Genomic DNA, 144,179 nt, shown 5'->3' with positions numbered 1-144,179 from the left:
ATGAATGTTTTTTGAAACCTTATTCATATTTGCCAAGGTTTGGAAATCCAAACCCTTAATTTATTTGGTTGAAAGGAGAACTTGAATATCTTTGGATGATTTTTGTTTCCTTTTTGAGATATGTATATTGTTGTCAACTTTTCATTTTCTAGCTGCTCATGCACCATGTTGGATTAGGGCCCTACCTTTATCACCTCATTTTACCTTAATTACTTGCTAAAGACTCTGTCTCCATATTTATTCACATCGGGAATTAGGGCTTCAACTTATGAATTTTTGTGGGACACAGTTCAGTTTGTAGCAATCATAGTTTATGCTTGTGACAGCCCTACAAGATACTATATTCCTTATTTAACAGAAAAGTGCAATCAAAAAGATGTTAATAAGTAAATGGCCTAGGGTTACTGGGCTAATAAGTGTTCTATTATTTGAGCCCACATCTCTCAGAATCATTTCATCAGATCAGGAGCTGGCAAACTACAGTCCAGGGGCCAAATCTGATCTATCATCTATTTTGTTGAAACACAGCCATGCACACTTTGTTATATATTGCCTAACTGCCTATGACTGATTTCATGGTACAGTAGCAAGTTGAGTAGTTGTGATAGAGATCATATGGCCTACAAAGCCTAATATTAACTATCTGGCCCTTTGCAGAAAATATTGACTTGTACCTGTACTGTATCACACTGCTATCAAACACAGCATAATTTTTGAGAATGTACCCAAGTCTTTATCACATTATCACTTTTACTTTTTAATCTATCATGGTGTGCCATCATTCCTTTCTAACTGTCCCCCCCTTTTTTTTTCCCAGAGATGATGACTAGCTCAGGTGATGTTCATGGAGACTAAATGTTAACAGAAGATGCTAAACCTCTGGCTTTCATGGTCTACTAGGAAACACAGATGAATGAATAAGAGAAATGACTCTGGCAACAAAGATTCTGGTGCTGAGAAACAAGAGTATGGTAAAAGTAAGTTTTGGAGAACTGGATTAGTTTCATGATATAAAAAAAAGTATTTCACTAACACAGGGCAATGTGTTTGGTGTCTGACTCACTTGGTAAAGAGATAACTTTCTTTGAAACCAAATGTTTGCTTTGGCAATTTTCACTTTTAAGTGGCAGAATTAAAATTGAAAGTTGAACACAAGCTCAGCAAATGTAACTCTCAGGGAGGAATGTCAGGACTAATTTTTATATGGATGCTGACTTTTAAAGATTGACTGTTTCAAAATCAAGCTTTAGTCAAGGACAATAGAGCCTTAGGGTAAGATTGCTTACTATTACATAGACCCAGATGTATTTTTTTTTTAACTTTACAATATTGTATTGGTATTTTGGATCAGATCATGTCACAGGAATTGTAACTACTCTATCCATTAGCATAAAGTTATAACACAGTTAGTAGAAATATTAGTCCTATTTTGTTTATCATTTTTATAAAAGGTACTTATCAAACATTATATGGAATCATTCATTAGAATAGGTGACACTGCATGGAAGGTAACTGTAACTCAGAATAAATATGTCAGTGAAATAGTAAGTTACTTTAAAATAAATACACATATTTTATTTAAAATAAATTATATGTTAAAATTAGATGATTTTGAATTTCTGTAAATTGTTATGTGACTTAATTTTTAATAGAATGAAATGCTATTTAATGTAGAATTATCAGATGTCAGAGCTGAAGGAGCCATTAGAAATTACTTAGTCCAATCTTCTCACTTAACAGAGGAGGTAACTGAGGTCCAGAAAGGAAAAAGATGTTATCAAAGTCTCACAGGGAATTTCATGGCATAGTTTGGACAAGAAGTTCTTAGTCCATACAAAGCAGATTATTTGGGCTACATAAGTGGTAGAAATGAATGTGAGAGACAGTGATACAGGCAAATAAATAACTTCCATTACCATTTGCCAAAGAATTTGTGCAACATAGTGAACCACATTTGAGGGAAGGAGGAAGAATTCTTTTCTAGTGTAACAGGCAGCAAAATCAGGTTTCTCTTGGAGTTGCTTTTAATTGGGAACCTTTCTTTCTAGTAGGGTTTCTGAATAAGCCCTCATCAGATAATGCTATCCTCACTAGTAAAAAGAGCACTTGACTTCAAGTTAAAAAACCTGGATTTAAGTATTGCCTATACACCATGGACAGGTGTCACTTCTTTTTTCTAGGTTAGTTGTTATACATATAAGATGAAAATATGAGACTAGAAGATCATCTCTAAGGTTCTTTCTAATTCTCAAGACTCTCAGACTCTAACATTTTAAGTTAATCAGTTTTCACTTTATCACCTGTGGTGGTAAGAAGCACATTATCTATGCAACTTCTAGATTTTGTTTGTGAACATGTCTATTCATTAGAAAATCATATCAATATATAGGACCAAAATCAGCATTCTCATCAGTTCAGTCCAGTTCAGTCACTCAGTTGTGTCCGACTCTTTGCCACCCTATGAATTGCAGCATGCCAGGCCTCCCTGTCCATCACCAACTCCCGGAGTTCACACAGACTCACGTCCATCGAGTCAGTGATGCCATCCAGCCATCTCATCCGCTGTCGTCCCCTTCTCCTCATGCCCCCAATTCCTTCCAGCATCAGTCTTTTCCAATGAGTCAACTCTTTGCCAAAGTACTGGAGTTTCAGCTTCAGCATCATTCCTTCCAAAGAAATCCCAGGGCTGATCTCCTTCAGAATGGACTGGTTGGATCTCCTTGCAGTCCAAGGGACTCTCAGGAGTCTTCTCCAATACCACAGTTCAAAAGCATCAATTCTTCGGCGCTCAGCTTTCTTCACAGTCCAACTCTCACATCCATACATGACCACAGGAAAAACCATAGCCCTGACTAGACGAACCTTTGTTGCCAAAGTAATGTCTCTGCTTTTGAATATGCTATCTAGGTTGGTCATAACTTTCCTTCCAAGGAGTAAGCGTCTTTTAATTTCATGGCTGCACTCACCATCTGCAGTGATTTTGGAGCCCAAAAATATAAAGTCTGACACTGTTTCCACTATTTCCCCATCTATTTCCCATGAAGTGATGGGACCAGATGCCATGATCTTCATTTTCTGAATGTTGAGCTTTAAGCCAACTTTTTCACTCTCCACTTTCACTTTCATCAAGAGGCTTTTTAGTTCCTCTTCACTTTCTGCCATAAGGGTGGTGTCATCTGCATATATGAGGTTATTGATATTTCTCCTGGCAATCTTGATTCCGGCTTGTGCTTCATCCAGCCCAGCGTTTCTCATGATGTACTCTGCATATAAGTTAAATAAGCAGGGTGACAATATACAGCCTTGACGTACTCCTTTTCCTATTTGGAACCAGTCTGTTGTTGCACATCCAGTTCTAACTGTTGCTTCCTGACCTGCATACAGATTTCTCAAGAGGCAGGTCAGGTGGTCTGGTATTCCCATCTCTTTCAGAATTTTCCACAGTTTATTGTGATCCACACAGTCAAAGGCTTTGTCATGTTAATGATGAGGGGAAACTGAAACAACTGTAATTTCCTCTTCTTAACAATAGTCCAACAGAGATTTGAAGTCACTGATAATCCTTTTCTAGGCTCAATCTCCCCATTTCCTTCAACTATTCTTCACATGATATGGTTTTTAACACCCCTCCTCCACCATCTTGCTCAGGTTCCTTTGAATATTTGGTTTGCCACTGCAGAGTCCAGAAAGGACCTAACCCAGATTGTCCAATGGTTTGTCTGGCTATCCCAGAATAGAACAGGCCTATCATCTTTTTTGTTTTTACTAAACATGTTTATTTAATTTCATTCCAAGACTACATCGGTTATTTTCAAACAGCTGACTCATATTAAGGGCTTTGTTTCAGCTGTACTATGTGGCAAGCAGAACTTCATTGACCAGGGATTGAATCCATGACCCTTGCATTGGAAACACAGAGGCTTAATCTCTGAAACACCAGGGAAGTCTACAGCTGACTCCTAGTAAATGTGTAGTGAGTCCATGCAAACCTTATTTTGTTGATATTTGTGGCTTCAGATTCATGATTTTATTCAGTCTTTACTTGAACACTTTATTATTATGTAGACCCAAGGGCAAGATTCTGTGGTAATCCTAGGAACAATTCATCTTGCTAATATTTTTGGTTTTTATCTTTGTCATTCATTGTGTTCATTCTCATTTGATTCTGTCAACAGAACTAATAAGCCAAACTTCAAAATTTTCTTCTAAATAATTAATAAAAATTTTACATGAGAATAACCACCTAATGTGACCAAAGTTCCAAGCTGACACTGTTTTACTTAACCAAATTTTTGTGAGATCTTTCAAATACAAATAAATCTAATTCTACCAGCACTCGGTCTGTATTTTGCTGACTTTTTTACATTAAGGCTATTGAGACAGATTTTTTTTCAGAAATTCTATTTTTGTCATGATTAGCATTACTATTATTTCTCTGGAGTATAATTTATTTGGGTCTGATAGTTTAACTTCATTTATGACTATATATGTCCTCTTAAAAAATCTTCCTCTCTTAGGATTCCAATTTCCTCTTGACCATTCCAACTGTTCTAATCCAAATACTGATCTCATACCCACTCTGGCTTTGTATTTTCTCCCCGTTGTTGATTCACATACAGTCTAAGTACTATCTGAGATGCAGTCTCAGATCTTGAGGTTCTGAATCACAGCCTATCCTTGATGTTGTATTGTGGGCTCAGAACACTAGCTTTCCTTTCTCACTTATTTCTTCTGCCTTACTTTGAAAGTAAAACATATATTTCCCAAAGATTTCTCTTCCTTGCCTTCTCAGATTCTTATTAGTTTTTCTTCAGGCTTTCCATGTTTTCATATAATCCAAAATGAATCTTTGATCCCTGTTTTCTCACTATCTCCTTGAAATCTGTAGTTCTATAGTAGAAACCCATAGAATGTTACAAAGGAATATTTTTCTGTTTTATAAGTGACTGTATCTGAATTCTATTTTCCATGTCACCAAGAGATTAATACATGTTAGGTATATATTCCTGGTTGATTATATGTTCTTAAAAATCTGCTCTAATATCTATTTTCAGTATACACAGGATAGGGCTGAAATGTGTTCTCTGTAAGGAGTTGTGCTCAATTGTAGTAATGTGGGATACATTTTTTACTCAGAGTTACCTTAAAATTTCCATGACTTCTTTGCATTGCAAAATTTGATCTCTGTTAACCAGACTATCGGATAAGGCAATGGCACCCCACTCCAATACTTTTGCCTGGAAAATCCCATGGATGAAGGAGCCTGGTAGGCTGCAGTCCATGGGGTCACTACAGTCGGACACAATTGAGCGTCTTTACTTTCACTTTTCACTTTCACGCATTGGAGAAGGAAATGGCAACCCACTCCAGTGTTCTTGCCTGGAGAATCCCAGGGACGGGGAAGCCTGGTGGGCTACCATCTATGGGGTCGCACAGAGTCAGACACGACTGAAGCAACTTAGCAGCAGCAGCAGCAGCAACCAGACTATAGTTTTCTTGGAAAATCTCTAGAATTATAGTGAGGAATGGTTTCAGGAATAACCATGAAAGCCCTGACTAGCTTGTTGGATGTTGAGATCATATGGAGAAGAGCCAAGCTTAGCTCTCTTCAGGATGAAATTCAGTCACTTTCAAATGATATATAAGACCTGACGTGATCTGACCTCAACCATAACAAGGTACACTTTTAGTGTGTCATATTTTCTTTGTGTCTATAACTTTGCACATATTCTTTTGTCTGTAAATCTCTGCTGGAATTCAAGAATTACTTCTGTGATCACATCTCCTTTTGTAAGTCTTCATTGTTGTTGTTGTTCAGTCACTAAGCCATGTCCAACTTGTTGAGACTCCATGGACTGCAGCACACCAGGCTTCCCTGTCCTTCGCTAGCTCCAGGTGTTTGCTCAAACTCATGTCCATTGAGTGGGTTGCCATTTCCTTCTCCTGGGGATCTTTTTGACCCAGGGATTGAACCCATGTCTCCTGTATTACAGGTACATTCTTTACCACTGAGCTATCCAGGAAGCCCAAGTTTTCATTGAGCTCCTTCATTTCTAGTCTGAGTCAATATGACATCTTTGTAATCCCATGTGTGTGTGTTCAGTCACTTGGTCATGTCCAACTCTTTGTGCCTTCATGAATTGTAGCCCACCAGGCTCCTGTGTCCATGGTATTTTCCAGACAAGGATACTGAAGTGGGTTGCCATTTCCTTTCCAGGGGATCTTCCCGACCCTGAGATCAAACCTGCATCTCCCACAATGGCAGTCAAATTCTTTACCACTGAGCTACCTGGGAAGCCCTTGTAATCCCATACCACCTGCTTTTTGCTCTCTCTTGGTACTTATTAAACTGTATTATCAATGTACCTATCTATCTTCCCAGCTGGCCATATGCTCCTTAAGGGCAATGATTTTACCTTATTTATTTCTATATGCACAGTATTAAAATAGCAAAAGAGTAAGTGGTTGTCAATTAAAAAAAAACATTTATTTATTTGGCTGCACCATGTATTAGATGCAGCACATGGAATCTTTAGTTGTGGAATGTGAACATTCAGTTGCAGCATGTGGGATCTTGTTCTCTGACCAGGAGTAAAATCTGAGTGCCCTGCATTGGGAGTGCAGAGTCTTAGTCACTGAACCACCAGGGAAGTCCCATGGTTGACAATTTGATTAGATCCATTTGTCTAATTAGTAGAGACTAAGAAGGGATGTCCAGAATTTCTAACGCTGTCTGGGGAGGCCTTACAAATAGCTGTGAAAATAAGAGAAGTGAAAAGCAAAGGAGAAAAGGAAAGATATAAACATCTGAATGCAGAGTTCCAAAGAATAGCAAGAAGAGATAAGAAAGCCTTCTTCAGTGATCAATGCAAAGAAATAGAGGAAAACAACAGAATGGGAAAGGCTAGAGATCTCTTCAAGAAAATCAGAGATACCAAAGGAATATTTCATGCAAAGATGGGCTCGATAAAGGACAGAAATGGTATGGACCTAACAAAAGCAGAAGATATTAAAAAGAGATGGCAAGAATACACAGAAGAACCGTACAAAAAAGATCTTCACGACCCAGATAATCACGATGGTGTGATCACTGACCTAGAGCCAGACATCCTGGAGGGTGAAGTCAAGTGGGCCTTAGAAAGCATCACTACGAACAAAGCTAGTGGAGGTGATAGAATTCCAGTTGAGCTATTCCAAATCCTGAAAGATGATGCTGTGAAAGTGCTGCACTCAATATGCCAGCAAATTTGGAAAACTCAGCAGTGGCCACAGGACTGGAAAAGGTCAGTTTTCATTCCAATCCCAAAGAAAGGCAATGCCAAAGAATGCTCAAACTACCATACAGTTGCACTCATCTCACACACTAGTAAAGTAATGCTCAAAATTCTCCAAGCCAGGCTTCAGCAATATGTGAACCGTGAACTTCCTGATGTTCAAGCTGGTTTTAGAAAAGGCAGAGGAACCAGAGATCAAATTACCAACATCCGCTGGATAATGGAAAAAGCAAGAGAGTTCCAGAAAAACATCTATTTCTGCTTTATTGACTATGCCAAAGCCTTTGACTGTGTGGATCACAATCAACTGTGGAAAATTCTGAAAGAGATGGGAATACCAGACCACCTGACCTGCCTCTTGAGAAACCTGTATGCAGGTCAGGAAGCAACAGTTAGAACTGGACATGCAACAACAGGCTGGTTCCAAATAGGAAAAGGAGTACGTCAAGGCTGTATATTGTCACCCTGCTTATTTAACTTATATGCAGAGTACATCATGAGAAACCCTGGACTGGAAGAAACTCAAGCTGGAATCAAGATTGCCAGGAGAAATATCAATAACCTCAGATATGCAGATGACACCACCCTTATGGCAGAAAGTGAAGAGGAACTAAAAAGCCTCTTGATGAAAGTGAAAGAGGAGAGTGAAAAAGTTGGCTTAAAGCTCAACATTCAGAAAACGAAGATCATAGCATCCGGTCCAATCACTTCATGGGAAATAGATGGGGAAACAGTGTCACACTTTATTTTTCTGGGTTCCAAAATCACCGCAGATGGTGACTGCAGCCATGAAATTAAAAGACGCTTACTCCTTGGAAGGAAAGTTATGACCAACCTAGACAGCATATTCAAAAGCAGAGACATTACTTTGCCAACAAAGGTTCGTCTAGTCCAGGCTATGGTTTTCCCTGTGGTCATGTATGGATGTGAGAGTTGGACTGTGAAGAAGGCTGAGCGCCGAAGAATTGATGCTTTTGAACTGTGGTGTTGGAGAAGACTCCTGAGAGTCCCTTGGACTGCAAGGAGATCCAACCAGTCCATTCTGAAGGAGATCAGCCCTGGGATTTCTTTGGAAGGAATGATGCTGAAGCTGAAACTCCAGTACTTTGGCCACCTCATGTGAAGAGTTGACTCATTGGAAAAGACTCTGATGCTGGGAGGGATTGGGGGCAGGAGGAGAAGGGGACGACAGAGGATGAGATGGCTGGATGGCATCACTAAATCGATGGACGTGAGTCTCAGTGAACTCCGGGAGTTGGTGATGGACAGGGAGGCCTGGCATGCTGCGATTCATGGGGTGGCAAAGATTTGGACACGACTGAGTGACTGATCTGATCTGAGACTAGAAATGAGTATATATGAAAGACATTTATTAATCAATATATATAAATGCATAATGCAGTATGGACTGGGGAAAATTTTTTTTGTCATTTGTTGAATAGTACGAATGGTTGTGTATTTATAGTCCACATATATCATGATATATCTGCTAACAGAACTATTTTTTGAAGAAGTAGTGTGCTGTGTTTCACTCTGTATTGCACAGTTAACCTTATAAACAGGTATATACATATATGCACACAGACATACATATATGCGCTATTCCTGTCCGAGAGTACTCTAGATCCCAGAAAATAAGGAGATACTCATTTAATTTTGAATTTTTGAAGTTTGACTCAGTATGTTTAAATACCCTACAAAAATAACATTAAGACTAGTCATACCTTTCTTCTGGTTGGAATATTTATGTAGTACAGAGGCATGATATTCCTGAGGGAAGCAGTTTGGGAGAATGTCTTATTGACTGAGGGTCTGGATTCATTAAAAATGCTTATTTATAGCAAAAGGTGCATGTGTGTATATATGTGTGCATGTTTACACATATAAACATTTTCTGTTTATAGCTTCCATGATCTGTATAAAGAGACTTATATTTATAATATACTCAAGCAATGGAATTCTGCTCTGTATTCACTTCATTTATTGTACCTCACCAGTACACAGTGCATGCTTGAAAGCTTTTAGGGGAATTATATGTATGACATAGTACACCTGTAGAAATCAGCCATTTTGTAAATGGTCATGAGTGTTCAAATTAAATCTATCAAATCAAAGGGTGGAATTGCAAGGAAATTTCAGTTTCTAGTCATTTGTATTTTTGTTATTTGAGTATTTCACTAAGTGCTTATTTTACTTTTTTGATCAGAAAAAAAATCAATTTTTAGAAGATAGTTGTCAGGATACTTCTGTCCTGAGTAAAAATAATTAATCGGTGAACTCATTAGTAGTTCACTATCATGTAAATTTTGACAGTTTTGCTAGAATTTCTTTGAGAGATGAAGTTAGTTTCCATTCAACTCTGTATTTTATAGTAAAGGAATGGCATGCACACATATTCAAATTTATGAAAATGGAGATTTTAAAGGCCACAACAATTCCCAAATTAAATCTGTGAATGCTCTGCATAAGAGTTAAGTCCCTGATGGTTGCACACATACAAATTTTCTTTGAAATCTCTTAAGGCAGCTATGTATAATAAAAGAAAACTGGAAAATTGGAACCATAGCCATCTACTGTACTGTGTGAAGTCTTGATCTTCACAGTATTTTGGCTATTTTCTCATAGTTGTTATCTTACTTGCTTTCTTTTCACTGGTAGACTCATGGCCACTTTAACATTTTACTTGTCAAAAAAAAAAAAAGAAAGAAAAACACCAAAAAACAAAATAGTTTTCTGTTACCTTTGCTGAAAGGCAGCACTTAAGAAGAAAAACATACTAATTTGATATAGTGACCTGTGTTGTCCATTTAAACAATGGCCTTTGGAATATAAGAACAATTGTGATATATCTTGTGAAGCAGTCTACTTATTGGTAGTAAGAATATCTGGCTCAGCAGAAAGAGTGAGCCTGAACACTGGTGGGGATGGAATAGATTGGGGTAGGCAGAGTTGTAGCATGCTCCTCAAATGACACTGTTTCTGAAATGATCTATAACACTTAAACCTGAGATCTCTCAATAATATCAACTATAACTTGTGTATTCACACACACAAAAATGATATTTCTGGTATTTCATATTTCTACAAGGGTGAACATGTTAATTTGGCTCATCAAAGTAGTCAAATGATTCTTTGTATATAAAGTATCACATGAGGAAGGAAATACATTTTAATGAGTCAGTGTAAATGAATCAGAAGCACATTGGCATGAACTTCCTTTCATTTTGAGACACAGGAAGGATTCTAAACATTCCAAATAGAGGGCTGTAAGCTTAATGATAGTATATCAAACTTAATCCATGATGCTAGTCTGAAGTTCAAAAACTTCAAACTGAAAACAAGGTCAGCCCTCTGTGGTCTGGGATGCATTTGTTACATCAGCTGGTGAACAGATAAAATCCATTACATTCTGATTTTCCAGGGTTTTTGTTTTCTTCCATCATTAATTTGGTACTGTTTTTCTGCCTCATAATTCATTCAGTTCACCTACTGAATTGGTAAGAGAAACTAAAGCCTACATTATTATAAATAAATGTCTGAGTGGTTATTTTATATTAACCTAGTATTTTCCCCTAACTTGGCAAAGACTTGAAATAGCTAGGATATTTATTCCATTGTCTGTAGGTTTTTTCCCTCCCATACCAGTACTCCCCATCATTAGTGAAAATAGTCAATACTTTTAGTGATCTGCAATTCTGTTCTTTCTCTTCCTTCACTTTGTTATTATTTTGAATCTTAACAGCTTTGAAAGTGGATCTGGTCCTTCCTGGAACTTATATAAGATCTTTATTCTCTATACATCTGTAGTCAAATATGATTCTAGGATTTGAGAATATGCTTCTCTGGAGGGGGGGAAAAAAAAGCTTTATTTGTCTTTTGCTCTGTAAGAAATGCTAGTGTCTGCAAGCCAAATGTTTCTCCTTGCTGTGTGCTGAATTCTCAGGTTCATTAAACAATTTGTAACCTCAGCTCACAATCCAGGCTGAAGAAATGTTGGTCATTTTATGTGATGGAACCCACTGATAGGGCCTCTCTTAATGAGAATTTAGCTGGAGGGGAGTTGGGAAAAACATAAGAGATTTTGAGTAGCGTTTCTGTCTTCTCAACAACTGAAGTCTCAGTTCAAAACTCAGAGGAAAGAAAATAAAGCCTACATGTTCAGACCAGAGTTATGTAAGAATGGTCTTAGGCAAAATTCCTAGAGAGATAATCTTGTTTATTAAAGTTTCCTGATGATGCAAGACACTAGGAAAGTGTCAGCAATGAACACATCTTGTTGTGAAACTTATTCTAATAGGTTTATTGCATTGCCTTTTCAAAACAATAGTTTTAAATAATAAAATAGTCATTTCTTACTTTGATTCCCAATGAGCATTAAACACTCCTAAATGGAGGTGTCATTCATGATTTCAGATTAGATACTCCTTGATAGCAGTTTTGGTTAGTTGCAGTAACCATAAAATTAGTAAATAGCAATGATGCAGCTATGAAAAAGTCAAACTGTTTTACAGAGGTATACTTGACATATAACATTATATTAATTTCAGGTGTACAACATAATGATTCATTTTTATGTTGTGAAATGATCACCATGATAAGTCTAGTTAACATCCGTCCTGTTGCATAGTTACCAGATTATTTTTTCTTGTGATGGGAACTTTTAAGATCTATTCTCTCAGCATCTGTCTCATATGCACTACAGTATTCTTAACTATAGTCCCTGTGCTGTCCATTACATTTCCATGACTTATTTATCCTTTAACCAGAAGTTTGTTCCTTTTGAGCCCTTCGCTCATTTTGTCCTTCTTCTACTCCCTGCCTTTGGCAGTCACCAATCTGTTACCTGTATGTGAGCTCAAGACAATAAACATTTGTTGGTGAGGACTGAAGTCCCCATTATCAGGGAGGAAGGAGCAAATAGTATGTATCCAGAACAACAGTCTATATGGAAGTATGTGTGTATGTGTGTGTGTATGCATGTTATGTATTTAAGGGTACGCACTGTCCAACACTTTTCTCCTTCTAGGTTAAAGCCTAAAGAAATAGAGTTAGATGAATGTAAAGGGGTTGGGAAGATGGGAAATAGTTCAGGGCAGATGGAACAGTATATGCAAAGTCCCAGAGATGAAGAACATGAGGCTTTTAAGGAATGGAAAGGTGCTCAGTACAATGGGAATTCAATACAGTATGCATAATGCACTGGCATGAATAGGAGATGTGAACCTCTGGAGTGCAGCAGAGACCAGATCATAAAGGGTCTTGTAAGCCAAGGGCTTCCCTGGTAGCTCAGTGGTAAATAATCCCCCTGCCAATGCAGGAGACATGGTTTTGATCCCTCAACTGGGAAGATTCCGAGTGCCAGGGAGCAACTAAGACCATGTACCACAACTACTGAGCCTGTGCTCTAGAGTCTGGGAGCCACAACTACTGAGCCTCATGCCATGACTGCTGAACCCTGTGCACCCTAGAACCCATGGTGTGCAACAAGAGAAGCCCCCGTGATGAGAAACACACACACTAGAACTAGAGAGTAGCCTCGCTCGCTGCAACTAGAGAAAAACCTGCACAGCACTGAAGACCCAGCACGGCCAAAAATGAATAAATGAATAATTTCTAAAAAAGATCTTGTAAGCCAGTTTGTGAGTTTGAGCCTCATCCTTAGGGTAGTGGGAAACTATTGAAAGTTTAGGAAACAAACATGATTAAGTTCATGTTTTGTAAAGCTCATCTGACTACTGTAGAGAATGAATTTGAAGCCTCAAAAAGGGAGGTGGGGAAACTATTTTGGAGAATTGGAATAATTAAAATAAGAGAGTAATAAAAAATCCAGTAGTAAATGATCCATTCAGTGATTGATGAATGGTCTTCTTTTCTTCGCAGCTGAGAGGACCCGAGCTTAGGAAACCCCAATATTTTAAACTCCCCACCATTGGTACTGGAGGAAGATATTATCTTTATTATCCCAAAGAGCAAACAACTCTGTCCTTTTCATTGGAGGAAGATACTTTCTCCATCTTCCAAAGTTATTTGCTATATAAACATCCTTGAGAAAATAGTCCAGAACAAAAACTCCCAGTGCTTCTGATGAGAAGATGTGCACACAAGTAAGAAACCCTTCCCATGGACTGTAGCCTATCAGACTCCTCCATCCATGGGATTTTCCAAGCAACAGTGCTGGAGTGGATTGCCATTTCCTTCTCCAGGGGATCTTCCCAACTCAGGAATCGAACCCAGGTCTCTCGCTTTGCAGGCAAACGCTTTACCGTCTTAGCCACGAGGGAAGCCTGGATAATTGTCTACTAACAATAATATCTCCCCTTGAATATCAAAACCCATGCATGTCCTATATTCCTGTACTTGCACAAGAGTTATAATTTTGTGGGCACTTTGACAACATTGAATTGTCAAAGCCTTTATATGGAGACCAGTTTGCTGTGAGATCTAGAGATTTTTGTTCATTGTAGAATTGTAGAAATGAGTATTCTGCCACAAAAATATTCTCATATCTTTCCTTGCTCTAGCACTTAGGAGTTTTCAATTATTGCCACTGTCTGGATTTAGATGAATGAAAATTAAAGGAGCATGGCTGAATGGTTATTTATTTATTAGACTTTCTAAATTGCTCCTTCATGGAGATTGGAAATGCAGACCATCACTGCTACCAGAACCATTTAATGTGAAAGAAATGACAGCAGCTACAAGGAGCAAGAGAAATGCTTAACTCTCCGACATATATCACAGGAGGATCCTCTATGACCCACCTCCCAGAATATTGTAAATAAAAGCAAAAATAAACAAATGGGACCTAATTAAACTTAAAAGCTTCTGCACAACAAAGGAAACTATAAGCAAGGTGAAAAGACAGCCTTCAGAATATATAATTCTGAAGAGAAATAATAGCAAATGAAGCAACTGATAAACAACTAATCTCAAAAATATATAAGCAACTCCTACAGCTCAATTCCAGAAAAATAAATGACCCAGTCAAAAAATGGGCCAAAGAACTAAATAGACATTTCTCCGAAGAAGACATACAGAGGGCTAACAAACACATGAAAAGATGCTCAACATCACTCATTATCAGAGAAATGCAAATCAAAACCACTATGAGGTACCATTTCATGCCAGTCAGAATGGCTGCGATCCAAAAGTCTACAAGCAATAAATGCTGGAGAGGGTGTGGAGGAAAGGGAACCCTCTTACACTGTTGGTGGGAATGCAAACTAGTACAGCCACTATGGAGAACAGTGTGGAGATTCCTTAAAACATTGGAAATAGAACTGCCTTATGATCCAGCAATCCCACTGCTGGGCATACACACTGAGGAAACCAGAAGGGAAAGAGACACGTGTACCCCAATGTTCATCGCAGCACTGTTTATAATAGCCAGGACATGGAAGCAACCTAGATGTCCATCAGCAGATGAATGGATAAGAAAGCAGTGGTACGTATACACAATGGAGTATTACTCAGCCATTAAAAAGAATACATTTGAATCAGTTCTAAAGAGGTGGATGAAACTGGAGCCTATTATACAGAGTGAAGTAAGCCAGAAAGAAAAACACCAATACAGTATACTAACGCATATATATGGAATTTAGAAAGATGGTAACAATAACCCTGTATACGAGACAGGAAAAGAGACACTGATGTATAGAACAGTCTTTTGGACTCTGTGGGAGAGGGAGAGGGTGGGATGATTTAGGAGAATGGCATTGAAACATGTATAATATCATATATGAAATGAGTCACCAGTCCAGGTTCGATGCACGATACTGGATGCTTGGGGCTGGTGCACTGGGATGACCCAGAGGGATGGTATGGGGAGGGAGGAGGGAGGAGGTTCAGGATGGGGAACACATGTATACCTGTGGCGGATTCATTTAGATATATGGCAAAACCAATACAATATTGTAAAGTTAAAAAATAAAATAAAATAAAATAAAAAGAAATGCTTATCTAGTGGAGTCTCAACAAATAGTAGAACTACATTAGATGTGTCCTTCAATGTGTTAGGACTCAGAATCAAATGCAGCTACTGTGCTGGTTTTATACAGTGAGAAAATATCATTTATATTGTCTAGAGAAAAGCAAAAGATTTGTGCTACTTTGTAAGGTGCTTGGAACCCACTCTAGTGTTCTTGCCTGGGGAGAATCCCAGTGGTGGGGGAGCCTGGTGGGCTTCCGTCTATGGGGTCGCACAGAGTTGAACGCAACTGAAGTGACTTAGCTGCAGCAGCAGCAGCAGCAAGGTGCTTGGAAAACTCCAAATCTAAATACAGTTAACAAAGCTGGAAGGGAAGGAACTATGAGTTTCTGATCACTTTCCATATGCCATATGCTTGTACTTAATTCTCATAGCAACTCTATGAAATCATTATTATTCTCATTTTAAAGATGAGGAATATGGATTTTGGGAAATGTAAGTAACTTGCCCAAAATGTTACAGTTGTTAAGTGGCTGATCTAGGTTTGAGTTTAGTATAATTCTCAATGCTTGTGTTCATTCTGTGCTACCGTCTACCTATGTATAAATTCTTATGACTTCACAGGTTAATTGGAATGACTATTTCGCAGGAGTACTTGGAGACGCTTAATGAAATATGTCGATGTGCCCAAGTCAATATATTATTCTTTGAGGGGGGGACTTAAAACTGCAAATGAAAACAAGAAGCTAGATCAGTTAATAAAGCAGTGACTGTGATGGATTGGGGTTAGAAGGTGCACATTCAGCAATGACCATTTCTTGAAGAGTGGAAAGCCTTCTAGAAGGAACCAGTGTGTATGTGTATTATTTAGTTGGATACAAGATGATATATAAATCCCCTATGCCCAATTCTGCCTAAAAGAATGTGTTCACAGTGGATATGGTTGAATTGTCTGTACTACTCAATCAGGTGAACTATCTGGAGATTGCTTCATTACTCAAAAATAATTCATTACAGTAGTTGAAGAAAACCTTGTGGTCTTACTGCCCACACTTTCTGTTTAAAAAAAAAATGGTCAATTCAGTTATAGAGCTCAGTGAAACTTGATTATTTGTGTCCTGTGGACAAACTAATAAATCAAAGAAGTGATTTAACAGGATTTCCCCCCTTTTCGGGCACTTGGAGTTGGCTTCCTATAGACATAACTTATTCTTAAGAGCCTGAAGTAACAAATACTGCTTTTTTCATTCTTCCCCCTGGTCTTTAGTACAGAATGTGTAAGATTTTTCTTTAACTATTTATTTTGTGATGGGATATAGCCAATGTTGTGATAATTTCAGGTGCAACAAAGGGGCTCAGCCATACATATCATATATGAGAATGCGTTCTCCTCCTCACCAAACAAGGCTACCACATAGCATTGAGCAGAGTTCCCTGTGCTAGACAGTAGGTCCTTTTCGGTTATTCCTTTTAAATATAGCAGTGTGTGCCTGTCCATCTCAAACTCCCTGTCTCTTCCCCTCATCCTTCCTCCTGGCAACTGTAAGTTTGTTTTCTAAGCCTGTGAGTCTCTTTTTGTTTTGTAAGTTCATTGGTATCATTTCTTTTTAGATTCCACATATAAGGAATGTCAAACAATATTTCATCTCTGACTTACTTTTTCACTCTTACTACTCAGCCATTAAAAAGAAAGAAAGAATGCCATTTACAGCAACATGGAAGGACTTAGAGATTGTCATCCTGAACGAAGTGTAGGATTTTGAGATATTCATAGTAAGGAGCAACAATATTTATGTTTTGTGATGTTAATTGGGGAGCTATGCTGATACTTAAGAGTGTTACCTTGTCTGCCTGGAGTTACTCAGGTGTATGGTTCAGCTTGAACTCTGAAAAGTAATCTCAACATGTTTCCAAGAAGATGGAAACCTCTGGAATGAAATGCATTACTGAGAATAGAGTCCAAGGTCACAAATAATCTGGATTAAATATCTGAAGAAAGGCTGTATAGAATCAATTAGAATGAAAAAGCTTAGCAATACACACTGGAAAATGATTTGAGAGAAGAGTGGAAAATTGATTATTTGTTTATCAATTTGGATAAGCATGTTTTTCACTTAGTGCCTTTAATGAAAATCCTTGTAATGGAATTAATGGTGTTAAATTTTTAAAAAATGGATTAAAGAAAATATTTTTAAGTAACATAAAATTAACCTGTGAGACTCATAAATACAGTTTATATAAGGCAAATAAGGGTTTCTTAAAAACCTGAAAAGTGCAGTAAATTGGGTAAAATTAGAATTGTGTTTTTATTTAAAAAAAATTTGGGGGCTGGTGCACTGGGACGACCCAGAGGTATGGTATGGGGAGGGAGGAGGGAAGAAGGTTCAGGATGGGGAACACATGTATACCTGTGGCGGATTCATTTCGATATTTGGCAAAACTAATACAATATTGTAAAGTTTAAAAATAAATTGTCTTGTAAGTAATACATGATATCTGAGGAATTAGTGATATTTACCCATGCCTCCATGCAATATTGGATAAACTACATTGCTATTAGTAAAGTCCTGACTTTCTTCCAAGAAAATCACAACTTTTAATTGATATTGATAGTTCTTTAATACATTATTGTGTGCAGACTTGGGAAATACAAGGCTGATGTCTGAATTTATATTGTGATCAGGAATTAGGGATTGTAGAGGTAAGAATTTGGATGTGGGAAGCTTTTATTTATTCCTTCAGTAGGAGAGTTTTAAAAGCAATGTTTTTTACTTTAAGCAAATATCAGATTGTTTTCTGAGCTATTTGAACCTAATGAACAGTCAGCAAGAGAGTGACTCTTCCAAACTTGTTCTTCAGAGTTTTCCTTCCTTTCCCTCTCCTTTTGTCTCCCCTTCCCTTTCACCAGGAAATTTTTATTGACTGTCTACTATATGTCAGATAGTTTTGCCAAGTTCTAGTGGTTTAATGGTAAACAAGAGCAACAAGTAAATGAATTCAAATGCAGTGTGATCAGTACTAAGATAGAAGTTCAGTGTAGTCTGTAAACAGAGAGGAAAAGCATCTCAATCAGTCTGGATTTCAGGGAAGTCTTAACATATAGAGACCCGAGGATAAGTAGTAGTTAGCCAAGAGAAGAAAGGAAGAATGAATGTGCTTTTGTGGAAGAAACAGAATGTGTCAAGGTTTTGAGGTGAGAGCAAACTCAGGATCTTCAGGAACTGAAAATTCATTCCTGGAGCAGAGAGCCTGAAGGTAGGAGTGTAACAGTTGGGTAAAACTTGGGAGGGAAGCTAAACAATAAGGACTGAAAAGCCACATATTAGACTCAATACTGATTATAATGAGAAACCATTGAATGATTTTAAGTAGGGAATGGCACGAACAGGTATATGTTTTCAGAATTCCCTCTTACGGCTCTGTGCAACTAGTAGGGCAGAGTGGAGTGGAAGAACAGAAGGAGAGGTGTGTTATCATCTAGGAAGGTGTTGCAACAAGAGCTTTCCCAGTGGCTCAGACCGTAAAGAGTCTGCTTGCAATGTAGGAGACACGGATTCGGTCCCTGGGTTGGGAAGATCCCCTGGAGAAGGGAATGGCAACCCACTCCAGTATGCTTGCTTTACAATTCCATGGACAGAGGAGCCTGCTGGGCAATAGTCCATGGGGTCGCAAAGAGGCGGACAAGACTGAGTGACTAACACTACAACAATCAGCATGAAACAAAATGGAAGCGTGGACTAGTGTTGTGGCAGTGAAGATAGATTCAGGAGATTTTGGTGCTATAGTTCACGAGACTTGATGGACTGCATCAGCCAAGGCTTAGACCACCATTTTCTAAGCGAGGTAACACTGTAGGAAGAGAATTATGGAATTGGAGTGATAACTGAGTTTTTCCAATGAGATGTTGCTTTGGAATTATTTCCGAAGCTGTTGGATATGTGAGTGGAATGTAGAGGAGAATTTGGGTGGTGGTGTTTTAGTTGCTAAGTCACGTCCACCTCTTGCGACCCCATGGACTTTACCTTGCTAGGTTCCTCTGTCCATGGGATTCTCCAGGCAAGAATACTGGAGTGGGTTGTCATTTTGTGGAGAATTTGTGATGAAGATATAAATATTATTCATCAACATATGGATAGTGACTGAACACCAGAACACCAGGGAGAGTGTATAGAGTAGTAAGATAAGAGATTAGAATAGAATCCCACTCATATTTAAGGAATGGGAAAAGTAAAACTAGCCATCAAAAGAGATTGGAAAGGAGAAAAATCCAGAGAATGTGCTTTTATGTAAAGCAAGGGAGAAGAGAATCTTGAAAAGGAGGCAGTTGGTTTTAGGCTGAGTCTTAAAAAGAAGTCAGTTGGTTTTAGGATGAGTATTACAAAAGGAGTCATTAGATTCAACAATGAGGGTAGTTGTGATTTTAGCAAGAGTGGTTTCAGTAGAGTGATGAGTATAGAAACAACATTGGAATAGATTACAAAGTAAATGCGATTTGAAGAACTTTGTGGCTCAGACGGTAAAGCGTCTGCCTACAATGCAGGAGATCTGGGTTCGTTCCCTGGGTCGGGAAGGTCCTCTGGAGAAGGAAATGGCAATCCACTCCAGTACTCTTGCCTGGAAAATCCCATGGATGGAGGAGTGTGGTAGGCTACAGTCCATGGGGTCGCAAAGAGTCGGACATGACTGAGCGACTTCACTTCACTTCGCTTGATTGAATAACTGGGGGAAGGTGTGTGTAACAGGGGCCAGAGATCTTAGTGGTAGTGGTGCTGGGGATGTATCCTAGAATTTTGCATACTGCATTGTTATATCTGGGCTTCGCAGATGGTGTTAGTGGTAAAGAACCCACCTGCCAATGCAGGACATGTAAGAGATGTGAGTTTGAGCCCTAGGTCAGAAAGATCCCCTGGAGGAGGGCAGTGCAACCCATTCCAGTATTCTTGCCTGGAGAATCCCATGGATAGAGGAGCCTGGCGGGCTACAGTCCATAGGGTCCAGCGTTGGTCATAAATGAAGAGACTTAGCACGCATGCACACATTGTTGTATCTAAGAAATACTTGCCTAAATCAAAGTCAGTTTATCTCCTACATTTCCTCTAGAAGATTCATAGCTTCATGTTTGTGTTCAGATCTATGATTCATCTTAAGACACTTTTTATACATGATGTGAGATTTTTTATTATTTTTGCACATAAATATCCAGTTATTCCAGGACTATTTCTTGAAAAGGTTTTTCTTTCTCCACTGAACTGCCTTTGTTTAAAATCATTTGCCCATTTATGTGTGGATCTATTTCTGTACTTTACATTCTTTTAATCTGTTTCATCTTTAGGCCAATACCACATTGTCATAAAGCTTCATAATACTGAAATTTTGTCTGTTCTAGGGCCTTTGCATTTTCATATGAATTTTAGATCCAGCTTGTCAATTTTCACATAAAAATCTAGAGAGATTTTGATTGGGAATATTTTATTTTTTAATTAATTAATTTATTTTAATTGGAGGCTAATTACTTTACAATAGTGTGGTGTTTTTTGCCATATATTCACATGAATCCACCATGGGTGTACATGTGTTCCCCATCTTGAACTCCCCTCCCACCTCCCTCCCCATCCCATCCTTCAGGATCATCCCAGTGCACCACCACTGAGCAGCCTCTCTCATGCATCAAACCTGGACTGGCAATCTATTTCATATATGATAATATATATGTTTCAATGCTATTCTCTCAAATCATCCCACCCTCGCCTTCTGTCACAGAGTCCAAAAGTCTGTTCTTTACATCTGTGACTCTTTTGCTGTCTCACGTATTGGGTCATTGTCACCATCTTTCTAAATTCCAAATATATGCATTAATATACTGTATTGGTGTTTTCCTTTCTGACTTGCTTCACTCTGTGTCATAGGCTCCAGTTTCAACCACCTCAATAGAACTGATTCAAATGCATTCTTTTTAATAGCTGAGTAATATTCCATTGTGTATATGTACCACAGCTTTCTTATCCATTCGTCTGCCAATGGACATCTAGGTTGCTTCCATGTCCTGGCTATTATAAACAGTGCTGTGATGAATATTGGGGTACACGTGTCTCTTTCAATTCTGGTTTCCTCGGTGTGTATGCACAGCAGTGGGATTGCTGGGTCATAAGGCAGTTCTATTTCCAGTTTTTTAAGGAATCTCCACACTGTTCTTCATAGTGGCTGTACTAGTTTGCATTGATTGGGAACACTTTAAATGTATACTAGAATCTGGGGAGTGTTGACATCTTAATATTGAATTTAACCCATGCACAAGATCTCTTTTCATTAAATGAATTCTTCTTTAGTTCATGTCAGCAATGTTTTGTTGTATTCAGTGTATAGGTCTTGCACATCATATTTATCCCCCAATATTTCATATTTTATGCTCTTTGTGAATATTGTTTTTAAATTGAGTTTTTTATTATTTGTAGGAAATTTATAATTGATTTTTAGTTAAACTTTTTATTTTTAGATAATTTCATGTTTATATGGAATTGTAAGAAATGATACAGGAAAATTCCACACATACTTAACCTAATTTGCCTCAGTGATAACATGTTACAAAATTGTAATACAACATCATAACTGGGCTATTGATATTGATACCATCAAGATACAGAACATTTCCATCACTACAAGGATCCCTCTTATATAGCCCCATCCACTGTCATCATTCCTTCCCACCTCGACCTCTTCTTATTCCCTGGCAACCATTAATCTGCTACTCTTTGTATAATATTGTTATTTAAAGAATGTTATATATCAATGAAATCATACAGTACATAACCTTTTGGGAATTGACTTTTTCATTTATCATAATTCTCTTCAAATTCACCCAGGAAAGATAGAAATGTATCATTAAAATTGTGTATGAGATTTGTATTATCATCATAATTTCCCTTTCCCTCTCTTTCCTACTTTTTCTGAAAATATATTAACCAGGTTGGACACACTAAAGCAGTAGCCATGTGATCAGTGGAAGATGGTGGAATCAGAAGTAGATAAAGTATCTTTAAACTTCAAGTTGTAGCCATTACAGTTCCTATTTTCCTCTTCAGACCCCTAGGAGGAATGAGGATTATAGGCTCCTGAGTTGTCTACCTTTGATTGTTTTAGCAAGAACTTTTCTCTCCCCCAAACTGTACATACACATTTACATATATATGTATGCATGATTAATTGTTGTTGAAAGTTTATATTTTCTTTTATCTAAATTGTAGTGGGGAGCTCTTTGGGCATTTGTCAGATTTTTCAGGAATTTGAAATATGTGCAAACAGCAGGCATTTCTTCAACTGGATAACTAATTTTACACTTAACCAAATCTTCTCTCTTCATTAAGATTAATGCCAAGATAACTGAAAGAAAAATGCAATGCCAAATAGCAAGACCTGCCCTATATTTTCACAAAAAGACAATTTAGAATAGGTATTCTTCTGTGGGCTAATAGAATAATTGCACACTTAGGGCATTCATATTCAGCATGGATATCATTTCCCTATTGCTGTGTTTCTAAGGAATCTGTCGCCTTGGTATCTAAGCACTGAAACACTTTTTAAAGAAGGAAATTCTTCTTTTAGTCTACTGTCTACATGTAATTTGTGGAGAGCTATGTAGCTGGGCTCGCGTCTAGGGCTATAACTTACAGTTCTGCAGATTTTAGTTAGTTTTTTTCTGGAAAGCACATCTCAGAGCTGAGAACTATTCTAGTCCACTTTCATTCACAGTACCAGATGCTCTTGAAAGGAATAGGTAGCTGGGAAGGTGTGGGGCAGGGACTGTGTAGATATTTACATATACAAATGAAAATGTGCATACATATTTATATATTCTGGCTAGTACAGATTTAATGGTTCTCAGACTCACTGCATCTAGGGTGTTAACAGCCTTTTCAGAGTAGAGATGGGTTCAAATTTAGGAGACTGAGTCCAACACTGTTTTTAATATCAGTAACATTATAATGCAGTTGGGAGCTTCCTATTGCTTCTGAGCAATTCTCATGACAACTCCTGGGAGAGTTTTACAGAGAAGGTGAGTATAAAAGAAAATGTGTGTAAAACTGACAATCATTTGTTTTAATTATCATTATATAAAGTATTTGCAATAAATTATAAAATGTATTTCTTTATTTGAATTCTTAGATTCTTTATATGAATCAATAAACTATTTACAAGGACCAGTGTGAAGATGGGCATGTGAGTGGTACAGTGTGTTTGCACGCTCAGTTGTATCCGAGTCTTTGCAAAGCCATGGACTGTAGCCCGCCAGGCTCCTCTGTCCATGGGATTCTTCAGGTAAGAATACTGGAGTGGGTTGCCATTCCCTGCTCCAGGACAGTATGTTTACCATTCCAGTTTAATGGTAACACTGGGGTTTACATTGCTTTAAAAACTGAAAATATACACTTGCTTAGAGGATATTTTTAGGATCGGTTTACATTGATTATGAGCAACTGATGACCTTGTCTATTTCCTGGAAGCTCTAGGAGATTCTGTTTGTCCTGATTTTGCTTTTAATATTAGAGGGAGAGAGAACAAAAGAGAGCCCGAGGAAAGAAGGAAAAATATCTGAATGGAAAAAGAAAAAATAAGTCAACCATCTGGGTGTTTTAGATTAATTTAGATGGTGCAAGAAAGAGAGTGACTATTTTACACACCCTCATCAATGAATTCATTCCCTTTTTGGATGAAACTTTCACACTAGTTTTGGAATTTCATCTGATACCAATTTTTCAAATAGTTGATATCTAGCCACAGTCTTAGTGTATATGAGGCTAGGGATTCATGTGTTTGAAGATAATCTTCATAGAAGACATATTTGAAGATAATCTTTTAGACAAAATAATCCTTTCCCACTTTTTTCCCATAAAATTTGCCAATGCTAGATATTTCATATAAGTAGAATTAAATGTTACATTTTGTGTCTTGCTTCTTAGCAAAATGTTTTCAAGGTTCATTTATATTATACCATGTCTCAGTGCTTTATTCCATTTTTATGGATGAATAATATTCCATTGTTTATGGGTGTTGTGTGTATATCTTACAAATGGTTACCCATTCATCTGTTGACAGATATTCATGTTATTTACAGTTTTTGGCTATTATGAATAAACTATTATAAACTGTCTTGTACATTTGTTTTTTAAATACCTGCTTTCAATTTGAGTAAATTTGTTGGATTATAGGGTAATTCCACGTTAACTTTTAACTTTTTGAGGAACTGCCAGATTCTTTCCCACTGTGGCTACTACATTCTCACCAAGCAATGTATCGCTCACCAAGCAATGAACTCCAGTTTGATGGATGTTGGAATGAGAGAGGTTTATTACTTACATACATTGATAAGATAACAAAATTGGGGACTAGCATCCTGGTCTTTTTGGTAGAAACCCATTATTTATTACATCATTCTGTGGCTCAGATGATACTATTTTGGAAATTAGTTATTTCTGGGCATGGAGAAAAGGTTTGTGTGTGCATGAATAAAGAAACAATAAAAGGGATTTGTCAGGAGTTCTACCAGATATTAGGTTCTCTTAACAAGCATTTTGGTTGTTTTGTTAAATGTTATGACAACTGACTTTGCTAATACTCATCACAAAGAAGCCTACAGGAAAATTCACATACCATAAAATTCACCCTTTTAAATAGTAAATTCAATTTTTTTTTTCATTCATAGGTTCTGCAACCATCACTATCTAAGTTTAGGACATTTTCATCACTCCAAAAAGACACTTTGTACTCATTAACAGTAACTCCCCATATCCCCTTTCCATTCAAACCTTAGCAGTAACTAATCTTTTTTCTATCTCTGGATTTCCCTATTTCTGGTCACTTTATATAAAGAATCTACTTTATTCCCTTGTAAAACTGAATACTATTCTGTTATATGGATATACCATATCTTTAAACTTCATTGATCAGTTGATGGGCATTAAGATTGTTTCCACATTTTGGCTATTATTAATAGTGCTGATATGACCATCCATGAACAATTTTTTGTGCAGTAATGTATTTTCATTTCTCTTATATACTCAGAAATTGAATCACTATTTCATACCATAGGGCTTCCCAGGTGGCAGTAGCTGTAACTCTATGCTTTTTTTGGAAAACTGCCTGTTTCCCATAGTAGTTGAACCATTTTATAATACCACTGGCAGTATCTGAGGGTTTCAGTTTCTCTACATCCTCACCAACATTTGCTACTGTTTATCCTTTTAATTTTTAGTTAACCTAGTGGATGTGAAGCAGTATCTCAGGGTGGCTCTATTTTGCAATTTACCTGATGGCTAATGATGTTAGGCATCTTTTTATGTATGTATTGCCAATTTGTATATCTTCCTTGGAGAAATATATTTTCAGATCCTTTATAGATTTTTAATTGTTTTTTTTTTTTAATCTTTTTAGTGTTTAGTTAAAAGTCAGGTGGTGCTAGTGGTAAAGAACCTGCCTGCCAATGCAAACCTGTGTAAGAGACACAGGTTTGATCACTGTGTCAGGAAGATCCCCTGGAGGAGGGCATGGCAACCCACTCCAGTATTCTTGCCTGGAGAATCACATGGACAGAGGAGCCTGGGGGGCTACAGTCCATAGGGTAGTGTAGAGTCAGACACGACTGAAGCAACTTAGCACGCATGCACATAAGTATTTGTATGCATTCTGGATGCAAATCCCTTATAAGAGACATGATGGGAAAATATATTCTCTCATTACCTGCATTGTTTTTTCACTTTCTTCATGGTTTCCTCTGAAACACAAAGGTTTTAAATTTAACCCAGGTTGCCCGCATTGCAGGCGGATTCTTTACCAGCTGAACCACAAGGAAAGCGGAAGAATACTGGAGTGGGTAGCCTATCCTTTCTCCAGAGGATCTTCCCCATCCAGGAATCCAACCGCGGTCTCCTGCACTGCAGGCAAATTCTTTACCAACTGAGCTATCATGGAAGCCTTGACACAGTCCTTTTTATCTTTTTCTTTTGTTACTTTTACTGTTGGTGCCCTGTATAAGATGGCTTTGTATAACCTGAGGTCTGGTGATTTACACCTATTTTTTGTTCTAAGAAGTTTGTATCTTTAGCTCTTACATTAATGTCTGTGATCCATTCTGAGCTAGGGGTTCAACTTCATTCTTTTACATGTATGAGATGTCACAGTAGTGAATTATGATAACAAGTCAAGTTGAAATTAACCATCATAGCTTTATTCTCTTACTGTGATAGTATAAGCAAGAGGTCAAACAAAAGGTTCTTGCCATTTTATGGACCCAAGGACTGAGGAGAGGGAGAAGTGGAAGGTTTGGGAGTCAAAAGTGTACTAAACAATGGAGATAAGGCCCTTGATAAGTAAGTCCCATTGAGGCACATGAGATAGGAATATAGATGTGCATAGTATCCTGGCCCGTGTTGGCTCTGACTGCAGTTCCCTTCAGAGCTTGAAATACACTGCCTGTCTACCACATCTGGTGTGGAGAAGGCAGCTTTCCTCCATTAGGCCTGCCAGATCAAACCTTCACAGTTGCTTATGGTCTACCCTGAAAGGTCACTATAGGATTTTAGCTTGGAGCCAAACTTCTCAGCTTGTGATATAGCTATTTGTCCCAGAAGAATTTGTTGAATTCCTTCCCCATTGAATCATCTTGGCATCCTTTTTGAAAATCAACAAGGATTTAATTATGGACTCTCAATTTGGTTCCATTGGTCTGTATGTCTATCCTTATGCAAGTACTACATTGTCTTGATTGCTGCAGCTGCAAAATATGTTTTGAAATCAGGAAATGCAAGTCTTCCAACTTTGTTCTTACCAAGATTCGTTTAACTATTTTGGATCCTTTGCATTTCCATATGAATTTTAGGAAAATTTTGTCAATTTTTGATGTCCTTCTCAGTCATAAAAACTTAAATTGTTATCAGGGTAACCTATTATGTCATATATTTTTCAAAATTGTTACTTAGATGTGTCACATATAGTAGCTTTATTAACAGAATATGTGATCACCTGGAATACCTCGATTCCTTTTGTTTGTTAAAGAGATGAATTTTTTAAAAGGATAATTGAAAATAAATTTGTGAGTTCCTAGACTAAATACAAAACCACGTATAGGCATATCTCATCACCTTATTTATTTGGAATTTTTTGGAACATGGATGTAATACAATGTAATAAAAGAAGAAATATTGAAGTAATAGAATAAGAAGAGAATTCATGACAGAATGTTGTTATTAAAATGTAATAATTTTTATTAAAAGCCAGTAATAATATTTAATGGAAATGACTAGAAATTGATATATACTTCATGGTTTCTAATTTTAGTCTCACAACTCCAAGTAAGAGGAGGGGAAGGCTGATGTTTTTTATCCAGTTTTACAGAGATGGAAATTGTAGCTCAGAGATTTGAAGTGATTTGCCCTAAGTCATACAGTAAACCAAATAACAGCCCTTGAATCTGTTTTCACTCATCATATGTAATACTCTTTTCCTCTAAGCCACCTGTCTTCTTATGGATATAAATTATTATTTTACTCATAATGAAAATTTGCATTGAGTTTAGAGTTGAGTTTAGAAACAGAATTACATAAGATGTTTTCATTCTATGGCAGTTGTGGAGTTAACCACTTGATGCCATTCTCACACTCCTTCATATATATATACTTTGACTAGTCAATCCCTTTGAAGAGCTTAGCATTCAGCTGCGTAGATACACATACATATTTGAGTCAATATGAAGTCAAAGTGGCAAGCAAACAGAAGAAATTAAATGTCATTCATAATGTATAACCTTCATAAATTAATATTGGGGGTGGTGGTAAAAAGCTTTGTATTAGGAGACAGAAGTCTAAAGCCAAGTTTTAAATACATTCACAGATGTAGTTTGAACATATACTGCTGCTGCTAAGTTGCTTCAGTCATGTCCGACTCTGTGCGACCCCAGAGACGGCAGCCCACCAGGCTCCCCTGTCCCTGGGATTCTCCAGGCAAGAACACTGGAGTGGGTTGCCATTTCCTTCTCCAATGCAGGAAAGTGACAGGTGAAAGTGAAGTCGCTCAGTCGTGTCCGACTCTTTGCGACCCCATGAACTGCAGCCTTCCAGGCTCCTCCGCCCATGGGATTTTCCAGGCAAGAGTACTGGAGTGGGTTGCCGTTGCCTAGGCAATGTGAAATTAGAGTCTCTGTTAGGGAAGGACCATACCCTATTTATTCCAGAATTGTCAGTGACTAGTGATTAGCAGTTTACTATGTACAGAGTAGGTGCTTAATGATGTAAATCACCTTAATTGAAGGAATAATGCATCCTACACAGGGAGAACAATATGTATAGAAGTGTTATAACATGTATAATAATGTTGGCATGGAGAAGAGCATTGCAAAGTCTTGGAGTACTGTATGGTACTTTTGATAGCTCCTTCTCTTTCTACATTTAACTTACATTGTGGAAAAATTGCATATTTTTCCCATGGCCTCTAGTACTAACACAGAAGATGTGTTTATTTCTTATATTAGTAGGGAGTGATGCCTGGGTCACATCTCAGATATACATTTCTCTCTGTGAATAAGCTAAAAAATTTCATTTCCTCTGGGCTATTGTTTTTGTGTGTTCCCCTTTGTTTTTTAATCATTTTCCAATTCCATCTCAACTATTGCCCTTTTCTGATAATAGCTATACATTGTGTTTGTGAGATGAATTTTAATAAACAACGAGCTGTAGAGTCAAGCCAACATTTTAGACAGTTGGGAACAAGCCTTAGAAAAAACATAATAATGTCATGAAGATTTATATTCCAGATAAGCCAGCTTCTGATAGTGTGGAGCTCAGCTCCTTGTGTGTCCCTTTAAGAATGTTCCAAGTGACAGTCCTTGCACGTGCAAATGCAACAGAACCCCAGAGCTGAAATCTTTCTTTTTGACCTCCTAGCAATAGAAGACCCTGGAGGAAACAAGACAGTCTGTGAGCTGGAGAGAGAGATCCTTTTCTAGGAAGTAATACAACTGGAACCTCCTGTTTCTCAATCTTATCAAGTGAATGTTACTTCCATCTTGAAGTCATACTTCAAATATGTTGTTGTGTATTTGGGTTTAGTATTCTGTTTTATCCACCGTCCCCAGGACCATGCCTATTGATTCTAGTCAAGTTAATGAAACTGTGGTGATGATTTAAGCGCCTCTGTTGACTTACGTATCTCTCAGCATAGATTACTTTATGAAGTTTAAAAAGCAAATAAAGCAACTTCCCTAAGTTTGGGATCCATTTATTTTTCATAGGCGGCTATTGATGAAATAAGCATTGAAGAGCAGGGCATGGGGAAGAAGGATTCACTCCGTCTTTATTAACTATCTGTTAGCAGCAGCTGCCACAAAGCAGGTAGATTAAAGCTAATTTCTAAAATGGGTTTAAGTGAAACATGAAATGTTTTCTATTTGAGAATTTCAAATGCCACATACTGGACTGATTCCTGCCCCATGGTATGGAATAATTTATGCAGAGAAGAAAGGTTCTACTATCTTATATTGGCTCTAGCCAGCCAGCCAGCTTATAAGTATATACTATTGGTTCAAGGGAGTTAATGTGAGCAGATACTTGTTGTGGCTTGGGGTAAATTCAACCCCATGACTGTCTCCAGTTTCTTGCCTTCCTGATGCTCAGTCAAACGAGTCATCTGTGTATGAAAGAAAGTTTTCATCTTGAGTTATGTGAATCGACAACATGATTGTCTGTCAATAAACCTATGCATGAATTTTATCCTGAATAGTAGGGAGTGTGTACTGCAAGAGGGCTTTCAAACTGGTAGTCCTTGGGCTTCTTTTGGCATATGCACTACACATGCACTGCTTCAGCAAGAGGGCATAGACCTCCATATGGTTTAAAAGAAATGTAAAACTCCAAAGATTTCACCTAAAAATCCAGATCTATGGCTTTTTTTTTTTTTAAACAATCTTACCACAGGGATCTCATATTCATCCTTAGCTCTAGCTCTGGCAGGAAGTCTATTGAACAGCTTTCACCAAATCCTGTTTTTAAACACTCCATTCACTTCATGTATTCATGTAACCAGACTGGCACTGTAAGAGTCTGTGTTTCAGACTTATACAAAGACTGCTATATGAAGTGTAAAGCTTAGCCTGAACCAGTGAAAGATGAAAATTACAATCATTTTAAAAGAGAGGCAGTTGTTCTCTTCAAGCACATAATTCATCAGAGCATGGAATCAGTCACTGAATCACAGCCTGAACATGGTGTTGCTCCCAGTGTCCTTAGAAATCATTTAGCCATATCCCCTCATCCTATGAAGAAAACCTGAGGTCCAGATTGTCTAAGCAACTTGACTACAATTTTTACAGTTAGTTTCTAAAAAACTAGTATCAGAAATACTAGTTGTCAACCAAAATTTCATAACATTTTGATCACTGTTGCTATTTCCAATTAACGTGTGTTTAGTCACTCAGTTGCAGAGAAGGCAATGGCACCCCACTCCAGTACTCTTGCCTGGAAAATCCCATGGATGGAAGAGCCTGGTAGGCTGCAATCTATGGGGTCACTCAGAGTCGGACATGACTGAGTGACTTCACTTTCACTTTTCACTTTCATGCATTGGAGAAGGAAATGGCAACCCACTCCAGTATTCTTGCCTGGAGAATCCCAGGGACGGGGGAGCCTGGTGGGCTGCCATCTCAGGGGTCGCACAGAGTCGGACACGACTGAAGCGACTTAGCAGCAGCAGCAGCAGTCACTCAGCTGTGTCTGACTTTCTGACCCCATGAAAAGTAGCCTGCCAGTCTCCTCTATCATGGGATTATCCAAGCAAGAATACTTCAGTGGGTTATCATTTCCTGCTCCAGGGGATCTTCCTGACCCAGGGACAGAATCTATGTCTCATGCATTGCAGGCAGATTCTTTACCCTCTGAGCCATCAGGGAAGCCCTCTTCCAATTAATAGGTAGAATATTTTCAAATAGCACATGATTCAACTTCTACTGTATTTTAAGCAACCCATCTCACATTCCATTTCTTCTCCAAAGTCATTTATGATTGGTTCAATATACCAGAGCTTACCCTACTATAATTGTGATAATCATGGTGATTGCAGCCATGAAATTAAAAGACGCTTACTCCTTGGAAGGAAAGTTATGACCAACCTAGATAGCGTATTAAAAAGCAGAGACATGACTTTGCCAACAAAGGTCCGTCTAGTCAAGGCTATGGTTTTTCCAGTGGTTATGTATGGATGTGAGAGTTGCACTGTGAAGAAAGCTGAGCTCTGAAGAATTGATGCTTTTGAACTGTGGTGCTGGAGAAGACTCTTGAGAGTCCCTTGGACTGCAAGGAGATCCAACCAGTCCATTCTAAAGGAGACCAGTCCTGGGTGTTCATTGGAAGGACTTATGCTGAGGCTGAAACTCCAATACTTTGGCCACCTCATGCAAAGAGTTGACTAATTGGAAAAACCCAGATGCTGGGAGGGATTGTGGGCAGGAGGAGAAGGGCATGACAGAAAATAAGATGGTTGGATGGCATCACCAACTCGATGCACATGAGTTTGGGTGACCTCTGGGGGCTGGTGATGGACAGGGAGGCCTGGCGTGCTGTGATTCATGGGGTCGCAAAGAGTCGAACATGACTGAGTGACTGAACTGAACTGACCCCTCCTATAAACTGCTTCAGAATTTGTACCATTCACTTGCATGCTTAATCATGTATTACCTGGTATGTTTACTCAACTCCACTATATGCTTGTTAAAACAGCGAAGTTATGAGTTTCTCAAGGGTGGGAGCAGTATTTTGTATCTCTTTCTCCACAGTGGCATCCAACACTCATGTTGGATGAACACTCATGTTCAGTTATATAGGCTTTCCTGGTGGCTCAGATGGTAAAAATACCTGCCTGTAGTGCACGAGACCCAGGTTTGATACATGGGGTGAGAAGATTCCCTGGAGAAGGGAATGGCAACCCACTCCAGTATTCTTGCTTGGAGAATTCCATGGACAGAGAAGCCTGGAAAGGCTACAGTCCATGTGGTCTCAAAGAGTTGGACACAACTCAGTGAGTAAAACTTTCACCACTTATGTGCTTGATAAATCATTGTTGGGTTGAAATGAATTGAATTAAATGACCATGGCTGCAGAACAAACCAGGAAACCTTGTTTCCTTGAGGGCCTTTAAATAGCCAAATCCCTCTCTCCACACCCTAAAAGATGATGCTGTTAACATGCTGTACTCAATATGCCAGCAAATTTGGAAAACTGTGCAGTGGCCACAGGACTGGAAAGGTCAGTTTTCATTCCAATCCCAAAGAAAGGCAATGTCAGAGAAAGTTCAAACTACCTCACAATTGTATTTATCTCACATGCTAGCAAAGTAATGCTTAAAATTCTCCAAGACAGGTTTCAATAGTACATGAGTCAAGAACTTCCAGATGTTCAAATTGGATTTAGAAAAGGCAGAGGAACCAGAGATCAAATTGCCAGCATCTATTGGATCATTGAAAAAGCAAGAGAATTACAGGAAAACATCTACTTCTGCTTTATTGACTATGCAAAAACCTTTGTGTGCATCACAACAAACTGTGGGAAATTCTTAACAAGATGGGAATACCAGACCAACTTCCCTACCTCCTGAGAAATATATTTGCCGGTCAAGAAGCAATGGTTAGAACTGGACATGAAACAAAGGACTGGTTCCAAATTGGGAAAGGAGTACATCAAGGCTGTATATTGTCACCTTGCTTATTTAACTTATATGCAGAGTACATCATGTAAAATGCTGGACTTGATAAAGCATCAGCTAGAATCAAGATTCCAGGGAGAAATATTAATAACCTCAGATATGCAGATAACACCACCCTTATGGCAGAAAGCAAAGAGGAACTAAAGAGCTTCTTGGTGAAAGTGAAAGAGGAGAGTGAAAAAGCTGGCTTAAAAATCAACATTCAAAAAACTAAGGTCATGGCATCTGGTTCCATCAGTTCAGTTCAGTTCAGTCACTCCGTCGTGTCCGACTCTTCATGACCCCATGGACCACAGCATGCCAGGCCTCCCTGTCCATCACAAACTCCTGGAGTTTACTCAAACTCATGTCCATTGAGTCAGTGATGCCATCCAACCATCTCAGCATCCGTCATCCCTTTCTCCTCTCACCTTCAATCTTTCCCAGCAACAGGGTCTTTTCAAATGAGTCAGCTCTTCGTATCAGCTGGCCAAAGTATTGGAGTTTCAGATTCAGCATCAGTCCTTCCAATGAACACTCAGGACTGATTTCCTTTAGGATGGACTGGTTAGATTTCCTTGCTGTCCAAGGGACTCTCAAGGGTCTTCTCCAACACCACAGTTCAAAAAGCATCAATTCTTTGGTGCTCATCTTTCTTATAGTCCAACTCTCACATCCATACATGACTACTGGAAAAACCAAAGTTTTGACTAGATGGACCTTTGTTGGCAAAGTAATGTCTCTGCTTTTTAATATGCTATCTAGGTTGGTCATAACTTTCTTTCCAAGGAGTAAGCACTTTATGGCAAATAGATGGGAAAGCAGTGGAAACAGTGACAGACTTTATTTTCTTGGGCTCCAAAATCACTGCAGCCACTTGCTCCTTGTAAGAAAAGCTATGACCAACCTAGGCAGCATAGTACAAAGCAGAGACATTACTTTGCTGACAAAGGTCCATCTAGTCAAAGCTATGGTTTTCCCAGGAGTCATGTACGGATGTGAGATTTGGACCATAAAGAATGCTGAGCACTGAAGAATTGATGCTTTTGAACTGTGGTATTGAAGAAGACTCTTGAGAGTCCCCTTGGACTGCAAAGAGATCCAACTAGTCCATCCTGAAGACAATTACTGCAGCACACCAGGCTTTTCTGTCCTTTTCTATGTCCCAGAGTTTGCTCAAACTCATTTCCATTTAGTCCATGATGCCGTCTAACCATCTCATCTTCTGTCACCCACTTCTCCTGCTGCCTTTATTCTTTCCCAACATCAGGCCAGTGAGTCAGCTCTTCACATCAGGTGGCCAACGGGTTGGAGCTTCAGCTTCAGCATCAGTTTTTCTAATGAATATTCAGGGTTGATCTCCCAAAAGGGGTCAATTAGGTAAAGATAGATTTAGGAGAATACCCAAATCAAAGATAATGGTAAATTCAGAAGTTAAGGAGAGCCCAGTGTTCCTGAGAGTATCCAGTGAATATATATATGTTCCTATTTGTAGTTTGTCACATCTAGCTGAGAAGTTCTATTCTTTGCTACCCTGAAACTCTTGGGTCACTGTTCTTACTTCACTGAAGATTAGGGGCATTATCATCAAACATGGGAAAATACATGCTTCTATTTTCATATTTGGCTTGTTTTATTATTTGAAAAGTGTAGACGCCCTGGCATAGCTTGGGGACTAGTAGTAGATACCATTTCTGTGGATAAAGTTATAGAATCATCTTTTTTTCTGCTCCTCTTAACCACTCAAATTAATACAATTGTGTTTGGAGGCCTGAAGTAGAATTCACTGATCATTAATATTTTGCCACAGCCATATTTTCTTCACGAGAAACAAGAAACTCTCTGGATATTGTGTTTTCATAATAACAAAAAGTTTAGATGGCATATAGCAAATTATAATCCAAATCAGGTTTGGGAGGGAAACTTCAGAAGATGATAGGTATTTTCTTTGCCCGACTTTTGATTTTCAGTTTTCTGTGTAACTGTCAACTACCCAATTTTGATACTGACAGCTCATTTTAAGCATAAAATCATAAATACAAATAAGGGATTTAAGACCTCCACTATCCAGTAGTTTTGAGTCCATCATGTAAAAAATTAAGGCTGTGCTATGCTGGTGTCTCATGATGACTCTGACAGATGTTGGCCATTCTTATTATAAAATAGCCTGTTTCATTTCATTACTTCTTTATCACAGAAATCAGCCTTCTCCTGGTAATTTAAAGTCTATCTTAAAATTCCATAGACAGGTCCTCCTGTTTCCCAGTTTAGGATCGGCATCATTATTTATGAATTTATTGCAAATTAAGGATTTGCCCATTTAGTTCGTTCATTAAAACCATGGTAGAGATATAAAATGATGTATGGGAAGCTTACACATTGAGGCTTAACTATTCTGGACATATGTATGGCAAGGGCCTCTGAAACCACTCTGCCACCTCTGTTAGCTCTAAATACTAGAAGCTTAAGAAATCAGAACATGAGGAATTACATGAGTAAGAAGACTATATATAAAACAAGTAGATATATGGCAGATCATCAACTCAATGGACATGAGTTTAAACAAACTCTGGGAGATAGTGAAGGACAGAGAAGCCTGGTGTCCAGCTGCAGTCCATGGTATTGCAAAGAATCGGACATGATTTAAGTGACTGAACAACAATGTGGTAAGACTCTGGGCTTCCGTTGTGGCTCAGTGGTAAAGAATCCAACTGCCAATACAGAGATGCGAGTTCAACCCATGGGTCAGGAAGATCCCCTGGAGGAGGAAATGGCAATCCACTCCAGTATTTTTTTCCCTGGGAAATACCATGGATAGAGGAGCCTGGAGGGCTACAGTTAGTCGCAAAGAGTTGGATAGGACTTAGCGCCTAAGCAAAAACAAAGTGGTAGACTCTGGGACAGAGCAGCAGCAATGCCTGAAGCCTACTGCTTTCTGCCCTCCTTTTCTTCCATCCATAAGCATTTATCCATTATTTACCACATTCTAGGTTTTAGTTGAGTCAAGAAGATAGAAATGCAGTGTGACTTAAACCATTCTTATTGGCACAGCATATGTAGAGTGTTTGAGAGTGATTTGATTTACTTTTGTATAGTCATGGTGAAGGTCTTTGTGTATAACATAGTACCCAGTAGTAGTAGCTAAAATATAGTGGGCATTTGCCAGGTGCCAGACACTGAACTAAGCTCATTACATGTATAAACATCTTTAATTCTTACCAAAAATCCAATGAACTAGGTACTGTTATCTCCCCATTTTATAGACACCAAGGCACAGAGAGGTTAAATAACTTGCCCAGGATCACATGGCTAGTAAGCAGTGTAATAATATTTGAGCCCAGGCAATGTGGCTCCAGCTTATGCACAAGCTGGAATCAAGATTTCCAGAAGAAATATAAATAACCTCAAATATGCAGATGACATCACCCTTATGGCAGAAAGCGAAGAAGAACTAAAGAGCCTCTTGATAAAAGTGAAAGAGGAGAGTGAAAAAGTTAGGTTAACACTCAACATTCAGAAAACTAAGGTCATGGCATCTGGTCCCATCCCTTCACGGCAAATAGTTGGGGAAACAATGGAAACTGTGGCAGACTGTATTTTCTGGGCTCCAAAATCACTGCAGGTGGTGACTGCAGCCATGAAATTAAAAGAAACTTGCTCCTTTGAAGAGAAGTTATGACCAACCTAGACAGCATATTAAAAAGCAGAGACATTACTTTGCCAACAAAGGTCTGTCTAGTCAAGGCTATGGTTTTTCCAGTGGTCATGTATGGATGTGAGAGTTGAACTATAAAGAAAGCTGAGTGCCAGAGAATTGTTGCTTTTGAACAATGGTATTGAAGAAGACTCTTGAGAATCCCTTGGACAGCAAGGAGATTCAACCAGTCCATCCTAAAGGAAATCAGTCCTGAATATACATTGGAAGGACTGATGTTGAAGCTGAAAGTCCAATACTTTGGCCACCTGATGCAAAGAACTGACACATTTGAAAAGACCCTGATGCTGGGAAAGGTTGAAGGCAGTAGGAGAAGGGGATGACAGAGGATGAGATGGTTGGATGAATTCACCAACTCAATGGACATGAGTTTCAGCAAACTCCGAGAGTTGGTGATGAACAGGGAGGCCTGGCATACTGAAGTCCATGGGGTTGCAAAGAGTCGGACACAACTTGAACAACTGAACTTACTGAATGTGGCTCCAGAGACTGCTCTTGATTACCATATTATACTGCCTCTCATTAATTGTTAGTTGGAATAATTATTGTCATTGTTATTCATAGGCTTTACTTGAAATGCCTTTGTCAGTTGGGTAGTATCAAAATGTGTATGCTTTTTCTTTTTTTATATATTGATGGAAATTTTATACTTCCTTACCATTGTGAAGCAAAGAAAATTATGAGTTGCTTTACCTTTTATTTGCTGGTGATGATGATAATAATAGTTAATTACTAGGTATCTGATGGAATTCCAGTTGAGCTATATCAAATCCTGAAAGATGATGCTGTGAAAGTGCTCCAATCAATATGCCAACAAATTTGGAAAACTCAGCAGTGGCCACAGGACTGGAAAAGGTCAGTTTTCACTCCAATCCCAAAGAAAGGCAATACCAAAAATGCTCAAACTGCCGCACAATTACTCTCATCTCACACGCTAGTAAAGTAATGCTCAACATTCTCCAAGCCAGGCTTCAGCAATACGTGAACCGTGAACTTCCAGATGTTCAAGCTGGTTTTAGAAAAGGCAGAGGAACCAGAGATCAAATTGCCAACATCCGCTGGATCATCGAAAAAGCAAGAGAGTTCCAGAATAACATCTACCTCTGCTTTATTGGATATGCCAAAGCCTTTGACTGTGTGGATCACAACAAACTGTGGAAAATTCTGAAAGAGATGGGAATACCAGACCACCTGACCTGCCTCTTGAGAAATTTGTATGCAGGTCAGGAAGCAACAGTTAGAACTGGACATGGAACAACAGACTGGTTCCAAATAGGAAAAGGAGTACGTCAAGGCTGTATATTGTCACCCTGCTTATTTAACTTCTATGCAGAGTACATCATGAGAAATGGTGGTCTGGAAGAAGCACAAGCTGGAATCAAGATTGTGGGGAAAAATATCAATAACCTCAGATATGCAGATGACACCACCCTTATGGCAGAAAGTGAAGAGGAACTAAAGAGCCTCTTGATGAAAGTGAAAGAGGAGAGTAAAAAAGTTGGCTTAAAGCTCAACATTCAGAAAACTAAGATCATGGCATCTGGTCCCATCACTTCATGGGAAATAGATGAGGAAACAGTGAGAAACTTTATTTTTGGGGGCTCCAAAATCACTGCAGATGGTGATTGCTGCCATGAAATTAAAAGACGTTTACTCCTTGGAAGGAAAGTTATGACCAACCTAGATAGCATATTAAAAAACAGAGACATTACTTTGCCAACAAAGGTCCGTCTAGCCAAGGCTATGGTTTTTCCTGTGGTCATGTATGGATGTGAAAGTTGGACTGTGAAGAAAGCTGAGCGCCGAAGAATTGATGTGTTTGAACTGTGGTGTTGGAGAAGACTCCTGAGAGTCCCTTGGACTGCAAGGAGATCCAACCAGTCCATCCTGAAGGAGATCAGCCCTGGGATTTCTTTGGAAGGAATGATGCTAAAGCTGAAACTCCAATACTTTGGCTACCTCATGCGAAGAGTTGACTCATTGGAAAAGACTCTGATGCTGGGAGGGATTGGGGGCAGGAGGAGAAGGGGATGACAGAGGATGAGATGGCTGGATGGTATCACCGACTTGATGGACCTGAATTTGAGTAGACTCTGGGAGTTGGTGATGAACAGGGAGGCCTGGCGTGCTGTGATTCATGGGGTTGCAAAGAGTTGAACACGACTGAGTGACTGAATTGAACTGAACTGAGGTATCTCATGCTGTCATAAATACTTCACATTCTTTAATGCATGTATCCTCACAAGTACCCCATGAAATAGATACAATTATTACTTGTTTTACACACATGAGAAAATTATAGTAAAGACACTTATTCAAGGTCATACAGCTAAAAGGCAGAAGACTACAGATTCAAATCTAAGGCCTTTTGTCTCCACCTTCCTGTGTTTAACATCCATATTATAAAGTTCATGTGATGTTGACAGTTCTCTCACATTGTTTTCTTTAGAAACAGAAATGGAGTGTCTGGAGAATGTCTACATACACTTTCCAGTTCCTTTGGTATGGAAAGTAAATGGGTAAAACCTTACCAGAATTGACTTTTCAAGCCATGTGTGTAGAGGGGACAGTGAGGACAGTGAATGTTCAGAAGAAAGGGGACAGAAAGTGTTAAAAATTCATATTGTGTATCTGCTGTGCCTAAGAGCCTTTACTAGCACTGAGGTTACAGCATTAAACAAAAGAAATAAGATTCTCTGCCCTCATGTAGTTTGCATTCAAGTGGAGAAAGATGAATAAGAAGCAGATGATCACAGGTGTATAGAGAAATGCGGCCCAGTGAAGAGGAATAAAAAATGTCATGAAGAGAGAGGGAATGCTATTTTAAATAGGACTATTAGGACACTTTGCCGAGAGGAGAAATTTGATTTAACAAAAATAAGTGGATAATATGTCCACATAAATTTAAAATAATTTAATTTTAAAAAATTTGTATATCAGTGTTCATAGCAATATTATTTCTAATATTCAAAAAATTGAAACAAATCAAATGCTCATCAGTGGATGTGTGGGTAAACAAAATGTTGTATATCTATAGGATGAGATATTACTGAACCATGAAATGGAATGAATTCTGATACATACTACAACATGAATGAACTTCAAAGACACTAAGCAAACACAAAAGGATACAGACTGTAAGTTGCATTTATAGGAAATGTACAGAATAGGAAAATCCTTAGAGATAGAAAGTAGATTAGTGGTTGCTAGGAGTCTGAGGAAAGGAGTAAGGAATGACTATTACTGTATATGGGGTTTATTTTTAGGGTGATGAAAATATTCTGAAGATAGATCATGGTGATAGTTGTTCAACCTTGTAAATAGACTGAAAGCTACTAAAACTGTACACTTTGAAATGGTGGACTACATGATGTGTAAATTATATTAATTTAAAAGCCTCAAGACGAAGTCATATTTGGGCAGAGTCTAAGCTAGTTTACCTTAGATTGATTGTTTAAACTCTAACCTTAACCAAACTGCCTCTGAAAGTGGATGGAAGCAGGCAGCCCAGGGTGTTTCCCAAACCAGGGCCGTCTTCTGACACATAGGCAGAGTACTATGCAGATCAGTCCCAGATGGGTGAATCCCTGAGTTAAGATGTTATAAAGACCTCTCAGAACATCCCAGCTGTCCCTGAGAACAGCACATAAGTCTAGTACAGGGTTGAATGCGTCACTGAATAGGGCCTAAGTAAGTAAGTAAGTGTTAATCGCTCAGTTGTGCCCGATTCTTTGCAACCCTGTGGACTGCAGCCCACCAGGCTCCTCTCTCCATGAGACTTTTCCAGGCAAGGATATTGGAGTGGGATGCCATTTCCTTCTCCAGGGGATCTTCCCAACTCAGGGATCGAACCCAGGCCTCCTGCACTGCATGCAGATTCTTTACCAACTGAGCTACAAGGGAAGCCCCCGAATAGGGCCTAGAACAGTTTTAAAAAAATTAAAATATAGTAGCAAAGCTTTTTCTCTGATAGTGAAATTCCTGAGGGCGATGCCTTGGTGTTCTCTTATTTGAGAATGTATCCAGGGTTATAACTTGTGTGGACTACTGCAGTTATGGACAGGAATGGACTGAAAACTCTACTGCTGTCCTAGATATCTAGCTGAACCCATGCCAAATACAAGTTGTCAGAGGTAAGACATTAATGAAAACACTGTATTCACATATTTAATAAAACAAGAACTAGAAGGGACTTTTATTTACAAAAACACTTGCTGGCAAATAATTTAAATATTATTCTTCACAACATTTTGTGCATGCCACATATAATCTCGCCATTAGCAGTTATGATTGTGGATGCACTAATGTTGACTTATAGTTTTAGTACTTAAAGGTTAATGTTCCTGTCCCATCAACAGATGAATAGACAGTCAAATTGTCATATATACATACAATGAAGTATTTTTACCCATAAAAAGAATGAAGTAGTGATACTTATGAGACCAGGGATGAACCTCAAAAACATGATGCTAAGTCAAAGAAGCCAGACACAAAATGACCACATACTATATGAATTCATTTGTACAAATGACAGGAGTAAGCAAATCCACAGAGAGGCAAGGTAATGGTTGCCTGGGACTGAAGGAACTGGAGGTATGGAGAAGTGGCTGTTTAATGAGTTCAAACTAGCCTTTTGAGGTGATGAAAAATTTCTCAAATTATAAAATGATGATGATTGTACAGCTCAGTGAATATACTAAAACCCACTGAATTTTACACTTTAACTTAGAGAATATTATGCTATGTAAATTGTGTCTCAGAATATATTTAAAAAGTTCTTTTATAAATTGGTGAAAGAAGAGGAGAGCCATGCCAATAGCTGAGGAACGAGTTCGAGACCAAAGAAATAGCTAGGTCTGAGGCTTCAAGGCCAGTTTGAAGCCTCACATGATTTAGGAACAGCAAACGGGCAAGGGGGATACAGTGAAGAGAGCAAAAGGACGAGAATAGGAAATGAGATGACAAAAATAACGGGAGGCCTTGTGGAGGCTTATCAGCCATTGTATGGACTTTAAGTTATCCTCTATTGAATTGCGAAGTCTTAAGAGGTTTGAGCTGAAGAGAAACACGATCTGATTTGGGGTTTTTAAGAAAATCTTTCTGGCTTTTGTATGGAGAAGAGAATGTAGGAGCAGAAGATGTTAAGCAGGGAGACAGGTTAGTAGGTTTTTACAGTAATCCAGGCCCCAAAGTGATGGTAGTTTTGACTAGAGTCTTAACAGTGCAGGAGATAAGAAATGTTGAGATTTGCTGACACATTTTTAAATTGGAGAAGATAGGATTCCCTATAAGCTGGGTGTGAAGTGTAAGAGAAAGAATCAGTGATGACTCCTACTTTTTTGGCCCAAGCAATAGGGTTATCTTTTATTGGTACAGGGAAGACCATGCTATGAGCAGTTTAGGGATAGAAGTTTCACACAATATACTTAAGACACCAATTCATTATTAAGTAGAAATTTTGATCAGACAGTTGCATATATAAAGCATACCTACATAGAACATAGGCTGGTGTCTTTTCTGATTTCCCAATATCCAGGAAATATCAATGTTTGAATATTTTTATTTATTTTATTTTGTAGAGTATTTTTTTATTTATTCATTTTGGCCTTCTCATACAGCATGTGAGATCTTAGTTCCCTGAACAGTGTTGAACCTGGGCCGCCTCCACTGGGAGCATGGAGTCTTAACCACTGACCACCAGGGAAGTCCTGATCTTTAAATGCTTTAATCTCTCTTCTGTTTGAGTCTTGAGTTCAAGGGAAAGGCCAGACTACTAATATAATCTGGACTCCTTATTAGCACATACATGTTTTTTAAAGCCACCTGATTAGCATATATATGATTTTTAAAGCCATGGGTATAGCTTTCTCAAAACATTTCTTCTACTATGTGAGATACATAGATTGTGAGAGAGGACATATATTCTCTGAGGGAGGCCTGCTTATTAAGAAAAGACAAAGGCCTACCTAACTTTGAGCTGACTGGTATAAGGGTAGATTTTTAAAAAATGGTTTTTCTCATTGCCAAGAGGAAAATTCCCTCTCCCTTTCTCAGTATATTTCTGTGAAAAATCTATTATTTGTGAATCCTTCTCCTTTCCCTTTAATATCTCTGTAGATCTGTTTGAAGACTAGGTAAGCCACTTGCTAGCTTTGCAACCCAGGAGTGTTTTTCTTAAGCATCTGGGAAGCATCTCTTTGAAATGTAAACATCAAGGAATATAGAGTGTGAATGTTTCCCTGTTACTGTAGGAATGCCTTTTCCTGAGCTGTAACCAAATGCTTGTACTAGTGACAGGAGTTTTGTTTTTCCTTCAGACAAAGGCAATTAGCTAACAGAAATGGCTATCTCAATACCAGATGAATTGGGGATGAACTGTGAAAGAATGCATACGAAACAGTGTTGTAGTGTCCTCTTATGGAAAGACAAATTATGGTTAATCTTGAGAACATGTATGTAATGCATTGTAACTGCTTGATGATATATAGGGCGGAATCTCTTTCTGTCTTCAGAATCTATTAGCAGGTTGCCTGTGATGTGCGTTTTAATCTGGTTCAGTGCATGTAAAGTACTAAAATGGTGTCCTTTCCTTTCTGCATCTTATGGAGAAGATTCTCTGCCTTGACAGGATGTTTTTAATTTGTACAACACTGGTGAATGAGGGGGCAAATGCTCGTAAAGCTTCTGTGGGTGCCTCGTAGTACTAAAGTGGAAAAAAATTCCTATAAGACATAGCTCTCTCTATAGTATATCATTTTATAGATTGAATTTCTGGACATGTTGGTAACCCAAGTTACCTGTCCACTTCCCCCAGATTCAAATGCACCCCCATTTTCAGATTGGACACGATTCTTCGAAGTAAAAAAAAAAAAAAAAAAAAAAAAAAAACTATGGATTTAAAATAGGAGGGCTATTAGCAAAGACAGATTATGTGGAACCATTATACTAGGGATTGAGGATATAAGGATTAGCAAGATAAAATTGTTCTCATGGAATTTACAGCCCAGTGAAAAAGCTAGACAAACAAGCAATTAAAATACAGTGGGATTAAGTGGTAACAAGGAATCACAAATTATTCTGGTATGACTAGGAGCCATATTTAGCACAGTCTTTGAGAGTCAAATGAGGTTGCCTGAAGGAAGGTGTCTTAGCTGAGACCTGAATAATGAGTAAAGTGAGCTTTAGAAAAAGTGAAGGTGAAGGGGTGAAGGGTGTGCCTAGCAAAGAGACTAGCATGTGCTAAACTATGGACAGATGAGAGGAAATAAGTTTGTGTGGAGCTGTAAGCAGTTTAGTTTAATTAGAACATGGAGTATATCCACAGAGACATGGGGATGGTTAGTGAAAAAATATAAGACTTGTACCCACATGCCTTGCTATGCCATTTGAATTTAACTTTGCAGGCAACAGGAAGCCTGAAGGCAAGGCAGTGGAGGTAATGATTATATTTGTGCTTTATTTAGAATGATTAATGATATTGTGATATGAAAAGTAGTTTGGAATTGGGAAAGACTTGGTATAGGGTGACGTGTTAGGAGAAGGTCCAGGTAAGAGATGAGGGTGTCTTCTGCTTAAGGATGTGACATATGGATGGATGGAGAGGAATGGTGATGTTCCAGTGATATTTAGGAGTTACAATTCATAAAACATTGGTGTTGATTAGACGTAGAAGATGAGGCAGAAGGAGAAGTATGCTGTTCACTGGCTGCTGCTGCTACTGCTAAGTCGCTTCAGTCGTGTCCAACTCTGTGCAACCCCACAGACGGCAGCCCACCAGGCTCCCCCATCCCTGGGATTCTCCAGGCAAGAACACTGGACTGGGTTGCCATTTCCTTCTCCAATGCATGAAAGTGAAAAGTGAAAGTGAAGTCTCTCAGTCGTGTCCGACTCTTAGCGACCCCATGGACTGCAGCCCACCAGGCTCCTCCGTCCATGGGATTTTCCAGGCAAGAGTGCTGGAGTGGGGTGCCATTACCTTCTCCAGTTCACTGGTGTATTTGCCCCCAAATCCCATGGTTGAAAATCTTGCTTTTAGAAATTTGGAGGGCAGTTTCTTCAGCCGGCCTGCTGCCTTGCTTCCATCTCCTTTGTGCCCAAGCAGAGTCACAGGCTCCCGAGCTCCTCCTGCTCTCTATTGCTGGCTTCTGTCCATGGCATGAGTCTGTTTGGAACAAGCTCGGGTTTTGGATCTGGCAGGACCAGCATGTCTGGCAACACAACCACAGATAAATCACAACCTTATGAAAGATATGAAGGGCTTCCCTGGTGGCTCAGTGGGTAAAGAATCTGCCTGCAATGCAGGAGACCTGGGTTTGATCCCTGGGTTGGAAAGATCCCCTGGAGAACTCAACAGTTAACCCACTCCAGTATTCTGGCCTGGAGAATTCCATGAACCGTATAGTCCATGAGGTCACAAAGGATCGGACGTGACTGAGAGACTTTCAACTTTCACTTTCACTTTATGAAGGATATTGAGGTCACATCCTCTCCTGATGATAGGATTGGTTGTCTGTCTTTTAGCCTACCAACCTTGCTGGGGAACTTTCTTCTGTAGGATCGTGGGCTAACGATGTTGATGTTTGCTGCTAGGAAGCTCAGTGGAGAAGGAAATGGCAACCCACTCCAGTACTCTTGCCTAGAGAATCCTGTGGACAGAGGAGCCTGGTGGGCTGCTGTCCATGGGGTCACACAGAGTTGGACAGGACTGAAGCAACTTAGCATGCATGCATTGGAGAAGGAAATGGCAACCCACTCCAGTGTTCTTGCCTAGAGAATCCTGTGGATAGAGGAGCCTGGTGGGCTGCTGTCCATAGGGTCACACAGAGTCAGACACGACTGAAGTGACTTAGCATGCATACATGCATTGAGAAGGAAATGGCAACCCACTCTAGTATTCTTTCCTGGAGAATCCCAGGGACAGAAAAGCCTGGTTGGCTGCCATCTTTGGGGTCGCACAGAGTCGAACACGACTGAAGTGACTTAGCAGCAGCAGCAGCAGCAGGAAGCTCAAGATAGTGGACAGACTGTTGCAAAAGCCCAGCAGATACACACCTAGCCTGTGCTAGATGTCTGCTGGAGTGATGATGGGAGCAAAGTGTTTACAGCATCATGTGATAAAACTACCAAAACATGCGACCTCAATAGCAGGCAGGCAATAGACACATTGTGCAACATGATACTCCTGTTAAAACTATACATTGGATCACCACACCAAACTACAGTTGTGTGATGACCTGGAACTAGGATAAGACTTTGAAGTTTGGGGATACACAATTATCAACCCCTATGATGATTTTACAACTTCCTGAAAGGTGTCACTCTGCTGACATGATAATCCTACGGCTGGGTGGCAGCTACAGAGAGGGAACTGATTATCTATCAGTTAGAGAATCAACCTTCTGAACTCAGGAGGATAGCGTCTCCACTGAAGCATCAGCATCAATATGTGGCTGTTTTTTAAAGACAAACAGAATAAGCTGAACAGGTTTGCCCTGGGAAGCATTGAGGGGAGAATTGCTATTCATTACATCAACCCCCCAATTCCTGCCAAAGATAACTTCACTTTTAAATATTAATCTAACAGAACCAACACTTCAGCTCCTCAAGATGTCTACGTGGTAAATGGAATTGTGTTCCATCCTGTTCAAGGCACCCTTGCAGCTATGGGATCTGATAGTAGATGCAGCTTTTGGGACAAAGATGCCAGAACAAACTAGAATTTTGGAGCAGTTAGGTCAGCCAATATTGGCTTTACAGCTTCAATCACAATAGAAATGTATTTGTGTACACTTCCAGCTTACTACTAGGGGCTTCCCTAGTTGCTCAGATGGTACAGAATCAGCCTAGAGTGAGGAGGCCCAGGTTTGATCCCTGAGTTGGGAAGATCTCGGGAGAAGGGAATGGCTACCCACTCCAGTATTCTTGCCTGGAGAGTTCCATGGACAGAGGAGCCTTGCAGGATGCAGTCCAAGGGGCCCCTAAGACTCGCACATGGATTGAGCGACTAACAATTTAACTTTCTAGCTGCTGCTGCTGCTAAGTCGCTTCAGTCATGTCCGACTTTGTGCGACCCCATAGACGGCAGCCCACCAGGCTCCCCCATCCCTGGGATTCTCCAGGCAAGAACACTGGAGTGGGTTGCCATTTCCTTCTCCAATGCATGAAAGTGAAAAGTGAAAGTGAAGTCGCTCAGTCGTGTCCGACTCCTAGCAACCCCATGGACTGCAGCCCACCAGGCTCCTCCATCCATGGGATTTTCCAGGCAAGAGTACTGGAGTGGGGTTCCATTGCCTTCTCCTAACTTTCTAGCTACTACTGGTCAAAAGTATGTGGAGTATCAGGAATCCTTCATCTTCAATGTTATCATCCCTGCATACTGTAGGTGTTCAATAGGTATTCATAAATTTGATGATGATATTTAGTTTGGAAATATACAAGTGTAACCTTTATTCTGTTTTGATTAGTGTCAAGATATTCTGCCATTAAAAATTTACACCCAGTTTACAACAATTTTTTGGAATTCATTTTGGCATGCCCCTTGAGTTATCCATATGTCTGTGAAACACAAATGATACCTGGCAATGGGATGGGTGCCTTGTTTTGCAGATGAACATGAGGTGTGGTCTCCTGTTTAAATTCTCTTTCCCCTGAGAGACCAAAAGTAAGTACATCCCACTTGGTATTCCCTTTCTGAGCAGTTTATCCTTTACCAACTCAAACCCAAACTGATTTAAATGCATCATGTTTGAGAGGGATAGATGAATTTCCTGTCACCATCACAGATGCCTAAAGCCAGCCTAAAGCAGAATACATTATCAAGTAAACAAATATTTACCCAAAGTAGCTGTAGCCAACATTCTGCTGATTTTTACAAATGTAGCAACTTAGGTAAGAGAAATTAGAAATTAGTAAGAATGTTAAATTGTAATCTAAAGGGAATCCTGGTAATTTAATATTGTTATTTAACATAGTTGGCCACATAGAGAAAATTTCACTGTATCCAGTATGGGAGATGAAATAAAGTGCATAATGACCTTCAAAATTTTTCTCAGTTAACCAGAACATTCCAACACCATTATTCTTCACTGTCATTTCATCTGTAGTTCTAAGCACATCTTGCGTAAAGTAAGCATCCAACACTATTTCTTAAATAAGCATGTGCATTAGCAAATATGAGAAAATGATATAAAATTATGCAGTTAAGAGTACAGGAAACCAAAACTAAACAAAGCATAGCTTGATTCCTTGATAATTCTGTAGGCACTTTGGAATATTTTAAGAGCTTGTTGTTGCTGTTCAGTAGCTAAGTTGTGTCCGACTCTTTGCAGCCCCATGGACTGCAGCACACTGGGCTTCCTTGTCCTTCACCATCTCCTGGAGTTTGTTTAAATTCATGTCCATTGGGTCAGTGATGCCATTAACCATCACATCCTCCTCTGTCGCCCCCTTTCCTCCTGCCTTCAGTCTTTCCCAACATCAATGTCTTTTCCAGTAAGGCAACTCTTCGCATCAGGTGGCGGAAATATTGGAACTTCAGCTTCAGCATCAGTCCTTCCAGTGAGTATTCAGGGTTGATTTCCTTTAGGATTGACTGGTTGGATTTCCTTGTTGTCCAAGGGACTCAAGAGTCTTCTCCAGGTGAGAGTGGGATGATTTGAGAGGGTAGCATTGAAACGTGTATATTATCATATGTGAAGCGGATTGCTGGTCCAGGTTCGATGCATGAGACAGGGTGCTCAGGGCTGGTGCACTGGGCTGACCCTGAGTGATGGGATGGGGAGGGAGGTGGGAGGGGGGTTCTGGATGGGGAATACATGTATGCCTATGGCTGATTCATGTCAATGTTTGGCAAAAACCACTACAATATTGTAAAGTAATTAGCCTCCAATTAAAATGATTTAAACATAAATTAATTAATTAAAACAATTTTAAAAAGTCTTCTCCAACACCACAGTTCAAAAGCATCAATTCTTCAGCACTCAGCCTTCTTTATGGTCCAGCTCTCGCATCCATACACAACTACTGGAAAAAACATAGCTTTGACTGACTATAAGACCTTTGTTGGCAAAGTGATGTTTCTGCTTTTTAATACACTGTCTCGGTTTATCATAGTTTTTCTTCCAAGATGTGGGCATCTTAATTTCATGGCTGTACTCAACTTCCACAGTGACTTTGAAGCCTGAAAATAAAGTCTGTCACTGTTTTCATTTCTTTTCCCCATCTATTTGCCCTGAAGTGATAGGACCAGATGCCATGATAGTTTTTTGAATGCTGAGTTTTAAGCCAGCTTTTTCACTCTTCTCTTTCACCATCATCAAGAGGCTTTTTAGTCCCTCTTCACTTTTTGCCATTAGGGTGATATCATCTGCATATCTGAAATTGTTGATATTTCTCTTGGCAATCTTGATTCCAGCTTGTGCTTCATCCAGCCTGGCATTTCACATGATGTATTCTGCATATAAGTTAAATAAGCAGGGTGACAATATACAGCCTTGACGTACTCCTTTTCCAATTTGGAACCAGTCCTTTGTTCCATGTGTGGTTCTAACTTTGTTTCTTGACCTGTGTATAGGTTTCTCAGGAGGCAGGTAAGGTGGTGTGGTATTCCCTTCTCTTGAAGAATTTGCCACAGTTTAATGTGATCCACACAGTCAAAGGCTTTGGCATAGTCAATGAAGCAGAAGTAGCTATTTTTCTGGAATTCTCTTGCTTTTTCTATGATCCAATGGACGTTGGCAGTTTGATCTCTGGTTCTTCCATTTCTTCTAAATCCAGCCTGTATGTCTGGAAGTCCCCGGTTCATGTACTGTTGAGGCCTAGCTTGGAGAATTTTGAGCACAGCCTTGACAGCATGTGAAATGAGCACAATTATATGGTAGTTTGGACATTTTTTGGCATTGCCCTTCTTTGGGATTGGAATTAAAACTGACCTTTTCCTGTCCTGTGACCACTGCTGAGTTTTCCAAATTTGCTGGCATATTTTTAAAATTAATTTATTTATTTTAATTGGAGGCTAATTACTTTACAATATTGTAGTGGTTTTTGCCATACATTGGCATGCATCAGCCATGGGTGTACATGTGTTCTCCATCCTGAACCCCCTTTCCACCTCCCTCCCCATCGCATCCCTCAGGGTCATCCCAGTACACTGGCCCTAACAACATCGCCCTTCGCCTTTCAGGATTTTAAAAAGCTCAGCTGGAATTCCATCACCTCCAGTAGCTTTGTTTGTAGTAATGCTTCCTAAGGCCCACTTGACTGTACACTCCAGGATGTCTGGGTCTAGGTGAGTGATCACACCTTCATGGTTATTCAGATGTTTAAGACCTTTTTTTGTGTAGTTCTTCTGTGTATTCTTGGCACCTCTTAAGATCTTCTGCTTCTTTTAAGTCCATACCATTTCTTTCCTTTATTGTGTTCATCTTTGCATGAAATGTTCTCATGGTATCTCCAGTTTTCTTGAAGAAATCTGTAGTCTTTCCCATTCTATTGTTTTCCTCTATTTCTTTTCATTGTTCGCTTAAGAAGGCTTTCTTTTTTCTCCATGATATTCTTTGGAACTTTGCATTCAGTTAGGTATATCTTTCCTTTTCTCCTTCACTTTTTGCTTCTCTTCTTTTCTCAGCTATTTTTAAGGCCTCCTCAGAGAACCGTTTTGCCTTCTTGCATTTCTTTTTCTTTCAAATTGTTTTGGTTTAAGAGCTTATTGTTATCTTAGTTAACATGGATGATTATTGACCAGTATTTTGGTTGAAAATTAAAATATATGAACTAATTCTATCCTCGGCACAGGACAGCCCCTGGAGAATGATTTTTCTTTTCTGTAAACACCTTTCATCACCTTGTTTGGTTGTTATTTGTGTCTCATTGTTGTCAAGGTGCTAAAATTACATTTATTTGATTCTCTTAATAGTTTAGCTTCAATAAAAGTGAGTATTTCTATATCTTTTGAGTATTAACACATACTCAATCCCAGGGCTAAATAGTGTTTTATTAAGTAATAAGTATTTCCAGCACATGGACTACTGTAATCCTTAATTGCAGTATTATAACTCAATTAATTGAATGATTTTTTTAAATGACATTCTAGCAGATGGAATAATAATTAGTATCATTATTAAGATTAATTTTTTCATTGAGGTATAGTTGATTTACAATATTATATTAGCTTTAGGTGTATGACAGTGATTCAAAATTGTATAGCTTATGATCTCTTTAATGTTATTATAAAATATTGGCTATATTCCCTGTGCTATTAAATATATTCTTGAAGCTTTTTTACCTTATACATTATAGTTTGTTCCTCATAATCCCTTATCCCTGTCTTGCCACTGTCCCCTTTCTTCTCCCTACTGGTAACCATAATTTTTTTCTCTGAGTCTGTTTTTGTCTTTTTATTTCATTTATTTGTTTTAATTTTTAGATTTGACCTTTAAATGATTGTTGGTTGTTGTTTAGTTGCTAAGTCATATCTGACTCTTTTGCAAGCCCATGGACTGTAGCCCATTATGCTCCTCTGTCCGTGAGATTTCCTAGGCAGGAATACCGGAGGTGCTTGCCATTTCTTTCTCCGGGGGATCTTCCCGACCCAGGGGTCAAACCCATGTGTCCAGCATTGCAGGTGGATTCTTTGCCACTGAGCTACCAGGGAATCCCCTATTTAAGTGGTAACATTGAGTATTGTTGTTTCTCGGACTTATTTCACTAAGTATAATACCTTCTAGGTCTATCCATGTTGCTGCAAATGGCAAAATTTCCTTCTTTTTATGACTGAGTAGTATTCCCCTGTGTGTGTGTACATATACATACATATACACATCTCCATTATCAGTTCATCTGTTGTATGGACACTTAGATTTCTTCTGTATCTTGTATACTGTAAATAATGTTGCATTGAAAATTGAAGTACATCTATCTTTTCAACTTAGTGTTTATTTTCTTTCAGCATATCCCCAGGAGTTGAATTGCTGAATCATATGGTAGTCCTATTTTTAGTTTTTTGAGGAAACCTCATTCTGTTTTCCATAGTGGCTGCACCAATTTACATTCCAACTAACTAGGGTTCCCCTTTCTCTACATCCTCACCAAAATTTATCTGTAGACTTTTTGATGATAGTCATTTTGGCAGGTGTGAGGTGATGTCTTGCTTAGGTTTTGATTTGTATTTCTCTGATGATTAGCATTATTGAGCACTTTTATGTGCCTATTGGCCATTTGTATAGCTTCTTTTGAAAAATGTCTATTCTGGTCCTCTGCCTATTTTTTTTTTTAAATTGGGTTATTTGTTCTTTTGATATTGAGTTTTATGAGCTGTTACATATTTTGGATATTAACCCTTTATGAGTCATATCATTTGAAAAATACTTTTTCCCACTCAGTAAGTTTTGTTTTCTTTTTGCCAGTGGTTTCCTTTGCTGTGCAAAAGCGTTTAAGTTTAATTAGGTTTCATTTGTTTATTTTTGCTTTTGTTTCATTTGCCTTTGAGACTGATCCAAACAATATTGCTGTGATTTATGTCAAAGATTGTCCTGCCTATGTTTTCTTCAAGGATTTTTAAGATTTCTGATCTTATATTTTGGTCTTTATCCTGAGGTAATTTTTCTATATCGTGTTGAAGAATGTTCTAATTTCATTTTTTTTACGTTTTGTTGTCTGATTTTTCCCAGAAGCACTTATTCAAGAGGTTGTCTTTTGTCCATTGTATATTCATGCCCCCTTTGTTGTAGATTAATCGATCATAAGTGCATGGGTTTATTTGTGGGCTCTATTCTATTCCATTATTCTATGTGTCTGTTTTTGTGCCAGTAACATACTATGTTGATTACTGTAGCTTTCTAATAAAGTCTAAAATTAGGAAATGTAAATCTTCAGTTTTGATCTTTTTTCTCAAGATTGCTTTGGCTGATTTGGGTCGTTTTTGATTCCATATAAATTTTAGAATCAGAAATATGTCATGAGTATTTTGATAGGCATTATGTTAAATTTGCTGATTGCTTTTGTAGTGTAGAAATTTTAACAGTATTGATTTCTTTAGTCTATGAACATGGAGCCTTCCATTTATTTGCATTGTCTTCAGTTTCCTTTGTTGATGTCTTAGAGTTTTTTGAGTATAGATCTTTTATCTCCTTGGTTAAGTTTATTCCCAGTTATTTTATTCTTTTTGATGCAGTCATAACTGGGGTTGTCTTCTTGAATTCTTTTTTCTGATAGTTCATTATTAGCATATAAAGAAATAACAGATTTCTTTATATTGATCTTGTATGCTACAAGTTTACTGAATTCATTTATTCTTCATTTTTTATTTTGGTGTGGAGACTTTAGGATTTTCTATATATAGTGTCATATCTACAGTGATAGTTTTACTTCTTCCCTTCCAGTTTGGATGCCTTTTATTTCTTTTCTTGTCTGAGTCCTATGTTTATGGCTTCTAATACTATGTTAAATAGAAGAGGTGAGAGTGGGATCCTTCCTTGTGTCTGAATTTAGAGGAAATGCTTTAATCTTTCCACTGTTCTGCTGCTGCTGCTGCTAAGTCGCTTCAGTCGTGTCCGACTCTGTGCAACCCCATAGATGGCAGCCCACCAGGCTCCCCTGGCCCTGGGATTCTCCAGGCAAGAACACTGGAGTGGGTTGCCATTGCCTTCTCCACTGTTCTATATGATGTTAAATGTGGATTTGTTATATATAGCCTTTATTATATTGAGATACCTATATTTTGCTGAGAGTTCTTTTTTATCATAAATAGATGTTTAATTTTATCAGATTCTGTTTGCGCATCTATTTAGGTGATTATATGCTTTTTATTCTTTTTTAAAAATTGTATTTATTTATTTTTGGCTATGTTGGATCTTTGTTGCTGCATAGGCTTTTCTCAAGTTGTGGCAAGAAGGGGCTACTCTCTCCAGTTGTGGTGAGTTGGGGTGCACAGGCTTCTCCTTGTGGTGACTTTTTTCGTTGTGAAGCATTGGCCCTAGGACACATGGACTTCAGTAGCTGCAGCACATTAGCTCTGGAACACAGGCTCGATAATTGTGGCGCATGGGGTTAGTCGCTTTGTGGCATGTAGGATCTTCCTGGATCAGGGATTGAACCCATGTCTCCCGCATTTGCAGGCAGATTCTTTACCACTGAACCACCTTTGAAGCCCTTATCCTTTATTTTCGCTTTATTCAATAATTTCCATGCCAAAATCAACAATACTAAAACAATACTAAAATGTTACACATTTATGTATATTTACTTTGAAAGAAGAAACACTTAAATAGTCATGTATCTATTCAATTATAAAGGTTATATAAGTCATAGAGTCATTATTGTAGAATAGTCACAGATTTTATTTTTATTGCTTTAACAAGTATAGCTCAAAAATTAAGGCTGAATAATATCTTTTAAACAAAACAGTACATTTGGTAATGGCTTCTATATTAGTCAAGAGACAGAATCTAATTCAATATTTTAGACAAGTACTTAGTGCAAAATATTTAGGGTTAAGGGAATTAGTGAGACATGTGGAGGTTCCCAGGAAATAACCACAATAGTAGTCTATCACCATCCTTAGCCTTGAATGGGCAGGGAGGGAGAATGGTGTTACTGTAATTTATAGTGGGTATAGAGCCCTGGAAGATGTGGCAAAGTATAAGAACTTTGACCACAGAGTAACCACGAAATGGCAGTTCATGGACTGTAGGGGAGAGAGCATAAACATAGGGACCTCTCTTCTCTGACCTCTCTTCTAGCCTTCCCTCTCTTCCACCCTCCACCCTCAGTCTCCTCCTGATCATAACTCAGTTCAGTTCAGTTCAGTCGCTCAGTCGTGTCCAACTCTTTGTGACCCCATTGCAGTACGCCAGGCCTCCCTGTCCATCACCAGCTCCTGGAGTTCACCCAGACTCATGTCCATCGAGTCAGTGATGCCATCCAGCCATCTCATCCTCTGCTGTCCCCTTCTCCTCCTGCCCCCAATCCCTCCCAGCATCAGAGTCTTTTCCAATGAGTCAACTCTTCGCATGAGGTGGCCAAAGTACTGGAGTTTCAGCTTTAGCATCATTCCTTCCAAAGAAATCCCAGGGCTGATCTCCTTCAGAATGGACTGGTTGGATCTCCTTGCAGTCCAAGGGACTCTCAAGAGTCTTCTCCAACACCACAGTTCAAAAGCATCAATTCTTTAGTGCTCAGCCTTCTTCACAGTCCAACTCTCACATCCATACATGACCACAGGAAAAACCATAGCCTTGACTAGACGGACCTTGTTGGCAAAGTAATGTCTCTGCTTTTGAATATGCTATCTAGGTTGGTCATAACTTTCCTTCCAAGGAGTAACTAGATCATAACTAGATTTATAGTTATGAAATACATAGAAGCCAGCCAAGAAGAGAATTCCTGTAATGCTGTTAGTGGATATTATTAATAGTTTTCTAAGAGCATAGATCAGGTCAGAAAAGGGTAGAGAATAGATCTGGGGAGGAATGGATAGGGACAAACAGAGAATAAGTATCACAGCTTCAGAGGATGAAGTGTCTTTTCTTCTTGAACACATCTTGACTTCAAACAGATTTTTAAAAGAAAAGTATGCCAACTTTGTTTTTAATGCACTACTCAGATATCTTGGGATCTTTTTGAAGTCTTGAAACTTTGAAACTAAGAATGACCAGTTTGAAATACACAATGTGAAAACAACAACAGTACTGCCAAGTAGGGGGAAACTTTAAAGGAGCACTTTTCATGGTAGACAAATCTACCTTGTTTAGAAATCGGGCCATGCTTAAAGTATCTGGAGAATATTTAGTGTTTTAGTATTCTTTCCTGTTTTTCTGAAATACAAAAGTCCTCTCAATTTATCATTCATTTTGAAAAATAGAAATATTCTTATTATAAGGAAGATAGTGCAAGTGTACTGGTAGACTAGCACTGATGTTCAACATCTGTATTGAGAGAAAAGCCTGGTATAGAAGGGTTGGTGCCAAATTGCAGGATACATACCCCTGGAGACAGGGCTAACATTAATAATTATCATTTATCAAGTGCTTAATATGCACTAGGCTCTATTTATTATCTTATTTAATTCTACTAACAATTTTGTGATCTATGAGGAAACTAAGATTCAGAGAGGGAGGGGATATATGTATACATATGGCTGATTCACATGGTTGAATGGCAGAAACCAACACAACATTGTAAAGCAATTATACTCTAATTAATAAATTTTTAAAAAAGAGATGAAATGACTTGCCCAAAGTCAATATTCTCTGTGCAGGAATATGAGTCTAGTTTTGCCAGATTTCATGAGTTTTCAAAAGCAGTATAGAATCTAATTTGTGTGAAAGTTGTCTGTGTTTAAATGTACATTAAATTTTTTCTTGCTTTCTGGTATTTAACAAAACCAAACCTCTAAGTCTTAGTTGATAGGCCGTTATGTCTAAACTGTCTTCCATTCAGATGCTAAAACTATATGGTCACCGGAACCTTTATAAATTCCATCCAAAGATATGAGTAACATGAAGAGTTCTAGTTCTTTGGGATGGAAATATTTGGGGCAGGGGAGCCTTTTGCTGCCCATCAAATCATAGGGAGAAAACATATTACTTGTAGTTTCTAGACATTTAGGAGAGAGGGAGTTCTTTCAAGGGAGAAGTCCCTGGAAATATTTTTGTTCTTCCTATAACTATCCTTTCCGAATATCCTAGAGTGGTAAAACTCTCTATTCTATTCAGGACAATATAACAATACATAACCCTGTGTTTCATTACAGCCTAACGATTTACCTAGTTCAGTTAATTCACTACATAACCACGTTATTATATGAACAAAAGCAAAAGGGAGGTTCTTTTCAATTCATGTTAATTCCTTTTTTGCATTTTCCCCACTGATGCTGTAATCACTGGAAGTAGTTTTCATGCACATTAAAGGAGCTCAAGGTCCCTAGTATTGGGAATCATAGTAATAGTTGGTAATTTCTTCCTCTGTAATTTATTCTTTTCATTAGGTTTTCTGTAAGTGCAGAGTGTAGAGCCATAATCTATAGCCCTGGTGGGGAATTTACATTGAGAATGATAAATGTATATGGGAGGAGAGGGTACACATGGAATTGTGAGCACAAAACCATTACAATCCATTGCAATGGGTGTGAGACATAAGAAACAGAAGGCTTGGTTTGGACAGCTAGGTACAGTGAGTTTGAAGTTATAGCAATACATTAGTCATTTTAGAAGAAAGGTAGCTATATATTCTTTGGTTGTTCCTACAGGCCATTTTTTCCTACCCTCTCTGCTATTACTAAGAGGAAACTAAACATAAAAAGAAAAATATCAAATTTTAACTCCAGCTCCAATGTGTAATTCACATACTATTATATTGAATGAAGAAATGCTTCTGTTTCACCTGTGAAAAATGCTACTGTTTCATATTATAAAATGAAATTTAAAGATTTCACATTTATTTATGAAGCCACATAATTCTGGGGAAATTTGAAGATCAATAAAAGCCCATTTAACTGAAAATAATGTGGAAGAATCAAAGATAAAAGATATGTAAGCAGATTCATTATAGTAACCAAATTGTTAGTGTGGTACACATTATAGTAATATTAACAAGATGCAACTGAAAGGACAGAATTACTAATTCTATCATGGAAAACTGGGTAGGATTTTAAGAGAGGAGTCACTATTTAACCTAAGGTTGAAAAGAAGAATCAGATTTTGCCAGGTCACAAAGGGACAAGGACATTTAGGAAGATATAATTATCTATGATTACATGTGAAAATGCACATGACCTATGCTATACTAGGGCTTATTTTGATGTTTCCCCTCAGTGTAAAATCATCTCAGTGTAAAACTTAGAGTTCTGTGCTAACAAATTTAACCCAACATCATACTGTATCCAAGTGCTGATACAACAATCTATTCTGTTTCTTGGCATTTTGCACAAATACGTGATGTTTAATTTTATTCCGGTTTACTGTGTGCATCATTTTTAAAAAGATTTTATTGAAGTGTAGTTGATTTACAATGTTGTTTTAGTTTAAGGTGTACAGCAAAGTGATTTCATTATGTATATACATATATACTTCATTTAAGATTTGATTCCCATATAGTTCAATACAGAGCACTGAGTAAAGTTCCCTGTGCTATACAGTTGCTTGCTATTAGTTATCTATTATTTATATAATAGTGTATGTATGTCATTATCAGTCTGCCAATTTATCCTCCCCCCCTCTCTCCCTCAGTAACCATGTTTGTTTTCTACATATTTCTGTTTTGTAAATAGGTTCATTTGTATCATGTTTTAGATTCCACATATAAGTGATGTCATGTGGTATTTGTCCTTCTCTGTCTGACTTACTTCATTCAGTATGACAGTCTTTAGGTTTTTCCATGTTGCTGCAAATGGCATTCTTTTTTGTGGCTGAATAATATTCCATTGTGTGTGTGTGTGTGTGTGTGTGTGTATGTGTGTGTGTGTGCATGTGCGTGTGTATACCACATCTTCTTTATCCATTCCTCAATTGATGGGCATTTAGGTTGCTTCCATGTCTTGGCTATTTTACATAGTCCTGCAATGAAACACTGGGGTATATGTATCTTTTTAAATTACATTTTTTTCTGGGTATATGCCCAGGAGTGGGATTTCAGAATCACATAATAGGTCTATTTTTTAGTATTTTAAGGAATCTCCTTTCTGTTCTCCATAGTAGGTCTGCCAGTTTACATTTTCACCAACAGTATAGGAGGATTCCCTTTTTTCCACACCCTCTCTAGTATTTATTGTTTGTACATTTTTGGATGATGGACATTCTGACTGGTGTAAGGTGATACCTCACTGTAGTTTTGAATTGCATTTCTCTGGTAATTAGTGACGTTGAGCATCTTTTCATGTGCCTATTGGCTATTTGTATGTCTTCTTGGAGAAATGTGTAGTTAAAATCTTCTGCCCATTTTTTTTTTATTTCATTTTTTAAAAATTAGAGCATAATTACTTTCCAGTATGGTCATGGCCTTTGCCATACATCAACATGAATCAGTGTTAGGTATACTTATGTTCCCTCCTGGTTGAACCTCCATCCCCATCCCAGCCTTCTGGGCTGTAACAGAACACTGGCTTTGGATTCCCTGGGTGGTGCATACATCAAACTCCTGAGAGTGTTAAAAGCCTAGCTAGGGAGGTCAGAGGTCCCCAAGTGGAAGGAGGAAATAAACTGCAAATGGCAGACTTTTGAGTTTGAGTAAACTCCGGGAGTTTGTGATGGACAGGGAGGCCTGGCGTGTTGCAGTCCATGAGGTCACAAAGAGTGGGACACCACTGAACTACTGAACTGAACTGAATCCTGCGTTGCCATGGTGACACCTGGTTCCACCTGAACTTAACTTTATCTCAAACCTTGAGCTAACCACTGTGCTTTTCTCATGGAAATGTCTTTCTTAAGCTATGTTATTGGACTATGTATTTGCTTGGAAATCTGCCTTTCTTCAAGATTCATGTCAATTGGTTTATGGCCCAGGATGACTCACTTTGTGCCAATCCTTTCTCAAAATGAATGTTGTGGGGAGGGGCCTGCTGCAACTCTCTCAGTTTTGAGGTGTTTCCTTTCTCTAATTTTGCTAATAGGTAGATATGGAATTCCCTTGTAGCTCAGTTGGTTAAGAATCTGCCTGCAATGCAGAAGACTTGGGTTTGATTCCTGGGTCAGGAAGATCCCCTGGAGAAGGAAATGGTAACCCACTCTAGTATTCTTGCTTGGAGAATCTCATGGACAGAGGAGCCTGACAGTCTACAGTCCATGGGGTTGCAAGAGTCAGATAGGACTTAGCGACTAAACCACCACCAATAGGTATATATAACTCCTTGCTAAAAACTAGCAAGGGGGCACTCTTTCTGTCCCCTTCTGATGCCTGTCAGAAGCTTTCACTATCTCTTTTACACTTTACGACAACTTTGCTACATGAAAAACTCTGAGTAATCTAGCCCCATCACTGGTCTCAGAACAAATTCCTCTCCTCAGGAGGCCAGGAATCCTGGCGTCATTCGTGGCTAATAGCAGCAACCTTTCACTTCCACTGGCTTTATATTTTACATATAGTACTATATATGTACATTATACATTTACACCCACCCTCCTCTTCCCCCATTATGTCCTTTTTTAAAAATTTTTTTGTATTGAGTTTCATGACCTGTTTGTATATTTTAGAAATTAATCCCTTGTCTGTTGCTTTGTTTACAAATATTTTCTCTCATTCTGTGGGTTGTTTTTTCATTTTGTTAATGTTTTTTTTTTCTTTATGACTCACTTTGAAAGAATCTTTCACAATAGTGTAGTAGTTTATTCCATAGGATTTAATGTTGTATATAGCACTAAAAGAATGATGTCATTTGTATTATAAATAATACATAAATGTCATTATTCCAGTCAGTTAAAATGTATATTGCAATATGTTTTAAGCAATGCTTTAAAGAAAACAGACTTAAGTACCCTGTCATATAATATAATTCACCCAAAGCACATTTGAAGTCATCCAGAATTCTATGCCATTAGTTAACTTATTTATATTTTAGATATATCTATGATATACTAGACACTCTGTTAGGCACATTGGGACAAAAAAGATGAGTCTCTGACCTTAAGGAACTTATAGGAGAAATGAAACAAATACAGGTATCTACAATAGAAGGTTCTTCAGTGTGTGTTAAGAGCCTATTCTAGGTATGGTATAGAAATTGCGTATGTGGAGTGGAAAGGTGATTACTATATACTTGAGTAAATAAGAAATCTTTTAGAAATAAAAAATTCTGTTGTGGTTCCATTAAGGCCAAGGAAAGGAAATAAACTAAATATTAACATCCAAAGGAGAAAAGTGGCCAGCAATCCAATTAAATGAATAGAGTAAGAGATTATACTACTACTGCTCTTTTGACTCAAAGGGGGAAATAAAAAATTACAGCTTAATACATAAAACTTCCCATCAGGAAGTTTCCATAAGCCTCTTATCCTTCTCCATCAGAGGGCAGACAGACTGAAAACCACAATCACAGAAAACTAACCAATCTGATCATGTGGACCACAGACTTGTCTAACTCAATGAAACTATGAGCCATACTGTGTGGGGCCACCAAAGACATATGGGTCATGGTGGAGAGTTCTGACAAAATCTGCTCCACTGGAGAAGGGATGGCAAACCACTTCAGTATTCTTGCCTTGAGAACCCCATGAACACAATGAAAGGCAAAAAAATAGGATACTGAAAGATGAATGCCCCAGGTTAGTAGTTGCCCAATATGCTACTGGAGATCAGTGGAGAAATAACTCCAGAAAGAATGAAAAGACAGAGCCAAAGCAAAACAACAACAACAACAACAAAAAACACACCCAGTTGTGGATGTCACTGGTAATGGAAGTAAAGTGCAATGCTATAAAGAGCAGCACTGCATAGGAATGTTAGGTCCAGTAATCAAGGCAATTTGAAAGTGGTAAAACAAGAGGTGGCAAGAGTGAACATCGACATTTTAGTAATCAGCAAACTAAAATGGACTGCAAGGTGTGAATTGAACTCAGATGACCATTATATCTACTACTGTGGGCAAGAATCCCTTAGAGAAATGGAGTAGCCATCATAGTCAAAAAAAGAATTTTTTAAGAGAATTTTTTTTGCATTGGTCATAGCAAACACTCTTTTACAACAAACCAAGAGATAACTGTACACATAGACCTTACCACATGGTCAATACTGAAATCAGATTGATTATGTTCTTTGCAGCCAAAGATGGAGAAGCTCGATACAGTCAGCAAAAGCAAGACCAGGAGCTGACTGTGGCTCAGATCATGAACTCCTTATTGCCATTCTGACTTAAATTAAAGAAAGTGGGGAAAACCACTAAACCATTCAGGAATGACCTAAATCAAATCCCTTATTATACAGTGGAAGTGAGAAGTAGATCCAAGGGATTATATCTGATAGACACAGTGCCTGAAGAACTATGGACAGAGGTTTATGACAGTGTACAGGAGGCAGGAATCAAGACCATCCCCAAGAAAAGGAAATGCAAAAAGGCAAAATGGTTGTCTGAGGAGGCCTTAAAAATAGCTGTGAAAAGAAAAGAAGCTAAAGGCAAAGGAGAAAAGGAAAGTTATAAGCATCTGAATGCAGAGTTCCAAAGGATAGCAAGGAGAGATAAGAAAGCCTTCCTCAGAGATCAATGCAAAGAAATAGAGGAAAACAATAGAATGGGAAAGACTAGAGATTTCTTCAAGAAAATTAGAAATACCAAGGGAAAATTTCATGCAAAGATGGGCACTATATAGGACAGAAATGGTTATGGACCTAACAGAAGCAGAAGATATTCAGAAGTGGCAAGAATACACAGAAGAACTATACAAAAAAGATCTTCATGACCAGATAACCACGATGGTGTGATCACTCACCTAGAGCCAGATAGCCTGGAATGTGAAGTCAAGTGGGCCTTAGGAAGCATCATTATGAACAAAGCTAGTGGAGGTGATGGAATTCCAGTTGAGCTATTCCAAATCCTGAAAGATGATGCTGTGAAAGTGCTGCACTCAATATGCCAGAAAATTTGGAAACCTCAGCAGTGGCCAAAGGACTGGAAAAGATCAGTTTTCATTCCAATCCCAAAGAAAGGCAATACCAAAGAATGCTCAGACTACCCCACAGTTGCACTCATCTCACACGCTAGTAAAGCAAAGTTCAAAATTCTCCAAGCCAGGCTTCAACAGTACATGAACTGTGAACTTCCAGATGTTGAAGCTGGTTTTAGTAAAGGCAGAGGAACCAGAGATCAAATTGCCAACATCTGTTGGGTCATTGAGAAAGCAAGAGAGTTCCAGAAAAACATCTAACTCTGCTTTATTGACTATGCCAAAGCCTTTGACTGTGTGGATTGCAACAAACTGTGGAAAATTCTTAACAAGATGGAAAAACCAGACCACCTGACCTGTCTCTTGAGAAATCTGTATACAGGTCAGGAAGCAACAGTTAGAACTGGTCATAGAACAATAGACTGGTTCCAAATCTGGAAAGGAGTATGTCAAGGCTGTATATTGTCACCCTGCTTATTTAACTTATATGCAGAGTATATCATGAGAAATGCTGGGCTGGATGAAGCACAAGCTGGAATGAAGATTGCCGGGCAAAATATCAATAACCTCAGATATGCAGATGACATCACACTTATGGCAGAAAGCGAAGAAGAACTAAAGAGCCTCTTTAGTGAAAGTGAAAGAGGAGAGTGAAAAAGTTGGCTTAAAGCTCAACATTCAGAAAGCCAAGATCATGGCATCTGGATCCATCACTTCATGGTAAATAGATGGGTAAAGAATAGAGACAGTGACAGAATTTATTTTGGGGGACTCCAAAGTCACTGAAGATGGTGACTGCAGCCTTGGAGTTAAAAGACGCTTGCTCTATGGAAGAAAAGCTATGACCAATGTAGACAGCATATTAAAAAGCAGAGACATTACTTTGCCAACAGAAGTCCATCTAGTCAAATCTATTGCTTTTCCAGTAGTCGTGTATGGATTTGAGAGTTAAACTATAAAGAAAGCTGAGCACCGAAGAATTGATGCTTTTGAACTGTGGTGTTGAAGTCTCTTGAGTGTCCCTTGAACTGCAAGGATATCCGACTAGACCATCCTAAAGGAAGTCAGCCCTGAATATTCACTGGAAGGACAGATGTTGAAGTTGAAAATCCAGTACTTTGGCCGCCTGATGTGAATAACTGACTCATTTGAAAAGACCCTGGAAAGATGCTGGAAAGATTGAAGGTGGGAAGAGAAGGGGCTGACAGAGGATGAGATGGTTGGATGGTATCATTGACTCAATGGACATGATTTTGAGTAAACTCTGGGAGTTGGTGTTGGGCTGAGAGGCCTGGCATGCTGCAATCCATGGGGTTGTGAAGAGTCAGACATGACTGAGCAGCTGAACTGATCTAATATAAAACTTTTAAGTGAATGCCTCTATTTCAAGCACTGAACTAGGCACTTTATATCTGTTATCTCAATTCTCAGAACAGCTCTGGAAGGTAGATAGTAGATGTTATCTCCCTTCTAATGTTGGAATTGAGACCTTAAGTCAAGTTTAACTCAAAGGCTGACTTAATACCACCATCAATAACTTACTTGTGCAGGTAGAATTAGCAACATAAAGTGAGAGGCTGTGTGTTGTACTGTGATGAACGTGAAATCAGCCCTTCTGACTTCCAAATGCTGGCTTTGCCAGATAGAATCTAATGTATCACTCTCAGTTCATTTCAGTTCAGTTGGTCAGTCATGTCTGACTCTGCAACCCCATAGACAATATACAGCCTTGACATACTCCTTTCCCGATTTGGAACCAGTCTTTAGTTCCATATCTAGTTCTAACTGTTGCTTCCTGACCTGTATACAGATTTCTCAAGAGGCAGGTCAGGTGGTCTGGTATTCCCATCTCTTGAAGAATTTTCCATAGTTTGTTGTGATCCACACAGTCAAAGGCTATGGCACAGCCAATAAAGCAGAGGTAGATGTTATTGTGGAACTCTCTTTCTTTCTCAATGATCCAATGGATGTTGGCAATTTGATCTCTGGTTCCTCTGCCTTTTCTAAAACCAGCTTGAACATCAGGAAGTACACAGTTCATGTACTGTTGAAGCCTTGCTTGTAGAATTTTGAGCATTACTTTACTAGCATGTGAGATGAGTGCAATTGTGCAGTAGTTTGAGCATTCTTTGGCATTGCCTTTCTTTGGGATTGGAATGAAAACTGACCTTTTCCAGCCCTATGGCCACTGCTGAGGTTTCCAAATTTGCTGGCATATTGAGTGCAGCACCTTCACAGCATCATCTTTCAGGATTTGGAATAGCTCAACTGGAATTCCATCACCTCCACTAGCTTTGTTTGTAGTGATGCTTTCTAAGGCCCACTTGACTTCACATTCCAGGCTATCTGGCTCTAGGTGAGTGATCACACCATCGTGGTTATCTGGTCATGAAGATCTTTTTTGTATAGTCCTTCTGTGTATTCTTGCCACCTTTTAATATCTTCTGCTTCTGTCAGGTCCATACCATTTATGTCCTTTACCGTGCCTATCTTTGCATGAACATGTGTCACTCTAGGAAGGTTTGTTAATCTATCCAAGGCACCATATATATCTCTCCATGCATGCTAAGTCTCTGTAGTTGTGTCAACTCTTTGTGACCCCCCCTGGACTTAGCCCACCAAGTTCCTTCTCTCCATGGGATTCTCCAGGCAAGAATACTGATGTGGGTTGCCATTTCTTTCTCCACCATATATATCTCTAAGCTCATGTTTGTAATGGGAATATTGTGGTCATTTCACAACATAATGATTTAGTTTAAATACAAATCATAGTGATATATAGTAGTTTTTTACACTTATGTAGAGATGTTTAATATAGTACTTAACAAAATGAATTGACTCTCCTCTCTTTCTGCTCATCCACAGAAGAAGGTAATGAAGATATAATGTCCCACTAATCCCCTATCATAAGGAAATTGATAGCAAAGGCTTTATATAGAGAGAACAATGGAGATGACTGCAAATGTTTGCAGATGAGCACAGAGAGAGGAACAAAAATCTGAAACTATGTGTAATCATGTCAATGTGCATATTATGATACCTTCATGTACACAACAGTGTATATGTGAGAGGAAACAATGAATGAGAGTTAAAATGTGATATCAGCATATAGGTAGCACAGAAGAGAAGCTAAATCATATTTAAGAGAAAAATGGTTTCCACAGCAGCAGGACTTTATGTATAATCTAAATGAAAGTATTACTGTAAGTTAAAAGAAAGTCTGCAGCAATCAGTAGGAGCAATTGTTAGGCGTGAAGCATGGGATATATGCAAGGAGACATAGAATGACACGGTTTACCAAGGCACTATGACAGGCTGATCCAAACATCCAGTCTCCACGGCATGGGAATCCATACTACAGAAGTAACTACTTAGTGACTCCTAAGTAGATCTTTCCTACTGATTTACACTTAGGCTTTTTCCAGTATTTTGCTGTTACAAAGAGTGCTGTAGTAGTGAACATCCTGTTGCATGTCTCTCTTTCCACATATGTAAGTGTATAATCCAGGTTTAATGACGAATACTTATGAAAATTAAATGAGCACTAGGTCCTTTCCGTATGTTTGCTGCTGCTGCTGCTAAGTCGCTTCAGTCGTGTCCGACTCTGCGACCCCATAGAGGACAGCCCACCAGGCTCCCCCATCCCTGGGATTCTCCAGGCAAGAACACTGGAGTGGGTTGCCATTTCTTTCTCCAATGCATGAAAGTGAAAAGTGAAAGTGAAGTCGCTCAGTCATCTCCAACTCCTAATGATGAATATTTATGAAAATTAAATGAGCACTAGGTCCTTTCCATATGTTTGCTGCTGCTGCTGCTAAGTCGCTTCAGTCGTGTCCAACTCTGCGACCCCATGGACTACAGCCCACCAGGCCCCTCCGTCCATGGGATTTTCCAGGCAAGAGTACTGGAGTGGGGTGCCATTGCCTTCTCCGTTCCATATGTTTAGTACTATGTTATAGAAAAGAAGGTTTATGCTATTAAAGAATTTCTAATATGGCTGCAGAGTTAAATCTAACATATATGACCAGTATAGATCACCATATAAAGAAGCGGCAAGTCATCAGATTGTTACTACTCGAGGGATTCGGAGGTGCCATGGGGGTGAGGAAAGCTTTGTATTATCTAAGCTCTCTTAAATTCTAAAACTAAGGTAGACCTTTGCCTAAATATTGGAAGCTCCCAACACTGTAAATTTCCTGTTAACCTCATAATGAAATTCTGTTCCAGATAGCTGACCTCTGTAATTTTCTAAGTAGAATAATAAAAATAATTTTCTCATAAGGTAAAAAATGCAACTAGCTTGACTGTCAGTTAAATATATGGGGCACCAGACTTGAGTGGCTAGAGACCAAATTTTCATAGGTACTGTTCACATCTTCTGATCCTTCTAAACATCTCACATAGAGAACCCTGATGAATTTATCAAAAATCAGGGTAAATTTTAGACATTAAATAACATCTAAAGGCCACAGTTAAATTCACCCATTCCAGTACATTTTAGTTTGCTGATTCCTATGGGTGAATTTAACTCAGATGACAATTATATCTACTACTGAAAGCAGGAATCCCTCAGAAGAAATGGAGTAGCCATCCTGGTCAACAAAAGAGTCCAAAATGCAGTACTTGGATGCAATCTCAAAAATGACAGAATGATCTCTGTTCGTTTTCAAGGCAAACCATTCAATATCACAGTAATCCAAGTCTATGCCCCAACCAGTAACACTGAAGAAGCTGAAGTTGAATGATTCTATGAAGACCTACAAGACCTTTTAGAACTAACACCCAAAAAAAGATTTCCTTTTCATTCTAGGGGACTGGAATGCAAAAGTAGGAGGTCAAGAAACACCTGGAGTAACAGGCAAAGTTGACCTTGGAATATGGAATGAAGCAGGGCAAGGACTAATAGAGTTTTGCCAAGAAAATGCACTGGTCATAGCAAACACCCTCTTCCAGCAACACAAGAGAAGACCCTACACATGGACATCACCAGATGGTCAACACTGAAATCAGATTGATTACATTCTTTGCAGCCAAAGATGGAGAAGCTCTATACAGTCAGCCAAAACAAGACCAGGAGCTGACTGTGGCTCAGATCATGAACACCTTATTGCCAAATTCAGACTTAAATTGAAGAAAGTAGGGAAAACCACTAGACCATTCAGGTATGACCTAAATCAAATCCCTTATGATTATACAGTGGAAGTGAGAAATAGATTTAGGGACTGGATCTGATAGATAGAGTGCCTGGTGAACTATGGAATGAGGTTCGTGACATCATACAGGAGACAGGGATCAAGACCATCCCCATGGAAAAGAAATGCAAAAAGCAAAATGGCTGTCTGGGGAGGCCTTACAAATAGCTCTGAAAAGAAGAGAAGTGAAAAGCAAAGGAGAATAGGAAAGATATAAGCATCTGAATGCAGAGTTCCAAAGAATAGCAAGAAGAGATAAGAAAGCCTTCCTCAGCGATCAATGCAAAGAAATAGAGGAAAACAACAGAATGGGAAAGACTAGAGATCTCTTCAAGAAAATTAGAGATACCCAGGGAACATTTCATGCAAAGATGGGCTGGATAAAGGACAGAAATGGTATGGACCTAACAGAAGCAGAAGATATTAAGAAGAGGTGACAAGAATACACAGAAGAACTAATCAAAAAAGATCTTCACAACCCAGATAATCATGATGGTGTAATCACTCACCTAGAGCCAGACATCCTGGAATGTGAAGTCAAGTGGGCCTTAGAAAGCATCACTACAAACAAAGCTAGTGGAGGTGACAGAATTCCAGTTCAGCTATTCCAAATCCTGAAAGATGAGGCTGTGGAAGTGCTGCATTCAATATGCCAGCAAATTTGGAAAACTCAGCAGTGGCCACAGGACTGGAAAAGGTCACTTTTCATTCCAATCCCCAAAAAAGGCAATGCCAAAGAATGCTCAAACTACTGCACAATTGCACTCATCTCACATGCTAGCAAAGTAATGCTCAAAATTCTCCAAGCCAGGCTTCAGCAATACGTGAACCATGAACTTCCAGATGTTGAAGCTGGTTTTAGAAAAGGCAGAGGAACCAGAGATCAAATTACCAACATCTGCTGGATCATCAAAAAAGCAAGAGAGTTCCAGAAAAACATCTATTTCTGCTTTATTGACTATGCCAAAGCCTTTGACTGTGTGGATCACAATCAACTGTGGAAAATTCTGAAAGAGATGGGAATACCAGACCTGATCTGCCTCTTGAGAGATTTGTATGCAGGTCAGGAAGCAACAATTAGAACTAGACATGGAACAACAGACTGGTTCCAAATAGGAAAAGGAGTATGTCAAGGCTGTATATTGTCACCCTGCTTATTTAACTTATATGCAGAGTACATCATGAGAAACGCTGGACTGGAAGAAGCACAAGCTGGAATCAAGATTGCTGGGAGAAATATCAATAACCTCAGATATGCAGATGACACCACCCTTATGGCAGAAAGTGAAGAGGAACTAAAAAGCCTCTTGATGAAGGGGAGAGGGGAGAGTGAAAAAATTGGCTTAAAGCTCAACATTTAGAAAACGAAGATCATGGCATCTGGTCCCATCACTTCATGGGAAATAGATGGGGAAACAGTGGAAACAGTGTCAGACTTTATTTTTTTGGGCTCCAAAATCACTGCAGATGGTGACTGCAGCCATGAAATTAAAAGATGCTTACTCCTTGGAAGGAAAGTTATGACCAACCCAGATAGCATATTCAAAAGCAGAGACATTACTTTGCCAACAAAGGTCCATCTAGTCAAGGCTATGGTTTTTCCAGTGGTCATGTATAGATGTGAGAGTTGGACTGTGAAGAAGGCTGAGTGCCGAAGAATTGATGCTTTTGAACTGTGGTGTTGGAGAAGACTCTTGAGATTCCCTTGGACTGCAAGGAGATCCAACCAGTCCATTCTGAAGGAGATCAGCCCTGGGATTTCTTTGGAAGGAATGATGCTAAAGCTGAAACTCCAGTACTTTGGCCACCTCATGCAAAGAGTTGACTCATTGGAAAAGACTCTGATGCTGGGAGGGATTGGGGGCAGGAGGAGAAGGGGACGACAGAGGATGAGATGGCTGGATGGCATCACCGACTCGATGGGCGTGAGTCTGAGTGAACTCCAGGAGTTTGTGATGGACAGGGAGGCCTGGCGTGCTGCGATTCATGGGGTCGCAAAAAGTCAGACACGACTGAGCGACTGAACTGAACTGAACTGAAAGGCCACAGTAACAACAATAACATGTACTACCAATATCTTCTCTGCATGTGTGTGTGTCTGTCTGTCGCTCTCTAACACACAGACAAACACAGCTTATTTTAATCCTTATAACAGAATTTTTGGTAGGGAGATACTCTTATTATCTCATTTTTACTTAGAAACTGAGAATTTAGAGAATATAAATGGTTCAACTAGCAATTGCAGTGCTACTGGCTCAAAATTTTATTATATTGTGATTCATCTTTATTGTGTTTATTAAATTTGAGATAAAAGAGAGGAGATGCCTTGATCAACTGGAGAACAAAGGAATACATAATTTGCCTTGCTCACTTTATTTTCATTGTGGCGAATATTGAGGTGCCAGAGTTACTTTTGAGACAAGCATCTTTATTTCTACACAGCACTGCAAACGGGGATATTCAGGCTAGTTTTGCCTTAGTATTTTTTTTTTAATTTTATTTTATTTTTAAACTTTACATAATTGTACTAGTTTTGCCAAATATCGAAATGAATCCGCCACAGGTATACATGTACTCCCCATCCTGAACCCTCCTCCCTCCTCCCTCCCCATACCATCCCTCTGGGTCGTCCCAGTGCACTAGCCCCAAGCATCCAGTATCGTGCATCGAACCTGGACTGGCATCTCATTTCATACATGATATTTTACATATTTCAATGTCATTCTCCCAAATCTTCCCACCCTCTCCCTCTCCTACAGAGTCCATACGACTGTTCTAGACATCAGTGTCTCTTTTGCTGTCTCGTACACCGGGTTATTGTTGCCTTAGTATTTTAAGGAAGAAAGTGATAATATTATGCTAGTTAAAAGCAGGGTCCCTGGAGCAGTTTTGTACCTGGATTTTTAACATCAGCCTATCATTTATTATCAGTGTAACCTTGATCAAGTTACTTGAACTCCTTAGTTTCTTCATTTGTGAAATGGAATCAGTAGTACTTACCTCTTAAGAGGTAAGTATATATATGTGTGGAAATAAATGACATGATGTGTTTTAAGTGTTAGTGCAATACTTGGATCATAAAAAGTAATCGGAAAGTGTTAGCTGTTATCATTCTCACCTTGACTGCATTTCCAGGTAATAAATTTGCTTAGAGTAGTGGCTCCACAACTTGAGGGTGTATAAGCATCCCTTGGAAAGATTTTTCAAGCACAGATTACTGGGCTCCACACCCGGGTCTACTGATTGAGTAGTACTCAAGTGAATCTGAATATTAGTATTTCTAACAAGTTTCCCATGATATAGATGCTGCTTGTCCAGGTCCCACACTTTGAGAATCAGTGGCATAGAGTATGGTGTTAATCAAAGCTAGATAATAGCTGTGGCCTTAAATTTTTGGCTAGTTTTTATTGGTTCTCCATCATCTAACAAGCTGCTCTCCTTAGAAAAAAGTCAGATCTCTCAGAGGTAGCCAATCACCTGGGCAGCTTCATGGTTACCACTCACTGCATCAAATTTCAAAGAAGTGAAATTTGAAAGTAGAGAATAAGGGAATTCATCAACAACCTTAATCCTGATTATTTGTGGGTAGTGAGATTATAAATGCTTTAAATTTCTTTTAATACTAAAATATTTTCAACACTGTTACACTGAAGTCCTATTGATTTTTATAGTCTGAGAGGATTTATTAAAAAATATAGCTTATTTAAGAGGTTAATCAGGAATATCAATTCTGTGAGAAAACTGATGTGACTTTTAACCATTTATACCAGTAAAACCTCACAGCATGTAACTTTATTCAGAATGCCCCACCTGAGACACTCATTTCTTGGCTTTCCCTTATCTCAAACACAACTCTCAAAGAGTTCATTGTAACACATACAGAGTTACAATATAGAGAACACCATTCTCAGCATGTAGGCTGCTATTTCAATGATTCAATGAACTTGTATTTTTACTCTTTATTTTGAAAATATTTGTTATCCCTTTAGCAACTTTAGTGTTGAGTCTATTATTTAGACAGAGTCTTCTCTTTTTGAATTATAAGTACCATGAATATGTATTTAGCATGAAACAGTGGGTTTGTAATAAAATGATGATCCTATTACATTTCAACAAATGGTTCCTGATAAACTAAACTATGAAGACAGTGCTTGGCTTGAATGTATAAACCAGGTGGCACAGGCTTCCCTGCTGATTGCATTTGTTTCTCTAAACCATTCCTGGGAATTCATTAGGGAACATTTGCTACAAAACAGCATTGAATGAGAGTAGATAGAATTTAAAAAATCATAGAAGCCCAATGTAATTGGTCAACTTATTAGAAAAAATTTACTGGTTATCTGTTGTGTATTTCAGAGAAGGCAATGGCACCCCACTCCAGTACTCTTGCCTGGAAAATCCCATGGACGAGGAGCCTGGTAGGCTGCAGTCCATGAGGTCGCTAAGAGTCGGACACGACTGAGCAACCTCACTTTCACTTTTCACTTTCATGCTTTGGAGAAGGATATGGCAACCCACTCCAGTGTTCTTGCCTGGAGAATCCCAGGGATGGGGGAGCCTGATGGGCTGCTGTCTATGGGGTCACACAGAGTCAGACATGACTGAAGTGACTTAGCAGCAGCAGCATAGTGTATTTAGCTCTATACTAGGTGATGTGTGGTTACTTGAATAATTAATTTTGTATGCTGATTGGGAGATTTGTGTTATAAACTGTCTAACATACAGAGTAAGTAGCAGAGACAATAAATACTTTACAGGTTTAAAGACATTTTTTATCTATCCAAGGACAAATCCATTAACTACTTGATATATCAGTTTCCTTATCTGTTAAACAATGGATACGAATAGTTCTATTCACATGGTTGTTATGAAGATTAAGTGACTTAATATGTGTAAAATTCCTAGTTCTGTGTCTAGCATTTATTTGTTCAATAATACAGGTATTAATAGAGAGTGGAAGATGTCTTTAGCATTCTGGAACTCTAAATGCCTGCCTTTCCCATAACTCTTTTCTGAGTCAAAAGCTATTTATGTATATAGTTATGGAGTCTTATGCTATTTGACTCTGCTTCCAACATTATTTTATTTATCAATGTCTGTATCCATAATTGTTCTTATATAGTATATCAGGTATGTGACTTCTGGTATACAAAAGGGATTTTTCACTTAACTGGAAGAAATAATGTCTGTATTTCAAGACTCTTGGGCCATTGTCATCTTTCTAGAATTGAGTAACACTGATGCTATGTTCATTCGTGTTTAAGCCAACACTTACATCTAGTCCTTGCCCAAAATGCTCAGAAATTTTACCTGCCACCCATGATTTTGATATATGGATTTTTTATTCATCAGGAGAAAAATTGCTCTTGCAGGCAGGCATTAGCCCTGATAGGCCTCTTTTATGATGTTGGAACTAGTACAGATTACTGTGTACCTTTTCATGGGTAAGACAGCTGAAATCTTAAATATGAAGCTTGCTACGTGCTTTACTAGGGAAAAAAAAGGTAAATACAATTCCTGTATTTTCCCCCTTTCAGTAATCTTGACTCTGATTTAACATGGATATATTTTGCCTCTGTATTCACTGTCAAAACCTCTTACCCTGTGATGTGTTAGATATCGAACAGATGTATGTGCCATCTAATATATGTATCTAATAGATGTATGTACCATCATGATGCTTCCTAAGATTGCTGCCTACTCTGCAGCTTGTGTCGAAAGGCTAAGTCTGGAACTGGAAATTATTTTCTGATTCCAAATTTGTTATGGTTATTAGACTTTGTAATTATGGTTTACAAGCCATTGGAAGTCCAGGCTTATTACCCTTTTGTGTGTGTGTGTGTGTGTGTGTGTGATGGCTATAACAAACTGGTTTCCAGGTTGCCACAGTATGGCTGATTTGGAATATTAAAACTTTGTACATATTTGTTTTCTGAATTTACTGAGACCGCTAATATGATACTGAAAAGGAGTAGAAATTAAAATTGTGAAAGAAGAAAGTAGATTATGGGAGAAAAACACAGAAGAGAAAAAGAAAGGAGAAGGAAAACAGAAGTATGGGAAAAGAGACAAATAGAAACTAATATGATATAACTAAATCTATATATAGGAGGATTACAGTGAATTTAGATGGAATAAATTTTCCAGGTAAAAGACAAAGTTTGGCAGGACAGAATGTTCAAAAATGCAACCATATGGTATTTATCAGAAACAGTGCTAAAACCTAAGGACACAGAAATGCTTGAATGTTTTAAAAAGTCTAAAACATTTTTAAAATGCCAGTAAGATACTTGGAAAAATAATGCTAGGGTGATTATTTTAATACCAGCCAAAATAGACTTTAATTAAAAGAAATCTAAAGAGAGAAGTAAAAACACAGAAGTAAGGAATAAGTTCCTTAGCAAGACTGAGCACTTCTAAACTTGAATGCACCTAATAACACAAGTTCTATATAAAATAATGAAAAAATGGAAAGAGGTGGAAAAATTCAAAAATAGGATGATTTTAGCACAGTTATCTCTATTTTATAATTCAAAGAGATTTCTAAAATAGTTATAAATTTTCTATAGTCCTATATTTACATACAAATAAACAATCTAATTGACATGTTTTTTATGTGTGTGACTGGGAAAAAAGCTGCATTTATTAACTGCAGAATATTCATTCTTTTCAACTCTGCATGGAACATATTCGAGAATTCATTATGTTCTTGTCATGAAACAAGTTACTAAAGAGTTCAAAGTAACATAAAGGGCACATTGAGGGCCAAAATACAAATTAGAAATTAATAATAAAAATGTATGTATGTGTACCTCTTGTTACACCTCTTATGCTCTCTTTTTAAAAATTCTTTCCTCCACCAGAACACTTTCCCCCAGTTTCTTTCTTTCTGCAGATGCAAAAGTGAGCACCACCAGGTAGGGGAAGAATAAAGCAATGGTGTAGAAAAATAGAATACATTTTATTCTCTTTTCTGCTTTCCCCTTTTAGGTCCTTTGTGATGGAATTACTGGAGAGGGGATATCCTCTTGCAGTTCTTTAGAGATAGTGGAAGTGTTAGGAAAAGTTAACCTAACTGTAATAGGGAAATTAAACAATTAAGCAGTGTTTGTTTTTTTTTCTTGTTGTCGTTGACTATGAGATCTGTAGGATTTTGAAAACCAAAGGTAGACAGTTTAAAGAAGCATGTGTTCATAGTAAGAACACAGTGAACACAATTCCTTTGAGAAAGTAACTGTATTTATTTGCCTTGAGACTTTTTGTATCTGACATTTGTGAATTGATGAATTTCCCATGCTCACCCTTTCTCTTAATGCTTTATCAAATTCTTAAAAGATGTCTACCAGGATGTCTTCCATTTTTTTTTTTCTTCAAATGTATGGCTTGAGTCAGGAGACATTTCCCCATCTCCTTTGGATGTCATCTTTCTTGTTAAAATCCAGAGAAAGATATTACTTATCTTTGTGGATATTATATAGACAGTAGCAATGTATACTGATTTACACTTGTGAAGCTCAGCTTTCTCCTAGTAACTCAGCACCCACCTACATTCTGCAGCAAATTTCAGCCTTCCAGTCTTATTATGCCCCCTGTATGTTTCAAGGGGCTAAATGATAACTATTCGACTACTTTGGAGATGCTGCTGTGGCGGCTTTCCAGCTTTTGGTGTCTGTGGATGTCCAGATGCCCCCTTCTAGTCCACCAGGAGTTCAGTTGTGGAAGCAAGACTCCTCTTTCTCCAGGGGCTTACAGCCTTCATAAATTAAACAGGCCCAATTTGCTGCAGATCCTTCTTTTAGCTAATATATTCATCCATGGTTCCTGTGTAAAACTTTGCTCCACCTCCACCTAGCTTTTGCTTAAACAGCCCCTCTACAGCTCATAGGTGTCTTTTATACAAATTCTATCAGTGGTAAATGAGGGATTTGAGTTGTTTCTCTCCTTTGCTTTTTGTGACAATCCTGAATGTAGAGAATGTTGCCTAAAGTATTCACTGTCCCTGTATCTGGTAGTCTTACCTTGATGAGACCAGTTCACTAAGGGAATCAGTTTCAGATGTGTTTCTAATTAAATGATCTCTAGCTCTCTGGTATAACCGATAGAAAGAGCTGTCTTATTTTCTGTCTGGTTCAGATCATTGTATTATGCTGTCTGTGAGTTATTTGAAAGAACAGTGGAAGCGTTCACAGTTGGAGAAAAAGATATGCTATGCATCCGAATGGATTATAATGTATTAACCAAAAGGGGTGGGTAATGTTTTCAAAATATATACCTTGGAGTCATGTCTTGAGGAAGAAAAAGTAGTAACTGGGATGGCCTTAGAGAAAAATGATTATAGGGAGATAAGATAAACAGGAAAATGAGAAAACTTAGATGTACTGAGTCAGCAATGCTGCTAAAGAAATCAAACCTGGGAGGCCCTACACAGTATGCAAAGGGGGCTGTCAGATATAAGTATAAGATACATACTTGTCTTTTAAATAGATCATCATGGCTGTTGTATGTGGAGTAGACCATGGTGGGTGATAAAGGTGGAAGAAAAGTCACCAGTTAGGGAGTTATTAAGTGATTCAAGGGACTTCCCTAGTACCTAAGTGGTAAAGAATCTGCCTGCTGATGCAGTAGATATGGATTCGATCCCTGGGTCAGGAAGATCGCCTGGAGAAGGAAATAGCAACCCATCCCAGTATTCTTACTTGGGAAATCCCATGGACAGAGGAGCCTGGTGGTCTACAGTCTATGGGATCGCAAATGAGTCAGACACGACTTAGCAAATAAACAACAAGTAATCCAAGAGAAATTATGGTTGCTTGTACTAGAGTGGTCGGAGAAGGCAATGGCACCCCACTCCAGTACTCTTGCCTGGAAAATCCCATGGACAGAGGAGCCTGGTAGGCTGCAGTTCATGGGGTTGCTAAGAGTCAAACACGACTGAGCGACTTCCCTTTCACTTTTCACTTTCATGCATTGGAGAAGGAAATGGCAACCAATTCCAGTGTATCTTGCTTGGAGAATCCCAGGGATAGGGGAGCTTGGTGGGCTGCCGTCTATGGGGTCACACAGAGTCGGACATGACTGAGGCGACTTAGCAGCAGCAGCAGTACTAGAGTGGTACAGGTGGTAACAGATTCTGTATAGTTTGAAAGCAGAACTTGCAGGAGTTGCTGACTGACTGGATGTGGAGTGTGAAAGAAAGAGAAGCCAAGAATAATGCCAAGGATTTGGCTTGAGTGAAGTTGCCGTTAGTTCAGTTCAGTTCAGTCACTCAGTCATGTCTGACTCTTTGAGACCCCATGAACCACAGCTAGGCCTCCCTGTCCATCACAGACTCCTGGAGTGCACCCAAACCATGTCCATTGAGTTGGTGATGCCATCCAACCATCTCATCCTCTGTCGTCCCCTTCTCCTCCTGCCCTCTACCTTTCCCAGCATCAGGGTCTTTTCCAACGAGTCAGCTCTTTGCTTCAGGTATGGCAAAATGATTCTAAGATGACCCCATGTGGTTTGGGCCTACTGGTATTCACGCCTTCATGGGATCACCTCCTCTTGAGTGTGGGAGGGACCAGTAACTGCTTCTAACCAATATAATATGGCAAAAATGATAGGAAGTGACTTCTATGACTATATAAGATGATCACTTCCATACTATTAGGAGACCCTTTCCCTTGCTGGCTTTGATGAAGTGAGCAGATACAGTAGAGAAGTCCATGTGGCAATGAACTGAGGCTTACTTCAACCAGATAGCCAGAAAATATCTGAATTCTGTAAACAGACACAGGAGCTTGGGAGTGGATCCTGTGTTATTAAACTTTCAGGTGAGACCTGAGACATGACTGACACTTTGAAAGTGAAAGTGCAAGTGCAAGTCACTCATTCGTGTCTGACTCTTTGTGACCCAATGGACTATACAGTCCTGGAATTCTCCAGACCAGAATACTGGAGTGGGTAGCCTTTCCCTTCTTCAGGAGATCTTCCCAACTCAGGGATCAAACCCAGGTCTCTCACATTGCAGGCAGATTCTTTACCAGCTGAGCCATAAGGGAAGCCTGACAAAAGACTCTGAAATCCGAATACTCAGCTAAGCCATGTTTTGACCCAAAGGAACTATGAAATAATAAATATGTGTTATGTTACACTATTAAGTATGTTGTAAATTTTTATGCATCAGTATATACCCGATGTAGCGAGGAAAAAAAGCCTGGTGTTGAACCAGGTTGTGGAAGTAGAGGTCAGCAATTGCATACTGAATGTGCTGAGTTTGAGAAATCTATTAAACATTGAGGTAAACACATTTTATTTGTAAGTCTGGAATTTAAGGGAGAAATGTGAAAGGATGATATAAATTTGGTAATCAACAACATATAGATGGGCTTTGAAAACATGAAAATAGATGAGATCATTACCGAGTGAATGTAGAGAAAGCAGCAATCCAGGGATTGAGCCCTGGGACGCTCCAAAGTTAGTAAGACGGAGAGAAAAGGAAGAACTACAAAATGTTGACTTGCAATGGTCAGTGAGATAGAAAGAAAAGCAAAATAGTATGCTATCCTAGAAACCAATTTAACAATGTTTCCAGGAGAAAGGAGTGGTATATACTGCTGTTATGTCAAAAAAGAGGACTGAGAATTGACTGTTAGAATTAGTAACATGAAAATCATTGAAATAAATTGTGTAGCTAATTGAATCAATTGTGGATTGAATTCAAGAGAAAAATGAGTAAAAAAGGATTGCTTGTGGCATGAACAGCTATTAATATTTTGGTGAATATTCCTACTTAGTGAAAGCAGAGAAATGGGGCAGTAACTGGTGAAGGGTTGTGGGCTCTATAGACAAGTTTTTTGTTTTTGTTTTTCCTGATATATAAATAAAATGATTTCTATGATTCAGCAGGGACAATAGATGGATGATGTAATAGAGAGAGGATGAGGCTGAAATACGTCTTTTGAGTAGGCAAGATGAGATTGGATCTAATGAATAAGGGAATTGATTGATCTAAGCAATATGGACAAGTAAATAATTTTCATAATAAATAATCATTTTATGAATAAATTATTTTATTTTATAAATTAATCCTTTTTATAATAAAATAAGAGAAAGAACGAGTATGGTTGACCCTTGAACAAGGTTTACTAGGTAAACCCTTGTCTGTTCATTGGTTTTCTCAACAGTCCATCTTTCAGAATCCTTAGAGGTCAATCTCCACAAAGGCTGATATCTCTACAACCCATTTTGCTAGTCACAGTTGTCCTAAGTGTTGCCTTGCTGCTGGTTGCAGAACAGGAGAGTGTTCTATGAAATCTGGAAAGTGCTGGCAGAATTAAAACGTCCCTATTTAACTTGAGTTGGACTGTGAAGAAGGCTGAGCGCTGAAGAATTGATGCCTTTGAACTGTGGTGTTGGAGAAGACTCTTGAGAGTCCCTTGGACTGCAAGGAGATCCAACCAGTCCATTCTGAAGGAGATCAGCCCTGGGATTTCTTTGGAGGGAATGATGCTGAAGCTGAAACTCCAGTACTTTGGCCACCTCATGTGAAGAGTTGACTCATTGGAAAAGACTCTGATGGTGGGAGGGATTGGGGGCAGGAGGAGAAGGGGACGACAGAGGATGAGATGGCTGGATGGCATCACTGACTCGATGGACCTGAGTCTAAGTGAACTCTGGGAGTTGGTGATGGACAGGGAGGCCTGGGGTGCTGCGATTCATGCGGTCACAAAGAGTCAGACACGACTGAGCGACTGATCTGATCTGATCTGATCTGATTTAACATGAGATAAAATATCAGCTCAGCATCTAAGAAATTCAAGTTTTCTGTTCACTGTTGCTCATTTCTGATATTTAACCCATGGCTCTTTAACGTCATGGCTCTTTCAATTATGAGGGAGAATGCTCTTTACTGTCATGTTTAGTCATAGATATCCCATCTGCAGAATTGTACACTCTCTGTTAGAGAAGGTTGTGATTATTTTCTTGAAAGAATACATTCATTTATCTATTGATAAATATTTAGGTTGTTTTCAGCTCTTGGCTATTATAACAATGCTATAATGAACATGAGAATGCAAATATCTCTTCCAGATTCTGAATTCAGTCTAAATTTCTTTTCTGGTATGGGTACTTACGGGATGTGTGTGTATATAAAATCTGAAACTAGAGATTATAATAATCATCCAAATTCCACCATTTACATTACAATCCACTCTTGGTGTGAACTGTCCTCTTCCTTTTAGTTTCAATATCTTTCATGTTTTTCTTCTTATGTAATTGCTCTCTTTAGAACCTGTAGTGCAATGGTGAATATATTGGTGAAAGAAAATATACTTGTCTTGCTCCTGATCATAGAGGAAAGCTTTCAGTCTTTCACAATATGTTAGATGTGAGTTTTTCATAAATGACTTTCATTATTTTAACTATACTACCTTCTACTTGTCTTTGAAGTGTTTCTTTTTTCATGGAAGGTATTGGACTTGGCAAATGCATTTATGGATCAATAAAGGTGGTCATTTGCTTTTTTTCCTCTTCATTATGTTAACATGATGTATTGCATTGATTTTTCAGTTGAGTTGCCCTTGCATTCCTGGGATAAATCCCATTTTGTCATGTGTATAATATAGTACTAGATTTGGTATGCTATCTTTGTTGAGGATTTTTACATCTATATTCATAAAGAATATCACTGTATAGTTTCTCACGATGCCTTTTCTTTCAGTATCAGAGCAATGCTGGCCACATATTATGTATTAGAAAGTGTTTCCTTCTATTTTCTGGAAGATATTTTGAAAGATTTGGATTATTTCTTTTTTAAATGATAGAATTCACCGGTGAAGTCATCTGGTTCTGAGATTTTGTATTTTATGTTGCGAGATTATTGATTCAATCTCTATTTGTTATAGATCCATGACATTCAGGTTCTTTTTATTTCTTGAGTCCATTTTGTAAAACTAAGGATTTATTTTTTAGAGCAGGTTTAGGGTCATAGCAAAATTAAGAGGAAGGTTCAGAGATTTCCCCCACACCCTCTGCCCTCACAAATGCATAGCCTCCCCCATTATCAACATTCCCTATCAAGGTGTTATATTTGTTACAATTGATGAACTTTCACTGACACACATAATTACCCAAAGTTCACAGTTGATGTTACAGTTCACTCTTGATGTGCTTTCTTTGGGTTTGGATAAATGTATAATGACATGTTTCTATCATTATGATATCATACAGAATATTTTCACTGTCCTAAAAATCCTTTGTGCTTCACCTAGTCATCTTTTCCCACCTACCCCCAATCCCTGGAATTCATTGATCATTTTACTGAATCCATAATTTTGCCTTTTCTGGAACATCATATAGAAAAACACTTCATCTTATTATGCTTCACTATTTTTACACTTTGCAGATAATGTACTTTTTATACATAGGAGTTTCCTGATATATAGCAAGTATATTGATGCCATATTTTTTAAAGCAGTATTTACTGTTTTTGAGTCTCTGTGTCACATTTTGGTAATTTTTGCAGTATTTCATACTTTTTCTTTATTATATTTATTATGGTTATCTGTGACCAGTTCAGTTCAGTTCAGTCGCTCAGTCATGTCTGACTTTGCGACCCCATGAACCGCAGCACGCCAGGCCTCCCTGTCCATCACCAACTCCTGGAGTTCACTCAGACTCACGTCCATCGAGTCGGTGATGCCATCCAGCCATCTCATCCTCTGTTGTCCCCTTCTCCTCCTGTCCCCAATCTTTCCCAGCATCAGGGTCTTTTCAAATGAGTCAGCTCTTTGCATCAGTTGGCCAAAGTATTAGAGTTTCAGCTTCAACATCAGACCTTCCAATGAACACCCAGGACTAATCTCCTTTAGGATGGACTGGTTGGATCTCCTTGCAGTCCAAGGAGGACTCTCAGGAGTCTTCTCCAACACCACAGTTCAAAAGCATCAATTCTTCGGCACTCAGCCTTCTTCACAGTCCAACTCTCACATCCACATCCATACATGCCCACTGGAGAAACCATAGCCTTGACTAGACGGACGTTTGTTGGCAAAGTAATGTCTCTGCTTTTTAATATGCTGTCTAGGTTGGTCATAACTTTCCTTCCTAGGAGTAAGCATCTTTTAATTTCATGGCTGCAGTCACCATCTGCAGTGATTTTGGAGCCAAGAAAAATAAAGTCAGCCACTGTTTCCACTGTTTCCCCATCTATTTGCCATGAAGTGATGGGACCGGATGTCATGATCTTAGTTTTCTGAATGTTGAGCTTTAAGCCAACATTTTCACTCACCTCTTTCACTTTCATCAAGAGGCTCTTTAGTTCCTCTTCACTTTCTGCCATAAGAATGGTGTCATCTGCATATCTGAGGTTATTGATATTTCTCCCGGCAATCTTGATTCCACCTTGTGCTTCCTCCAGCCCAGTGTTTCTCATGATGTACTCTGCATATAAGTTAAATAAGCAGAGTGACAATATACAGCCTTGATGTACTCCTTTTCCTATTTGAATCCAGTCTGTTCCATGTCCAGTTCTAACTGTTGCTTCCTGGCATGCATACAGGTTTCTCAAGAGACAGGTCAGGTGGTCTGGTATTCCTATCTCTTTCAGAATTTTCCACAGTTTATTGTGATCCACACAGTCAAAGGCTTTGGCATAGTCAAGAAAGCAGAAATAGATGTTTTTCTGGAACTCTCTTGCTTTTTCAATGATCCAGCAGATGTTGGCAATTTGATCTCTGGTTCCTCTGCTGTGGTCAGTAATTTGTAATATTACTATTGCAAAAAGATTATAACTTGCTGAAGTCTCAGATGATAGCATTTTATAGCATGTACATTATGGTATGTACATTTTTTAGACATAAACATAACTCTTATATTCACTAGGTGTCCAAAGAATTTGTATGACTTTCTTTTTTTGATATTTGGTATATTACAGTAGTATGGAAATAAACTTGCAATATCTCTGAAGTATGCCTGCAGTTGGCATCATGCAGTATATAGCCTTATCAGGTTAGCTTGCTTCATTTAGTGATACATATTTAAGGTTTCTCCATGGGATCTCTTACATTAACGGTTCTTTTATTTTTAGTGTTAAAACTTTTCCATTGTCTGTATGTACCAGTTTTTTAAATTCATTCAACTACTGAAGGGTGTCTTGGTTGCTTCTAAGTTTTGACAATTATGAACGAAGCTGACATAAATATTCATGTGCAGGATTTCATGTGGATATAAGTTTTCTAATACATGTGGGTATATAGAAAGGAGCATGATTTTTCAATCATATAGGAAAAGTATGCTGAGATTTGTAAGAAAATTCCCAGCTGTTTCCCAAAGTGGCTGTGCCATTTTGCATTTCCATCAGCAATGACTGTGAGTTCCAGTTGCTCCACATGTATTTGGTGTTGTCAGTGTTCTGGATTTTGGCCATTCCTGTAAGTATATAGTGGTTTCTCACCCTGTTGTTTTGACTTATAGTTCGTTGATAACATATATGACTTATGATAAGGAGCATCGTTTCATAATTTGGCCATCTGTATCTTCTTTGGTGATGTGTGTTTTAACGTATTTGGGCCATTTTTTAATCATGTTGTTAATTTCCTTACTATTGAGTTTTCATAGTTCTTTGTTTATTTTGAATAATAGTTCTATTTCAGATATGTTTTTAGCAAATATTTACCTAAGTCTGGGGCTTATCTTCTCATTCTCTTGTTATATTTTACAAAATAAAACTTATTTTTAATGAGTTATAGATTATCAGTTATTTCTTTCAAGGATTGTCCCTTTGCTGTTGTATGTAAAAAGTCATCATCATACCAAAAGTCATCAAGATTTTGCCCCACGTTTTATTATAATTTTATACTTTCGTATTTACTGTTTAGGTGTATGATCCACTTTGAGCTAATTTGTATGACAGGCATATGGTCTCTAGATTTTTTTTTCCATGTGAATGTGCAGTTGTTCCAGCACCATTTGTTGAATTGACTGTCTTTGTTCTATTGTATTCCTCTTGCTCCTTTTTCAATGATCAGTTAACTATATTTTTCTGGATCTATTCTTGGGCTTTGTTCTGTTGATCTATATGTCTGTTCTTTCACTAATATCACATTGTCTTGATTACTCTAGCTGTTAGTAACTCTTGAAGTTGGGTGACATCAGCTTTCCAAATTTGTTTTTTCCCTACAATATTGTGTTGGCTATTGAAGTCTTTAGCCTCTCCATATAAACTTTACAGTCACTTTGTTGATATATACAAAATACATTGGTGGAGTTTTGATTGGGATTATATTGAATCCATAGATCAAGTTAGGAGGAACTGACATCTGATAAAATGTTCTTTTATTCATGAGCATGAGATTTCTCTCTACTTAGTTTTTCTTTGATCTTGTTTATCAGGATTTTGCCATTTTTCCTCATAGATCTCTTAATATTATGTTAGGTTTATGCCTAAGTGTTTCCTTTTGGGAGTGCTAATGTAAATGATATTGTGCTTTTATTTCACTTTTTACTTGTTCATTGCTAGCATATAGGAAAATGATTGTCTTTGATTGATCAAAAGTCCATAAAAGCTTTGATTATCTTCATTCCCCCAGTCTACAGTCATGTCCCTTTAGAGGAGACTGGGAGAAAGATTAACAGTATAAATTTTTGGCAGTGGACCAAATTCCTTCCTCAATGAGGCCTGGACTCCTTTGCATTCTATGTGCTCTGAGTCTATAGTCTGATTGCTGCTTTGACTCTGTTGTCCATTACAGCAACCCCGCCCACCTTGATTTCTTGGTCACTGCCACCTGGAATCCATTTAGTTCCATTGTATATAGGTTTCCTGTTTCAGGGTCTGCAGTTCCAACTGTAAGGTCAGGCCTACACAGAAAACTAATTACAGAGCTCCTCAAGGTTGCCAGTACTCACCTCACAATTTTATTTCTCACAGTGTTGGTGAAAGGTGTGTCTTCTTGATCTTCCCATTGTGGGAGTGTTGGTCTTAAATGACAAATCTATTGTCTCTCCATTAAACCAAGGGAGGCCCAGCATGCTCATCTTTTCACAGTGGATCACCTTTTCATCTACTTTTCAGCCAACCAACTAAACAAACTGTTAGAACTCTTTCTGACTCCAGAGCCACACATTAAATGCAGAATCTCTGCTTAGTGAATTCATATCAATAAATTCCTCCTGATCCAACTGTATGTTCCTTCTACCATTACCCCACATCCTTAATGTTTATTTCCACATATATTTCCTTTCTTTCTTTCTGTCTAGATTTGAAAACAGAAGCTATTCTTTTGAAGTGAGGTGTACCTCACTTTGAGTGATACTTGAACTTCATAATGTGGACCTGCTGGGACTTGAATCTAGTTAAAGGTCTAGATGCAAAGAGGGGTGGTGAGATAGGGTCCTGAGGATATACACTAAGCATTGTCTTGCAACATAGACACCTTTAGGGTGGCCAGTATAGGTTCCTCAGATAATACAGGATTAACCCCTGCTTTTGATAGAAGGGGGAGGGAGGCCTTGTCCATTGATTTTGTTTTTTTAAAGCTCACCAGAGTTTACAGTCTGAATGACTACAGCTCATCAAGGTCTTGCTACTCATTCCATCCCAAGGTGTAGGATCCCATCTTTCCCAATCAGTGTGCCCTGTGAGACTGAGACTTCAACTTATGTTGTTATTCAGCCAGTTAGGTTGCCATTATCCTATGTTCCATTTTCAGCAATCTGTCTTATGGCTATAGGAAATAAGAATGTACTTCAGGTTATACATAGAAACTTTAAGGTCATTTATGCTGCATTTGACCTGGGAATTTGAATCCGGACCTCATCCTTTTTTTCCCCCACTTTCTCCAGTAAGCTTAGAAGCAACCAACTGATTTCATTATATTTGCTTGTTTTCCAAAAACAATTGTTAGTTTCATGTACACAGGCACCTAGTTCCTTGCTTCTCATACAGTAGTTGATTAGGAATATCCAGTAATATTTTACATATCTATACTGTCAGATCACATTATGGACTATCAGTGCTTTCTTTACTACAGGCAATAGAGTGATTCTTTAACCAGATTAGAGAACCAAGTCTAGAAGCCCCAGACCAATTTATATTTAGAAAACAAATCCTTAAAAGTATATTCCTCTGGACCCACTCCTCATACCAAAGTCTATATTAATCAAGATTTTTCAGGTAAATAGATCTAGGGGATTTATTTGTATTTTTAATATACTTTTATATATTTATAGTGTATATATTTATATATGTATTCATAGAGACCCAGGAAAGTCAGTGATGTAGTACCAGTCAATGTCTGAAGACCTGAGACTGAGAAGAGCCAATGGTGTATTAATAAATTCTGGTTCTAATCTAAAGGCCTGAGGATAGGGAGAACTGATGATGCTTGTCCCTGTCTAAAGAAAGGAGAAGACCAGTGACCCAGCTCATACATTTAGGCAGAGAAATGAAATTCTCTCTTCCTCTGCCTTTTTGTTCTATTCAGGCCCTCAGTAAATTAGCTGATGCCTACTCATATTTGGGAGGGCAATCTGCCTTAGTTTTGAAAAAGTCATTCTGACAGTTTTTGATAGTTTATCATTACTTCATTGGAGGGACATATCCTTGGAAGTCCTTACTCTACCTTTTTTTCTTTATTGATGTAACTCCATTTGGAACATTTTAATACCAAAAGTATTGGAGGGCCATTGTAAATTGAATATTTTAGGTGCAACCATCTATTTAATTGCTTCAGGTAACAACCCTTATTTGAGAAAATCACTGGGATGCCTTTTAAACCTCTTGATGTTGTCCATTGAATCACAAAAAATTTCAATTTGATCACTTTATTTGTTATTTTATTTTATGCCTTGACCCTTGTCATATCCAAGATTTATTCCTATATTTTCTTCTAAGAGTTTTATATTTTAGGTCTTATATTTAGATCTACAGTTAATTTTTAGTTAATTTTGTTTATGATGTAAGGAAGTCATAGTTTCATTCTTTTGCATGTGTATATAATTCACTCATATCAGAACCATTTATTAAAAATTATTCTTTCCTCTAATTCATCTTTACACTCTCCTCTAAAATTGGTTGACCATAAATATATTGGTTTTATTTATGGCCTCTAATTTCCATTCCATTCATCTATATGTCTATATGCTATTAATACAATTTCTTTATTATTGTAGCTTTGTAGTAAGTTTTGAAGTCTAGACTGTGAGTCCCCCAACTTTACTCTTCCTCAAGGAAATTTTCTGCTATTTTTTTTCTAAATCTTCATATAAGTTTTAGGATAACCTTGTCAATTTATGCAAAAAGGCAGTGTGCATTTTGATAGAGATTGTATTGAATCTGTAGATCAATTTGAAGAGTATTGTCATCTTAACAATATTATCTTCTTTTCCATGATCATGGGATGTATTTACATGTATTTTAGTCACCTTTAATTTATTTCAGCAATTTTTATAGTTTTCAGAGTTACCTAGATATTTTATTCTTTTAGATGCTATTATAAATTGAATTGTTCTCTTAATTTCTTTTTTGGATTGTTCATTAATCGTCTATGAGAATAAACTTGCTTCAGATATATTGATTTTATATCCTGCCAACTAGCTGAACTCAGTTATTAGTTTTAATAGATTTTCGTGTGTAAATTCCATAGGACTTAGTATATACAACATCATGTCCTCTGCAAATAGTTCATTTCCAATATAGAAGCTTTGATATTTCATTTTCTTGCATGATCACTCTGGCTGGAAATTCTAGTACAGTGTTGAACAGGCTTAGAAAGAATGGACATTCTTGTCTTGTTCTTGATCTCATTTAAGAGTAGAGCACTTAGTCTCTCATTTGAATATAATGTTAGCTGTTTTTTAATAGTTGCCCTTTATCAACTCTAGCATGTTTCCTTCTATTTCTAGTTTCTTGGTTTTATTATAAAGGGATGGTGGATTTTCCATTTTTTTCTCTGTTTGTTGATATGATCATGTAGTTTCTGTGTTTTATTTTATTGATATGATATATTACATTACTTGATTTTCAGATGTTATGATCCATGCTTTTGATGATTTTTTTTCTTTATATTGGGAACAGGTAAGACTATTAGTTTTCAACTGTTGGCCTTAAGCAAGATATATCAAAGTCCCTATGGACTTTACACATGTGCAATGGGAGAGAATAATACCTTTACAATTTGTAATGTTATAGTCTCATTCTTTTATTTAATGAGGAACATTTTCCTTTGAATGCCAGGTAAGACATAGAGATTGTAATCTGATTTCACCATAGGTTGACAGTATCTACCCACAGACATGAATAAATGTGTTAGAGAATTTAGTTCCTTTTCTGGAATACGGACTCTGTAGTCTCTGCAGTCTCCCTGATGTTGATTGAAGGTAAAAGTCACTTTTGTCTACACCACTGTCACTAATGGAGTAGTGTCAGTTCTGGACTTATGAGTATGTTACCACTGGATATTTGTTCAGTGGGCTGAAAACATTGTTTATGTTATTTGTATATTGTTTGAATATTTCATTGGCTGGAGAATGATGCTTTAAGCCTTTTTGACAAGTATTGGGTTGGCCAAAACATTTATTTGGGTTTTTTCTGTGCTATCTTATGGTGGGAAAAAAATGAGCGAACTTTTTGGTCATCTCAATATCTGTATTTTAGAGACCAGACATTTCCACCTGATTATGATCAAAATGTCAAATATAGTCTGGCATAGAAACAGGGTGCTTCCCAATTGGTATATTTTAAATGGTTCACCTGAAAATCAGTAATTCCACCCAACAAGTTAATTTGTTCAAACACTTGGGGATACCCAACTTGGCAGAATCATTTCAATAAAGTGCTACTTCAAATTAGATTGTCTACAACAAAGTAATAAGCTAGGATGATTTAAGTTTATGGGAAGGTTTTTCCTTTACTTCTTCTAGGTCAAGATGATGTCTTCCATGTCCTATGATTCTGAACTCTGAGAACACAACGGGATTCTTCTCTAGCACTATTAGACAAAATTCATTTTTTAAGGGAACATTTGGCTTTGCCTAAAGGCAATCCTATAGGTAGTTCTATGTATAGGTGGGCTAGCTCTGCCTTAGTAAGAATACAATTTAGGTCTATGAATTGTCATCTAACATGATGTTATCTTAGTCTTTAGCTTATAAGATACTGAAAGTATATGGGTTTCACTTTAATCAGTAGCTTGAGATACCAGAATTCTAGACAACGCTTCTGAGAGCCCAACTTTGAAGTTACTGCTATCCAGCTCCTGATAATGGTATAATTGAGACAACTGATATTTGAGAAAGAATTATGCTGCTACATTCACTACCAAATCTTCTAGTTTCTTATACTTCTATCCCTATACCATGTTAGACACACAGAAGGCAATGGGCCTCTATTAGATGAGTTTCCATTGGAAGTACTTTCACTTGAGTTACAATTTAATGTAACTTGGCTTTTATGAGGGGATCCAATAAGAAAAAGCTGTTTTAAAAGCCTTCTGACTTTCCTGCAAAAGATATCTGGAAGATGTTATCCACTATGTTAATAATATAAATGTTAGTTGACAACACATCAACAATAATTTTTCAGATTGCCTTCTAAGAGCATATAACTCAAGATAGGTTCATTTTGGATACAAAATGTGATAAAGAGGTATTTTCCATCAGAAGACTACTCAGGAAGTGCAAGGCTGCTGCTTCTTTTTTTGGTAGGTTGGATGAATATTCAAAACTAGTTTTGCAGAACACTGCAAACAGATTTGGAAACAGATATGAAAATTTATTTTATCATTAAGTAGGAGCCTGGTTTCTTTGTGCAGTGTTACAGTATGAATTTGAGAAGAAGCAATTTGGTAGATGTAATTCATATTCCTTAAATAATTTTGCTAGAAGCAGATGCTTCAGAGGACCACTGTATTTTACAATTTCAAGGGATGCCATTCACATTATTGTCTTGTGAATTGTGCCCCATTAATTTGTGCAGTGTACACTTAGTTCAGCTGTGTAACCCTGAACTAAGACACATGGCAATGGAGACATGGCAGCCCTGCCTCTGTCTCCATTGGAGGTGGGCTATTTTGGAAAAGCAGAGTTTAAAATTTACAATTACAATCTTTGTTAAATATCTGTGAACATATGCTTGTCAGGTATCTTTATGTGCGTGTGTGTATGTTTGTGCACATACATGCTTGTACCTTGTTCTGATAGGAGCTTTGGGAATTTGTTTTTGATGGATGACTACTTTCCTCTTTGTGACTTGACTTTACTTTCAGTTCCAGGGAGGGACACCCAGATATTCTACTTGAAAAATACTGGCTAACTACTATTGTATAGTTTTCATAGATGCCTTTATCAGGGTGAGGAAATTTCCTTCTATTCCTAATGTATTGAAATTTTTAATTTTAATAATGAATTGATATTGAAGTATGTCAGGTGCTTTTTCTTCACCTATTGAAAAGATAATATGGTTTTAATTTTGGTCTGTTATAATGGTGAATTTCATCAACTGCTTTTGAAATGATAGATCAATTTTGTATTACTAGTATAAACTCTGGGCTTCCCTTGTGGCTGAGATGGTAAAAAGTCCACCTGCAATGCGTGAGACCTGGGTTGGGAAGATCCCCTGGAGAAGGGCATGGCAACCCATTCCAGTATTCTTGCCTGGAGAATCCTCATGGACAGAGGAGCCTGCCAGGCTACAGTCCACGGGGTCACAAAGAGTCAGACATGACTGAACAACTAAGCACAGTATAACAACTAAGCACACTCTACTTATTCATGATGTATTGTCATTTTAATATTTTGCTGATATTTATTTGCTACTGTCCCATCACTTCATGGCAAATAGATGGGGAAACAGTGAAAACAGCAGCTGACTTTATTTTTCTTGGCTCCAGAATCACCGCAGATGGTGATTGCAGCCATGAAATTAAAAGACGTTTACTCCTAGAAAGGAAAGTTATGACCAACCTAGATAGCATATTCAAAAGCAGAGACATTACTTTGCCAACAAAGCTCCATCTAGTCAAGGCTGTGGTTTCTCCAGTGGTCATGTATGGATGTGAGAGTTGGACTGTGAAGAAAGCTGAGCGCCAAAGAATTGATGCTTTTTTTTTTTTTTTTTTGACTTTTTTTAAAATTTTATTTTATTTTTAAATTTTACATAATTGTATTAGTTTTGCCAAATATAAAAATGAATCCGCCACAGGTACACATGTGTTCCCCATCCTGAACCCTCCTCCCTCCTCCCTCCCCATACCATCCCTCTGGGTCGTCCCAGTGCACTAGCCCCAAGCATCCAGTATCGTGCATCGAACCTGGACTGGCAACTCATTTCTTACATGATATTTTACATGTTTCAAGAATTGTGGTTTTGGAGAAGGCTCTTGAGAGTCCCTTGAACTGCAAGGAGATCCAACCAGTCCATCCTAAAGAAGATCAGTCCTGGGTGTTCATTGGAAGGACTGATGTTGAAGCTGAAACTCCAATACTTTGGCCAACTGATGCAAAGAGCTGACTCATTTGAAAAGACCCTGATGCTGGGAAAGATTGAGGGCAGGAGGAAAAGGGGATGACAGAGGATGAGATGGCTGGATGGCATCACTGACTCGATGGATGTGAGTCTGAGTGATCTCCGGGAGTTGGTGATGGACAGGAAGGCCTGGCGTGCTGCAGTTCATGGGGTCACAAAGAGTCGGACACAACTTAGTGACTGAACTGAACTGATTTGCTACTGTTTTATTAAGGAATTTTGCTACTGTATTCATGAATAATATTGATCCATAATTTTTTCTTGTCATTCTTTGTCAGACTTTGGTAATAGTGTTATGCTTACCTCACAAAGTGAGATGGGGGGTATTCTCTCTTCCACCAAGTTTTGAAAGAATTTGTATAGGATTGATATTATTTCTTTCTTAAGTTTTCGATATTTACCAGGGAAAGCATTCAAGCCTAAAGATTTCTTTGTGGGAAGGCTATTGATTTTTTTAATTCATTTTCTTTAATGGACATAAGGTTATTTATGTTTTCTGTTTTTTTCTCGTTTGAGTTTTAGTAGTTTCTTTTTGGCTGCACTGGGTGTTTGTTGCTGTGCGTGGGCTTTCTCTAGTTGCAGCGAGAGAAGGCCTCTCTCTAGTTGCAATGCACAGGCTTCTCTTTGGGTTATGTTATGTCTTCTTAGTAAATTACACATTTATTATTATAAAATTTCTTTCTTTCTGGCATTCTCATTTTTCATACAGTTTAAATTTTCTGAGATTAATATTGCCATAGTACAGCTTCTTTCATCCTTTCAATTTCAACCAGTATATGTCCTTATATTTGACAACTCTTATAAAACATTTAGTGGGTTTTGCTTTTTTCTCCTGATAATCTCTGTTTTTCAATTACAGTATTTGGCCCATTTACTTTTAATTTTTACTATGGTTGGGTTTGTCTATCATTCTGCTATTTGTTTAATATTTATGCCATATTTTGTTGTTTCTTCTGTCCCTTCATTCTTTCCCTCTTTGGTGCTAATTGTATATATGTATATTGGCTTTTATCTCCTCTATTGACTTTTTTTAAATTTTTTTATTTTTTATTATTTTTTATTTTATTTTATTTTTTAGCTGTACAATATTGTATTGGTTTTGCCATACATCAAAATGAATCCACCCCAGGTATACATGTGTTCCCCATCCTGAACCCTTCTCCCTCCTCCCTCCCCATACCATCCCTCTGGGTCATCCCAGTGTACCAGCCCCAAGCATCCAGTATCATAAGTATATCTTTTGGTGTTATTATTAGTGGTTTTTCTGAAAATTATAAAATACATACTTTACTAATGGCAATTTAATTTCACATAATATACCACTAGTTTCCACACAATATAAGAACTTTAGTATAAGTCCATATTCTTCCAATATATGTACTTTGGTGTCATATTATTTATACATATGTTTGAACCCCATAATGAACCCCAAACTGCCTATGCTATACACATATATTGTTTTATTTTTATTTAATATATGTTTTTTATGCACCTACATAGTTTTTGCTGCTGTTCATTTTTTCCCAATCTGTCCCTTTGCCTGAAGAGCAAATTTTTTTTTTCATCATTTCCTGTGGTATACACCTGTTTGAGACACATTCTTTGGCTTTTGTGTGTATGGAAATGTTTTCACTTAGTCTCTTTTGAAAGATATTTTGCTGTATATAGAATTCTAACTTTACATTTTTTCAACACTTTAGATACGTAATTCCATTGTCTTCTAGCCTCCATTATTTTATTTTGATAAGCATAATGTCATTCCTATTATTGTTGTTATCTGTATAGTATTTAGTTTTTCTCTGACAAATTTTAAGATTACCTTTTTCGTTGAACTGCTGCCTATAGGCCTAGATGGAGTTTCTTTGTATGTTTCCTGCCTGGGGGGGTTCTGAGTTTTTTAGTTCTGTAGGTTGCTGAAACTGGTAGATTGATTTTCAATTTTCTCCCCTCCCAGTATGATCTAGTACTTTTCCCATAAAAGGGTAAGAGTCTATTTTCAGTCTCCTTGAATCCTGATTGTCTTTGTAAGTTTTTGACCAATAGAATGCAGTGGAAGCAACCGTATGCTACTTCTGGGAATCACCATTCAGGGCCTTTGGATTTCCTCTTTGAAACCAGCTGCTATTTTTTAAGGAAGTCCATGCTAGCTGTTTCTATTACGGGGGGCATGTAGAGAAGCACTGAGAGATGAGACACCCTGTGATAAGAAAGTACAGTGCAAGAGACTGAAATGACTCAGTTTTACTCCCAGTTGAATGCAGAGCGATTCCAGCTGATACTGTATAGGACAGAATAACTACTGAGTCAACCTATAGACTTCTAAGAAATAGTACACCACTGTTCTTTTAAATTACTGGTTTTTGTGGTGCTTGTTAAACAATAATAGATAACTGAAATAGAATTTCCCCCTAAAAGTGAAGTGGTTTCTGTAACAAAAACATGAAATAGAAGCCATTGTCTTTTAGACTGGGTGACTGGAAGAATGGTGAAGAAATAGTTATTTAAGGCAGAGAGAGCAGTGAGGAAATTGCTATTGCCCTTGTAAAAAGGGCTTTCTGTTATATATTGATATAACATTGACAAGATTGTCACTTGTGATAACTTAGAAGGTAGAAAAAATAACTAACAAAACTTTAGAACTGGTTAAAGTGATAGCCAGGAGATCAAAATATCAAGTCAAAAGCGTCAGTTACCTTCTTTTAGCTATGGTAATGTATGAGAAGAGAGAGATGAGCTAAAGAAGGAACTGTTTAGTTTTCAATCATAATATGGAATAAATATGTCTAATATAAAACTTATTGATTTGGAAAATAAAATATTTTCTCGCTTGTTTCTTTTCCAGCTGGCAAATGGTTCTCTAAGAAATAGCCTCATGGAATTGATTAAATCCTGAGCCCTTAACTAGGGTTAAGATCAAATCAAGGGTATAAATGTAGAAAGTCCTGGAGGATAAGACGGTATGAAAACTGAGTCGACATAGAGGAGAAACACAGCCCTCCAGCTAAGCTCTCAAATGAATGAAGTCATATGAACAATCCCAACTGGCACTGCATCCAGTGGTAGAATCACCCAGTCAACCCACAGAATTTTAAGTACTTTCTTTTTTTTTTTGCTGTTTTAAAGTGCTAAGTCTTTGTAAGCTAAATCCCACATCTGGGTTATCTGATGATTTTCTATTTAAAATTATTTTCTCTTGATTATTGGTTGCATTTTTTCTGCTTTATCATCTCACTTTTTTTCACAGTGAGGTATGATTTATTTCACAATGTTAATAGAAGTTACAAAAGGGGCATGACAGCTATAGGGGAGATATTTTCAGAAACTTGCATATTGGTGGCCTATTTGATCAAAAATTTCTACTTTTGTGAGATAAATACAATTTTACGTGCTTTTCTTATTGGAAAGCACTATTGGTATTCTTTATACACTGGAGGGCAGAGCTAGATCTTTTGTTTCTACATACTGAAGTAGACTACAAACTATCATCCAGTTATTTCTCATGAAGCCAAATATGCTCACAGATGTACTTTACCAACTCCCACACTATTAGTCTGCCCATTAATATTTTTTTAATTTAATTTAATTTTTTAACTTTACAATATTGTATTGGTTTTGCCATATATCAAAATGAATCTGCCACAGGTATACATGTGTGCCCCATCCTGAACCCTCCTCCCTGCCTTATGATCCAGCAATCCCACTGCTAGGCATACACACTGAGGAAACCAGAATTGAAAGAGACACGTGTACCCCAATGTTCATCGCAGCACTGTTTAAAATAGCCAGGACATGGAAGCAACCTAGATGTCCATCAGCAGATGAATGGATAAGAAAGCTTTGGTACATATACACAATGGAGTATTACTCAGCCATTAAAAAGAATACATTTGAATCAGTTCTAATGATGTGAATGAAACTGGAGCCTATTATACAGAGTGAAGTAAGCCAGAAAGAAAAACACCAATACAGTATACTAATGCCCATTAATATTTTTAAAAGTTGAATTAATTGCCAGCACTTTAAAACGCCAGTGATTTTTGTATAAAAATATATGGTGGATAAAGTGAACTCTTACTCTGAATACATCTCTCTCTCTCACACACACACATTTTTGCCTGAAAAGTTAAAAATTGCATTTCTAACTGGAGATTCCATATATTATCTGGTTTTAGCATTCACCAGTGAGATACAGTCAACGATTTTTGAAAAGCAGAAGTCAAAGTGGTTCCAAGTGGCAAACGTAATCATGGAGGTTTTTGGTTTACCTGTAAAACAGTTTCCCTGTCACCAGGTTTGTGGAGTTCAAGAAGCAGGGCCAGAAGATGTGTCCTTTAGTTGTTGCAGCTGGTATTTTCATTGCCGGTATGGACCTAATGAAAAAGGCATGCTTCTGGACTAACAGTTAACATTGGTAGTAACCTTTTATTGTTCTTAGAGATAACAGTTAGAGTGAAAGATACAGGATTTCCTATTTTTCTGATTGAAGTAGGGTTGGCAGCTTGCTTGAGGTTTCATTCTTTTTTTTTTTTTTTTTTTACAGTTTTTGTCTTTTTTTTTTATTTTATTTTTTATTCCTTTATTTCTCATGTGTTCCCCATCCTGAACCCTCCTCCCTGCTCCCTCCCCATACCATCCCTCTGGGTCATCCCAGTGCACCAGCCCCAAGCATCCAGCATCGTGCATCGAACCTGGACTGGCATCTCGTTTCATACATGACATTTCACATGTTTCAATGCCATTCTCCCAAATCTTCCCACCCTCTCCCTCTCCCACAGAGTCCATAAGCCTGTTCTATACATCAGTGTCTCTTTGCTGTCTCGTATACAGGGTTATCGTTACCATCTTTCTAAATTCCATATATATGCGTTAGTATACTGTATTGGTGTTTTTCCTTCTGGCTTACTTCACTCTGTATAATAGGCTCCAGTTTCATCCACCTCATTAGAACTGATTCAAATGTATTCTTTTTAATGGCTGAGTAATACTCCATTGTGTATATGTACCACTGCTTTCTTATCCATTCATCTGCTGATGGACATCTAGGTTGCTTCCATGTCCTGGCTATTTTAAACAGTGCTGCGATGAACATTGGGGTACACGTGTCTCTTTCCCTTCTGGTTTCCTCAGTGTGTATGCCCAGCAGTGGGATTGCTGGATCATAAGGCAGTTCTATTTCCAGTTTTTTAAGGAATCTCCACACTGTTCTCCATAGTGGCTGTACTAGTTTGCATTCCCACCAACAGTGTAAGAGGGTTCCCTTTTCTCCACACCCTCTCCAGCATTTATTATTTGTAGACTTTTGGATCGCAGCCATTCTGACTGGCGTGAAATGGTACCTCATAGTGGTTTTGATTTGCATTTCTCTGATAATGAGTGATGTTGAGCATCTTTTCATGTGTTTGTTAGCCATCTGTATGTCTTCTTTGGAGAAATGTCTATTTAGCTCTTTGGCCCATTTTTTGATTGGGTCATTTATTTTTCTGGAGTTGAGCTGTAGGAGTTGCTTGTATATTTTTGAGATTAGTTGTTTGTCGGTTGCTTCATTTGCTATTATTTTCTCCCATTCTGAAGGCTGTCTTTTCACCTTGCTAATAGTTTCCTTTGATGTGCAGAAGCTTTTAAGTTTAATTAGGTCCCATTTGTTTATTTTTGCTTTTATTTCCAATATTTTGGGAGGTGGGTCATAGAGGATCCTGCTGTGATGTATGTCAGAGAGTGTTTTGCCTGTGTTCTCCTCTAGGAGTTTTATAGTTTCTGGTCTTACGTTGAGATCTTTAATCCATTTTGAGTTTATTTTTGTATATGGTGTTAGAAAGTGTTCTAGTTTCATTCTTTTACAAGTGGTTGACCAGATTTCCCAGCACCACTTGTTAAAGAGATTGTCTTTAATCCATTGTATATTCTTGCCTCCTTTGTCAAAGATAAGGTGTCCATATGTGCGTGGATTTATCTCTGGGCTTTCTATTTTGTTCCATTGATCTATATTTCTGTCTTTGTACCAGTACCATACTGTCTTGATAACTGTGGCTTTGTAGTAGAGCCTGAAGTCAGGTAGGTTGATTCCTCCAGTTCCATTTTTCTTTCTCAGGATCGCTTTGGCTATTCGAGGTTTTTTGTATTTCCATACAAATTGTGAAATTATTTGTTCTAGCTCTGTGAAGAATACCGTTGGTAGCTTGATAGGGATTGCATTGAATCTATAAATTGCTTTGGGTAGTATACTCATTTTCACTATATTGATTCTTCCAATCCATGAACATGGTATATTTCTCCATCTTCTAGTGTCCTCTTTGATTTCTTTCACCAGTGTTTTATAGTTTTCTATATATAGGTCTTTAGTTTCTTTAGGTAGATATATTCCTAAGTATTTTATTCTTTCCGTTGCAATGGTGAGTGGAATTGTTTCCTTAATTTCTCTTTCTGTTTTCTCATTATTAGTGTATAGGAATGCAAGGGATTTCTGTGTGTTGATTTTATATCCTGCAACTTTACTATAATCATTGATTAGTTCTAGTAATTTTCTGGTGGAGTCTTTAGGGTTTTCTACGTAGAGGATCATGTCATCTGCAAATAGTGAGAGTTTTACTTCTTCTTTTCCAATTTGGATTCCTTTTATTTCTTTTTCTGCTCTGATTGCTGTGGCCAAAACTTCCAAAACTATGTTGAATAGTAATGGTGAAAGTGGGCACCCTTGTCTTGTTCCTGACTTTAGAGGAAATGCTTTCAATTTTTCACCATTGAGGATAATGTTTGCTGTGGGTTTGTCATATATAGCTTTTATTATGTTGAGGTATGTTCCTTCTATTTCTGCTTTCTGGAGAGTTTTTATCATAAATGGGTGTTGAATTTTGTCAAAGGCTTTCTCTGCATCTATTGAGATAATCATATGGTTTTTGTTTTTCAATTTGTTAATGTGGTGTATTACATTGATTGATTTGCGGATATTGAAGAATCCTTGCATCCCTGGGATAAAGCCCACTTGGTCATGGTGTATGATCTTTTTAATGTGTTGTTGGATTCTGATTGCTAGAATTTTGTTTAGGATTTTTGCATCTATTTTCATCAGTGATATCGGCCTGTAGTTTTCTTTTTTTGTGGGATCTTTGTCAGGTTTTGGTATTAGGGTGATGGTGGCCTCATAGAATGAGTTTGGAAGTTTACCTTCCTCTGCAATTTTCTGGAAGAGTTTGAGCAGGATAGGTGTTAGCTCTTCTCTAAATTTTTGGTAGCATTCAGCTGTGAAGCTGTCTGGACCTGGGCTTTTGTTTGCTGGAAGATTTTTGATTACACTTTCAATTTCCGTGCTTGTGATGGGTCTGTTAAGGTTTTCTATTTCTTCCTGGTCGAGTTTTGGAAAGTTGTACTTTTCTAAGAATTTGTCCATTTCTTCCTCGTTGTCCATTTTATTGGCATATAATTGTTGATAATAGTCTCTTATGATCCTTTGTATTTCTGTGTTGTCTGTTGTGATCTCTCCATTTTCGTTTCTAATTTTATTGATTTGATTTTTCTCCCTTTGTTTCTTAATGAGTCTGGCTAATGGTTTATCAATTTTATTTATCCTTTCAAAGAACCAGCTTTTGGTTTTGTTGATTTTTGCTATGGTCTCTTTTGTTTCTTTTGCATTTATTTCTGCTCTAATTTTTAAGATTTCTTTCCTTCTACTAACCCTGGGGTTCTTCATTTCTTCCTTTTCTAGTTGCTTTAGGTGTAGAGTTAGGTTATTTATTTGACTTTTTTCTTGTTTCTTGAGGTGTGCCTGTATTGCTATGAACTTTCCCCTTAGGACTGCTTATTCTTCATTGTTCTCTTGGCAGTCATCCTTTGCATGAGGATATCCAGTTATCACAGCACCGTTTGTTGAAGAGACTATTTTTCCTACTGAATTGAAACCATTATTGATGGTCAGATGACCATAAAGTTAATACTTCATTTATTATCGTCAATTAGATATCTGTGCTCATCCAAGTGCCAAACAATTTTGATTAATGTAGCTTTTGTAAGAAGTCTGAAAGTTGGGAAGTGTAAGTCTTCCATCTTTGTTCTTCATTTTAAAGATGTTTTGGCTCTTCTGTGTTCCTTATATTTCGATATGAATTTTAGGGTAATCATACAAATTTCTGCATAAAAGGCCACTGGGATTTTGAGGGCTTTCATTAAGTTTGTAGAGTGTTTAGAGAATATTACTTCTTACCAATATTAAATCTTCTGATTCATGAACATGGATTGTCTTTCCATTTATTTAGATCTTTTTTAATTCCTTTCAGAAATGTTTTGTCATTTTCAGAGCACAAGTTTTGAACCTTTTTGGTTAAATTTGTTTCTACATATTTTATTCTTTTCAATTTTGATAATCACTTTTATTCATTTTCTGAGTTTCATTGCTAGTATATAGCAATAACATTGATTTTTATTTATTGATCTTATATCCTGTTACTTAGCAGAACTTATTAATTCTAATAGCATTTTAGTGGATTTGTTAGGATTTTCTAAATATAAAACCATGTCATCTATGATTAGAGAGCTTCCTTTTCAATATGTATGCTTTTTATTTACTTGTCTGAGTGACCTGGTTAAAACTCTCAATACAATTTTGAATACAAGTGACAAGAGTAAACATCTCTGTCTTGTTCCTGATCTTAGCAGGAAAGAACCCAAGCTTCTCAGTTTAATATGATGATACCTGTGGTTTTTCATAAATGTCTTTCAGTGTTTTTACATAAAATGGTATAGGATTTTGTCAAATAATTTTTCTGCATCTGTTGAGATCAGCATGCAATTTTTTTTCCTTTTCCTATTAATATTGTATATTCCATCAATTGACATTCAGATAATAAACTAACCTGCATCCTGAGATTAATACCACTTGGTAATGATGTATAATCCTCTTAATTTCTGGATTCAGTTTGCTTGTATTTTATTGAGTAATTTTATATTTATATTCATAAGAAATATTGATCTGCAGTTTTCCTTTTCTGTGGCATCTTTGTATTTAATATGGGTATACTACTGGCCTCATTCAATGAGTTAGGAAGTGTTTCCTCCTCTTCTATTTTTTGAAAGAGTTTGTGAATGATGTTACTAATCCTTCATTAAACATTCAAGAGAATTCACCATTAAAGACATCTGGGCCTAGACTGTTTTCTCTAAAGTTTTAAAATTACTAATTTTTGTTTTTGTTATAGGTCTAGATTATCTGTTTATTCTTGAGTCATTTGCAGTAGGTTGTTTCTTTCTAGAACTTTCTTCATTTCATGTAGTTTATCGAATTTGTTGAAATACAGTAGTTCATAGATTCCCTTATAATTATTTTTATTTCTAAAATTTCAGTAGTGGATCTCTTTTATTCTTGATTTTAGTTATTTGAATCTATTTTCCCTTGATTATTTTAGCCAGAGTTTGTTAATATTGCTGATCTTTTCAAGAACCAACTTGAAAAATATGTTCTTTTATGTATTGTTCTTTTATTCTCTTTTTAATTTCAATTCTTGCCTTTATTATTAATTTCCTTCTGCATGTACTGGATTTAGTGTGTTCTTTTTTTTAAAGGTGGAAGATTAGGTTATTTTTTGGAGATCTTTTTAATATACAAATGGCATCCATAGATTCCTCTGTAAGCTCTACTTTAGCTGCATTTTACAATTTTTAGGTTTCATTCATCTCAAGATATTTTCTAATTCCCCTTATGATCTATTATTTGACTCATTTAATAAATAATAGTGTGTTTAATTTCCACATATTTTAGGATTTCCTAAATTTCCTTGATTCCTAATGATTACTAATTTTATCTACTCTCTTTGTATACTTTCAAGCCTTTGTTGATATTTGTGTTTTAGCTGAAAACATCATCTATCCTGGAGGAATATCCCATGGATATTTGAGAAAAATAGGTATTTTGCTATTATTGGGTGCAAGTTTCTATAAATATTTGTTAGATCTAGTTGTTATATCAGAGAAGGTGATGGCACCCCACTCCAGTACTCTTGCCTGGAAAATCTCATGGACAGAGGAGCTTGGTAGGCTGCAGTCCATGGGGTCTCTAAGAGTTGGACATGACTGAGTGACTTCACTTTCACTTTTCACTTTCATGCATTGGAGAAGGAAATGGCAACCCACTCCAGTGTTCTTGCCTGGAGAATCCCAGGGATGGCGGAGCCTGGTGGGCTGCCGTCTATGGGGTCACACAGAGTCGGACATGACTGAAGTGACTCAGCAGCAGCAGCAGCAGCAGCAGTTGTTATATAGTCATGTGATATCCTTGATGATACTGTGCCTTTTAGTTCTATTCATCATTGAAAATTGGAGTATTGGAGTCCCCATCTATTATTGTTGAACTGCCCATTTTCCTTTTCAAGTCTGTCAATTTTGCTTCATATATTTTGGTTCTCTGCTGTTAGATGCTAGAGTATGTTGACAGGTGGCCATCAAAAGTTATGTCTACCCAGAACCTGTGAAAGTTTTCTTATTTTGATAAAAGTATCTTTGTTAATATAATTAAAGACCTCAGTATGTGGTTATCTTGGGTTATCCATGTAACCCTACATCCAATGGCCTGTGTCCTTATGAGATAAGGACAGAAGAAGGGTTTATGATGCATGAAGTGTAGGAGGCAATGTGACCACAGAGACTGGAATGATACAGACAAGAAAAGTCAAGGAAAGTCAACAGACACCAGAAGCTAGAAGAAACATGGGAGAATACTTCCTAGAGCCTTGAGAAGGAGAGAGAACCTGCTAGCATTTTGATTTTGGACTTCTGGCCTCAAGACTTTTTTTTTTTAATATAAATTTATTTATTTTAATTGGAGGTTAAGTACAATATTGTATTGGTTTTGCCATACATCAACATGAATCCACCACAGGTATACATGTGTTCCCCATCCCGAACCCCCCTCCCTCCTCCCTCCCTGTACCATCCCTCTGGGTCGTCCCAGTGCACCAGCCCCAATCAAAGACTTTTAAGAAGATAATTTCTGTCATTTTAGCAACAAAGACTGTGGTTATTTGTTAGGCAGTCAAAGGAAACTTTGGTTTATAGTTTTATGTTTATAATTTCCTTCTAAGCTCTATTGAGATAGAATCTAAAATTTGCTAACATTTAATGCATGCATCTTGATGAGTTTGGACATATGCATACATCAATTCAACTATAATCAGTACCATAGTTAGAGTACTGAGCTATTCATCACCTTAAGAATTGTGCGATTTGCATGTAGTAAGAATACTTTACATGAGTTCTATCCTGTTAACACGTTTAAGTGTGATGTATTGTATTATTGACTATAGGTAGTAAGTTGTTTAACAGATCTCTGTAACTTATTCCTGCTATATAATTGAAATTCTATACCCACTGAAAAACAATTTCACATTTTCCCCTCCCTCTAGCCCCTAGCCAACAAATTTCCTGCACTGTTGCATGTCTATTAGATTTTGTTGTATCCTGAATATTGTGAATATTGTTTTGTTGTGTGTCTGCTTATACGTCTCTATATAAAAAATGATGAACCTTGTTCTGACAAGCAGTGTTTTGAGTCAGTTATATCCTTCTGAATCTTTTTTAAAGCTTTCTTAGTGTAGATCTAAAGTAGTATTTCGGAGAAGGCAATGGCACCCCACTCCAGTACTTTTGCCTAGAAAATCCCATGGACGGAGGAGCCTGGTAGGCTGTAGTCCATGGGGTCGCAGAGTTGGACACGACTGAAGTGACTTAGCAGCAGTAGCAGCAAAAATATGGAAAGGACCTAGTGCTCATTTAATTTTCATAAATATTCATCATTAGGAGTCGGTCACGACTGAGCGAGTTCACTTTCACTTTTCACTTTCATGCATTGGAGATGGAAATGGCAACCCACTCCAGTGTTCTTCCCTGGAGAATCCCAGGGGCGGGGGAGCCTGGTGGGCTGCCGTCTATGGGGTCACACAGAGTCAGACACGACTGAACCGACTTAGCAGCAAAGTAGTATTTAATAGTACCAGTTAAGTTCAAGCTGATGTCATGACCTTCCTTATGTTCATACTGAATGCTTCAGGTGTTGTTCAATGAGTTCTTTCTATTCTGATTGTCTCAGTCTTGTGTGAACAATGATAGTTGTTCTGTTTACTGTTCCCCTCAGGTAGTTGTTTTTCTCTGATATTTGTTCTTTTCCTGAACTGTGGTGTTGGAGAAGACTCTTGAGAGTTCCTTGGACTGCAAGGAGATCCAACCAGTCCATTCTAAAGATCAGTCCTGGGTGTTCTTTGGAAGGACTGATGCTAAAGCTGAAACTCCAGTACTTTGGCCACCTCATGCAAAGAGTTGACTCATTGGAAAAGACTCTGATGCTGGGAGGGACTGGGGGCAGGAGGAGCAGGGGATGACAGAGGATGAGATGGCTAAATGGCATCACCGACTCGATGGATATGAGTTTGAGTGAACTCCGGGAGTTGGTGATGGACAGGGAGGCCTGGTGTCCTGCAATTCATGGGGTCTCAAAGAGTCGGACATGACTGAGTGACTGAATTGAACTGAACTGACCTTTTGAAATTTTATTCTATGGTGGTTCCGCTTAGAATTTATCTAAAGATGCAAGGGGACCCCTGTGCAGTTTTCTAGAGTGTGTTCTCTGGGTTTTACTTTCGATTTGGTATACTTCCCCTAAATTTTTAGATGTCTCAGTCTCCTTTAATTCTGATCTCATTCTCCTCCTATCAGGGAAGACTATCTGGATCATGACTTTGTTGTAGATATACATGCTCAGTCGTGTTTGACTCTTTGTGACCCCATGGACTGTAGCCTGCCTAGCTCCTCTGTCCATGGGATTTCCCAGGCAAGAACACTGGAGTGGGTTGCCATTTTCTCCTCTAGGGAATCTTCCCAACCTGGAAATTGAACCCACGTCTCCTGCGTTAGCAGGAGAATTCTTTACCACTGAGCCATCAGGGAAGCTCATGTTGTACATATAGTTAATGTCAGTTCATTACTTCATCATGGTACCAAATATTTTAAGAAGGGGTCAGGAATTTCCCTTATTCAGTTTGTTACCAGTACAATGGTAAGATTCTGGTGATATCTCTGTGCCTCCCAGGTGGCACTAGTGGTAAAGAACCTGCCTCCCAATGCAGGAGACATGAGAGACATGGGTTTGATACTTGGGTCGGGAAGATACCCTAGAGGAGGGAATGGCAACGCACTCCAGTATTCTTGCCTAGAAAATCCCATGGACAGAGGAGCCCTGCAGGCTATAGGCCACAGGGTACAAAGAGTCAGACACAACTGAAGCCACTTAGCACGCACATCAAATTTCTAAATCACAGAGGTTTTTTCCCTCCTGTATAGCTCAAATACCAGTATTTTAAGTCTTAGTATAATTCTCTTTGCTGTAAAGTTTTTCTGCTTGCTTTGCAAGCCTAGGTTTAGGTAACACTTTTGCTGGGCCATTTCTTACACTTGGTGAAGCCTGGTGTATCTCAAGATCTCATATTTAGTTTAATGTCTCATCCTTTGCTGTGTTGGTGTCATTAACTCAGTCTGGGCCCTGTTCACCTTTGAAGTCTCTCTTAGGTCTCCTACCCTGTCACCAGCCTTTGGTTTGCTCCCACTTTGCATTTAGTGAAGGTTCCATAGGAAACATCAGCAGATTGTCCTGTGACTAGGGATTTTCTAGATTTTGCTCCACCATTCCAGCCCAAGTATAATGGTTAAAAGTTAATATTTTGGTTGGTTTATCTTTTCTCCAGTCTATGACAAGTTTGTTGTTCCTCCTGCTTTGCTCAGAGAATAAATCAGTTGTTTCTTCTCTCCTAGGCAGGGCTCATTACTTTATGTAACTTAGATTATTTGGTTTTCTTTGCATCCTTAGTCCTCTCTTGTGTTAAGCATATGATTATTATAGTTTGTACAACTTCTTATTTTTAGAATGGGAAAGATACTCCTTCATGAATGTCTAAATCATAACCAATAGGGAAAGTCTCCTAAGTATATTTATATTTTGTTTTTTAGTTTAGATATTTTTCCCCACTGTATCTACCTCCCATGCAAACTTGGAAATGAGATGTGCACCTGTGCCTCTATGCATTTCTATGAAAGGAAAACTTTCAATGGGCCTTTTCTACATGTAGGTCATCTCACCTGAGAGGCATCATTTTAGGGAAAGCATACAAGAGTTTAGCTACTTGTTTTTTTATTTTATTTTTAAACTTTACACTATTGTATTGGTTTTGCCAAATATCGAAATGAATCCGCCACAGGTATACATGTGCTCCCCATCCTGAACCCTCCTCCCTCCCCATACCATCCCTCTGGGTCATCCCAGTGCACAAGCCCCAAGTATCCAGTATCATGCATCGAACCTGGACTGGCAACTTGTTTCATACATGATATTATACATGTTTCAGTGCCATTCTCCCAAATCTTCCCATCCTCTCCCTCTCCAACAGAGTCCATAAGACCTGTTGAATTAAAAATAACTCTCACCCCATTAAAATATTGCCATTGAAATTGAGGTAATAAGCAAAAAGTTATTAGTGCCAAGAATAAACACCCAAAGTCTGGTATTTATCATTGTTTCCCTTTAATTTCTGAACTGACAAATGATAATTGCTCAGGCAATTAAAATAATTAGGAAAATGTGGAGGCACAAAAGGAGAAGCCTTTTAGAAGTTCATTTAAATGCATAAGGAGAGATTCACGCATGTTTGCTGCACCTGATGCTGGAGGAGACTGATTACCAGGTGCTTTTTAGTGGGCTAACAATTGATAGATCACATGCCATCTGAGTTCTTTCTGGGAACAGGGCCCACTGGAAGCATATTTACCTCAGAAGATAGGTCTAGTTTTAAAAATGGCTTCTTGGGATCTTGGGATTTATATTCTCTTAAATGTCTTAGTAATGAAGGATGGTTTTCAGGATCCATATTTGCTCAACATCTTGTAAATTTGTAGTATTTTTTTTTTTTATGGAGGGGGACATATTATTTTTGACTATGTTTCGTGGTGGTGGCTTAGTCTCTAAGTTGTGTCTGACTCTTACAATCCCATGGACTATAGGCCTTCAGGTTCCTCTGTCCATGGAATTCTCCAGTCAAGAATACTGGAGTGGGTTGCCATTTCCTTCTCCAGGGGACCTTCCTGACCCTGAGATTGAACCCCGGTCTCCTGTGTTGACAGGCAGATTCTTTACTGACTGAGCCACCAGGGAAGCCTGTGACTATGTTTAAATGAAAGTTAGAAAAATATGAGTAAGATCATTGGATGATATTACTAGTTTAGAATGCTTATTTGCCTTGTGAGCTCTGAGGAGCCGTCTGAAGAAGTCTACAGAAATAATTAAAAGATTGACACCAGTTTTGTGAAAGAAATGACAGTTTCTGTGAAGAATAGAATAATCATAGGTAAAATAGGCCAACCTTAATTTAGAGAGAATGCATAGTAAAATCAATGAAAGAGGGCATTAAATGTGAGAACCACTGTGTGTACAACAAACACTTAAGCTACTCCATATTCTGATGGGATAGTGTCAGCCGGGATTGGTGTCAGAGATTGATGATACAGTTTCTAAGAGATTATTTTAGAAGTGAATAGATGGTATTTTATTACAATTTTATAAAATTTGTTCTATTAGGCATGACTTATTCAGTTCAGGTATACTTTGTATGAAGTTATTCAGAGTATTGCTGTAGACTACTGATATTTGTATGCACTACTACCAAATTATTTATCTCTGACAACTCTCCCTTGATTTAACTAATATAAAGGTATATTTCCTCTAAATTAAAATGGTCTTTATAACATAGAGATTTTTTTCTTATTCACAGAAACTCATTTATTGTATTAAACACCTGTCATGCAGGATATGAAATATTTTTTGTGTACAGTACCTATTAATCCTCTGTTCATGCCCAGGTGAAGTTGAACGAGTTTAGCTCATAATAAAATTTACATGATGATGAAATTTGAAAGGAGAGTATTCAGTGAATTTGGACAAGAGAGGGTTTCACTAAAAATGGTGCTAGTTGATGTTAGGGTCAGCAACAGTCATTTGGAAGAGATTCTTAAATGTGATAAGCTGGAAGGCTTATTTCAAAATAAATTAATATGCCATTCTACTTTCCATTACTTAAACATGATGAATGATATCAAATAAATCACTGACTTGAAAAATAACTCTCCTAAATGATATTTTGAAAAATGCTTAGAATAACAACAATAGTCTATCAGCAGTATTTATTGACTGCTCACTTTATGTTGATTGTGTTACTAAGCATAAATATCTATTGAATGTCTGCTCTCTGCAGATGATACTGAAAGTTAGAACACTTAACTAGGCATTATTAAATAAGTGAGTGCAAATGAATATAGTTAAAAATTAGATGTGCGTCCACACAAGGCAAATGAGTGATCTGAATAGGATAAGCTTAACTAGAGAAGGTGTCACTAGGTTGCCATATGAGTTAAAACTGCGGCAGCCTCAATAGGTATGTTGTATAAGTAGAATGGTTTTGAAGCAGCACCCAAGTGCTATCTCTGTTCAAGTCAGTTAACTTGCCTTTACCTATTCAAAGTAGAAATACCTTTTCAGGTACATGAACAGATTTTCAGTCTACTTACTCATAAAGATTTTATGAATTCTTTATATTTTGGATTTTGTCTTCGTTCTATGAAATGTATCACTTTCTGACTCAAAGACTAAAGTGGACTGCTAGTGATTATCTCAAGGGAAAAAGGAAACTCTAAAATAAATTGGTATCATTTAACTTCTTAGTCAAAACCAAGGGAGTGGAACAAGGATTGTTGTACTGTGAATACATGAATATTGAAAACTGTATCATGGTGCTACATCCTCAAGAGTCCTGCATAACCATACTTCCTAGCCTTCTTACAGATAAAATTCTTTGAATATTTTAAAACCCTGGCTACAATTTGCATTGCTTTGGGACCAGAACTATGGAAATACTGAGTTAGAATATGGTGGAAAAAAGTTTATAATTTGTGATATTTGAAGAAAGCAATCCTTCTCAAATGTCTTTGAAGCAAGAACCCTTCTAACCAGTTACATAACTATTCCAGATGGGAATGCAGATAGATCTCGGTTTTGTATCAACTTTGCCATGAAATAGACTTTGTTCCTCTGATGGAATTTCCTTACTGTCTTTTTTAGAGGTAAAGGTGAATGTGGTATCATTTTGGAAGTAAGGAATAACATGTGCCAAGTCCATGAATTATTTCCCCACATACAGATTAGTTTCAAAAGCAACATGTCAATGTAAATCACCCTTTGAGCGTAATCAGAGGACTTTTCTATGAAAGCAGTAGATTTAGTTTACCTCCCTGGGATTAATACTAAAGATATTTTGAAGTTTAAACCTGATTATGTGTTTTGAATATAGTTTTTATTAATATAAAGCCCTTGATATCCTATGAACAAAGCACAGTCTGCAAGCTGAATAGGTAATAAACATGTATTTGAGGGATAAACAGAAAATGCTTAAGATATTTTCTAAATATTCTTCCTGCTGTGATCCCTATGCCACACAGAATCTGTTAGGAATTATAATCCATTTTTTATGTCCTTGAAAGAGATCTAGTAAGGAAGTCTTCAATTTTTCGTAAGGCTTTAAATAAACCATAATGGCACTCTGGAATATATCTAGAGTGGGATTTCTTTTCAAACTATTTTTTGAACAGAAAGCATTTTAAGCAATGAGCTCTTTCAGTATCTGCTCTGAAGACATTGGCCAGGTGCTTCAGTGAATAATTCATTCACAGCTTTCCTTTCACAGTGAACTATTCAGAGTGGTTTAAATGATTGTACAAAGACTATCCAATATGAAGGTTTAAAAAATGTCCACAGTGTACTTTCCTTTCAAGCTACAGTAAGCAGTGTGATAGCCCCTGAGACAAACAAATACTATATGGAAGTTTCTGTTTGGCTTCTGGTTGAGCTGTTAGCCACTGGATTTTGCAAAGAGATAGAGAGGAAGAATTGGGCCTCATTTGGAAATGGTTTACACCCAGGTATTAGGAACAGACATTGTTAATCCTGAGAGGGAATAAAGTTTCAATGAAGTTGAGTTGGGTATACTTATTGTAACCTTTACTCTTAGTTGATGTAGACAGAACTAGAGATCTATATCTAAATATGTATATATAATTCTTATATGTATAATTGCTGCTGCTGCTAAGTTGCTTCAGTCGTGTCTGACTCTGTGCGACCCCATAGACGGCAGCCCACCAGGCTCCCCTGTCCCTGGAATTCTCCAGGCAAGAACACTGGAGTGGGTTGCCATTTCCTTCTCCGATGCATGAAAGTGAAAAGTGAAAGTGAAGTTGCTCAGTCATGTCTGACTCCTAGCGACCCCATGGACTGCAGCCCACCAGGCCCCTCCGTCCATGGGATTTTCCAGGCAAGAGTTGGTTGCCATTGCCTTCTCCGATATGTATAATTACACATATAGTAAACTTTTTCTCATTCATTCATCACCTGTACTTAAATATGCTTTAAATGCATCTGTATGTGTATGTTGTTTAGTTGCTAAGTCATGTCTGACTCTCTGCAACCTCATGGACTGTAGCCCGCCATGCTCCTGACATGATTTAGAAATAAAACAACAAAGTATGTATATATGTATGTGTGTGCTAAGTTGCTTCAGTTGTGTCCGATTCTCTGCTACCCTATGGACAGTAGCCTGCCAGGCTCCTCTGTTCATGGAATTCTCCAGGCGAAAATACTAGAGTGGGTTGCCATGCCCTCCTCCAGGGAATCTTTCTGACCCAGGGATCAAACTTGTGGCTCTTATTTATTTTTTTTTTTTATGTACAAGTCTCTGTTTATTCATAATTAGATGTAGGTTATTTTTATACTTTTATTTTTGTGTACAAATTTGCTTAACAATCACTCAATTTCTAGGCCAGGTTCTGGTAACTGAAGAGCCTTTATACGTAGTTTATATTGTCTAGACCTGCAAACTCGCGTCTCTTATGTCTCCTGCACTGACATGCAGGTTCTTTACTGCTAGCATCACCTGGGAAGCCCATGTATATGTATTTATAAGTTTAGGATTTTTAAAAATGTATTCTATTGATAGTCTCATAACAACAGGTATGATACTATTAACTATGTTCTTTTTAGAACTCATCTATTTTAGTCTGGCAAAGCCTTCTTTACATTCTTCTCTTAACTTTACTCTGACTTTTTATTTTCATGTTCTTCACAGACAACTCTTTTTATATAATTCATAAGGTTTTGGTTCCCCAGACCTCTATCCATAACTGTCATGTACGCTGTGCTTTTTCAGGCATGGTGTGTCTATTCTACTGAATTTAACTCTTCCCTTTATTCAGTGCTCACATGTCTAAATATCACTCTTTAATTGTGGACATGCATTTGAGACTGATTTTATAAATGTGATTTTTATGAATATATTTGTGTAGTTCAACCTCAGTATGTATAAAGTCTAATATATCATTACTTAATCTCATGTATTCTCTCTTATGATCTCACCATCTGTCCAGTCACCAAACATTAAAATTGTAGTCATCATTAATACCATTTTCTCATCTTTTCCACCTTTCATAAGCATTTCAGTCATTCATAAAATGTAACCTATTTGTCCCTTGTAATATTTCATCCATCTCCTCTTTTATATTCTAGTCAATATGTCATCCAAGTTCTGGTTCTCATTTCTTTTCTCACCCATTCACTTCCTACCTATGCCTGGAATTTTTTCTTTTATGTCTTAAATCTTCTTGCAAGGACATACTCAAACCCATCTCCTGATAGAAAGCTATTTTCTCTTTGCTCCTCTTTTACTTGGTTGTGCACATTCTGCTATGTCTAAGTAACTCTAATATACACCCATCTACATGTCTGCTTTTTCCTTCTAGATTTTAAGTTCTAAGATGTATAGGCCATATCATATATATTTGTCCCTTACTGGGGCTTCATGAGAAATGCTGGACTGGAATAAGCACAAGCTGGAATCAAAATTGCAGGGAGAAATACCAGTAACCTCAGATACGCAGATGACACTACCCTTATGGCAGAAAGTGAAGAACTAAAGAGTCTTTTGATGAAAGTGAAAGAGGAGAGTGGAAAAGTTGGCTTAAAGCTCAACATTCAGAAAACTAAGATCATGGCATCTGGTCCCATCACTTCATGGCAAATAGATGGGGAAATAATGGAAACAGTGGCTGACTTTATTTTTCTTGGCTCCAAAATCACTGCAGATGGTGACTGCAGCCATGAAATTAAAAGATGCTTGTTCTTTGGAAGATACACTATGACCAACATAGACAGCATATTAAAAAGCAGAGACATTACTTTGCCAACAAAAGTCCATCTAGTCAAATCTATTGTTTTTCCAGTAGTCATGTATGGATGTGAGAGGTGGACTATAAAGAAAGCTGAGAGTCAAAAAATTGATGCTTTTGAACTATGGTGTTGGAGAAGACTCTTAAGAGTCCCTTGAACTGCAAGGAGATCCAACCAATCCATCCTAAAGGAAATCAGTCCTGAGTATTCATTGGAAGGACTGATGCTGAAGCTGAAACTCCAATACTTTGGCCACCTGATGTGATGAACTGACTCATTTGAAAAGATCCTAATGCTGGGAAAGATTGAAGGCGGGAGAAGAAGGGGACGACAGAGCATGAGATGGTTGGATGGCATCACCGACTCAATTGACATGAGTTTGAGTAAACTTCAGGAGTCGGTGATGGACAGGGAGGCCTGGCATGCTACAGTCCATGGGATTGCAAAGAGCTGGACACAACTAAGCGACTTGTGTGAAATTGTTTTTGTTTAGTCGCTAAGTTGTATCGAACTCTTGCAACCCTATGGACTCTAACCCACCAGGCTCCTCTATCCATAGGTTTCCGAGACAAGAATACTGGAGTGGGTTGCCATTTCCCAGGGATCTTCCTGACCGAGGGATTAAACCCAGGTCTCCTGCATAGCCAAGTGGATTCTTTACCAGTGAGGTACCAGGGAAGCTCCTTGTATGATATAGGTACTATATAAATACTTGCTTAAATGCACTCAGAAAATCTTAATAATCAAGATTGATCATTGCTTTGGGCAAATTGGCCTTTGTTTCCATGGAGGAAAATATATCAGGGGTTGTTTGATTCAGTTCAGTTCAGTTCAGTCACTCAGTGGTGTCCGACTCTTTGCGACCGCATGAACCGCAGCATGTCAGGCCTCCCTGTCCATCACCAACTCCCAGAGTCCACCCACACCCATGTCCATCAACTCGATGATGCCATCCAACCATCTCACCCTCTGTCGTCCCCTTCTCCTCCTGCCCCCAGTCCCTCCCAGCATCAGGGTCTTTTCCAATGAATCAGCTCTTTGCATCAGGTGACCAAAGTATTGGAGCTTCAGCTTCAACATCAGTCCTTCCAATGAACACCCAGGACTGATCTCCTTTAGGATGGACTGGTTGGATCTCCTTGCAGTCCAAGGGTTGTTTGATTAGGGAATGTATATCTTTTCCTATGGTAGGATGACATGTAATAGTCTTTCAGTGTTTTGTTTCTTTAAAGGCTTACTTGGGTTTTATTTTTCTCTCTTGTTTTATTTGAATGAACTTTTATCAAAGAGGAGGAAGCTCTTTACAAATGATTAGTACCATAGTCAACTAAATATGTAGCTACCAGATAACCACCAAGTAATTAAAGTCTCACCAATGTCCTGTGGTCCTGGGGTTATAACTGTATGCTGAAATTTCCAGAGTGCAGCCTTTTGTAAAATTCTGTTGGCAAAGAACATCAATGTGGATAACATTCTTTCAAAGAATATCACTGAAGGTAGCACTAGAAAAATATTCTGGCCTTCGAGGGCATTTCTAATAGGTGGGTGGGGCAGTGTGTGACTGGACTGCCAATAGATTTGCCTTTGCTTAACCTTGCCTGGTTTTTATGAACTGAAAATTCTAGGGGACTCATCATTATTTATGCACTACAGTTTTTCATTCCCATTATTCCTCTATATTGTAATTTCTCCTCTCTCTCTATAATTTCTCCTCTATATTATAATTATAATTACATGCTCTCTTCAGAGAGAAAGTCATCCTGGAATGAATTTAAGCACTGAGATCTATAAGAACCCTCAGGTACAACTTGGTAGATAATCAGTGGTAATTATCTATCCAAGATGAAACAGTGAAACTCTTCAGAAATGTGTACTTAATGCTATTCTTATTTTCAAATGGCATGAATAACACAGCCAGTTTTACTTTAAATACATATTATTGTAGGTGATTTGTCATTAACTTTGACAGTGTCAGTCTCTTCTCACTATCATATTCCATTAATTAGTGTTTCTGATAATAGAGGTATCCTTTGTAAGGATCAATGCACTCCTGGCTTTTAAAGACAATATAAAGAAGGAAGGATGGGGAAGAGAGGATGAGAAGAGAAAGGGAGAGAGACAGAAAGAGAAAGAAAAAGAATAGAAGGAGGAAGAGGAAAATGTTGTGGAGCATGAGAAGAGCAGGATGAAGAACCAAAAAAGGTAGAAAATGAAAAATAGGAAGAAATGAAATGAGTAGACTTATGCTAATGATAAATTGAGGAGGAGAAAAGAATAACACAACAAGTAGATATGTGTATGTGAGACAGCAAAAGAGACACAGATGTATAGAACAGTCTTTTGGACTCTGTGGGAGAGGGAGCGGGGATGATGTGGGAGAATGGCATTAAAACATGTATAATATCATATAAGAAATGAATCGCCAGTCTAGGATCGATGCAGGATACAGGAAGCTTGGGGCTGGTGCACTGGGATGACCCAGAGGGATGGTATGGGGAGGGAGGTGGGAGCGGGGTTCAGGATGGAGAACACGTGTACACCCGTGGTGGATACATGTTGATATGGCAAAACCAATACAATATTGTAAAGTAAAATAATAATAATAATAATAAACTTTAAAAAAAAGCAGTCACAATCTACAAAGACACATATCACTTACTGGAAAGATACATTTATAATACCTCAGAGGACTCACATATCTTGCAACTGGTCAGACATCTGATCTTGTACCTACACTTACTTCTTAGAGAGCCTACTCTGTATGTACAGCCTATTGGGTGAACAGTGGATTATAAGACCTTTACCTTAGGCCACAATTAAATGAAGGAGGGGCAGATACCTGATCCAGGGAGAACTATTCATTTTCTCCATGCTAGAAACTTGGAATTGGAACACAACAATTATTTTATTTGGTCTCTTCTGACTCCTGGAACTGAGAAAATCTAGACTCAGGAACCGAGGCTGCCATTCAGGGTTAACCATGTTAGGGCCTTTTGTGGAAAACTTGAGAAAATCAATCTTATGAGAAAGAAGTCTAAAGAAAAATCACAGAGAGAAGGAGAGACAACAGCTCATGTAGCTCCAGAGGTAAGAAGAGAATAATTCGCGCTCCTGTCAGCCTTCCATTTCCTGGTGTCATTCCATTATGCAGGCCAGCTCCATTTGTTGCCTTTGTGTTCTATATCTATATTAATCAACCAGGGCTGCCATAGCAAAATTCAGGGGACTGGATGGCTTCAACAACAGAGAAGTATTTTCTCAAAGTTGGAGTTCCTAGATCAGGTTGCTAGAATAGTCATGTTCTGGTGAGAGCTGTCTTCGTGGCTATAGATAGCTACCTTCTTGCTGTGTTATCACATGGCAGAGAGAGATCTGGTATTTCTTCCTCTTATAAGGTTACTCATCCCATTGTGAAACCTCCCACCCACCCCTAATCCCTGTCATGACCTTACCTAAATATAATTACCTCCAAAGGATCCCATTTTCAAGTACCATCACACTGGGCGTTAAGATACCAACATGAATTTGTGGCGGACCTAATTCCATTCATGGCAATACCTTTGCAAAACAAACACACCCCAATTTTTATGTTTAAGGTAGCTGTGATGGAAATGGTCTCAGAATCTGATTGATCACTAAGTTTCCCTGGTGATTTTGATTCTGCTTCTTTACAAATCACAGTTTGGGAAATGCTGTACCAAAAGAATGTGAAGAATCAAGATCAGGCAATAAAGGGTTAGGGCAGGACTGGCTGCAAAGAGTGACAAAGTAAGCAGAATCAAGGCCATAGCTAGGCTCCAGCAGGAGAGTATTGTGGAAAAAAGTAAGATACTACTCTTACTGAGCAGAATGACACTGGTGTCTGTTTATGACTAGGCTATTCTAAATATGCAGGGATGGGGCAGACAGATGCTGGCATTATATATTCATAGCTCTGATCCCTCACTATTCAGACTTACAGTTCAAAACAAACACCTATGGCTAAAAGACTGTCCATTACATGAGATGAATTCACATAAACTAATCCAGAAACCTAAAAGTCATTCTTAATTTCTCGCTTCATTAAATCTAAATAATACCTGAATTCTTTCAGCACTATCTTCAAAATATCCAGAATACATTTGCTTTTCTCCACCTTCATTAAAACCTTAATATAATTTATTTCTCACCCATACTGCTCTAATAGACATCTGTTTAGTCTTCCTGTTGTCATTTTTTATCCCGTCCAAACTATTTTTCCTAGAGCATCCAGGTACATCTTTAAATAGTGAAAGTATCATATCCCCTTTCTATTTAAAATAGTTCATGTCTTCTAAATTCTCTTTAGGATAAAGCTCAATCTCCACTTAATGGTTATAAGTCCCTCTATGATCCCTCCAGCTTTACCTCTTAAAATCTTATGCCTGGAGCTTTGAGTTTCAATAAAATTTAACTGTTTATTGTTTCTTACCTTTACCATATTTCTTATTCTCATATATTTTTTTCATACCCATGAATACATTCATGTAACCAGATGAAAAAAAAAAAGAACTAAATTCTCTTTACAGTAACTCTAAAAAATCTCTTTATGATCCCTCAAGCTATTTCCTTCTGTCTAAACCTAATCGCCATAATTGTAGGTTATTTTTTCTGTTTTTAAAATTTGATATAAATGTATATATTACTTTATAACTTTTGCTCAACATTGTTTATGAGATTCATCCACATTGTTGCATGTAGCAGTAGTTCACACTTTCTCATTACTATATAGTATTCCATTGTATGAATTTGCAACCATTTAAAAATTCATTGTACTGCTTATGGACATTTCAGTAGTTTCCACTTTGAATTTACTATGAATTAAGCTGCTATGAGCATTCTTATATATGTCTCTTGAGGTATATATGCACTCATTTCATCTGGGAAATACCCACAAGTGAATCCTGTTCTTTATTGCTCAACATAATTTAGATCTCATCTCCTCTAAGAAAGCTTCTCTACTCCACAACCCCAAATCCTGTTAGATGATCTTCTTTGTGGGCATAGGAGTCTATGCTTAAGAGAGTACACAACAATCTGTAATGTAATCTGTTTGAAAGCATGTTTCCCCCCATAGATTTAAAGCTCCTTAGGGGTAGGGACTCTATCTTATTCTTTGTATTTTTAGTGCATAACAGAGTTCCTGGTACATGGACAATCAATAATGTTTAGTAATATATAAGTATTAATGCAGCCATATATGCAAATCACATATTAATGGACTGGACCAATACTGAAGAGTTCTGAAATTGTCTAATTAATAAACTTCTGAGCACCTGAAGTGAAGTGAAAGTCACTCAGTCATGTCTGACTCTTTGCAACCCCTTGGAATTCTCAAGGACTGAATACTGGAATGGGCAGCCATTCCCTTCTCCAGGGGGTCTTCCAAACCCAGGGACTGAACCCAGGTCTCCCACACTGCAGGCAAATTCTTTACCAGCTGAGCCACCAGGGAAGCCCAAGAATCCTGGAGTGGGTAGCCTATTACTTCTCCAGGGAATCTTCCCAACCCAGGAATCCAAATGGGGTCTCCTGCATTGCAGGCAGATTCTTAACCAGCTGAGCTACCAGGAAAGTCCACCTACTGTGTGACCAAATGGATGGTAGGTGATGTTGCAGATGCCAAATACAGGCATACCTCATTTTGTTGCACTTAGCTTTTTGTGCTTTGCAAATATCATGGTTTTTAAAAATTGTAAACTGCCACAAACTGCACTCAAATAAGATGGTAAAATTAATGTTTGTGTATTCTTACAGCTCCACTGACCAGATATTCTCCTGATCCCACCCCCCTCTTCCAGATCTCCCTATTAAAATTAGGCCAGTTAGTAACCTTACAGTGTCCTTTACATGTTCAAGTGAAAGGATGAGTAACACGTCTCTCAATTTAAAACAAAAACTAGAAATGATTGAGTTTAGTGAGGAATGCATGCTAAAGCTGTGATAGGCTGAAAGCTAGGCCTCCTTTGTGAAACAATTAGCCAAGTTATGAATGCAAAGAAAAAATTCTTGATGGAAATTAAAAATGCTACTCCAGTGAACACGTGCATGATAAGACAGTGAAGCAGACTTATTGTTGATACACAGGAAGTTTTAATGGTCTGGATAGAAGATCAAGTCAGCCACAAAATTCCCTTACATTAAAGCCTAATGCGAAGAGTTGACTCATTGGAAAAGACCCTGATGCTGGGAGGGATTGGGGGCAGGAGGAGAAGGGGACGACACAGGATGAGATGGCTGGATGGCATCACCGACTCGACGCACATGTGTGTATGAACTCTGGGAGTTGGTGATGGACAGGGAGGCCTGGTGTGCTGTGATTCATGGGGTCACAAAGAGTCGGACACAACTGAGCGACTGAACTGAACTGAATCCAGAGAAAAGTCCATTCCAACCCCTCATGGATCACTTTGAGGGGTTCAAGACTTCAGTAAAAGAAGTCACTACAGGTGTGGTGGAAATAGCAAGAAAACTAGAATTAAAAGTGGAGCCTAAAGATGTGAGTGAATTCCTGCAATTTCAAGCTAAACCTTGAATGGATGAGGAATTGCTTCTTAGTAATGTGTAAATAAATCACTTTCTTTAGATAGAATCTACTCCTAGTGAAGATATTATGAAGATTGCTGAAATAGTAACAAAGGATTTGGAATTTTACGTAAACTTTCTTACTAGAGCAGCAGCAGGGTTTGAGAGGATTGACTCCAATTTTGAAAGTTCTCCTGTGGGTGAAATGCTATCAAACAGCATTTCATGTTACAGAGAAATTGTTCATGAAAGAAAGAGTCAATTGGTATAGTTAACTTCATTGTTGTCTTATTTTAAGAAGTTGCCACAGCCACCCAAGCCTTCAGCAACAATAACTCTAGTCAGTCAGCAGCCATTGACATGGAAGCAAGACCTTCCACCAGCAAAGAGATTAGATTTGTTGAAGGCGCCGATGATGATGGTTAGCTATTTTTTGTAAGCAATATAGTATTTTTAAAGTAATGCATGTGCATTTTTTTTCAGATGTAATGTTATTGCACACTTAATAGACTACACTAAGAGCTGACTCATTTGAAAAGACCCTGATGTTGGGAAAGATTGAAGGCAGGAGGAGAAGGGGATGACAGAGGATGAGATGGTTAGATGGCATCACCGACTTAATGGACATGAGTTTGGGTAAATTCCAGGAGTTTGGTGATGGACAGGGAGGCCTGGTGTGCTGCGGTTCATGGGGTCACAAAGAGTCAGACATGACTGAACAACTGAACTGAACTGATAGTGTAAACGTAACTTTTATGCGCATTGGAAAACCAAAAAAATTTTGTGACTCTTTGTGTTATTTGCTTTATTGTGGTAGTATGGAACTGAACCCCAAACATCTCCAATAAATGCCAATAGTAAAAAAAACAAAAACAAACAAAAAAAAAAAACAGGATAAGCATACAGTTTTGGTCAGTAGAATTAATTTGTATTCACAAAATTGTCAGAAAACAATAAATAGTTAACCGTATTATAAAATGGCTCTTAGTACTTAGATTTCAGAGAAGGGAGAGACTGTTGAAGTTGAAAGATTCTCAAAGATGAGTTTGGGTAAGTGCTGGAGTAGGTATATCATGTTTAGGAAGGAACAGTGTGGGGAGGTTGAGGAATAGCACAATGATCTCAGATCTGGCAGATTTGCTTTTCATATTCCTCATCACTTCTGTGGACCAAGCATTGTGTTTTGAGACAGACTTGGTGTACTTTTGGACTAACAGATATGGCTTACAGAGTCCTCCATGTCTTACTAAGTAAATTGCCCTTTAATCTATATACAGTGGAAATTCAACTGATGGGTGTCATGAAGGCAAGTGATAAATCATTTGGAGGATGATGAGGGTCTGAATTATGCAGTAACAGTAAAAGCATGTGGAAGTTATCGAGAGGTGGAAAAACTAGAATGTCATGGTACCAGGATATTGTAGTGTGTGGTGCATTTTAATGCAGCAAATATGACAACATGGAAACATTTTTGAAACAAATATGGTGCTTTGCCAATTTGTGACCCAAAATATTTCAGTGGAACATGGAAATATGTAATTATTTTTAATACTGATATTTTTCTTATAAGGATGGAAACGTCTTCGGATCTTGCTAAATTTTGACAAAATAATTCTTACATTGAAATGTTGCTGTGCTGTATTAAAAGAAAACCTTAAAATGAAGTCTCATCAAAGGCTTTATAAGTTATGTATTCATGTATCTGGGACACACTTTGTACTCTGGAATGAAGAAGCAACAGGCAGTTTTCATGAACAGATTGAGAAAGGTCTCTATAAACTAGGAGTTCTTAGGATTTAAGAACCATGATAAACTAAGATGACTCTAAGCTTACTTTCTTTTTTTTTAAATTTTATTTAATTTTTAAACTTTACATAATTGTATTAGTTTTGCCAAATATCAAAATGAATCCACCACAGGTATACATGTGTTCCCCATCCCGAACCCTCCTCCCTCCTCCCTCCTCCCTCCCCATACCATCCCTCTGGGTCATCCCAGTGCACTAGCCCCAAGCGTCCAGTATCGTGCATCGAACTTGGACTGGCATCTCGTTTCATACATGATATTTTACATGTTTCAATGCCATTCTCCCAAATCTTCCCACCCTCTCCCTCTCCCACAGAGTCCATAAGACTGTTCTATACATCACTGTCTCTTTTGCTGTCTGGTTCACAGGGTTATTGTTACCATCTTTCTAAATTCCATATATATGTGTTAGTATACTGTTTTTCCTTCTGGCTTACTTCACTCTGTATAATAGGCTCCAGTTTCATCCACCTCATTAGAACTGATTCAAATGTATTCTTTTTAATGGCTGAGTACTACTCCATTGTGTATATGTACCAAAGCTTTCTTATCCATTCATCTGCTGATGGGCATCTAGGTTGCTTCCATGTCCTGGCTATTTTAAACAGTGCTGCGATGAACATTGGGGTACACGTGTCTCTTTCCCTTCTGGTTTCCTCAGTGTGTATGCCTAGCAATGGGATTGCTGGATCATAAGGCAGTTCTATTTCCAGTTTTTTAAGGAATCTCCACACTGTTCTCCATAGTGGCTGTACTAGTTTGCATTCCCACCAACAGTGTAAGAGGGTTCCCTTTTCTCCACACCCTCTGCAGCATTTATTATTTGTAGACTTTTGGATCGCAGCCATTCTGACTGGCGTGAAATGGTACCTCATAGTGGTTTTGATTTGCATTTCTCTGATAATGAGTGATGTTGAGCATCTTTTCATGTGTTTGTTAGCCATCTGTATGTCTTCTTTGGAGAAATGTCTATTTAGCTCTTTGGCCCATTTTTTGATTGGGTCATTTATTTTTCTGGAGTTGAGCTGTAGGAGTTGCTTGTATATTTTTGAGATTAGTTTTTTGTCAGTTGCTTCATTTGCTATTATTTTCTCCCATTCTGAAGGCTGTCTTTTCACCTTGCTAATAGTTTCCTTTGATGTGCAGAAGCTTTTAAGGTTAATTAGGTCCCATTTGTTTATTTTTGCTTTTATTTCCAATATTTTGGGAGGTGGGTCATAGAGGATCCTGCTGTGATGTATGTCAGAGAGTGTTTTGCCTATGTTCTCCTCTAGGAGTTTTATAGTTTCTGGTCTTACGTTTAGATCTTTAATCCATTTTGAGTTTATTTTTATGTACAGTGTTAGAAAGTGTTCTAGTTTCATTCTTTTACAAGTGGTTGACCAGATTTCCCAGCACCACTTGTTAAAGAGATTGTCTTTAATCCATTGTATATTCTTGCCTCCTTTGTCAAAGATAAGGTGTCCATATGTGCGTGGATTTATCTCTGGGCTTTCTATTTTGTTCCATTGATCTATATTTCTGTCTTTGTGCCAGTACCATACTGTCTTGATAACTGTGGCTTTGTAGTAGAGCCTGAAGTCAGGTAGGTTGATTCCTCCAGTTCCATTCTTCTTTCTCAGGATCGCTTTGGCTATTCAAGGTTTTTTGTATTTCCATACAAATTGTGAAATTATTTGTTCTAGCTCTGTGAAGAATACTGTTGGTAGCTTGATAGGGATTGCATTGAATCTATAAATTGCTTTGGGTAGTATACTCATTTTCACTATATTGATTCTTCCAATCCATGAACATGGTATATTTCTCCATCTATTAGTGTCCTCTTTGATTTCTTTTACCAGTGTTTTAGAGTTTTCTATATATAGGTCTTTAGTTTCTTTAGGTAGATATAGTCCCAAGTATTTTATTCTTTCCGTTGCAATGGTGAATGGAATTGTTTCCTTAATTTCTCTTTCTGTTTTCTCATTATTAGTGTATAGGAATGCAAGGGATTTCTGTGTGTTGATTTTATATCCTGCAACTTTACTATATTCATTGATTAGTTACAGTAATTTTCTGGTGGAGTCTTTAGGGTTTTCTATGTAGAGGATCATGTCATCTGCAAATAGTGAGAGTTTTACTTCTTCTTTTCCAATTTGGATTCCTTTAAAAGAAGAAGTAAAACTCTCACTATTTGCAGATGACATGATCCTCTATATAAGCTTACTTTCTTAGTAGTAATTTCTCACTATGGTCAAGCATGAAAATTGCAGGGGCAGGGATGGACTTTAAAAATGCTATTGCCTAGGCCACCTCTTATGTGTGGCCTGGATATCACCATTTAAAAAAATGGAATATTGTGCCTTGGTTTGGTGATGATTGTTCAGATACAACACTAAAAGCATGATCTATGAAAGTAAAAATTGCTAGTTGAATTTCAGTGAAATTAAAGACTTCTGCCCTATGAAAGATACTTTTACGAAAATTAAAAGATAAACCACAGGCTGGGAGAAAATCTTTGCAAAATACATATCTTATAAAGTACCAATATCCAACATATACAAGGAGCTCATCATGTCATGAAGTCGTGAAGTCACTCAGTTGTGTCTGACTCTTTGTGACTCCATGGACTGTAGCCCACCAGGCTCCTCCATCCATGGAATTTTCTAGGCAAGAGTACTCAAAAAGAAAACAGTCCAATTCAAAAGTTGACCAGATATCTGAAGAGAGACACATCCTTGAAGATATGCAGATGGCAAAGAATCATGTAAAAAGATGCTTAACATCATATGCCATGGGCTAATTGCAAATTAAACCAATGGAATACTGCTACTCAACTATTTGAATGGTTACAATTCAAAACACTGGCAACAAATGATGAGAATGTGGAGCAACAGACACTCATTCATCGCTGGTGGGAATGAAAAATGATATATTCAAACTGGAAGACAGTGTGGCGGTTTCTGACAGAACTCAACATACTCTTCCCATATAATTTAGTAGTCTTGCTCCTTGGTATTTACCCAAATAACCTGAAAACTAAGGTCTATGCAAGCATTTGCGTATGAATGTTTATAGCATCTTTATCACATTTGCCATAACACCAAAGCAGTCAAGATAACCTTCAATAAGTGAATGGACAAACAAACTGGTCCATCTAGACAATGGAATATTATTCAGAGGTTAAAAAAAAATTAGCTACCAAGCCATGGAGACACATGGTGAAATATTAAAAGCATATTGCTAAGTCAAAGAAGGCTACCTAAGGAGGCTGTATATTTTATGATTCCAATTCTATGACTTTGTGGAAAAGAAAAACTGTTATGCTAGTAAAGGGATCAGTGGTTGCTAGGGGTTATGAGGTTGTAAGGGAGGGATGAGTAGGTAGAGAAGAGAGGATTTTTTGGACCCTGAAACTATTCTATATGATACAATAGTGATGGAAATATGTCATGATGCATCTTTTAAAACTCATGGAATGTATATCAGAAAGAGTGAATCCTGATGTAAACTATGGAAATTCAGTTAATGTGTCAGTATTGGTTCACCAGGTGTGTTAAAAACTTAAATTCAACTGAGTAAATTTAAATATCTAATTGGTTTTAATCCACAGTTCTTGGACCTGGCGGTATCTCATCTAGCAAGTAGAAAGGCACTCTTAGGAGTTGTACAAAATGAAAATGGGAGATGGGGGCATGGGAAGGAGTTTCAAGAGAGAGGAGATGTATGTATACTTACAGATCATTCACACTGTTGTATAGCACAAACTAACACAGCCTTGTAAAGCAATTATCCTCCAATTTTAAAAAATAAGTAAAAGAAAATTTTTTTTATAGGCAGGAAAATGGTGGGCCAAGGAAGTTAAAACGGAGTATTGGTGCGACTAAGATCACCTGCCTTTAGAGGAATATTGGGGATTTTAGGCAAATTACTTCCGTGGTATTGACTGGGAGATTTTAAACTGATTTTGGTTTAGAATTCCACTCATGGGAGAGACTGAGAATGCAGTGGGTTTAGGTTTTAAGTCTTAGTGGATGTTAGCATAAGTGACTCCATTGTGGACCTGTTCTTTCTTTTTAACAGTTGTAATGATTGTACTATACTGACACAAAATGTGAATTTTAAAGGAAACTGTACATGGAGAAAGGGAGGATGTGGAAATCCTGTACTTGCCTGTCTATAAACTTAAACTCCTCTAAAGAAAACAAGGCCTATTGATTAAAAACAATCTGTTTAGGTTATCCTAATATGCTGCTGTGGTGGAGAATCAAGGAACTACATTTATTTAATTTGGGATCTGCAAGAAATTTAGAGCAATTTATCAAAATAAGGGACACAGAAGGAGTATTGGTGGTATAAATGATGGAATTCTGTACAGGATATTCTCGTTTTTAATTGCCTGAGAATAATTCAGGTAGGGGCACCCAGTGGACATTTATTTCAACTTTTTCCTAATCACCATTATCCAAGCAATATTTGAAAAACCACCACAGTTTAACATTTAAAACCATAATGGATTTGAAAAGGATGATGCAGAGCAAACTTCTAATTAGAAAATATTACTGGCCTCAAGATTCTATCCATAGCAACAGCACTTAAATGCTACCTCCTGCTTTGGCTGTAGTTATATATTTTGCACAAAATAATATATTGTCCCTTGATATGTAATTCTTAATGTAAAAAGAGAGAGAGAGAGAAGAAAATAAGCACTAAAAACACCCCATGGCATTTTGCATAACAAAAGCATACATATGCGTAGGTGAAATTCACATAACTAAACAGAGCAAATGAATGTATTCCTCCAGAGACAGAAGTATTTCCTGGATAACCAAATAAAACTTCTGTTAAAAGATATTTCTTCCCTTTGTTTGTACCTGCTTAAAATGCTCTACAATTCTTTTCAAAGCAGTTAAGAACTGCATTTTGAACTCTGCTATTGGTTTTATTCATCCTTTTCTTGCTGCACCTACTCCAGCAATTCATCATAAACCAATCTTATCTCTGGAATTTACAATAACCCAAACACATGCTGAAAATGATTTGAATTGGTTTGCTAAGATAAAGCTAAAGTATCTTTCTCCTCATTGCTATGTAGTTAAAGATGTCAGTCACCTAAGGTAAGATCACTAAGGTTTTTATGTATCTACAAATTTAAATGAAGAGAATTGAAATGATTACTATTTAATAAGTATTTTATTGAATTAATTTGATCTGTAACATTGTATAAGTTTAAGATGTACAGTGCATTCTGTTCAGTTCAGTCGCTCAGTTGCGTCTGACTCTCTTGGGACCCCATGGACTGCAGCACCACAGGCATCCCTGTCCATCACCAACTCCCAGACCTTGCTCAAACTCATGTCCATCAAGTCAATGATGGCATCCAACCATCTCATCCTCTGTTGTCCCCTTCTCCTCCTGCCTTCAATCTTTCCCAGAGTCAGGGTCTTTTCAATGATGCATTTATAAATTGTGATATGATTCCCTTGTAGTGATAATTATCACATTACAGAATTATAGTACACTATTTTTGTCTATGTTCATTGCTGTGTTAATTAGCTATGGCTTTTTTTTTTTACTAGTTATTAAAATGTTTTACCCTCTGTCTTATATTTCTTACCCACATTCCCTGGTAACCACTATTTTATTCTGTTCCTTACAGGTTTAATTTTTTAGACTCCACATAAAAGTAATATCATATGGTACTTGTCTTTGCCTGACTTAACCCACTTAGAATAATGTGCTCAAGGTTGAACTACATTGTCACAAATGAAAGGATACCTTCTTTTCTCTTGGATAAATAGTATTCCATAGTGTATATGTAACACATCTTTATCCATTAATCTATTGATGAGTGTTTGGTTGTTTACATATCTTGGCTATTTTGAATTATGTGGCAATAAACATGTTGTTGTTATTGCTCAGTCACTAAGTCATGTCCCACTCTTCACAACCCTGTGGACTGCAGAACACTAGGCTCCTCTGTCCTCTACTATCTCCCTGAGGTTCTCAAATTCATGTCTGTTTAGTGGGTGGTGCCATTCAACCATCTCATCCTCTGTTGTCCCTTTGTCCTCTTGCCTTCAATCTTTCCTAGCATTCCAGTGAGTTGACATCTTTACTATGTTGAATCTTAAATTACACATCTTACACATGTTTTTCTAGTTTATACCTAAGACCTTCAAATTTGTTTTTCATTTAGTAGAAAGCATATTATCATTAAACAAATACATTTAGAAAATCACAATATTATTCTCCAGTTTAGGAACTTGACAATTAGTTTATTTGACCTATTGTATATACTATATAACAGATGGCTTCTGGGATCTCCTTCATTTCCAAAATTCTAGTTTATGTTCTTTTCCAGAAGTTATAGCTATCCTCGCCTATAAGTACAATAAATGTAATATTACCCTCTGCTTGTTTTGAGAATGCCCTTATTCTGCCTTAACACAAAAGTATCTTCCCTACTCAACTGTCCCATATCTTTAAAATATAGGTTTAGAGTTTTAGATTTTATATATACATATGTATATATATATATACGTATATATATATAAATATATGTATGTATATATATATATGAATAAGAATCCCCTTTTGAGTCTTTAACATATTGAATTTTTATTTGAAATCATAAAGCTTCAGTAGCATATTTACAAATTATTGGGAGAGAAGAAGGTGAGTGGTTAGGAGTTTGAGTAGCCATATTCTAAAAGTCCATCACAGATTTTTCCATGTAGACTAAATAATGACTTCTGGTATAATATCTAATTTTCTTCTAACTTTCAAAGTCACAGAATTAATTCGGGAGTTGCAGTTTATTAGTTTAACTGATGATTACATCTACGTTTATTTTTAATATGTGTGTGTGCACAAAGTCACTTCAGTCATGTCCAACTCTTTGCAACCTCAGGGACTGTAGCCCATCCATGGGGCTCCTCTGTCTATGAGATTCTCCAGGCAAGAATACTGAAGTGGGTATCCATTTCCTTTTCCAGGGATCTCCCTGACCCAGGGATCAAACCCATGTCTCTTACATCTCCTGCATTGGCAAGCAGGTTCTTTACCACTAGCGCCAGTTGGAAGGACCTAATATAGTACATACCATATCCTAATTTTGTAGATTTTTTGCCTCATTAGTTAAAATGCCAACTAGCCACGAAGATCCAACCTTTTGTTTTCTTTGTTTTCTCTATTTTTATATTTTTAAATTTATTGCTTTCTTTATTATTCCATTCCTTATGTTTTCTCAGGTTTCTTTTGCTCTTCCTTTTTCTATCACCTTGAGGAAAGAACTAAGCCTATTTACTTGATGCCTTTTCTCTTTTCTGTTGTATGTATTTAATGCTATAAATTTCCCACTCAGCATTGCTTTAATAGTATACTACAAATTTTGATATATTGTGTGTTCATTTTCTTTAATTTCTAGTACTTTCTGAAATTTAGCAAGAGACTTCCTTTTTGATTGATGGTTATTTGGATGTACATTGTTTAATTTTTAAATATTTGTCTTTAAAATATATTGTGTTCTTTCTATTGATTTTTAGTTTGATTCAATTATATTTAGAGAACATGTTCTATATAATTTTATTGAGATTTGTTTTGTGACTCAGTATATGGTATATCTTGTGAATGTTTAGTGGGTGCTTGGAAATAATACCTATCTTGCTATAGTGTGGGAGTGTTCTATAAGTGTTAATTAGGTGCTGTTGGTTGACAGTATATTGTCCATTGTTTTTACATCTTTCCTGATTTCTGGTTAGTTTATTAACTGGTGCAACTGAGGTGTTGAATTTCTTAAGTATAATCATGAATTTATCTGTTTCTGTGTACAGCTCAGGTTTTGCTTCACCTATTTTGCAGCCTCTTGTTTAATACACACACATTTAGGACCTCTATATATTTTTGATGGATTTATCCTTTCATTATTGTTTAATGTCCCACTTCATCCTGAATATTTTTTTTTTTTTTGCTCTGAAATGTATAATACTTAAGCTGATATTAACATAGCTACTCCCACTTGTTTGGTGTTTCAATTATATATATTTTCCATCCCTGTATACTCAATCTTCTTTGTTTGAAGTGAATTTTGTGTAAATGGCATATAGCTGTGTACTGGTTTTTATCCATTCTGCTGATCTCTGTCTTTTGTGTATTTATGCCATTTATAGATAAATTATTGATATGTTATGTATAAGTCTACCATTTTAACATATATTTACTCTTTTCTCCCCCCTCAGTTTCTTGTTTCTCTGTTCTTTTCTTCCTATATTGATTGGGATACTTTTGTAAATCTTGATTTACTTATAGTTTTTTAAAACTATATCACCCTATAGCTTGCTTCATGGTTGCTATAGATATTAACATATATAAATATAAAAATATTGAGTATGATATCAAGTATGATTTAAGAAACTCACCTTATAGTCATCCCTATATTATTCATTCTTTTATTCCTCCTTTTCCTTTCTGAAGTTTCACGCCTTATTCTGCTTTTATTTTCTTTCTTTTTTGGAGAGCTTTCTTTAGTCACTTTTAAGGATTTAAGTTCCTTTTGAATACCATTCTCTTTTCCTTATCCAGTGATACAAATATTAGATCTTTTGTTATTGCCTCCCAGGTCTCTGAGGCCCTGTTCTTTTATGTGTGTGTGTGTGTGTGTGGTTTTCAATTTGTGTGAATTCTAATTCTGTGCCCTGAGGTTTACTGAATCTTTTCTCTGTGTTCTCCATTCCTATATTGAGACCATTCAGTAAGGTTTTGATTCTTTTTTTTTTTTTTTTTTTGTCTTTTCCAGTGTTTTAATTCCATCTGATTCTTTTCCTTGCTTCTGTTTCTTTGCTGAGATTTTGTAATTTTTTTCATTTGCTTCAAGATAATAATTGCCAGATGAAGTGTTTTTCCTATGCCGCAATCCCTGTTGGTTATCCCATGTGGGCAAAAGGGATTCCCTAGGCCTCTTGATATGCCATTAGGAGACTGAGTAACACTGGGTTTGTGGAACAGAACATTTATCTTGTTCTGCTGCACTGAGTTGCCTTGCCAGTTAGCTTCCTGCTCAATCTCTGCCACTGTTGCTCGGGGGTGGTGGTGGTGACAGCTGCCTGGGCTACCCTTTGTCATTGGGTAGAAGTGTTGATAAATGTTGTTTCTAAGTCACCATCTACCACTAGATTTGGAGCCAGGAAGATATCAAGCCTGTTATTTGTTTTCCTACTGTTGAGTAGTTAGATGGGAAACATCAAGTCTGGACCATCTTGTTCTCATGAGTATAGAGCTGGGAGACTGGAGATTTTGGTTGCTTTTTGCTGCTGTGTGAATGGCTGGGAGATGCAAGACTTAGATCTGCTACTACTGCTGCTGAGTAGGGGGCCAGGAAACACTAGCCTTGTTGGCACCGCCTTTGCAGGGATAGCAGAGTTCTGCTGCCATCAGGTGGGGGAGGGGGATGGTAATGTCCTGCTGTATCATCATTAGGACCACTGGTGTGGGTAGTGTGGCTACATGTTTTTAAAAACTCAACTTTATCATACTTTCATACTTTGATATACCAAATCTAGGTATAGGACTAACATGCAAATTACTTCTTTTTTCTGTAAGATGTTACATACTGTAATCCAGGGTGGGAATATCCTAACCTTTATTGTCTGATTTATATGAAATAAATATACTATATGCTCTAGAAGTGTTATAAAATTATAATCCTATATGTCAAATTGGCTTAGAGCAGTGATGCATTATTTGGCCCACAAATTTTCTTCAAGATATTGAGATAAGTTTTTCTTCTCATAAACATTAGAGAAGCAATTTAGGATGAACTCTCTTCTAAAGATTCAAAAATTCCTGTGATGCCAGATCAGTTCGTTCTGTTGAAAAAAATGAACAGCATTTATCAGATACCTGGTTAATTTCCTCAGAAGTTATCTTGGATGAAAGTTCACACCAATAATCTGTCATCATTATTTGCTATTATAACATGTTGCCTCTACTAGATGCATAGTTACACTACCACTCATAAGAGTGTGTGTGTATGTGCACATATGCTTCTGCCTATATTTATGAAAGGATAGTAATGAAATGCAAGAATAGTTTTTATGTTGTTCTCATGATGTTTGTTATTACCAAACTTCTTGGGAGTACATTCTCTGTAGAATACATTACTGGTTTATTCTTCTTGTTTTAGAGACCTGAAAAGTCAGTTAATATGCACAAAGTATATTTTCAAAATTTTTTTACAAGCTTCCTAAATATTTGGAAAGTTTCATAAAATAAATCATCCTGGGCTTCTGATTTAGTAGACCAGTTTTATAAAAATCACTGAGTATTATGTTTTCAATAATGGACCCTGTAATTATTCTGAAATCTCCAATAAATCTTATTCACAGTTGCTATTATACAAAGATTGTAGCCGAAAAGTTTGTGTTCAGATATAATAATAATCATTTAGCTATTAATTGTAGAAGTCTTTATTGAGCAACTGAGCCAGGCCTGAACTAAGAACACAAAGATCAATAAGACCCTGAGGATGATCTTCAAATGAGAAATTCTAATGTTTCAAAGTAAAAATTTCCCTATAATAGAAGTCCTCCTAATGGATACCAGTCTATTTGTTCTGCCCTTTTTTCAAATATTCTGAGACAGTGGGAAGAGAGAGGACCCAACCATAACAAGAGTTTTTCATTTAACCTATACATTCTATGATACAGTTTTTGTGCTGTTAAAGTATAATGCTTGTAAGGAAAATTGTACTGAGCCACGGGCTATAATTTTTCTTTGTTGGCTATGTTTTTTTGTTTGGATTTTCTGTTCATTGGACTTTAGTGAATAAGTTGATGTATCAATAATACTAAAGGAGTCTTTGAAAGAGAAAAATTCCAAAATTACATAATCCTAACAGAGCAACTATTTTTATCCTCATGTATTCCTTTCTTGCACTTATCCACTTACACATTTTCAGATACTTGCAGTTTGTTGTACATATTGTTCTTTTTTTTGCTTTGAATTTAAAGTGGCATAACTCAACCATGTTTCTTAAAAAATACACATTTTTAATAGCTGCATAAAAATCTAGTATTCATGCAGGTTTCTTCTTTTTTTGTATAAAATAGTGGATTTGACATTTTTCCTCTCAGTAATTTGATTTTTATTCAGATTTCATAAGTCATTTTGCTTGGTTATGCCTTAGTTGGGTTGGTATACTACAACTTTATGAGCTTAAACTAGAGTCTGTATAGATAAATGATTTCATTAGCTTATATAATCTTGAGAGAGCATCTTCACATTGGAGGGTCACTGAAGAAGTTTGGAGATGGGATTTGGAGGTAGTTTGCAAAGGGACACTCTGCCTTCCTTTCTGCTGCAGGATGATTTTGTAGTTTTATATACTTTCAATGGTATCTTTTTCTACTTTATCATATTGCACTTCTTGTAACCACATTATTATTGTATAAATGCTTATCACATTAATTAATTGTGTTGAAAACAGGTCTCTAATTCAACAGCAATAAATCACACATTTCCTGACTATTAAAGCCATGGGATACAGAAACAGTGTTAGTTACCAATGGTAGTGAAAAGTGGTTTCTATGCTATTTCCATTGTTGATTTTTGGTTAAACAAATAAAATATTATTAAGCCTCATGTTGATGCAGTTAAATTGTTTACTCAGTAATTTGTCTCATTTCAACTAAATGGTTTTATTTAGCTGGAATTAAATAACTAATTCTCCTCCTACACTTGTCAGTATGAAGCTATTCAACATCTGATTGAGGTCTGTGTTAATTTGCTTTCTGACCCTCATGCTTACTCCTTGAATACCACACTAGGAGCCAATTTGGTGAATTCCCATCATCTTTTCTGTAAATGAAAACAGAAATTACTGGTTTTTATGGAAAGGACTTGGATTTTAATGAAAGGATGCATTTGCTTCTCTCAGATGTACCATTCTAGGGGGATTAATTAGTAGAACTCTGATTAAAAATGTGTCATAGTACCTGCTTCCAAGGAACAGTGTTCTATGCTGAGACAGCCTGCTACAGGTAGAAGAGAGCTTCTTATTTATTTCACTGGGAGGTAATATAATACATTTTAAAATGTGTCTGACCAAATGTAAACAGAGAGACATTTGGTCCAATTTACTAAACATTAATTTATGTGTATATGTTGTGTCATTGCCATATAGACTGCTATATCAGGAGAGCCAACATTAACCCTGTGTTCATATTGCATGGAGAGAACTTTTTTCTTCTCTGGCTAAAATTTGAAATTTGTTTACCTAGGAATTTGATTAGTAATACATTTTTGACCAGGTGAATACTATCTGCTTAATTTAATCGAATCCTTTTCTCATTTCAGAAAGTTTGTAAGATTCACTGATGACTGTGCTTTACTTTGCATCATCAGTGGAAAACTCAGTCTTTCGGTTATATAGATTTAAAGTGAAAATGAAGGGAAATGAACAAGAACACAGAAAGTATGAATGATGGAGAAACATGGTGTACTACAAGCTAAAACACATGGGTAACTGTGGCCAGGATACATATCTAAGTATTATAACATTTATAATTTAGTCTACCAAATAAGACTGACTATTAAAATATTAGTACCATTGTTTGAAATAATTACAAAATTTTGACATGTCCCAGAAATGAGTAATTGCCACAGACATATTTCATTTGTGTTTATTAATGGTCTCCAATGGATACATGTTGTTTTATGTGACATGGTCAGTTCATTTCAGGTCAGTTGCTCAGTCATGCATGACTCTGTGACCTACAAAGGACTACAGCACTCCAGGCTTCCCTATCCATCATCAACTTCTGGAGCTTACTCAAACTCAGTGTTCATTGAGTCAGTGATGCCATCCAAACATTTCATCCTCTGTCATCCCTGTCTTCTCCCGCCTTCAATCTTTCCCAGCATCAAGGTCTTTTCCAATGAGTCAGTTCTCACATCAGGTGGCCAAAGTATTGGAGTTTCAGCTTCAGCATCAGTCCTTCCAAAGAATGTTCAGGACTGATTTCCTTTAGGATCTCCTTGCAGTCCAAGGGGCTCTCAAGAGTCTTCTCCAACACCACAGTTCAAAAGCATCAATTCTTTGGTGCTCAGCTTTCTTTATAGTCCAACTCTCACATCCATACATGACTACTGGAAAAACCATAGATTTGACTAGACAGACTTTTGTTGGCAAAGTAATGTCTCTGCTTTTTAATATGCTGTCTAGGTTGGTCATAGCTTTTTCCCAAGGAATATCTTTTAATTTCATGGCTGTAGTCATCATCAGCAGTGATTTTGGAGCCCCCAAAAATAAAGTCTGCCACTGTTTCCATTATTTCCCCATCTATTTGCCATGAAATGATGGGACCAGATGCCATGATCTTAGTTTTCTGAATGTTGAGTTTTAAGCCAACTTTTTAACTCTCCTCTTTCACTTTCATCAATAAGTTCTTCTTCACTTTCTGCCATAAGGGTGGTGTCATCTGTGTATCTGAGTTTATTGATATTTCTCTCTGCAGTCTTGATTCCAGCTTGTGCTTTATCCAGCCAGCATTTCACATAATGCCTTCTACATATAAGTTAAATAAGCAGGGTGGCAATATACAGCCTTGACATACTCCTTTTCCTATTTGGAACCAGTCTGTTGTTCCATGTCCAGTTCTAACTGTTGCTTATTGAGCTGCATACAAATTTCTCAGGAGGCACGTAAGGTGGTCTGGTATTCCCATATCTTTAAGAATATTCAATAGTTTATTGTGATCTACACTGCCAAAGATTTGTTTTATCCAATAAAGCAGAATTGGATGTTTTTCTGGAACTATCTTGCCTTTTCAATGATTTAATGGATGTTGGCTATTTGATCTCTGGTTCCTCTGTCTTTTCTAAATCTAGCTTCAACATCTGGAAGTTAATGGTTCGTGTACTGTTGAAGGCTTTCTTGGAGAATTTTGAGCATTACTTTGCCAATAAGTGAGATGAGTGAAATTGTGTGGTAGTTTGAGCATTCTTTTGCATTGGCATTCTTTGAGATTGGCATGACAGCTGACCTTTTCCAGCCCTGTGGCCACTGCCGAGTTTTCCAAATTTGCTGGCATATTGAGTGCAGCACTTTCACAGCATCATCTTTTTGGATTTTAAATAGCTCAATTGGAATTCCATTGCTTCTACTAGCTTTGTTCATAGTGATGCTTCCTAAGGTCAACTTGACATTGCATTCCAAGATGTCTGGCTCTAGGTGAGTGATCACACCATCATGGTTATCTGGGTCACGAGGATCTTTTTTGTATAGATTTTCTGTGTATTCTTGCTACCTCTTCTTAATATCCTCTGCTTCTGTTAGGTCCATGCCATTTCTGTCCTTTACTATGCCCATCTTTGCATGAAATGTTTCCTTGGTATCTCTAATTTTCTTGAGGAGATCTCTAGTCTTTCCCATTCTATTATTTTCCTCTATTTCTTTGCACTGATCACTGAGGAAGGCTTTCTTATTTCTCCTTGCTATTCCTTGGAACTCTGCATTCAAATGGGTATATCTTTCCTTTTCTCCTTTGCCTTTCACTTCTCTTGTTTTCTCAGCTATATGTAAAGCCTCCTCAGACAACCATTTTGCTTTTTTATATTTCTTTTTCTTGGGGATGGTATTGATCACTGCCTCTTGTACAATGTCACAAACCTCTGTCCATAGTTCTTCAGGCACTCTGTCTATCAGATCTAATCCCTTGAATCTATTTCTTATTCCACTGTATAATCATAAGGGATTTGATTTAGGTCATACCTGAATGGTCTAGTGGTTTTCTCCACTTTCTTTAATTTCAGTCTGAATTTGGAAATAAGGAGTTCATGATCTGAGCCACAGTCATCTACTGGTCTTGTTTTGGCTGACTGTATAGAGCTTCTCCATCTTTGGCTGCAAAGAATATAATCAATCTGATTTCAGTATTGACCATCTGGTGACGTCCATGTGTAGAGTCTTCTCTTGTGTTGCTGGAAGAGGGTGTTTGCTATGACCAGTGCTTTCTCTTTGCAAAAGTCTGTTAGCCTTTGGCTGCTTTGTTTTTTATTCCAAAGCCAAATTGGCCTGTTACTCCAGGTATTTCCTGACTTCCTGCTTTTGCATTCCAGTCCCCTATAATGAAAAGGATATAGTTTTTGGGTGTTAGTTCTAGAACTTTAACTTTAGAAATAGAATAAAAGGGATGAGAAGATTAGATTCAAAGAGCTCTAAAGGTATGAATTTTTCTTAATTAAATATAGAAACATGGTCAAATATTTAATTAAAAACCTTCATGCCTTTAGAGATATTCAAATCTAATCACCTTTCCCTTTTACTCTAAATTGTTTCTAAATTGAAAGTTTAGTCACTCAGTCATGTCTGACACTGACTCCATGGACCCACCAGGCTCTTCTGTCCATGGGATTCTCTGGGAAGAATACTGGAGTGGGTTGCCATTTCTTTCTCTAGGGGATCTTCCCGACCCAGAGTTTGAACCTGGGTCTCCTGAATTTCAGGCAGAATCTTACTGACTGAGCCATGATGGATGACCTAAATTGTTTCTATATGATGCCAAAGGAATAGATTGTATATTTTGCCCTCAGGACAATGTATTTATAAGTCAGCTATTGAACTAAACAGTAGCATAATTTAAAAACCGTAAAATGTCCTACTTTTTTCTTAATTTTGATTAATAAACTTATCATAGATTATCTATATCATATATTTATATATATGTGAAGCCATGAAGCACATTTTTTAAGACTTCACAGTGAAAAGGATTTTAAAATGGAGGATATATATATATATATATATACACTCTGTGTAAGTTTATAACTGAAATAACTTTTATCTGTCTTAAATTTACTTTTACACTGTAAAGTATAAAATTAGATGTAAATTGATTAATAATTGGATTCAACCCTTCTTGGGTTTTTTCAGTTTGTCCATGACTTTTCTGCATTGAACTTCCAAATCATTTTACCTTTACCTTGTTTATAGTTTTATTATCACTTTCTGTTGCATATTAATGCTTTCTTCTTATTTTTTCTACTAATAGTGAACTCCTATGTATGTATGTATCTCCTAGAGAACACAGTACAATGTCTTGCATTTATCTGTAACTGATCCCATAGGAAATATGCCTATACTATATATATATATATATATATATATATATATATATATATATAATGATTTATATATAATATATGTAATGTATGTAATTATAATACATAATAAGAAAAGCATATGAGATCTGTATATATATATATATATATATATATATATCTCACATACTTATTCATTTCTTCTTTGAAAACCTCATTTTTGCTCTTAAGACCTTCAACTGATGGGATGAGGTTCACCCACATTATACAAAATAATCTCCTTTACTTAAATTCAGCTGATTATATAAATACTTTCATGGCAACATTTAAATCAGTGGTATGATAACCTAGCCAAATTAATAGATAAAACTGAAGTATGCACACACACATATAGAAAGAGAGCACACAGAAGAGTGAATTTACAAGAATTGGCTTACACCATTATGGCAAGTAAGCCAGTCCTGAATTCCTAGGATGAGTACTCAGAAAGGGATGATTATGGGAAAGTTTGAACATATGGCATGGGCCAAAGCTGTTGTTCCCAGGCAGAATTACTTTTCTACCCTGGTGAAACCTCAATTCTGCATTTAAATCCTTCCATAAGACTCAGACAGATACCCTCCAATTGTAAAAGATAATTTTTCTTAAAGTCAACTGAATAGGGACTTTAATTATACTAGGAAAATAACTTTATGGTAACATCTAGCTAATGTCTGATTAATTAGGGGTTCTTAATCTATTTATACTGTTTTCATACTGTTTATGCAGTTCTCAAGGCAAGAATACTGATCCTGAAAGATGATGCTGTGAAAGTGCTGCACTCAATATGCCAGCAAATTTGGAAAACTCAGCAGTGGCCACACTAGAAAAGCTGTTTTCATTTCAATCCCAAAGAAAGTCAATGTCAAAGAATGCTCAAACTACTGCACAATTGCACTCATCTCACATGCTAGTAAAATAATGCTCAAAATTCTCCAAGCCAGGCTTCAGCAATACGTGAACCATGAACTTCCAGATGTTCAAGCTGGTTTTAGAAAAAGCAGAGGAACCAGAGATCAAATTACCAACATCCGCCGGATCATCGAAAAAGCAAGAGAGTTCCAGAAAAACATCTATTTCTGCTTTATTGACTAAGCCAAAGCCTTTGACTATGTGGATCACAATAAACTGTGGAAAATTCTTCAAGGGATGGGAATACCAGACCACCTGAACTGCCTCTTGAGACACCTATATGCAGGTCAGGAAGCAACAGTTAGAACTGGACATGGAACAACAGACTGGTTCCAAATAGGAAAAGGAGTACATCAAGGCTGTATATTGTCACCCTGCTTATTTAACTTATATGCAGAGTACATCATGAGAAAAGCTGGGGTTGAAGAAACACAAGCTGGAATCAAGTTTGCCGGGAGAAATATCAGTAACCTCAGATATGTAGATGACACCTCCCTTATGGCAGAAAGTGAAGAGGAACTAAAGAGCCTCTTGATGAAAGTGAAAGTGGAGAGTGAAAAAGTTGGCTTAAAACTTAACATTCAGAAAATGAAGATCATGGCATCTGGTCCCATCACTTCATGGCAAATAGATGGGGAAACAGTGGAAACAGTGTCAGACTTTATTTTTTTGGGCTCCAAAATCACTGCAGATGGTGACTGCAGCCATGAAATTAAAAGACGCTTACTCCTTGGAAGGAAAGTTATGACCAACCTAGATAGCATATTCAAAAGCAGAGACATTACTTTGCCAACAAAGGTCTGTCTAGTCAAGGCTATGGTTTTTCCAGTGGTCATGTATGGATGTGAGAGTTGGACTGTGAAGAAAGCTGAGTGCCGAAGAATTGATGCTTTTGAACTGTGGTATTGGAGAAGAGTCCTGAGATTCCCTTGGACTGCAAGGAGATCCAACCAGTCCATTCTAAAGGAGATAAGTCCTGGGTGTTCTTTGGAAGGAATGATGCTAAAGCTGAAACTCCAGTACTTTGGCCACCTCATGTAAAGAGTTGACTCATTGGAAAAGAATCTGATGCTGGGAGGGATTGGGGGCAGGAGGAGAAGGGGATGACAGATGATGAGATGGCTGGATGGCATCACGGACTCGATGGATGTGAGTTTGAGTGAACTCCAGGAGTTGGTGATGGACAGGGAGGCCTGGCGTGCTGCAGTTCATGGGGTCGCAAAGAGTTGGACACGACTGAGCAACTGAACTGAACTGAACTGAGTGTATTTATTTCAGGTAAACATATAATTAATTAAGTTAATTGACTATTAAACAAGTTGGCATATGAAAAATCACACTACTAGGAACCAGTAAATACATGAATTTAAAAAAATGATAAAATTACTTATTTCAATAGATCAGGTAATACAGAGATAATCTTTGTTTCTATTATTAATTTTTAAAGGCATTGGGAATAAATTTGGTGCATATGCCACTTATATAGAATATATATGTGTAATGAATCAATTTTCATCCTGCAAAGAATACTGTGCGTGCTAAGTCACTTCAGTCATGTTGGACTCTCTGCAACCCCATGGACTGTAGCCCGCCAGGCTCCTCTGTCCATGGGATCCTCCCGACAAGAACACTGGGGTGGGTTGCCATTTCCTTCTCCAGGGGAGCATACTGTAAGTGTCCTCAAATTTTCTAGAAAGTTGACTATAATCTGCTACTACATTATACTACAATATCTCCATTCATCACTAAGATATATAAATAATGGCTGAGAATGTGGAAGAAGTTTTCTCAAGAGGATAAGAAAACTGTAATTAAGAGGGGACAATTTAGAATTTGATCCCTTTGGTTAAGTTGCTTTCCTCCTATTATCTTCCAAATACTCAGCTTTACGTTGTGAGATACGTTTGTGAACCTCTGCTTGGAGGTTCATACACTGAAACATAATTTTTATTGTGCAGTACTTGAATTATGCCTTGGCCTTGTGCTATAGAAAACCTGTAGATAGGACTGTTGGCAGATCTGGTTGTGAAAGAACTGTGAGTGCACAGTTTGCCAAGAATAGCAAAAGTAGGTAAAGCCATTTGTCATAATTGAAATGTACAATTACATTAGATTCTTGTATATTACTTTACATTTGAATCTTGAATTTGATGGAAGAAAATATACAAAAGAGTTAAGAATTGTAGAAGAAAATACCATATGTGAATGTTGAATTTAGTCTTTTTAGAATCATACGAATTTGTTTTGATTCACCAATACTTGTTTGTGGTGAGAGATCCAGGAACAAGCATTGTACCTTTGGAAGGATAGCCATGATCTCCTATGAGATCTCCATAATGAATATATTATGACAGTGAATTTTATTCATATAACCAACAGAATGCACTTCTAATTTCACCTTTTAAGGGCTTTGATAAAGCAGAGTGATTTCATTGTAAGGCTAGTTGTGCTCATCCCAAAATCACTATAATAGTTAAATCTGATGAAGCCAATTTTAACTAAATTATTCTTGTTCTTTCTAAATTGGCCCAGTTATCTCAAGAGTAAGGATTAAGTAAAACATAGAACATCTCAACGAAAGTATTTTCAACAATTCTTTGTAATTTTCTATAAGGAGATTCTATCTGTGTGAAATGTATAATTATTGATATTAAAGTGGCTCATAGAGAAGAAAATCTCATGTTATATTATGGGAAGTTTTTAGCCCTCTTCATACCATATACACAATAATAACTTTGTCTTTAAAAAATTATACTCAGTCCCACCAGCATTACAATAGGTAAGGCATGAGCCCTAAGATAAATGACTTGGTTCTCAGTTTCCCCTTTGGAAAAAATAATACCTGCACTCATGGGACATATTTGAGGATGAAATTATGTCATGGAAAATTTCTTTGATAAAGTAAATTTGCTGTATGGATAATGATGCTGATTATACCTGGCATCATTATCATCTAAGACTATGTTTTGTAATTCCAACCCAATGGGTTGATAAAAAGCATTTTCTTTGGAATGGAGAATTACATGAGTAATTAGGTATTAAACAAATATTATCAGCATATAATGTGCTAGATAATATACTAGGCACTGGGGATATAGAAATAATACTTGTTCTAATTTTGCTGTTGAGGGTAAACCATATATCCTTTCTGAAGTTTTCTAATTTATAACATGGAAATAATAACTCCTAACTTATGTCTGTGTTAGATCTAAATCATATAATTCATGTGAAAGTACATGATAAATAATTTCTCAAAAATCATTGTCAGTTTATTCTTCTCAGTGATGTTCATGTCTCTTAAGGTAGAACGTTGACTATATGACTTTCTCTTCTCAAAAAACCTTCACTGCCTCTCCATTGTTTGAAATATAAAGTGTAAACACCTTAGTCAGCATTTAATATTTTCTGCAATCTAAAATGACCCAATTTTAAGTCCTGCTTTCTACCAGAAAATTCTCAACTAAAATCCTACTTTCTTTCAAAAACTTTCCTTGAGACTCTTGACATTTCTTTTTCCAATTCCTTTAGTTTATTGTCTGTGCCATTTATTTAATGATTATTGATGCATGATTGTACTATGCTTTAAAATTATCATTTTCATTAATATATTTATACATTTTTTCAGTAAATATTTTTAAATTCTAAGGCATAAGGCCTTATGATAAATGCTATGATAGATATAGAGATAAATTCTGTATTTTGTAGGATTTTTAGATGGACATGTACCCTATATGAGTGTTGAATTTTAATTAAGTACTGCCTTAGATATAAGGCAAGATGTTCCTGTCCAATTCAGAATTTTCAATAACTTGAATAAATGTAAATAGTAGACTTGATAAATTTTATTGGTAATATTAAGCAATGCATTGAATTTATAGATCAAAGTATTTAAAAGATAAATTGATAAATTGAAAGTAACCCAGGTGCAATTCAGCAAAGATTCTATACAGTTATATAATTCACTTAAAATATTCAATTTTGTAAGTGAAGGATGGTGTATATATAGCTTAACAGTAAATCATGTTTAAAAGAACCTGGTGAGTTTCCTGACTACAAAAATTTGGTTCTAGATGTTTAATCACAAATGAGACAACTCTTAGACAAAGGGCTGATTACAGGTATTATCTAAGCTGCTAAAAGGCAGAAAATGCATCTTGTTTATCTCTATATAGTTAGTGCTTACTGCAGGGTTGTCATAAGTGATTGCTCAATGGATATTAGGTGAATAGCTAATAATGGCTGTTTTAAGTTATTGATTATTGACTGCTAGGCATTATAAAACATATTGTATATATTATCTTATTTTTCCCACAGTCATCCAGTAGAATAGGTGCTATCATAATTCCCATTTTGCATAAGATAAATTCAGGCACAAAGAAGTTAAATAACTTGCTTAAGATCATATAACTAATTCATGGCAGTTCAGTTTTATTCCTCAGTTCAGTTCAGTCGCTCAGTGGTGTCCGACTCTTTGCGACCCCATGAATCGCAGCACACCAGGCCTCCCTGTCCATCACCAACTCCTGGAGTTCACTCAAACTCACGTCCATCGAGTCGGTGATGCCATCCAGCCATCTCATCCTCTGTCGTCCCCTTCTCCTCCTGCCCCCAATCCCTCCCAGCATCAGAGTCTTTTCCAATGAGTCAACTCTTCGCATGAGGTGGCCAAAGTACTGGAGTTTCAGCTTTAGCATCAGTCCTTCCAAAGAAATCCCAGGGCTGATCTCCTTCAGAATGTACTGATTGGATCTCCTTGCAGTCCAAGGGACTCTCAAGAGTCTTCTCCAACACCACAGTTCAAAAGCATCAATTCTTCGGCACTCAGCCTTCTTCACAGTGCAACTCTCACATCCATACATGACCACTGGAAAAACCATAGCCTTGACTAGACAGAGCTTTGTTGGCAAAGTAATGTCTCTGCTTTTGAATATGCTATCTAGGTTGGTCACAACTTTCCTTCCAAGGAGTAAGCGTCTTTTAATTTCATGGCTGCAGTCACCATCTGCAGTGATTTTGGAGCCCCCAAAAATAAAGTCTGACACTGTTTCCACTGTTTCTCCATCTATTTCCAATGAAGTGATGGGACAGGATGCCATGATCTTCATTTTCTGAATGTTGAGCTTTAAGCCAACTTTTTCACTCTCCACTTTCACTTTCATCAAGAGGCTTTTTAGTTCCTCTTCACTATCTGCCATAAGGGTGGTGTCATCTACATATCTGAGGTTGTTGATATTTCTCCAAGCACTTTTGACTCCAGCTTGTGTTTCTTCCAGCTCAGTGTTTCTCATGATGTACTCTGCATATGAGTTAAATAAGCAGGGTGACAATATACAGCCTTGACGTACTCCTTTTCCTATTTGGAACCAGTCTGTTGTTCCATGTCCAGTTCTAACTGTTGCTTCCTGACCTGCATATAGGTTTCTCAAGAGGCAGGTCAGGTGGTCTGATATTCCCATCTCTTTCAGAATTTTCCACAGTTTATTGTGATCCACACAGTCAAAGGCTTTGGCATAGCCCATAAAGCAGAGGTAGAAGTTTTTCTGGAACTCTCTTGCTCTCTTATTCCAAACCAATAACATTTTCACTGGCTGCTGTTGAAAATGCTCATTTTCACCAGAATTTTACCTTCATGATAAAGCAATAAACAATTCAAGAAAAGACATTGTACAATTCCCAATATGCAATCCAATAAGCTGATAAAAATTTTCAAGTCTATGGACCTATACATTTGGTAGATAGGGGATGCCAGGCAATGTGTTCTCCATCTCTATACCTGCTCCCACTAAATATGTCTATCTTTTATGTCTTCATGAAAATGTAGAAGACACAGAAGGAAGGACACAATCCCTGTAGTTAAGATTATAATCTAGTTGGTGAGAAGACTTAAGGAAATAGAACAAAATGGAAATAGGATGGGAGAGAAATGGAAAGGTATTTATTAAGTAATATTTCTTGGAAAAGGGGAGGATTGAGCTTGCTACTTACAGGTTGAGGCAGGATACAACACAACTGGAAATATGTACACAGGCATATCTTGCAGATTTTGTTCCAGATCTCCACAATATAGGGAATATTATAATAATGACACTAATATTTTGGTTTTCTAGTACATAGAAAAGTTATGGTTACACTATAGTCTCCTAAGGGAAATGCAGTAGCATTATATCTAAATTATTTATTGCTAAAAAATAATGCTACCTATAATCCGAGCCTTCAGCTAGTTGTAATATTTTTGCTGGTGGAGGGTCTTGCCTAGATATTGATGACTGCTGACTGGTCAGGGTAGTGGTTGCTCAGGGTGGGAATGGCTGTGGAAGTTTCTTAAGATAGACAACATTGAAGCTTACCACAGTGATTGACGCTTCCTTTTATGATGGATTTCTATGTAGCCTGCAGTGCTGTTTGATAACATTTAACCCACAGCATAATTTCTTCTAAAGTGGAGTCAATCCTCTCAAACCCTGTGGCTGCTTTATCAACTAAGTCTATGTAATATTCCAAACCCTTGTTGTTATTTCCCTAATCTTCAACAAGAGCAGATTCCATCTCAAGAAACCACCTTTATTGCTCATCCCAAAGGAGCAGTTCCTCAGTCTTTCAAGTTTTGTCATAAGGTTGTAGCAATTCAGTCACATCATCAGGTTCTAGTTCTTTTGCTGTTTTCATCATATCTGCAGTCTCCCTCAAAGTCTTACATGAGGGTTGTACTCAACTTCTTCCAAACCCCTGTGAAAGTGACATTGAAAGTCACTAGTTGTATCCCACTCTTGAGAACTCTTCCCATGAATCACAAGGGGCTTCCCATGTGGTACAGTGATAAAGAATCTGCCTGCCAGTGCAGGAGACACAAGAGACATGGGTTCGATCCCTGGGTCAAGAAGATCCCCTGGAGAAGGAAACACTGTGGAAACCCACAGTGGAAACCCACTCCAGTATTCTTGCCTAAGAATTCCATGGACAGAGGGAGGCTGGTGGGCTATAGTCTGTAGGGCCACAAAGAGTCAGACACAAATGAGTGATTGAACACAGTAACAGACACAACATGTCTGTTCCTCGTGGCATCTAGAATGGTGAATCCTTTCTCGAAGATTTTAATTTGACTTGGCCCAATCCATCGGAAGAAGCACCATCTAGGTCAGCATCATTCATATATTCTTTTCTCCATGCCTTTCCTGTAACTCTGTGGTCCATCCATTGAGGTCTTTAAATTTTAGTTATTGTATTTTTCTGAATAAATTCTATTTCTATGATAAGCTGTTCTTTTTTTCATGTGTTTAAAGCATGCACATCATTGCTTGGTGATGTATTAAGATGGCTACTTGAGTTTCTTTGTCAGAAACTGACATTTCTGTCACTGTGGTGTTGGTATCTATTAATTTTCTTTTCATTCAGTTTAAGATTCTTCTGTTTCTTCATATATTTAGTAATATTCTTTTGAGAGCTTGAAGATCTATATTTTATACCATGAGACTCAGTTTTTCAATCTTCTGTGTTAGCTGGCTTCCTCTGACACCTTTCTAGCAGTGGAAAGGGGAAAGTACACTGCAGAGGGGGAGTGCTTGTTACACGCTTATGGAGCTGAATGTCCTGGATCTTTACTCAA

At 37.6% G+C, this 144,179-nt stretch overlaps 1 pseudogene; it reads left to right on the top strand.

The window, feature by feature from the left end:
• Positions 1–44,786: 44,786 nt before the first annotated feature.
• LOC113888203 lies at positions 44,787–118,171 on the top strand (annotated as a pseudogene).
• The last annotated feature ends 26,008 nt before the right edge of the window (positions 118,172–144,179 follow it).

Source organism: Bos indicus x Bos taurus, chromosome X, assembly GCF_003369695.1.
Source record: "Bos indicus x Bos taurus breed Angus x Brahman F1 hybrid chromosome X, Bos_hybrid_MaternalHap_v2.0, whole genome shotgun sequence".
Classification (NCBI taxonomy): Eukaryota; Metazoa; Chordata; class Mammalia; order Artiodactyla; family Bovidae; genus Bos; species Bos indicus x Bos taurus.
This window is presented reverse-complemented; position numbering and strand designations above follow the sequence as displayed.